Genomic DNA, 123,446 nt, shown 5'->3' with positions numbered 1-123,446 from the left:
CCTGAGCACATGATGGGCAGCTTCTACATGAGGTTTTCTGGGGCTGTGCATAAACTGACTTAGCAAATTTACTGCGTAAGTGATATCTGGTCTAGTAGCTGTCAAGTATAGCAATTTACCAACTAACTTCTGAAAACTTCTTGCTTCATCTATTAGCTCTCCGCCATCATGCATCAACTTCAAGTTTGTTTCCATTGGAGTATCGGCTTCTATGCAATCTGTCATTCCTGTTTCATGTAGCAGGTCTGCAACATATCTTTTTTGACACACGAATATGCCTTTTGGTTTATGTATTATTTCCATGCCAAGGAAATAGTGTAATACTCCTAGATCTTTGATCTCAAAGCATTTCCTCAAAACTTTCTTGGTTTTTTCAATAAAACTCAGATCTTCTCCCGTTAAAATTATATCATCAACGTAGATAGCAGCAATGACTGTTCCCTTATTGGTAGATGCTACAAATATAGAATGATCAGCACTACTCATCTTATATCCTCCTTCAATCAGTTTTGAGCTCAACTTTTCATACCACGCCCTGGGCGACTGCTTAAGCCCATATAGTGACTTCTTTAATTTGCACACCTGTGATTGAGTACCATGTTGAACATGTAGTCCTTGAGGTAATTCCATAAAGATCTCTTCTTCTAAATCTCCGTGAAGAAAAGCATTCTTCACGTCAAGTTGATACATTTTCCAATTCTTTACTGCAGCTACTGAAAGTAATATTCGTAATGAGCTCATCTTTGCAACCGGGGCGAACGTCTCATGATAGTCAATGCCTTGTTCTTGTGTAAAGCCCTTCGCTACCAGTCTTGCCTTGTAGCGCTCCACCTGCCCACTACTGTCATACTTGATTTTATATGTCCATTTGCAGCCAATCAATTTTTTGTTTGGGGGTCTATTTACTAGTTCCCAGGTCTGATTTTTTTCCAGGGCAGCTAATTCCTCATGCATTGCTTTCCTCCATTTATCTTCAGTGTTAGCTTCTTCATAAGTATGTGGTTCTCTTTCATGGCAGGGAGCTATGTTGACTTTGTCGTTTTTCTAGACATGATATGTATAGTAGTCATTATATCTGGCTGGTCTTCTTCTTATGCGGTCAATCCTTCTATTTTGAGCACTTTCAGCCACACCCACCTCCAAGTGGGAGTTGGTGCTTGCTTCTTCATTAGCCAAACTGGTTCCAGATATTACCAATGCATCATCATTTTCATTTGCTATTGGAAGAGGTATAGCAGGCATGAGATCATTGTCTGGGTCATTCTCCCCCTTGCTGAAAGCATCTGATATAGTTTCAGTGTAGAAAGGTGTATTTTCCATGAACTTGACGTCTCTAGATACATACATCTTTTTTCTTATAGGGTCATAGCACTTGTATCCTTTCTTGTTAAAGGAATACCCTAGAAACACACACTTAACAGCTCGTCTTTCAAGCTTGTGTCTTGAACTTTCTTGTACATGAACATAACACACACATCCGAAAACTCGTAAGTGTTGTAAAGAAGGGGGTCTATCATTCAAGATTTCTAATGGGCTCTTGTTGCCTAGTCTGTGGCTCGAGGTTCTATTCATGACATGGCAAGCACAGGCCACTGCTTCACACCAGAATTGTGAAGGAACATTCATGTAAAACATTAGAGATCTGGCGATGTTTAGCAATTGTCTATTTCGTCGTTCACTTACCCCATTCTGTTGAGGAGTACCCCTACAAGTGGTTTGATGTAATATTCCTTGTTTGTTTGTGAATTCCTCAAATTCTGCATTAATATATTCTCCTCCATTGTCTGACCTCAATGTCTTAATTGTGTGATTGTACTGAGTGACTATGTACTGAAAAAATTGCTTAAACGTAAGAAATACATCGCTTTTCCTTTTCAAGAAATAGATCCAGGTGGCTCGAGATTTGTCATCTATGAAAGTAACAAAGTATTTATATTCAGAATGTCCAGTTATGGGGGCTGGTCCCCAGACATCAGTATGTATCAAGTCAAAACATGACTCAGCAACATATTCAGAGTCTGTAAAAGGCAACCTGGTCATCTTAGCCAGGGTACATGCCTCACAATCATCTACTAAGAATCTAGAACCTGGAAACATATTCAACAGGACCTTATTGGAGGGATGACCCACTCTGCAGTGCCATATGCGAGCATCACTGGCAGTTTTTATTGCAGTGTATACACTGGAGTTGTGCTCTTGAGTCAAGTAGTACAGGCCATTTTCCTCTTCACATTCACCAATCTTCGTCTGATTCTTGCTGTCTACTAGTATCACCTTTTTTCCAACAAAAATTATATAGCAGCTCAGAGTATTACTCAGTTTGCTAACAGATATCAAGTTTGTTGTGCACTTAGGCACATACAACACGTCTTGCAAAGTAATATGTTGATTTATGTAAACAGAGCCATATCCTACTGCAGATGTGGTCGACCCATCAGCTAGTTTTACAGATATATGTTTATCATACTTGACATTATGTAACAGTTCTAAACAAGCAGTCATATGGTCTGTAGCTCCACTGTCGACTATCCATGCTGAGTTATTGGAACGAGCCAAGAAAGAGCAAGGTAACGGGTTTGAAGTCTTACTTGTTTCTGTTCCTAGTTTAGTTGTAATAGCAAGATTGCTGCAGGTGATTTGTTTGAGCAAACGTGTAAGTTCAGCAATGTCACCTTCACGTCTGAGTCCAGCATTACGAACTTGTCCTCTCCCTCTGTTTGGACGGCCATTCAGGTTCCAACAACGTTCCCTACTGTGGCCTTGTTTTTTACAGTAAGTACAGAACAGAGAATTTCGTCCTCGACCGAACCTGGTATCTACTGTGAAGTTGTTCTTGTCACTTGGAGCAATATGAGATGTTTCTGTCTTAGCGACAAATGCAGCCTTGTCAGCAGGCGCATATTCTTTTTTGAAGTCGTCTTCAGTCTTCATGACTTTTCGCCTGGTTTCTTCTCGTTGTATGATAGAACAAACATTGTTGAAGGACGGGAGAGGGGAAGACATGAGAATCTGACTTTTTAGATAGTCAAACTCTACCCCTAACCCAGCGAGAAGCTTGAACACTTTATCTTCGTCAGCTCTCTGTTTCAGTACTTCCATATCAGGAACGAGGGGACGATATTGGGATAATTCATCCCACATCGCTTTAAGGGAGCTTAGATATACGTGAAATGGCTTCTCTCCTTTGGTGACTCGTGCGATATCCTGTTGCAGAAGATAGACCCTGGCCAGGTTTTGGCCTTCACCATAGATCTCCGCTAAGGTGTCCCAGATCTCTTTGGCCGAATCCAAGAATAGGAAGCTCTCGGCGATGGTGGGCTCCATTGAATTTAGCAACCAAGACATTACAACTCGATCGTTAGCTTCCCATTCTTCATAACTCAGATCATCTTTCTCAGGAGCTGTAATCTTGCCATTGATATAGCCTATTCTTGACTTTCCACAGAGGTATAAGCTTGCTGATTTCGCCCAAACCACATAGTTTCCACCGTTGAGAGGTGCTGTGGTGATCTTGAGAGCCGGATCTGATTCCTTCATGACTGCTTTTACAGTAGAGATTTGGGGGTTTTGGTTTTCTGATTCTGCCATCGCTGCTGAGAATCCCTTGATCTGCAGAATCCACGCTCACCGCACCAGTTGGGAAGCTGAGACCAGAAAGCCGAGCCCTAGCCTGTCGGTTCCTTCCTCTTTTTGTGCAGGAACAAAAAAACCCTAAACTTTCCCTAAACTTTGGGAATCCGTCGACGTCTACAGAAACCTCGACATGGAGGACCTGTAGCTTGATCAGCTGTAGGTGTTCACGCCTGTCCTTGAGTTTCAGCCTACTGGCTCTGATACCATCTTGAAGTTGGGGAAGATCGTAGTTGAGAGAGAAGGACCGACTGGAGACGTAAGGTAACAGAGAAACAGGGAGAAAGGGCCAATGTTATGCGAGGGATTAAAATCCCGTATTCTTATTTATCATATATATATATACAGTGTAACTCAGATGTATATACATGTATGAGACCCATTGTCAATGGGATACAGCTGTAGACAACTATATTACAGCTGTTTATTCTAAACTTTCTAGGCAAACCTCCTAACAACACACACACACACTGAGAGAGAGAGAGAGATTGTCATGCATGGACCAGTACCTTATAGGCGCAATTGCTTTAAGCCAATTGAAGTTAGCCTGGAATGCCTCACTAAATGCAATTACTTGATCAATACAGGCAAAGAATTTACTAAGCCATGTGGGTAGCTAACATGGGTATCATCTATTTGCGATAGTTTAATTTGGTAAACAATTCATGCACTCAGCATAAATTATGAATGCAAAGAGCCTACTATATATTACGCTGATAACATGATAACCTCTCTCCTGATTTCTAAGGAATTAATACATTTCACGAAAGTGGCATCGCATGTTGCTTTCAGAAAAATTGTGAAGGTGTCATGGGTCATGTACTGTATGACCAAAAAGCCTATGCCAATTGCTGAAATTCATAAAGAACTTAATATCATTTTTAGAAAGCTAAGTCATAAAAACGTAATATATTTAGTACACAGGCACTCCTGATCACCCAGCTTAATCTAATAACTAGTAATAATCTTAACAAGTGCCCTTAAGCATTTTCGTGCAGGGCTTTTGTTTCTTAATTTGCTACTGCTTTCTCCCACAAAATGGCTTGATTTTTATGTTGGTAACCGTTGTTGTTGTTTTATATGGCTGCCATGATTCCAGCGCGACTGTAAGAGTTTGCGCATTAATTCTTACAAATTGAACCACAGTCATGGCCAACCAACACGATGCTGAAAGTTTGTTCTGAAGGATACTGCCTTCTTCGAACATGGAAACTTGCCTGGCGGCCGCCGGAAGAGAGGGAGAGTAGCTTTGTCGAGTCCCATAGTTGGATGACAATGAAAGCAACTGATACATGTTCAATGTGACCAAGGGGAGAGAGTGAGAGAGATCAGGATAGAAGGCAGACCATGGTTGCTATAAATATGCTTAGAAGCTCCCAATTTCTTCACCAAATCAAAGAATTAGTTCACTTATTTGGAGAGGGTGAGAAAGAGAGAGAGTGAAACAGGGAGGCAGAGAAAATGGTTTCCCAAGTGATCGATTCGGTGAGAGAAAAAGCTGAAATTTATGTAGGAGAAACAGAGTGCCAAAAGAGAGCTATCCAGCTGCTTGACGAGTTCAATATCCCCAGAGGACTCTTCCCTCTCGACAACATAGTCGAGATCGGGTTAGTCCAATCTGAGGGCTTCATATGGCTTCGGCAGAAGAAGAAGAAGGACCATTACTTTGAGCAAATCGGGCGGAGTGTTTCATTTGCTGCAGAAGTCACGGCATTCATTGAGCCTCGACGGATGAAGAAGGTGACCGGAGTGAAGGCAAAGGAGCTTCTTCTCTGGATTGGGGTCTCGGAGATGTTGGTGGATAACTCTAATTCCGGGAACATCCAATTTAAAACACATACTGGGATTTCCCGATCATTTCCTGTTTCAGCTTTTGTAAACTAAAAAATGAGAAAAAAAATTGAAGCTTCATCATAATGGAAAAAAAATTGAAGCTTTTGTAATATTCATATTTTTTTCTTCTTGTCTAAATATGTGGCTTTTCATCATAATGGAAAAGAAGCTTCATATTCTAGTTCATTGAGTTTGAGCTGATGATAGTAGCACCATTGCACCGAAGTCTAACAGAAGTACGCAATTCGCTGTTAATTCTTGAAAAATTCTCAAAATTTAATAGCATTAGTTCGACATAGTTTTAACCTTTCCTTCAATCAATTGGTTTTTCCCCTCTACCTTTATTCTTAGATGTAAATTTTTGCCTTATATATATATATATATATATATATATATATATATATATATTCTGTTAGTTTTCTACAACCTTTAGTACCTCACGGTTGCTGACTATCTACGCAAGATGCCGTTGGAAGATTTCTCCAAGGTCATGAGATAATAATGAAGGTTAACATCAGTGCTGCGACCCTCCAATCGACTATCGCATGCATAATCACATTTTTAAATTGATGGAAGGATAAACTTCAAAGTGATTGCACAAAAAATCTAAAATCAAATGTTTGAGCTCTTTTACAAAGTTCTTTTTGAGACCTGAAAATTAATGCTTAAACCAGATTATTTTGAAGTCAAAATTGCGCTTAAAAGAAAAAAGACAACTAAAATTTTGAGATTTATGATCAGAATGTCATTTAATAGGTGCGTGGATGGATCAAGCTTCACTCTCCTAATTTTCTTGTCCTTAGATTGTAAGATACATCCATATGAGCCACGGTATAGTAATCTGAATTTCAAGAAGTTGATTGACCAAAACTGTGCGTTGCATCCGGTCCATTCTTCATCAATTGGCTGGCAGCAAAACCACCAAAAATGCTGTTCTTTAACCAATACAAGAATGGCTGCCTTTTCTTGTGGATACTTTTTTGTGAAAACAGTTATGGTAAACCAAAATCCAAGAGTGATGCTTGAATAAAATGTAACTTGCTCCATCAAGATTGAAGCATCTTTTTTTGCAAACTACTTATTTTTATCGATCTGTTTGGAAAATTATTCTAACGTGACAATCTATGAGCTGCTAGTCATGTTGATTGAACAGATCAATGTGGTTACTTCAGTTACCAGCGCTGAACACATGGTCAGTTTGGCAATTGAAAATGAGAGCTGAAAAGGTCTTGCTTTGAATCTAGACAACAAGCACTCTGCGTGTGTAAGATTAATTGAATACTAGTTTTCAGTGTCAGTTTCGATCACAGTTTTTGCCTTATGGCTTGGTTTTGTACAGCTGCACGTACGTCATGACAGCTATACTAAGCATGTTGATGTTGTTGGAAGATTTGACAAGATCATGTTACGGCAAGCTTATTGAATCAAGTTAAAGCATGCTGAGATATCTGTAAACACTTCAAACTGTGGAATTAAAGATTAAGACGAGATTAAGCTTGGTAAGCCATCTCGAGTTCAAATTTCATATTACAGTCTCAAATTCAGTTTTAAAGAGAATATCTAGAGAAGATTATGCAAATCTCCTCTAATCCAAGCTCGAGAGTCTTCTGGAGACATCTACTATTCACTTGTAGTAACAAGAACATAAGTTGGTTATCATGAGCGGTCAAAATTCTCCCTCGCTCATTCTCTGCAATAAGCTGTTATTTTCCAAATTAACTTTATATATCCAGAATTCTATAATGAAAAGAATGTGAGTTTTTCACTTTTTCTGCTCTACCTCACGTCTGTTGCACCTGCTTTCTTTTGCCGTTGCCCTGTTTTACTCTGTTCTTCTCTGCTTCTCACAAAACTTAATGAATCAATCTCTAGATGACTTATGTGAAAGACTATCACTTGCAAGCCAGAAGCACTGATGAACCTCTAACCCATTAACTTGCACATGAAGCAGTAATCCAATTAATTGTCTAACTTTCTGGTTTCAAAACTCTGTTATGAATGTTTTAGTTACTAAAACAAGCTGAAGCAGACCTAGTACCCGCCATTTAATGAATTACAACAAGCGTTTTAAGAGTACAAGAAAAGCCGTGATCGGCTCGGTTTGTTTCTGAGCCTCAGCTTTAACTGCATGTTGCAACTTGAATGAGATGAATTAATGACTTTATTCTAATTTCGAAAGGTGATCAGCATCTACTCAACTACCTGAGCACCATAAACTTGAATGCGGTTCCCTGGACCAGGGAGCTGCCTCAGATTGATGAGTAACTTGTTTGGCATTGCCTACCTCGTTATATTTATTTTAAATAAATAGGAGAGAGTAGGAAAGAGAGAGAAAATGAGGAAGCCATGTAGATGAGTTGACAAAATGATACTGGCACTAATTATTTATAGGCATCGAGACCTACTGCAACTCTGTAAAGTGCCGCACTGATGGAATAATTAACTAGGCCATGTGCAACTAGGGATGCACCATACAATCACAAGATTTTTAAACACTGCATCTGCAGTTTGATGATTGGAATTTGTCAACGACACTTTCACACGCACTGAATTCTTAATTCCTGGTCAATCTTCCTCGTATTTGTATGGGGAGATAACCAGGCGATTTTCCTTCAACAATTGGCAATGGAAAGAGTGGATTGATACTTATTGAGTTAATCAAACTGATGTTTCTGTCTTAGCAGAGAGAAGATTCTGCGTGATTTGGCTTTATTATGGCACATTCTCTGTATTTGGACATTCATATGGTAAGAATTAGACATAATATGCTCTCTCTCGCGATATAGGATATGCATGGTTATCTAAAGCATGTTATGCTTCATGAAGAACTTGAAACGAAAATCATGCACAAGGGAAGACATACGAGTGGCTGTGGTCGCCATTAATGCCTACAGCAACTTGTTTTCCACCTATTTTTGATGGCAAGAGGGCATCTAGAAACAAGATATCCCACACTGAGTCTGACCAAGCTGGCGCCATCCTAACGGGCCGTAAAAGTTAAATTTCAAATCAATCTACCTTTGATGTCCAAATTGCACTTGCAAGAACAAGAAAAAGTTTACATGTACTAATATTTCTGAAATTGGTAAACAGGAACTCATCAAATTAATAAATAATAAGCTGATGGAGGAAAGTTTACTGTTCTAAGATTTTTTTTATCATATCCTTTAACACACTCATATAAGAAACTACCTGGAAATATGATTCCTGAAAAAGTCGGTTCCCAGAAAATGAGTATCAAACCAGATCAAGTGTACCGATTGCTATCAGATATTGACAGGTTTCTCCGCCAAAAAAGGAAAACCATTTAGAATGAACGTGAAAGATCATGAACATGCGTGCATGTGATGCAGAGGTACATGTGGTGCTTGAATAGGTTGGCCAACTTGCAACGATTGCACGAGATGATGACCCATGCTATCTGCACATGGCCTAGTCAATTTTTCTGACTCTACTTAGTTCTCGTAATCTTCTTTTGTTTGACGCCCATGCATGCATGCATGCTAATTATACATAACTTTATCCTCTTCCTCTACATACATATGTACAAACATACATACATGTAACAAAAATTACTTTGACATACAAGCAAGCATTTGGCTATGTCCAAATATTCGAAAAACGATAATGAATTAATAGAAGAAAATAGAACCACCTCAAACTATGATGTCTTTCTTCTTACAATGATCTTTGAAGTTTGAACATCTGAAAGTTTCTAAGATGCTCCAGCATGTACAAGAATGAGATGTCACACTTTATCTGAAACGCTTTTATTTTATGTGCAGTTTCTGCATAAAGCAAGCACTAAGAGATCAACTCCAATCATGTGCAGGCCACCTCCAAATCTTATAGAGTTTGACCTTTCTTCTTCATACACATATATTTTAATCAAAACCATGTGAATATCATTTTCTCATCCCAAAATTTTGATAGTTACTCTTTTGGGTGTTCTTGCTACATAAAAAAGACCATGTGAGTAACTTGTTTTTTAATAGGATCAAAACTGGTTACCAAGATATCATTTGCTCGACTTTGTACATCTAAAAAGTCAAAGGCAGAAATGATATTCACATGGTTTCTGATTAATGTACATATTTTTTTCCTGTGATATCCACAAAGGTCAAACACACGACCGTCGCCGGCGCGGCAAAAAACGCTCAAACTTCTCGAGCAACCCACCTTATTTTAGTAGCTAGCACAGGGGGTTGACGTTCACATTAATCACTGCAGAATCGGATTCTGAAAATGTATGATTGTCGTACGTTGAATTTGCATTATGATATTGCAAGTACTTGGTGTGGCCAAGAATTGTAGAAAAGTCATTAATTTCCAACAAAGTCATTAATTTCCCCACAGCAGAAAAGTCATTCAATTCACATTAATTTGCAGGATTTGACATTGCAAGTTACTATTTCCATGCATGGTGTGGCCAAGAATTAACAAGGGCCGGTGCAGCGTGCGCTGATCAGTTGGATGCAATTAATATCGTAATCAAAGTTTTATCCTCCATAGTTAAGCATCTGCTCATGGATAATCAACAATTCAACATCCTCCCAAGTACCTGGGAGTCGCAAATTCGGGAAGCTCCACGGCCGAAAAATAAGATGTCTTGCTGCTTGCAGTCATCTTTGAACATCGAAAAGCTTCCACCATTTATTTTGGGTGGTTCAATTCCTTGCAACGTTCTCATTTAATTTAGCTTGAAGTTAATTTGATGCATGGGTGCGTCATCTATGGTGTGGCCAAGAATTGACAAGGGCAAGCGCAACATGTGCCAGTCAGTTGGATGCAATTAATATTTCAACTGGGCGTCGTTATCTTAATTGCCTATCTGGTGATGGATAATCAACATCCACCCGACTACCTGGGAATCGCAAACTTGGGAAGCTCCACTGCCTTACTTCATTCGGCTAATTAAATTGACCTGCTGCAGCTTGATCACAACTACAGACTTTGTTGGGGGAGAGAGAGAGAGAGAGAGAGAGAGAGAGAGAGAGGAGAGAGAGAGAGAGAGAGAGAGAGTTGTAATTGTCATGCATGGACCAGTACCTTACTTATAAGCGCAATTGCTTTAAGCCAATTGAAGTTAGGCTGGACCGCCTCACTAAATGCAATTACTTGTTCAATGCAGGCAAAAGAATTGACTAAGCCATGTGGGTAGCTAACATGGGTAGCATCGACTGCGATTGTTTAAGTTGGAAGACAATTCATGCATTCAGGACTCTTAAGCATCGTCTTTACTGAACAATATTGTGGCCTTAATATCTTCATCAACTAATTTGGCAAACGCAAATTATCAGAGACCCATGTCTGTATACCTTGAAAGTGATTGGTACATTTCACCTGACTAAGAAAGGGTTCAATCAAATAACAATTTAGAAATGAAACCACATTAATTATGAATGCAAAGACTAAGAGCCGACTATATATTAGGCTGATAACATGATAACCTATCTCCTTCTGATTTCCAAGGAATTAATACATTTCTGAAAATGGCCGTGCATCGCAGGTTGCTTTCAGAAAAATTGTGAAGGTGTCATGGGTCATACACTGTATGAGTATGACCAAAAGGCTCATGCTAATTGCTGAAATTTGTAAAGAACTTAGTATCACTTTTAGAAAGCTAAGTCATAAAAACTTAGTATCATTTTTAGAAAGCTAAGTCATAAAAACGTAATATATAATATATATAATACACAAACACTCCCCATCATCCCGCTTAAACTAATAACGAGTATATATATATATTAATATGTGTGTGTGTGTGTGTGTGTGTGAGTGTAGTCAAAATTTTTAGTTAGAACAAGTTTTCAATCCAAACATAACAAATGTCATCTATTGGGTTTGCAGCTTTTTGAGTTGCTTAAGTGCCGCATGGATGTTAAAATTTTTCTGGTTATTATCAACAGCTGAAAATGCATCAGATTTTTTGAGCTAAAAAAATGTACACAATTTCTTGTAAGAAACACAACGTCCCTTAAGCAGCTTCGTGCATGGATTTTGTCTCTTAATTTCCTGTTGCTCTTCCCTTCAAAATGGCTTAATTTTTATGTCTGTAACAGTTGTTATTGTATTAATGGCCGCCATCATTTCAGCGCGACTGCAAGAATTTGTGCATTAATTCCTACAAATTGAATCGCAGTCACGGGCCAACCAACACGATGCTGAAAGTTTGTTCTGAAAGCTACTGCATGCCGAAGATGGTGGTTGATAAGGGGAGAGAGATTATCATGTCACAGTGCTATCCTCTTCTCACGTGGGATTCAAAACAGTGCATGACCTTTAATTCGTGTAATCTACAACCTGCTACCTTGCACCCATGCATCTCACTGGGTAATCAAAATTAATGGGTAGAGATATTCGAACATGGCAACTTGACTGGCGGCGTTCGGAAGAGAAAGTGAGTACGCAGAGCAATTGAGATGGGCCATGTGCAGCAGCAAGAAAATTGCTTTGGCATCTTGTTAGTTGAATGTCAATGAAAGCAACTGATACACTTCAACCTGACCAGGGGAAGAGAGTGAGAGAGATATGGGTAGAAGGCAGACCATGGTTGCTATAAATAGGCTTAGGAGCTCCCAATTTCTTCACCAAATCAAAGAGTTAGTTCACTTATCTGGAGAGAGTGAGAGAAAGAGGAACAGAGAGACAGAAAGAATGGTTTCTCAAGTGATTGATTCCATGAGAGAGAGAGCTGAGATCTTTGTTGGAGAGATTGAGTGCCAAAAGAAGGCAATCCAAGTCCTTCATGAGTTCAGTATCCCAGGGGGACTCCTCCCTCTAGACAATATAGTAGAAATTGGTATAGTCCGATCTGAAGGCTTCATATGGCTCCGGCAGAGGAAGAAGAAGGACCATTACTTCGAGCAGATTAGCAGGAGTGTCTCGTTTGCAGCAGAAATCACTGCGTTCATTGAGCCTCGACGGATGAAGAAGGTGACTGGTGTGAAGGCAAAGGAGCTCCTTCTCTGGATTGGGGTCTCTGAGATGTTGGTGGACAACTCAAAATCCGGGAATATCCAGTTTAAAACACATACTGGCATTTCCCGATCATTTCCTGTTTCAGCTTTTGTAAACTGAAAAGATGATGGGCATTGGACAACTCAAATTCGGGAATACCCAGTTTAAAGCACATACTAGGATTTCCCGATCATTTTCTGTTTCAGCTTTTGTAAACTGAAAAGACGAGAAAAAAAATGAAATTTAAGTAGTCAAGAAAAACATGATGCCCTTTTGCATTCATACCTTTTTCTCTGTTCTTATGAATGTGTGTCTAGCTCTTCGTCATAAGACATGAAGACGGTTCATATTCCGATTCCGATTGAGTTTGAGTTGATGATACTACCATTGCACCAAAGTCTAGAAAGAAAACTATTTGCTGTTAATTATTGAGGAATTCTCAAAATTTTATAAGATTGGTTCAACGTTTTTTTTCAATCAATTGTTTTTTCCCTCTCTAATCCTTTTACCAGGTTAGGTTTTTTCCTTATACCCTGGTTTTGTACAACCATTAATACTTCATAGTTGCTACTTTAGGCATGATGGCATTGGAAGATTTGACACGGCCATGTTCAGCATACTATAAAGAGATGACAATGAAAGTTAACATGGTTTTCTTGGGCTTGATGCTTTGAATATTATTAAAGAGTCTCACATCGCCAACGATTTGAAGTTGCGGCTTCCAATTAATCGAATAAAACTAAGAGGAATTCTAACTTATTCATCGCAAGGTTGAGCTTATATCCCGAGCAAGATCAGCTGCTAAGAATGAAACGTAACAGAGCAATTAGGCAAGGCCAAAACGAGAAGCCCTGGCTGTTGAATTTCGCTGCTTGTATAAGAAAATTTGTTACAGATGAATGGCTGAGATGAAAGAATGACAAATTATAGCTATACTGCATTCTAGAATGTTCTAACTTCTACTTGATCCCTACTGAGAACACATTATGTACATAATGTACATAACTTGATTCGTTAGTAGACAGACAGTGACGGAACAGAGTGCCAAGACGAGAGTGGGAGATGATGCACCGCAGATTTGGGGCTGAAGTTAAACCAGAAACCCAATTCTAACACTTTCACACACAACACATATTTTCCTTTTTTTTTGTATGCAACTCAAAAACTCTGGCGACAAGCATGATTCTTCTAGCTCTGTGCAGTCTCTCTTGAAGGTGACCTTCCTTACTCCTCTAATGATACATAGGTGAACAGAGCATCTCTCTCTTTATCTCTGTTATTTTCTCTCTTTACATAGTACTTTCATTTCATAGATTCTGTCAGATATTTGCTTAAAGAGGCGCACAATAAGGCTATTCTGCTCATTGGCTTTTTGCTTGTCTTGCCGTTTATAATCTCTTTCCTGCTAGAAATGTCTTTTTTTTTCCACTAGAAATGTATTTTTTTTCTCTTTTTTCTGAAGAGGAAATAAGTTGTTGATTTGAAGATTGAATTCGAAATCTTTCGGCAGAGAAAGGCTTGATGCGTATAAGCATGTAAAAGAAAATGAATTGACCAAAATGCATTACATGATCACCAGTTGACCTCTATCTGTAATTGAAGTATTCGACAATTATTTATTTATAGCAAAAATGCTGATACAGGGAAGGATCGGGAAATCCCAGTGTGTGTCTTAAACTGGACATTCCCGCAATTGGAGTTATCCACCAACATCTCAGCAACCCCAATCCAGAGAAGGAGCTCCTTTGCCTTCACTCCAGTCACCTTCTTCATCCGTCGAGGCTCAATGAATGCCGTGACTTCTGCAGCAAAAGAAACACTCCGACCAATTTGCTCAAAATAATGGTCCTTCTTCTTCTTCTGTCGGATCCATATGAAGCCCTCAGATCTGACTAACCCGATCTCGACTATGTTGTCGAGAGGGAGGAGTCCTCTGGGGATATTGAACTCATCAAGGAGCTGGATGGCTCTCTTTTGACACTCTATCTCACCTACACAGATTTCTGCCCTCTTTCTCATTGATTCGAACACTTGAGAAACCATTCTCACTATTTGCCTCTCTCTGCTAGCTGAAGCTCTCTCTGTTCGTTTTTTGTGCGTTGGTGAACTAATAGATGGATGATGAAACTGTCTCCCAGTGTGCCATATTTATATGCGTCTCTCTCTCTCTCTTAGCAGACAAGTTGGGCTCCGTAGATCTTTGTAAGCAGCCATGTGAGTTGTATATAACAATTTAGTGCTGCATCGTCCAAAAAAAGCAGCTGAAAGGGACCACAAGTGATGAATCTTCAGATATAAGCATGTTAGAGGTTCAGCTCGCTCAATTGAATAGGTTGGCCAAATTGTGGAGTTGGACATAAGATGGCACATGGACTAGCCAATTGTTCTTCTAACATCCATTCACTCACCAATCACTGTCAAGTTGTAATGGCTGAATAGGCAACCATGTAAGTTAACACATGGCCCTGTTGCCTCTCTCTCTCTGTCTCTCTCTCTAAACCAAACTCTGGAAACCTTGTAGTCCATCTTCAAACTGTCTTTTCACTGAACTCAGTTATGTATATGCTTAATTCGTTTTCTAACAAGGTTTCTGGAAATGTAAAAACTAGGTTTTGCCTGTTTGGATGGCAATTGAGAACCAGTTCTTCACTTCATGCATCCTAGTTTTTGCTTGGAGTGTCAAACAGGCTTTCTAGGAATTTAACGAGCCGTTGTCCACCTGAAAGAAAAAGTTCCAGTCTGAAAAAACTGTCTATTCTGAAAAACCTTGTACAAATCCCATCCACAGGTTCAAATTTGAGAAGCACAAAGAAATTGTTTGTTTAACTCACTGTTAAGGTTTGATCTGTAAACATATTTTTATGTGTATATGTGTAGCTTTATAGTCTTTTAGAAATCAGACACTTGAGTCAATTTTATAACTCTTGGCATAAAAGAGGAGATCAGTTTTAATTTGCATCTGTACTTAGATATTGGGATTTAATGGGCCTTCACCTCAAAGTTTTAGGCTGTGAAAGAGGCAACTGCAGGTGCATGCACGTCAATGCTACCTAGCTTCTCCATTGTTAAAAAAGATACATGTACTACTGGAAATTATATTACAGCTAAACACTCAAGCAACCAAGCGTCTAATCCAGCACAGTTGTAGCAGTGCATGGAAAACCACAAAAAAGGGACAAACAATTGGCCTTCAAACTTTTATTTGATTGCTTTATTTCCTCTTGTTTTAGGCATTTATCGTGGCCTCTTAAATGCAATAAAATACTGATTAGTTTTTTCATTTCCTGTAGTATTACCTAACATTTTGATGTTTTATTTTTTAAAAAAACTCCAAGTTCTTCAAATCATTTTCCTGAGAAAAACAACTTAGCTGAAAACTACCTGAGAAAACCTCTCCGATAAACACCCAGGAACGAAATTTGTGGCTTGTGGCTACGGATGGAACTAGAGGTCGACCTCCACGCCATTTACAGCAGCTGTAGCTACATCCATCTCTCTCTCTCTCTCTCTCTCTCTCTCTCTCTCTCTCTCTCTCTCTCTAAGCTGCCATATGGTAGATTTTTGTTCAATAAAAAGTTACTTGAAATATACATACCGATTGCTTTCATGGTTTTTATGTGGGCAGGTTACCTTCTCCGTACGTAACCTAGAATGCATGCGTGAAAGTGTCTTTGACAACCATCAATCTGCAAGTGTAATGCTTTACAAATATTGTGACTGTGTGGTCCATGCCTAACTAGCTGCACATGGCCTAGTTAATTCTTCCATATGCACTTGGTCTCTGCTACATTTTACAGAGTTGCAGTAGGTGCCCATGCCTACCTGTGGTTAATTATCTCGTGGCGGTGTATCTATCATGTCAATTCATCTGTATGACCTCATTCACTCTCTCATATCTTACATCGAGATGGTTGATGTTTCGATCACCACCTCAATCACTTTCAATCCTTTGTTAGATGCATGGTGAAGTCTGATTCCCATAAAAACAAAGTATTTTGTTAACTTTTGTTATCATCTTATAAGGCCTACATTGTATATGCTGCACATGGCCTTGTCAAATCTTCCAACTGCACCATATTCAGTGTAGCAACCATGAAGTACTAAAGGTTGTACAATACCAGCAAAAATCTTCAGCTAAGATCAAACATTAGAGGGGAAAAGAAAAACAGAAAGCTGTGTATACATACACAGTACTCAATAGACTTATAGTTTTATTCTTTTCAAATCTGAAGCCATGCGTGGACATGAGTTTTTTACAGAACAGAACTCTACTTCCTGCCGTCAAGTTTATCAGATCCCCGAAAAGCTGGTTAATTAATAATTATCCAAACAAAAAAAACTCATTCAGATCAAGTGAACAATAGGTTTTCAGTTGCCATATGTCTAAGAAAAGCAAGCAGCCTATACATAACTAGCTGTTTTAGTGAAAACCTACTTGAATTAGATGACTTATCTAAATCTGCGCGGAACTGTTTTCAGAGTTTAGTTTCATAATAGAGACAGAAAGGAGAAGAAGGAAGTAGTCGAAGTCGGGCCTTACCTAACATGCCTCTTTAGCTATTGCAACATGACTTTGATGTTTGGTGAAGAACAATTGACTAGTCCATGTGCCACCTTATATCCAACTCCACAACTTGGCCGACCTATTTAAGTGAGAAAACTGAACCTCTTCATTCAGGGTCCTTTTCATCCACTGCCATGAAAGAGATGGATCCAGCCTGCATGGCCGCTTACAAGGATCTATCAGACACCAACCTGTCTGCTAAGAGAGAGAGAGAGGCATATAAATATGGCACACTGGAAGACGGTTTCATCATCCATCTACTAGTTCACCAACGTACAAAAAGAAACAGAGAGAGAGAGCTAGCAGAGAGATCAGAGATGGTTTCTCAAGTGATTGATTCAATGAGAGAGAGAGCTGAAATCTGTATAGGTGAGATAGAGTGTCAAAAGAGAGCCATCCAGCTCCTTGATGAATTCAATATTCCAAGAGGACTCCTCCCTTTGGAGAACATAGTAGAGATTGGGTTAGTCCCATCTGAAGGCTTCATATGGCTCCGGCAGAAGAAGAAGAAGGACCATTACTTTGAGCAAATTGGTCGGAGTGTTTCATTTGCTGCAGAGGTCACGGCATTCGTCGAGCCTCGTCGGATGAAGAAGGTGACTGGTGTGAAGGCAAAGGAGCTTCTTCTCTGGATTGGGGTCTCGGAGATGTTGGTGGATAACTGCAATTCTGGGAATATCCAGTTTAAGACACATACTGGGATTTCCCGGTCTTTCCCTGTATCGGCGTTCGTTCAATAAAATAAATAATGATTGAAGAAGTAGCTGTGTGTCATATAAGATAATGCTATATGTTTAGATATTTTTAATGCATGATCGAAATTCATTTTACACACTTACGTAGACCCAGTTTTTCTTTGCACGCGGGAAGATGTATTCAGATTAAAACTTCTAAATAAGAATTTATTGGCAATTCCTCCCTCTGTAGTTATTAGACCTCATCGGAAAATAAACTTTCTGAAGCTGGAAAGATATTATGAAGGAAAACACAAGCCAAAAGGTTGAGCGAAGACGTAATAAGCAAACTTGAATCTAGAACATTGTAGTAATTTCTGGAGTACTATAGACGACTCCACCAAAAATCTAATCTATAGTCTCCAACTTGTCGTTTCTCCTTCTTTCCTCCTCTTTTTCTTTTGAATGACGATCGACCAAACTTCCAAGCACTATGTATCAGGCCTGATGTCTACAATAATAAATAGTATTAATTGGCGTCCTCTGATTACCAGCTCCTAAATAATCCCAAAGATTATCTAGATGTAGAGAGGACATTGAACCAACGAGCCATCTGGCATCTTATAATTGTTAAAGGACCCGGAACACTTCCCTTGAAATTTTAAGATCAGCATCTTGAAATGCGAAAATACAAAGGGTTCTGTACCATTCATTCAGACCCTGGCCGTGACTTTTGGGATACCAAACTCATCAAGAAGCTGGTTTGCTTTCTTTCAGCATTCCATTTCAAACCAATCACTTTTGATGAGACCAAAATTGTGGAATTGTAGAATGAAAATTCTCAATTTGTATGAAATGAGAATTATGTTATCAAACAAAGAATTTTGATTCTCGAATTATAGTAGATTCATTCAGAATTCCAGAATTGCAATAGATTCATTCTTGAATCAGAATTCCAGAATTGCAATTCTACACTGGAGGTGGAATTAGGATTCCAGAAATTTAGATTTTTTACTCTCTTTGGGGCACATCATAATGGTTTTAATTTACCAATTACAGAATTTTAGTTCTTGTTTTATCAAACACATCATTAGAAAATAGAACTGAAATTTTCATTCCAATTCCAATTTGATTGTGTGGGCGTAATGTGACTAACAACTGACAAGCGAGTGAAGAGCAAATATGTTCTGATTATAGGCAACTGTTTGTGCTTGTACTTTTATGTTTGATAATATATAAATACAGCAACTTTTATGAGCTGGTGTGAGCGATTGCATGTGGTAGTTCCGCGGATACAGTGAATTGAAAGGTATCATTTATTGTTTTCATGGTAGTCCATATGCCATTGCTGTGCCGCAAACTTCACATGGCACAGTCAATTCACTATGTATCTCCGAACTATTCAAAGTTAGCGGCCGTCCTTCTCACCGGCTAGTTACCGAGTTAGATGAACGTACCTTTCAAAGTGTGGCAGTTAGGAACATGATATGAATGTTGATCTTGATCACTGACCAGGGGCAGAGACACATGTGGACATGTGTGGGCAATTGCCCACACAGCCCACCAAAATTTCATATTTACAAATTTGGTTGACCCCAAATTTTTTACACATTTACATATAAAATGCTTCACTAATATATGGTGTGTCCTTGTCAGCCAAATTAATATGTCCGACTCCACTGATATTGATAAAAAAAATCTAAAGATTGTTGCTGGACGGAGACAACACAATTAATGCCAGCCTCAAAAGCGCACTGAGGCCATTGGAAGTTGTGTCACTTGTTTTTCCTGCATGTGTTGCCTTAAAAGCCGTTGTAATTAAGAGCTTCAATTTTTTCAAGGAAAAGATAGAATTTGCTGAAGTTCACTTGCAAGGAAAACATGGAACTTGATCGTTTCAGTTGTCTTTCTTCTTTTTTCGATCTTCTTTTCATTGTTAGTGAACAAAATAACGAATTGATTTATAAAAACAATTTGGTACGTAGGTTGCATCTTCTAATTTGTTATAATTAAGTATGTCAAAAGGACATGAGACGTATGATCGCCCTACCCAAATTCATGAAGTTAATTTTGGTTTTCTAGAGATGATCAGTGTTCGATGGTTTCTATTGAATTTGAAATTTCATGGATGCTTCTTATAATTGGCAGCAACCTAATTGACAAAGTCATTTGGAGCATAGGCTAGGTTAGGTTGGTATATGGTAATTAGCTGCATGATGATTACAATTAATTACCATTCTCTCTCTCTCTCTCTCTCTGATCTCTCGCTAACCTCGGGCATGTTGCATAGCTGGTCGGACTGATGGTATTAATTAGGGGCATAATTAGAAATTTTCATGAGAGGAGCCGAATTAAAGTTTCTAAATTTTAACAAGGGTCGAAATATCATTTTTCAAAATTTTTATATAAGACATGTAAATTTTTTTTAAAATTTACATGTAAATTATTTAAAAAAAAAAATTAAGTGGGGTCAGGGCCCATGCAGGCCCCCTTTAGCTCCACCCCTTGGTATTAATGAGTGCTTCTATTATTCGATTACTATGGGCGTTACTCTTCTATTGACATTGAGAGTTAGAGCTGCGGGGTATATATATATATGCAGGTCAAGTAAGGCTGTACAATATTGAGTCCAGCCAACTTGAACTCGACTCATTGGTAGACGAGTCGCGCTCAAGCTTAATTGAAAACTTGATCCTATAAACGAATCGAGTTTGGGTTACATGAACTCCACTCAGTTAAATTCGAATAAACTCACAGGGAGTTGGTAAATGAACTTAAATGAGTTGAGCTTGAGCCAGGACTTGGTCTACGAGTCGAGGTTGAGCTGAACTTATACAGCTCTACTCAGGCTCGACCAAGCTTGAGTCAAGCAAAATATGAATCCAGTCGAGCCAAGCTGGCCTAGTTTGAGCTCGAGTCAGCTCATGTACAGGTAGGAATGTTCAATGAGTTAAGCCAACTCGAACTCGCTCAGTTAAGCTCAACTCGTAAGTTAAATGAGTCAAGTTTGATCTTAACTAATAACTCGAGTTTGTAAACTAGTCAAGTTTGAGTTGAATGAACTCGCCTTGATTAAGCTCGATTAGGCCCGTTTAACAGTAATACTGATTTTTGTAATTTCAAAAACTTAAAATGGCTTAAATAAAAATGTGAAAATTTTAAGCATAAAACATACATCAATGGGCACGAGCTTAAACAAGTTGAGCTCGAGCTCGGGCTGAGCTATATGTGAATCGAATCAAGTTTGAGCTGGTCACCTTGCTCGTTGTACAGCTATACTGTCAAACAAATAAGATTAATTTGGAGACTGACTGCAGTCAGAAGAATAGAATAGGCCATGTGCAGGTAGCATGGGCCATCCAATACAATCTTTTAATTGGACATGCAAACGGCCCATTCAAGCACTGCACGTATCCTTACCGCGTTCATAAGTCCTGTCGATTCTAAGAAGTCGTCTTTCCTACGGCGAATAATTCACCTCCGAACCGACTTCATCTGACAATGAAATTAATGAGGATCTGCCCTACGCTGACTTAAGAGTAGAAGAGAGAGAGAGGCAAAGCCTAAACATGCCTGTATAAATGTGGCTACGAGGAGGAGAGTTCGTCACTACACATACTACTTCACTCAGAGAAATCACGAAGAGAGAAAGAGATCAGAATGACTTCTCAAACGATTGATTCCATGAGAGGGGGAGCTGAGATTTATGTCGGTGAGATAGAGTGCCAGAAAAGAGCGATCCAACTGCTTGATGAGTTTGGCATCCCAAGGGGACTTCTCCCTCTTGATAACATAGCTGAGATCGGATTAGTCCGGTCTGAGGGGTTCATATGGCTCAGGCAGAAGAAGAGGAAGGACCATTACTTCGAGCAGATTGGCCGGAGTGTCTCGTTTGCTGCAGAAATCAGTGCATTCATCGAGCCACGCCGGATGAAGAAGGTGAGTGGAGTGAGGGCAAAGGAGCTGCTGCTCTGGATTGGAGTCTCTGAAATGCTGGTGGATAACTCAAGTTCTGGAGATGTCCACTTTAAGACGCAAATTGGGATTTCCCGATCATTTCCCATCTCAGCATTTCTGTAAACTGGAAATTAAGATGGCTAGAGAAGAAGTTCATGAAACTTTGTCATCCTTTTTTGGCCTTATGAAGATGCAGGATTGTCTCCCTTTGATGTCATAAGTGCGCTTTCCGGTGGTCGCTGCATGCGTTTGGCTGATGACTCCTCTCTTCTTCTCTCTACTTTCCTTTTCTCGCTTCTCCCTCTCCGACCTGTCATTGTTTTCTTTCTTTGGCAGAATTTTGTAATATGTTGGTGACGGCTGATCGTCAACTCTTTCGTTTAATGCATCTTCTTCCCGTTTGCTCGGCTCTCTTTTATGTCTGAGGAAAAAGTCGTGGGGTTTCATTCTCTACGTGAATGCAGTTTATTTGCCAACCATCATTGCCGAAGTTCAAAATAAAATTTGCTACGAAATTCCTGAAAAATAATCAAAATTTGCATTTTGCATCGTTGGTATGTATCCACAAAGAAGCAGGCGCTAGCTCTATCGATTTCACACACAAGAGAGAGAGAGAGAGACTCTTTGGTTTGTGCATGAGCTCTACACAGTACACATAGAATTGATTATTTCCTTTTTGTAGATCAAATCCTCCACTTTTGATATATGTAACGTATCTAGCATTAATATAATATTTACCAAGGCCGTTTGGAACGTGTCAACTGATTGGATTTGAACTGGATTTATTATTAACCATGCTCGTTTTTTTAGATATGCTCGTTTTTCTAGATGTTCACATATTTTAAAACGGGCAAAAAAAGTTATATCCAAATCTGAAATCTGATGTCACAACTCGAATTTGAATTTTGAACTCAATCTGGTCCATTTTCAAAATGTAAGAGCATTGGAGATAGAACATTTATTTAAAAACTAAACCCGATTTGAACCGGAGTTAGAATTACGAATATCTGAACAAAGTTCAATGAGATGTCATTTCTTAAATCCGAAATGCGAATTGATTTCTTAATTCGATATTGAATCTTTTTTAATCTGATTTTTTCAGAACAGTTCAATCCAATATTCGATGCAAATCAGATATTTTAACCTCTCTAAACATGTGTAGACCTGGTAATTAACGTGGTAATGAAAGTTAACAGTTTCAACGTGGAATTCATGTCAGGAGACAACGCTGAAATGGCCTACTGTCATCAAATAGTAGGGGCGACCAACGAATAGGATACGTTGGTATCTAATTTATTGCGACCATTATGATAACCATTAAAAATTGAGCCCCTAGCAGCATCCCAACCGATGTTTCCCTTCCCCCACCGTCCCAAAAGAAAAATAAAAAATTGCCCGACTGGATTATAATAAAAACTATTTAAAACATATGAATTTAATATATAAACACATGTGCATATGTATAATGAAAAGTGTGTATATATATATATATATAAATATATATATATATATTTATTTATATATATATATATATATATTTGCATGCCCGACTCGGCAGCCGGAAAAGTTTTAGAGCTGGCTTGAGGCCATGTTTCACTGGCCAGGGTTGGCCAGGTACCAGGAAGCCTGTCGAGCACCCGGCCAACCGGCCCACTGTTACCTAATAATGATTGGAGACAGAGAAATGGACACAATTTATTATGCTGATGCGTAACAGGAGTTAATTTATTATGCTGCTGCATATTTAAGGAAAGAATGGATCTGGTTTGGTTTACTATGTAGACGTAGTTAAAAGCATCGAACTTTTTCTCCATGCCATCAGATTATTTTTAGTGAATTTCTGCTTGCCAATTTCTGAATTTTTTGTTCATTAAAGTATTTGTTTTTGCATTTTGGTTCTTGTAAGTACAATTTGAACATCAAAGACATATTGATTCAAGAATTTTCTTTCTGACCCATTAAGGTGACCCCTTGGTCTCACTCTCATGCAGTTCGGAGTGGGTAGAGACCTTCTTACGAAAAGGTAAACTGGTTGGGAGCACGTCCGGAAGTTGCCTCAAACTCTCAAACCGTGTCTTCTAGAAGCTCGATCTGTTAAAAAAAAACAGAGTTTCAAATGAAAATGAAATTGTTGTCTCTGTTAGCCGCTGTTTTTTCGTAAAGAAAACTCGGAATTCTATAATGGATAACCAAGTTCGAGAGAGAGATGGAGAGAGCATATTCTGACTCGTTCTCACCATGTGAATGTCCACAACAAGGGGGATTGTCCAGAATCTTCAGTTGAAATGAAGAAAAATTTCGCAGATCTAATCTTCGTTCTTAGATAGAGAATCATGGGCTTCTAAGGATCTTGTGTTCAAGTGTCGAGCAATGGAAAAGTTAATCCACTACTCCCGTTTGCTAATTCTTGAAGGAAAGTTGCCTGGTTACCTTCCCCATGGAATTACATACGAAGAAGATGGACAATTAGGAATGAGTGTGTGTGGAAGTGTCTGACAATCATCAAACTGCAACTGCAGCTTTTATAAATCTAGTGATTGTATGGCCTATGCCTAGCTGCACCTGGCCCTGCCTTAGTTAATCCTTCAATAGACATTGTCATTACCACAAGTCATCTCCATGACAGCCCCACTTACTCTCTCACATTCCCATTTTATCGGCTCTCTTTCTCTCTCTCAATTCCCTTTGGTCCCATCGTGCTTTTCTTCGTGTCACTGCTTTTGTTTGGCTTTCTTTTGTTGGCCACATCAACACTTTTGACCACTTGCAGTGTCTTAACATCAGTTTAGCTAACCAGTGTCCCTTCCGTCTTTCAGACCCACCATCCATTCGTCTTTTTTTCCTCTTTTGTCTTTCTTCCCGCCTTACTGTTTCCTGGAGTCGTGTCTAGAGGTTGTAACTCATTTCAGCTTGGTGGCGCATTTGAAAAGAGAGCAACAACAGTCTTCAGGTGCACCTTCTCTCTATCGGAGTCTGTGGCTCCTCATGTGTAGGGGGATGTACATTTTGTCATTCGGCTACGACGTCGTCCTTCATCCGCGGTTGGGTGATTGTGCCGCTCCGTCTTCCCACTCTCTCCCCACCCCTCATGTGTAGGGGGATGTACATTTTGTCATTCGGCTACGACGTCGTCCTTCATCCGCGGTTGGGTGATTGTGCCGCTCCGTCTTCCCACTCTCTCCCCACCCCTCATGTGTAGGGGGATGTACATTTTGTCATTCGGCTACGACGTCGTCCTTCGTCCATGGTTGGGTGATTGTGCCGCTCCGTCTTCCCACTCTCTCCCCACCCCTCTTATTTTGTTTTATTGTGCGTTGTATTGTATATTTCGTCTTCTTGTTTATATTTTGCGTTTGTTATTGTAACTGGGGGACTTCTTGTCCCCAAATTTTTATATATTCTCATCTGATCGGCTCTCTCTCTCTTTCTCTCTCTCATCTATCTATTTATCTATCTAAAATAATATAATGGGGTAAGTTGCAGATCAATCTCTTTTAGCTTCCAGGTCTATTGCATCAATTGAGGCAGTTGATTAGATGCTGATGACCTTTCAAAAGTATGACAAAGTCATTAATTGATCACGTTCATGGTTGTAACATGCAGCTGAAGCTGGGGTTGGGAAAACAAGATGAGCTGGTCTTGGCGTTACTTGGTACTCAGCTTGTGAAAAAGCTTCCTGTAATCCATCAAATGGCAGGGATAAGGGCTTGCTTAATTGAGGTTGTTTAATCCTTTTAGTAACTAATTTGTTCATCGTGGTGGTTTTATACCATAAAGTTAGACAATTAATTGGAGTGCTTCTTGTGGAAGTGAATAGCTCTTGATATTTAACTGCGTTTCTAGTTTCCAAATGAAAAGTCTTTCGACACGAGTTATACAGGGATTGACTCAATAAAGCCCCGCAGGAAGCAGAGTAAAACAGAGCAAAACAGAGCGAAGGAAAATGAAAGCAGATGCCACAGGCATGTGGCAGACCAGGAAAAGCTCGCTTTCCTTTCATTATAGAACTCCGAATATATAGAGTTTGTTATGAACAGCTCACGACAGATAATCTCCGAGAGAGAATTTGGACAGCTCGATTATAACAACGACACATGAATAGCAGATGTCTTCAGAGAATCCTCGAGCTTGGAAGAGAGGAGAATTTCAGAAATTTGGATTCGAGATGACTTTTCTATCGAGTTCAACCTCCCCTGAGTCTTTCGGTACTCGGTTTCAAGTACTCATAAGATTGCTCGACCATGCCTTTGATTCCAAACTTAGTTGCTTGATTGCAAGCACACAAGCCTTGGCTGGCTTTAATTGATTGATTTATAGGTTGAGCTTGGATCAGCTTGCAGAGAACAGGCCAAGCTGCACCGAAGCTTAGCTTGTTCCTCTCATTTACCCAATCATATGTAGTTGAGATTCTCTCTGTTATTTTTTTTTGAAGCGAATCCCTTCCTGGCCCTGGTTACAACGCATGCCCAACCGTGTAAAATTAATGGTGGATACATCCGAATTAGTAACGGTGATCATCACGTCAATTGCTTTCAAGCTTTTGCTGCCCGCACGGTCATCCTTGGTGAAGTGAGACTCCCCTAATAATCAAAAGTATCAAGGCCAACCAGTTCTTGTTAACTTTCAATATCATCCTGCTAGCCTATGTGTTGCACATGACCTTGTCAAATCTTCCGACTATAGCATGCTTAGGTAGCTGTCATGAAGTATTTGAAGTTGTACCAAACGAGGTTATAAGGAAAATATCTTCAGCTAAGAACAATGGAAAACTCCAAGTGATTTAAACAGACGCTGAAAAATAGTATCCAATTAATCTTACACAAAGCACAATGGTGGTTCTCTAGATTCAAAGCAAGACTTCTTCAGCTCTCAGTTCTAGTGCACAACTGAACATGTGATGAGCGCCGGCAACTGAAACAACCACAATGATCTGTCCAATCGACATGACTAGCAGCTCATCGATTGTCACGTCAGAAATAATTTTACGAACTGATTGACAACAATATAAGCGGTTTGACTGCAAAAAGTTGCTTTCAATCTCGAGCGAGTTTCATTTTATTGTTCATGCTTCACTTCTGGACATTCTGATTCATCTTAACCGTTTGCATTAAAAAAATATCCACATTAAAGTTGAATTAGATTTACGACTAAATTATTAGATGAAAATTTCTATAGATGCCGAAACTCCTACTGTCTTGGTGGGAAGCTGGGCAAAAGTTGGAAGAAATCACATTTTCAAGCACAAAATTGCCTGTATGCATGAGTTCATGTTAGTGCAGGTAGTTGCGCTTAAACAAAATCCAACAACACTAAAGTTTTGATGGCCGATTGTCTCTTTGTTTTTGTAATCTTCGCAGAAAACTGTGCTGAATCATACGCACTCGGTAACTTGATTATTTACCTGTAATAAAATCTTTTCACCAGCACATCTTTTCTAACAACGAAGAAACTGTGAAGACCATTCTGGTGCTAAAGGAGCCATGGCTCTGATAAGAACAAAGGAAGAACATCGCACATTTATCTCTCTTGTTCTGGTTCTTCCTCTGTTCTTTCTGCTCTGTCATTCTACATTTCCGCTCTCTGGTTTATCTCTGTTCGCACAAACTGGCAGTGACGTGCATGCGTGGCAGGTACTCCTGACGTGATAGATTAGTATTACCTGCAGTTGCCTCTTTGACAATGTAAAACTCAGAGATAAGGGACCTTAATCACAACATCTAAGCACAGATGCAAAACATATAATGTATGGAATTCGAACCCAGGTAATAGACACATATACAAATTTTCTGTTATAATTCAAAAGGTCAACAGTGAGTTAAACTGTTAAACATAACAATTTCTTTGTTCTTCTCAAATTTGAAACCACAGATATGATGTGTGTAAGCTTTTTCAGAATAGAACTTTTTCTCGTGGGTGGGAGGAGGGGTTCTGTATGATGGACAAGGTGTTGTTCTGTTTTCATCAAGCTTATATAAATTCCAGAACTGGTTTGTCAAAAGCAGGGTGACAGAATTTATCTTATAGAATGTTGAGGATTTCTCAAGAATTACTGACAGCGAATAACTTTCTTCTTAGACTTCGGTGCAACTGTGGTTGACATCATCAGCTCAAACTCAACGAGTTAGAATAAGAAGCCACTTGTCCTTTTATGATGAAAAGCCATATACAATATATTCATAAGAAAAGAAAAAAAAAATGAGCACCAAAAGTTATCATGATTTTCATGACTACTTTCAATTTTCTCGTCCTTTTAGTATACAAAAGCCGAAACAGGAAATGATCGGGAAATCCCAGTATGTGTTTTAAACTGAACATTCCCAGAATTTGAGTTATCCACCAACATTTCCGAGACCCCAATCCAGAGAAGGAGCTCCTTTGCCTTCACACCAGTCACCTTCTTCATCCGTCGAGGCTCAATGAACGCAGTGATTTCTGCTGCAAACGAGACACTCCTGCTAATCTGCTCGAAGTAATGGTCCTTCTTCTTCTTCTGCCGGAGCCATATGAAGCCTTCAGATCGGACTATACCAATTTCTACTATATTGTCTAGAGGGAGGAGTCCCCCTGGGATACTGAACTCATGAAGGACTTGGATTGCCTTCTTTTGGCACTCAATCTCTCCAACAAAGATCTCAGCTCTCTCTCTCATGGAATCAATCACTTGAGAAACCATTCTCTCTCTCCGTCTCTCTGTCTGTGTGCCTCTCTCTCACTGCAGATACGTGAACTATTTTTTTTGGTGAAGAATTCGCAAGCTCCTAAGCATAATTTATAGCAAACATGGTTTGTGCTTGCTATCCTAATCCATCTTCCTCCCCACTCCTGATAACGTTGAAGCGTATGAGTTGCTTTCGTTGTCATCTAATTGTCAACTTGCCAAACCTATTTTCTGCCCCCACATGGCCTTTGTGAATTATTCTCTCTTTCTCTCTGCCATGTTCGGATCTCTACCCATAAATTTTGATTACTCAATGAGTTGTATGGTTACAGAATAGCAAGTTGTAAGAGCATACACATTACAAGAAAGGTAATGTTTGGAAAGTCCATCATCCATGTGAGGAGAGTGTAAATACGTGACAAACTCTCCTTTCATCAACCACTATCGGCAGCATCTAGCAACTTTCAGAATGAACTGTCAGCATCGTGTTGGTTGGCCCCTGACTGCGATTGGATTTGTATGAATCAATACACAAATTCTTCCAGTCGCGCTGGAATCATGGCAGCCATATAAATCAAGGAAAACGTTACAAACATAATAATTAAGTCATGGGGGAAAAAGCAACCGGAAATTTAAAAGGGACAGAAACCATAAAACATTTATCTCCAAAATTTTTGTGCATGTGCAGTACTACTCGGAATTGGTCATCTAAGTTTAGTTCAGGACAACAATGTCAAGCAGCACCAAATTGCTTAAGGGAGGTTGTGCTTCAAACAGAAAAGCTTATAGCTGGATTAATTTTTGAGCCCATAAAATACGATGCACTTTTAGCTGCCAATCTATCCATATTACCAGAGAAATTTTTACAATCCTTTTGCACTGAAGCAACTCTAAAGCTCATCCTTTCTAAACAAATCAGACGTACATGACATTCCTTACGTTGGATTTAAAAAATTGCTTTACATAAAAGTTTTGGCATATATAGGAAAATATAGGCACTAGAGGAATCATTTAGGTCATCAATTTCAAGAGACCGGCAGTACAAATTAAGTTGCAAATTGAAAAGCAAAGTAGTTGTTTTGATTATCTAAAAGACTAGTTGAGTAGAATAAAAGACTAGTTGAGTGCATTCTACTGATTGGCACATGTTGACTCGAGTGCCTCTTAACCAAAAAATTCTGGCTTTGCCACTGGGGAGAAGCAATTGGTCCATGTCATAGCTAACATGGCCTCCAACTTAGCCATTGCAACTTCACACTAATGTTTGGTGAGTGTGTGCATGTTAGAAGAACAATTGACTAGTCCATGTGCCACCTTGATTATATCCAACTCCACAACTTGGCCAACCTATTTAAGTGAGCATGATCTGAACCTCTAACATGGCTAGATGTAAACATTCTTCATTCAGGGTCCTTTTCACCCACTTGTTGGTTGGAGAACGCACCATGAAAATGATGGATACGACCTACACGGCTGCTCACAAGGATCTACCCCGCACCAACTTGTCTGTTAAGTGGGAGAGACAGAGAGACACTGATGCATATAAATATGGCACAATGGAAGACAGTTTCATCATCCACCTGTTAGTTCTCCAACGCACAAAAACAAACATACAGAGAGAGCTTGCAGAGAGAAACAGAGAGATCAGAGATGGTTTCTCAAGTCATTGATTCAATGAGAGAGAGAGCTGAAATCTATGTAGGTGAGATAGAGTGTCAAAAGAGAGCCATCCAGCTCCTTGATGAGTTCAATATCCCCGGAGGACTCCTCCCTGTGGATAACATAATCGAGATCGGGTTAGTCCGATCTGAGGGTTTCATATGGCTCCGGCAGAAGAAGAAGAAGGACCATTACTTTGAGCAAATCGGTCGGAGTGTTTCATTTGCTGCAGAAGTCACGGCATTCGTCGAGCCTCGTCGGATGAAGAAGGTGACTGGAGTGAAGGCAAAGGAGCTCCTTCTCTGGATTGGGGTCTCGGAGATGTTGGTGGACAACTCCAATTCTGGGAATATCCAGTTTAAGACACATACTGGGATTTCCCGATCATTTCCCATCTCTGCATTTGTAAATTAATTATAAGATGATGGCAGGACAAATTAAGAAGTCCTGCGAAAAACGATCATACAATATTAAGTTGCCCTTTACTTTCTTCTCACTAACATCTATCTTCCTAGATCTCTCCTTATGCCATGAACAACAATCTTATAAGTTCAAACAGAATCTTGTTTGCCATGACAATTTTTGCCATGTTATCAAAATTTTCTTCTTGCTCGGACACTCGAATTGTTCCAGAAACGACATAAATTTTGAAAGATGTTTCCATGAAGAAGATTGTCGTAAATTCCAAACATATATGGAAAAACCAACTTGCATTTAAAATAAGTAATAAGAAGATAAAAAAGTGACTCATCAATATATGTGTCGAATCTCGATATTTTCTCCTGAAGCTCTGACAGTGATTACTATTTTCAAAAAATTGAGATAAATATGACAATATTGATCCAAGATGTAACTGTGACGACCTACGATTTTTATGAACAAGGAACGGCAAATGATCGGTCGACCCAGAAGCCAATTTTTGTTAGTCAGTGCTCGGATTTTGTCTGCTTTTCTTATTGGCGAATCAAGTAGAGGCTGAGGAGATTAATAGATGGCAGATCTTGAATCGGCTCAAAAGTTCAGGAGATTACTTGCCAGCAACGTCGTCTGATATTGGAAACGATGACGAATATTCAGATGACCGCTTTTCCTGTCCACGGTTTCCGTCTCGACCGCAGTTTTCTAATTCCCATGTTTCTGCAGAAACTACGCTTTCATTCAGGAGATCACCTTTTGAATATAGTCCGAAAGTTGGACCCGATTTCTCTGATTTTTCTGATGCGTGTTTCTCTTTTAGATCACAACTTACCAAATTAATAAGGATCCAGCTTTCTCATTTTCCGTTGTCTGCAATTTAAAATCAGCGACTTTGACATGAGGGGAGTCAGAGAACTCACGTGGTCATTTAAAAAAAAAAAGTGATCCAGTTTCAAGATTGGATGAATTAGATTGAGAATCATTTCCTGCACGCTGCCAGCGAAGTGAGTCGTGCAAGGGGAAAATTTATTGTATAAAAAATTGTAGCCAAAATATGGGAGGCTCCAAATTCCAAAATGATAATTAATTTCCATGTTAGTATTTTATTGTTGCTACATTTATATGCCTTTTCCCGTTTGGCGACACTTGATTGCTTCGACAATAATTTTATAATTAGGTGCAATAATTATAGATAATCAATTAGACCCTTGAATATTGGACATCATAAAGTGTCACATGAATCTATTCTAAAAGTGAGATAAATTTATAAAACACTAAAACTAGTTTTTCATGAATATACTGAGATTTTGGAGTAGACTCATAAGATGCTTTCAAATTATTTCTACTACCAAACGGTTTGTTATGCGTTCTTTGACAATAAGAATATTTCGTGAGTACCTAATGAATATATCCTAAAAGTTGTGCAAATTTATGAAACACTACAATTCCTGTTTTATAAACATGTCTCAATTTTTGAAACACATTTATGAGACATTTATAAAATGTTCATTCTGTCAAACGACCCATAAGGGGCTATTTGGGAACGGTAATACAATGTCACGGTCCTATAAACCTGCCTCAATAAGTGGATGGATTCATAAAACACTTATTACAACATTCCATGAATCAGCCTCATTTTTTGGGGCAAATCTTTAAAACCATTACTGTTACTATTGCCAAGCAGCCTTTAAGAAACACATAATGTAACCTACAGGACTGATTCTAAAAGTTTATTTTCAGATTCATTTTTGTTTGTGCTTGAATATGTAGCGCATGTAATCTGAGCAAACCAAACCTGCTTTTAATCAAAGCATCAAGGCCAACTGAATCTTATTAATTTTAGTTATGTTCTTATTAAGGCTTTTGTGTGTGTGTGTGTGTGTGTATCTACATATATAAGTCAGCCTCCCCTCTTAGAAAAGGAGAGGCCGATGCCCGCCCCTCTCAAAGGGACCCTAACGGAGTTTGAGTTATAAATTAGAAGCAAAACTATTTTTTTGCAAGAGCCTGAAATACCTTTCTTTTGAATGACAAAGAGAGGAAAGAAGAAAATAAATTTCCTTAAACTAAATTTCTTGTGTTGTTTTGAAGGGTACTTTGAATTCTTAAGAAACAATTTGTCTTTTATCCTTATAAATTTAATGTTCATTGCATGATCTCCTTCAAAACAATGGCTTGATGATTTTAATCCAATACAAGGGTCAGATAAAAGAAATAGCCACAACGCTTTCATATACTAGACTTTGATGGAAACCATATGAACTGTTGATTTCAAGAAGTTTAGATAGGTAAGCTGCAAATATAAAAGTCAAACTATTCTTCAGGAGCTCAAAATATCTTTTCATGGAGGAGAGAAAAAAAAAAAAGACTTGCCTTAAATAAAGGTTATGTTTCTTTTTAAGAGGTATTATAAACACTTGAGAAAAAAGAAGACGCTTCTCTATTTGCAATTTAATCTCCATAACTATTGTTAAGATTAGATAAATCGGTGGGAATCGGCCGTTTCCATTGGAATCGCTCCAAGATTGATTGGCCTCAGACGCGGAGCCGAGGGCCTTCGAAGATCTGGTGATCTTCGATCGAATCGCTTAAACTAGGGGAAAAATTTGGCCATTAAAATCGAATCACCCGATTTCACCATGAAAAAATAAAAAATACAGGCGATTCCCCTCTTTGGCTCTAAGTATATATGATCTTTATTCATGAACAATATATAATATTCACCAGGCATCATGCACGTACGTACACCTCTTAATTAGACGCTGTCCTTAGTTGTGATATAACATCTGCTTATGCATAAATTAACGTGCTCTGCGCCCATGATCAATGCATTTTTTCTTTAAAATGAGCAAACTGGCATTTGAAAGTCTGACGGCTGGCCTTCTCTCATAATTAGCTCTCAACAACGACACGCAACTGCCATCTAATACCTGTGTAATTCACCATTAACTTGCGTAGATCGGTTCAGATTATTTAATTTGTTTCTGGAAGTAAACTTGGTCTATTTTCTAAAGACGAAGAGTACGCCAGATGGTTTCCATTTAATTATTTAGAAATTTCATGGACGCTTGGTAATGTACTGGCCGCCAGAATCGACAAAGTCATGGGGAACAGGAGCCAAGAGGTTATAAATTAAATAGTTGGTATGTCAATTAAGTGCATATATATGATCATATATTACATTTACCTTTATTTGGTTTCGGATTACATGTACCATCGTTTGGTTTTGGATGATCAACAGCTAAAAATTAACCTACATAAATCTTGAAGTTTCAAACCTGGCAAGTGGCAATCCACTCCACCTAAATAATCAAATTAATGACTGGTGACATAAGAAATGCCAACAAATCTCTCTGTCGCTTTCTCCCTCTCTTTCTCTCTTTCCCTTGAGTAAATAAAACTGTGTAGTTAGAATGGGCCGTCAAGCAAAGCAGAACTTGGGGAGTCCGGTCAGAAGAATCATACTAGGCCATGTGCAGGTAACATGGGACATCTAATGCAACCCCTCATTTAGGCAAAACCTATACTAGTCAAGCACTGTAGGTATCTTTATCACGTTGATGACTTCATCATCATTCCTAAGTGGTCTTCTTTTTCGCAGAAGATTGCTCACCTTGAAAGCGATGGTAAGCATCATCTGACAATGAAATTAATGAGAACATGCTCTATGCCTACTTTAGAATAGGCGAGAGAGAGAGAGAGAGAGATAGAAAAGCTAAAAACTAATTTATTCCAATGAAACACAACCAAGGGCAATGGATTTAACAAATTAGAAGCAGAAATGATGAGTAAAAGTAGAAATAAGATCAGGGCACCAAAAATCCTTAGCAATGGATTTGACATCGACTTGAAGATTAAAAGGTAAAACTTGAAAATCATGCACTTGTCCTTTATAAGGAAAACGATATTTCTCGTTGTCCAGATGGTCGTCCAAGGGAAACACCATCTCTTGGATTGCAAAAGACTACTTGGAGACCAAGCGGAAAGGGGAAGGACGATTCTATAGTGCATGAAGAACTTTTTTTTGTGTTCCTGTATGCTCTCAAAGTAAGTGAAATGAGCACTCTTCAGTCTTGTTGCATAAAACACATCGGACTTGCGAAAAACAAACCCCAAGATTTCAAGTTGACTTGGGATTGAACCTTGTTCAGAATGATGAACGAAGCACGCAACTTAATTTTCGTTTACAGACCATTGCCCACAGGAGTTTGAATGGGAAAGGGGCCGCGATGGCCTGTAAAAGTGGGTGGTGAGCTGCGGATATGGAGTAAGTGTCTTGTTCATGTTCAACCCAGGAAAGCTGAAGAGAAGGCGTGTAGTTATGAAATCACCTACCTTTTTTAAAAAAAAGAAAAATCAGCACTGGCAACCATACATTAAAAAGATTTGACCACTTGACTGTGGTGGTGGCATTCTGGGCCGCCGATAATTGAACGCCTCCTTATAAATGTGGCCACGAGGAGGAGAGTTCGTCACCTGCAACAAATTCACTCAGAGAGATTACGGGGAGGTCAAGAGAGAGAAATATAGAAAGAAAGAGCCAGAGAGATCAGAATGATTTCCCAAGCGATTGATTCCATGAGAGGGGGAGCTGAGATTTATGTTGGTGAGATAGAGTGCCAGAAAAGAGCGATTCAACTGCTTGATGAGTTTGGTATCCCAAGGGGACTTCTCCCTCTCGATAACATAGTTGAGGTCGGAATCGTCCGGTCCGAGGGGTTCATATGGCTCAGGCAGAAGAAGAGGAAGGACCATTACTTCGAGCAGATTGGCCGGAGTGCCTCGTTTGCTGCAGAGATCAGTGCATTCATTGAGCCACGCCGTATGAAGAAGGTGAGTGGTGTGAAGGCAAAGGAACTCCTCCTCTGGATTGGTGTCTCTGAAATGCTGGTGGACAACTCAAGTTCTGGGAATGTCCACTTTAAGACGCAAATTGGGATTTCCCGATCATTTCCCATCTCAGCTTTTCTGTAAACTCGAAATTAAGATGGTAAACATTTGGAAATCTGTAATATACTAGCTAGTCATGCATCCCTTTTCGGCCTTATCAATATGTACGCGGTTATCTCTCTGTATGCCATAAAAAAAGATGATCAGGGGCCGCTTCATCCTCTATGTCAATGAAATTTTAGTTGGCAGTTGTCGACCATCATACCAAAGCTTAAACTGAAATTTATTTGCTAAGAAGTTCGCGGGAAATTATCAAAATTTTCATGTTGGTTCATTGGGATACATCCAAAATTAGGCAGGCACGAGCTGATCTGTGGCCTGCACACACATACACACACACACACACAGAGAGAGAGAGAGAGAGAGAGAGGCTTTTGTAACTAATATTATCAATTACCTTCCCTTCTAATAAAGAGTTAGGAAGGGAAAAAGAACTATTACAGGGATAAAAATCTCATAATGAAGACCAAATATAGAGGACGATGCCACGAACCATAAGACTAGACGATTTTACAATAGAAGTAACATCATAAAGCATCAGACAGATCACGGTTGTGATGTCTGCTTTCGGCCCTCCATATATGGCATCATAGCTTGCAGTCCAGATATGGCACCATGTTGTGTGCAACTGCCATATAAACTATTCATTTCTGGAAACCATTCCATAAAATATATATTAGCAACCAATAATTTACCAGCAAATGTAGATGCCCATGCCACACACACACACACACACAGATCACATTAACATAAGTCCAACAAAAAGTTGAACATGAAAAAGAGACTACATCTAAAAATCAGTTCTTAATTCTTATAAGAATTTGAACGTTACAAAAAATTAATCAGACATCATACAAAGTAGAGGATGTCATGCGCTGAACTGAGACAACCTCATTCCTATAAATAATATTGTTCCTAGAGTTCCAAATGACCCACCAAAACTTAAACAGTCAAGTTCTTCAAATGGTATGTCATTTCTTTTTGTTTTTCACTCTAACTGGTCTATGGATAAGGTTCCGAATTGTAGATATGTTTGTGACTTTAATGGATGTCATAGGCCAAGTAAGCACATAAAGATCTTGAGACACTAGACAAAACTACACTAGGTAAGCGCACAAAGAGAGAGTGAGTGAGAGAAGCTATGTGGTTTATGCATGAGCTCCACATGTAGAACATTGTTTTTTTATTTGTGGGGGGGGGGGGGGGTGGTGGTCGAATACTGCACTTTTGATCTATATAATTCATTTAGAATTATAAGATTTATGAAGGCCATGTGCAACATGTATAGAGCTGCTACGTGCGGATGAAAGTTCAACCATTTCACCATGGAATTCAGGTCAGGAGGCATCATCGACTTGCCTTACTTCCGCAATGGTCTACTGTCATAAAAAAGTCAGGTGGAACATGGGCCAACCTGTTGGACAAATTGGTATCGAGTTTATTGCGTGATCACTATGATAACCATTCTTACTGGCCTTGCCAAAACGTTTGTTTTTGGACGACCAACAACAACTCAACCACCCTGATATCATAAAGTTTCAAACTGCCAATGCGCTTCGTGTAACTAATCAAATTAATGACTGATGCCATCAGATATACTAGAAATTACTTGAAAGAGATCAGAGAGAGAAAGAGATTGCAGGTTAATTTGGTTGTAGGTGGTGCCTGGGCAGCTGCCAATCTAAGGAAAGAATTGATCTGTTCGATACACATTTTAGTTAAACGACTTTTCAGAAATCATATTACCAGGTAGTTTCTTATATGAACGTGTTAGAAGATGGTATAAAAAGGGTCTAGAAAAGTAAACTTTCCTCCATCAGCTTATTAATTTGATGAATTTCTGTTCAATTTCGGAAATACTAGTTCATTAATCCTTTTTTGTTCTTCCAAGTGCAATTTGGACATCAGAGGAAGATTGATTTAAAATTTAACTTTTAGGAGCCATTAGGATGGCGCCAGCTTAGATGGTTAGACCCAGCGTGAGATAGCATGTTTACACGCCCTCTTGCGATCAAAACAAGCAACGGTAGCAAACAAGTCGATGTAGGCATCAATGGCGAACCACTGCCACTCCTATGCCCTCATCATGCTTGATTTTCTTCTCAAGTTTTTGATGAAGTTTAACATGCTTTAGATAACCATGCATAAGTGTGCCATAATGAAGCAAAATCACACAGATAAACATTACTTTAATTAACTTGATAAGGATCTTCTGCTTGGTTTCGATCCGGAGAAAAAATCAATGCACTGTTTCCATTTTCTAATTGTTGAAAGAAAGTCGCCTGCCTACCTCCCCATAAAAATACGAAGAAGATTGGCCAGGAATGCAGGAACTAAGAATGCAATGCGTATGAAAGTGTCATTGATAACATGCAGGTGCAGTATTTATAAATCTTGTGATCGTATGATCCATGCCTAGCTGCACATGGCCTAGTTAAGTATTCCGTAATTAACATCTATGGTGCATTTTACAGAGTTGCAGTAGCTCCCCGTGTTTAGACATGGCTATTGCCCAGTATCATCATGTCAATTCATCTACATGACTGCCTCATTTATTCTCTCTCTTTCTCTCTCTCTCCTATTCATTTAAAATAATATAATGGGGTCGGCAATGTCAGGAAAGTTACTCATCAATCTGTGCCAGGTTAAGGGAACTGCATTCAAGTTTGTGGTGCTCAGGTAGTTGAGAATGACTCGAACAAAGTCATTAATTCATCACATTCAAGTCGCAACATGCAGTTAAAGCTGAGGCCCGGAAACAAGCCGAGCTGATCACAGCTTGGCTTGTACTCAGCTTAAAAGGCTTGTGGTAATTCATCAAACACTCAAGCTTGGATTAGAGGAGATCTGCATAATGCTCTCTATATATTTTCTTTAGCACTGTATTTAAGACTGTAATATGAAATTTGAACTCTGCTGGGTTTTTAATTGATTGACTGAAAATGAAATCTTTTGGCACTCAATCTCTCCAACAAAGATCTCAGCTCTCTCTCTCTCTCATGGAATCAATCACTTGAGAAACCATTCTCTCTCTTCGTCTCAATCCTCTCTCTCTCTCTTCATGGCCATACACTATGCAGGATATCTAAGTAACGTTTGATTATGATAACCACATCCAGTTGAAATATTAAATTGACATGTTGCACCTTCCCTTGTCAATTCTTGGCCACACGATAGATAATGCACGCATGCATGGAATTAATTTCAATATAAATTAAAAGAGAACGTCGAAAGGAATTGAACCACCGAAAATAAATGGTGGAAGTGCGACATCTCATTCTTGTAGATGATGGTGCATCTTCGAAAGTTTTAGTTGTTCAAACTGCAAATATTATTGTAAGAAGCGAAGCATCGTATTTTCAGGTGGTTCTATTTTCTTCTATTAATTTATTATCATTGGACATAGCCAAATGCTTGTCTTGCATATCAAATTATTTTCAGAGTTATTTATAATTAGCATGCATGCATGGGCGTTAAACAAAAGAAGAATTTGAGAACTAAGTACAGAATTGACTAGGAAATGTGCAATCTAGTCCAATACTTTCAAGCTGGCCAACCTATTCAAGCGCCACATGCATCCGTACATCACATGCGTGCATGTTCATGATCTTTCTCGCTCATTCTAAATGGTTTTCTGTTTTTTTTGGAGGAGACACCTGTCTATATATGAGTGCAATCGGTACACTTCATCCGGTTAATGAGATTAATAAATTAAGTAAGAGAGAGAGAGGAGGAGAGAATGGGAGAGAGAGTTAGAACAATATAGAGGCAAAACCTAAACATCTGCATATAAATATGGCTACCAAGGAGGCAAACTTATCACTAACATACTAGCTCATCACAGAAGAACACAGAGAGAGAGAGAGAAAGGAGAGTGTTTCTCAAGTGATTGATTCGATGAGGGAGAGAGCTGAGATTTATGTAGGGGAGATAGCGTGCCAAAAGAAAGCCAACCAGCTTCTCGATGAGTTTTGTATCCCAAGAGGACTTCTCCCTCTCGACAACATAGTCGAGATTGGAGTGGTACGATCCGAGGGCTTCATATGGCTCAGGCAGAAGAAGAAGAAGAAGAAGGACCATTACTTCGAGCAGATTAGCAGGAGTGTGTCCTTCGCTGCAGAAATCACCGCGTTCATCGAGCCACGGCGGATGAAGAAGGTGACAGTCGTAAAAGCAAAGGAACTCCACCTCTGGATTGGAGTCTCCGAAATGCTGGTGGATAACTCGATCTCTGGGAATATCCAGTTTAAGACGCATACTGGGATTTCCCGATCATTTCCCATCTCTGCATTTGTAAACTAAGGACAAACAAGTCCCGCACAATCATGATACATTTTCTCGCTTTTTTTTCTCATTAATAAATATCTTTCTAGAATATCATCTCTTGTTATGCCATACACGACAAGCTTCCAAGTTCAAACACGATTTAATTTATTTGCCGTGCATGAAATTTTTTGGCAAGTTATCAAAATTTTATTCTTGCTTGGACTCTCAAATTCCGGAAACGACAACATGTAATTCTTAAAATAAATAATCCATTATTATCCAAAATTTTAAATAAATAATCAATTATTGTCAAAAATTTTAATTTGTGGACCACGTACGTCAACGTGCGTGCACCACCCAGCACTAATGCATATGCATCAAAGGAATTCCTATCCGGATTTTAAGGCATTTTTTGCTTCTTCTGGGAAGAAACAAATATTTAGGCGAATTTGCTTTTTTGCTTATCAATTTTTGGCCCGTATAGTGAGTTTTAGGTTTAGCTCACCTTAGGCAGTCTGGTTGGTTTGTACTTCATGGAACGAAAAAATGTGCATAGAGGTCTTGCATATAACTTTCTTCGCAATTTTTGTTAGTAATGTTCGGATTTTATGTACTTTTTAAAGGTTCAGAAGAAGATGAGGAGTTGTTAATGGCAGATCGTGATAATTATCAGGATTCCTTTTTTTTTTTATCTTTTTTGCTCCAAAAGTTCTTAATCACCAAGGTTCAGAGTTGCCGGTAACATGTGCAGCTCCCTGTTTTGGTTTCGTAATTATTTTCCATGTTCTTACGTTGAAAGATTTTCATTGAAGTTTTTTTTTTTTTTTTTTTTTTTTTTTTTTTTTAACTATAATCTCAAAGCTGTAGACTACTTCTCTGATTTTTCGTTACGCGTAACATGAAAGTTCAAGTCAGCTCTGGCATTAAAATAATGACAGTGGACAACTTTGTGTTTCCCTTTATAAAGATTGGCATTTTAATTTTTGTGATAATTAAGGTGGAGGCAGGATTCTTTTTTTTATTGTAAGGGCCAAATTATAGTTTTAAAATTTTAACAACTGTTGCAATTGAACTTTTCAAATTTTTTGTAAGAATGGACATTCTGAAATTTACTTACATATTTCGAAATTTTCTAAAATTTGATAGGGAGTCAAGGCCCTTGCCGCCCCCTTGCCTCCGCCCCTCGTTATGAAAAGTTATAAAATCTATTTACGTCCACCTTAAATGTCTTGACCAGAGAAAAGTTGGTGGCAGGGGCGGAACCAGAATATTTTAACTTAGGAAAATTAGGTATAAAATTTTTAAATTTTTAAAAAACATCAATATGTAAATATGAAAAAATTTGATTAAAGGCCTAATTGCATATGGCCCCTACACCAGCTATGCATTCACACCATATACCAGCCCCCTTTTAATGACATTCCCTTCCAGAGAAGTTTTAAATTTTTGGGCCTACTTTTTTGTCAAATGTTAGAAAAGGACTCGTTTTGATAATCTTCAGAAAACTATGCATGCCTGCCTTTCACGAAACTGAAAATTTTGACCGTCAGAAGTTTGGACATATGGCAATTGAAAACCTATTGTTCAGTTTTATCTAAACTAGTTTTTGTTTGGATAATTAATAATTAACCAGGTTGCTTAAGGATTTGATAAACTTGACAGGTATCTAAACCCCACCCTCCCCTTCCAGTAATATAATTTTCACTAGTACATATATCTTTTTTAACAATGGAGCTGGTCATCAGAGGACGCCAATTAATACTATTTATTATTGTAGACATCAGGCCTGATACATAGTCGATCGTCATTCAAAAGAAAAAGAGGAGGAAAGAAGGAGAAACGACAAGTTGGAGACTATAGATTAGATTTTTGGTGGAGTCGTCTATAGTACTCCAGAAATTACTACAATGTTCTAGATTCAAGTTTGCTTATTACGTCTTCGCTCAACCTTTTGGCTTGTGTTTTCCTTCATAATATCTTTCCAGCTTCAGAAAGTTTATTTTCCGATGAGGTCTAATAACTACAGAGGGAGGAATTGCCAATAAATTCTTATTTAGAAGTTTTAATCTGAATACATCTTCCCGCGTGCAAAGAAAAACTGGGTCTACGTAAGTGTGTAAAATGAATTTCGATCATGCATTAAAATATCTAAACATATAGCATTATCTTATATGACACACAGCTACTTCTTCAATCATTATTTATTTTATTGAACGAACGCCGATACAGGGAAAGACCGGGAAATCCCAGTATGTGTCTTAAACTGGATATTCCCAGAATTGCAGTTATCCACCAACATCTCCGAGACCCCAATCCAGAGAAGAAGCTCCTTTGCCTTCACACCAGTCACCTTCTTCATCCGACGAGGCTTGACGAATGCCGTGACCTCTGCAGCAAATGAAACACTCCGACCAATTTGCTCAAAGTAATGGTCCTTCTTCTTCTTCTGCCGGAGCCATATGAAGCCTTCAGATGGGACTAACCCAATCTCTACTATGTTCTCCAAAGGGAGGAGTCCTCTTGGAATATTGAATTCATCAAGGAGCTGGATGGCTCTCTTTTGACACTCTATCTCACCTATACAGATTTCAGCTCTCTCTCTCATTGAATCAATCACTTGAGAAACCATCTCTGATCTCTCTGCTAGCTCTCTCTCTCTGTTTCTTTTTGTACGTTGGTGAACTAGTAGATGGATGATGAAACCGTCTTCCAGTGTGCCATATTTATATGCCTCTCTCTCTCTCTTAGCAGACAGGTTGGTGTCTGATAGATCCTTGTAAGCGGCCATGCAGGCTGGATCCATCTCTTTCATGGCAGTGGATGAAAAGGACCCTGAATGAAGAGGTTCAGTTTTCTCACTTAAATAGGTCGGCCAAGTTGTGGAGTTGGATATAAGGTGGCACATGGACTAGTCAATTGTTCTTCACCAAACATCAAAGTCATGTTGCAATAGCTAAAGAGGCATGTTAGGTAAGGCCCGACTTCGACTCCCCCTTCCTTCCTTCTCCTTTCTGTCTCTATTATTAAACTAAACTCTGAAAACAGTTCAGGGCACATTTAGATAAGTCATCTAATTCAAGTAGGTTTTCACTAAAACTGCTAGTTATGTATAGGCTGCTTGCTTTTCTTAGACATATGGCAACTGAAAACCTATTGTTCACTTGATCTGAATGAATTTTTTTTGTTTGGATAATTATTAATTAACCAGCTTTTCGGGGATCTGATAAACTTGACGGCAGGAAGTAGAGTTCTGTTCTGTAAAAAACTCATGTCCACGCATGGCTTCAGATTTGAAAAGAATAAAACTATAAGTCTATTGAGTACTGTGTATGTATACACAGCTTTCTGTTTTTCTTTTCCCCTCTAATGTTTGATCTTAGCTGAAGATTTTTGCTGGTATTGTACAACCTTTAGTACTTCATGGTTGCTACACTGAATATGGTGCAGTTGGAAGATTTGACAAGGCCATGTGCAGCATATACAATGTAGGCCTTATAAGATGATAACAAAAGTTAACAAAATACTTTGTTTTTATGGGAATCAGACTTCACCATGCATCTAACAAAGGATTGAAAGTGATTGAGGTGGTGATCGAAACATCAACCATCTCGATGTAAGATATGAGAGAGTGAATGAGGTCATACAGATGAATTGACATGATAGATACACCGCCACGAGATAATTAACCACAGGTAGGCATGGGCACCTACTGCAACTCTGTAAAATGTAGCAGAGACCAAGTGCATATGGAAGAATTAACTAGGCCATGTGCAGCTAGTTAGGCATGGACCACACAGTCACAATATTTGTAAAGCATTACACTTGCAGATTGATGGTTGTCAAAGACACTTTCACGCATGCATTCTAGGTTACGTACGGAGAAGGTAACCTGCCCACATAAAAACCATGAAAGCAATCGGTATGTATATTTCAAGTAACTTTTTATTGAACAAAAATCTACCATATGGCAGCTTAGAGAGAGAGAGAGAGAGAGAGAGAGAGAGAGAGAGAGAGAGAGAGAGAGAGAGATGGATGTAGCTACAGCTGCTGTAAATGGCGTGGAGGTCGACCTCTAGTTCCATCCGTAGCCACAAGCCACAAATTTCGTTCCTGGGTTTTTATCGGCGAGGTTTTCTCGGGTAGTTTTCAGCTAAGTTGTTTTTCTCAGGAAAATGATTTGAAGAACTTGGAGTTTTTTTAAAAAATAAAACATCAAAATGTTAGGTAATACTACAGGAAATGAAAAAACTAATCAGTATTTTATTGCATTTAAGAGGCCACGATAAATGCCTAAAACAAGAGGAAATAAAGCAATCAAATAAAAGTTGAAAAAAATAAAAACAGAAAATGAAATAGAAAAATAAATGAAAAAATCATTTCAGAAATATGGCTGTGTTTCATTTTTTGTTTTCTTATTTTTTGGTTAATATTGTAATATTTTGAAAATACAGCAATATTTATGGTTTTTTTTCTTCTAATTTAGGGTGAGTGGTTCATCTTCACCCCCTCAAAGAGAAGCATTTGCCTCTTCCAAATGCCCACCACCCCTAGGGTTCATAGAGCTTATGTGGAGACCTATTACATTCCAAAGGATGAGTGCAACCTGGTCAATATTTGTGCTTATGATCTCACGTCCAAAGAGTAGTGGCTTCCACAATGGACACAATTATACATTCTAATAGCAGCATTAAATTGTCCAAATGTTCATGCGGGCAGTTGCGCTTAATTAAACAAAATCCATCAACATTTTAGTTCCACTTGTTTGTCCCATTTTGTAGTTTTCCATGTACTGCTACAACTGTGCTGGATTAGACGCTTGGTTGCTTGAGTGTTTAGCTGTAATATAATTTCCAGAAGTACATGTATCTTTTTTAACAATGGAGAAGCTAGGTAGCATTGACGTGCATGCACCTGCAGTTGCCTCTTTCACAGCCTAAAACTTTGAGGTGAAGGCCCATTAAATCCCAATATCTAAGTACAGATCTCCTCTTTTATGCCAAGAGTTATAAAATTGACTCAAGTGTCTGATTTCTAAGACTATAAAGCTACACATATACACATAAAAATATGTTTACAGATCAAACCTTAACAGTGAGTTAAACAAACAATTTCTTTGTGCTTCTCAAATTTGAACCTGTGGATGGGATTTGTACAAGGTTTTTCAGAATAGACAGTTTTTTCAGACTGGAACTTTTTCTTTCAGGTGGACAACGGCTCGTTAAATTCCTAGAAAGCCTGTTTTGACACTCCAAGCAAAAACTAGGATGCATGAAGTGAAGAACTGGTTCTCAATTGCCATCCAAACAGGCAAAACCTAGTTTTTACATTTCCAGAAACCTTGTTAGAAAACGAATTAAGCATATACATAACTGAGTTCAGTGAAAAGACAGTTTGAAGATGGACTACAAGGTTTCCAGAGTTTGGTTTAGAGAGAGAGACAGAGAGAGAGAGGCAACAGGGCCATGTGTTAACTTACATGGTTGCCTATTCAGCCATTACAACTTGACAGTGATTGGTGAGTGAATGGATGTTAGAAGAACAATTGGCTAGTCCATGTGCCATCTTATGTCCAACTCCACAATTTGGCCAACCTATTCAATTGAGCGAGCTGAACCTCTAACATGCTTATATCTGAAGATTCATCACTTGTGGTCCCTTTCAGCTGCTTTTTTTGGACGATGCAGCACTAAATTGTTATATACAACTCACATGGCTGCTTACAAAGATCTACGGAGCCCAACTTGTCTGCTAAGAGAGAGAGAGAGACGCATATAAATATGGCACACTGGGAGACAGTTTCATCATCCATCTATTAGTTCACCAACGCACAAAAAACGAACAGAGAGAGCTTCAGCTAGCAGAGAGAGGCAAATAGTGAGAATGGTTTCTCAAGTGTTCGAATCAATGAGAAAGAGGGCAGAAATCTGTGTAGGTGAGATAGAGTGTCAAAAGAGAGCCATCCAGCTCCTTGATGAGTTCAATATCCCCAGAGGACTCCTCCCTCTCGACAACATAGTCGAGATCGGGTTAGTCAGATCTGAGGGCTTCATATGGATCCGACAGAAGAAGAAGAAGGACCATTATTTTGAGCAAATTGGTCGGAGTGTTTCTTTTGCTGCAGAAGTCACGGCATTCATTGAGCCTCGACGGATGAAGAAGGTGACTGGAGTGAAGGCAAAGGAGCTCCTTCTCTGGATTGGGGTTGCTGAGATGTTGGTGGATAACTCCAATTGCGGGAATGTCCAGTTTAAGACACACACTGGGATTTCCCGATCCTTCCCTGTATCAGCATTTTTGCTATAAATAAATAATTGTCGAATACTTCAATTACAGATAGAGGTCAACTGGTGATCATGTAATGCATTTTGGTCAATTCATTTTCTTTTACATGCTTATACGCATCAAGCCTTTCTCTGCCGAAAGATTTCGAATTCAATCTTCAAATCAACAACTTATTTCCTCTTCAGAAAAAAGAGAAAAAAAATACATTTCTAGTGGAAAAAAAAAGACATTTCTAGCAGGAAAGAGATTATAAACGGCAAGACAAGCAAAAAGCCAATGAGCAGAATAGCCTTATTGTGCGCCTCTTTAAGCAAATATCTGACAGAATCTATGAAATGAAAGTACTATGTAAAGAGAGAAAATAACAGAGATAAAGAGAGAGATGCTCTGTTCACCTATGTATCATTAGAGGAGTAAGGAAGGTCACCTTCAAGAGAGACTGCACAGAGCTAGAAGAATCATGCTTGTCGCCAGAGTTTTTGAGTTGCATACAAAAAAAAAGGAAAATATGTGTTGTGTGTGAAAGTGTTAGAATTGGGTTTCTGGTTTAACTTCAGCCCCAAATCTGCGGTGCATCATCTCCCACTCTCGTCTTGGCACTCTGTTCCGTCACTGTCTGTCTACTAACGAATCAAGTTATGTACATTATGTACATAATGTGTTCTCAGTAGGGATCAAGTAGAAGTTAGAACATTCTAGAATGCAGTATAGCTATAATTTGTCATTCTTTCATCTCAGCCATTCATCTGTAACAAATTTTCTTATACAAGCAGCGAAATTCAACAGCCAGGGCTTCTCGTTTTGGCCTTGCCTAATTGCTCTGTTACGTTTCATTCTTAGCAGCTGATCTTGCTCGGGATATAAGCTCAACCTTGCGATGAATAAGTTAGAATTCCTCTTAGTTTTATTCGATTAATTGGAAGCCGCAACTTCAAATCGTTGGCGATGTGAGACTCTTTAATAATATTCAAAGCATCAAGCCCAAGAAAACCATGTTAACTTTCATTGTCATCTCTTTATAGTATGCTGAACATGGCCGTGTCAAATCTTCCAATGCCATCATGCCTAAAGTAGCAACTATGAAGTATTAATGGTTGTACAAAACCAGGGTATAAGGAAAAAACCTAACCTGGTAAAAGGATTAGAGAGGGAAAAAACAATTGATTGAAAAAAAACGTTGAACCAATCTTATAAAATTTTGAGAATTCCTCAAGAATTAACAGCAAATAGTTTTCTTTCTAGACTTTGGTGCAATGGTAGTATCATCAACTCAAACTCAATCGGAATCGGAATATGAACCGTCTTCATGTCTTATGACGAAGAGCTAGACACACATTCATAAGAACAGAGAAAAAGGTATGAATGCAAAAGGGCATCATGTTTTTCTTGACTACTTAAATTTCATTTTTTTTCTCGTCTTTTCAGTTTACAAAAGCTGAAACAGAAAATGATCGGGAAATCCTAGTATGTGCTTTAAACTGGGTATTCCCGAATTTGAGTTGTCCAATGCCCATCATCTTTTCAGTTTACAAAAGCTGAAACAGGAAATGATCGGGAAATGCCAGTATGTGTTTTAAACTGGATATTCCCGGATTTTGAGTTGTCCACCAACATCTCAGAGACCCCAATCCAGAGAAGGAGCTCCTTTGCCTTCACACCAGTCACCTTCTTCATCCGTCGAGGCTCAATGAACGCAGTGATTTCTGCTGCAAACGAGACACTCCTGCTAATCTGCTCGAAGTAATGGTCCTTCTTCTTCCTCTGCCGGAGCCATATGAAGCCTTCAGATCGGACTATACCAATTTCTACTATATTGTCTAGAGGGAGGAGTCCCCCTGGGATACTGAACTCATGAAGGACTTGGATTGCCTTCTTTTGGCACTCAATCTCTCCAACAAAGATCTCAGCTCTCTCTCTCATGGAATCAATCACTTGAGAAACCATTCTTTCTGTCTCTCTGTTCCTCTTTCTCTCACTCTCTCCAGATAAGTGAACTAACTCTTTGATTTGGTGAAGAAATTGGGAGCTCCTAAGCCTATTTATAGCAACCATGGTCTGCCTTCTACCCATATCTCTCTCACTCTCTCCCCCTGGTCATGTTGAAGTGTATCAGTTGCTTTCATTGACATTCAACTAACAAGATGCCAAAGCAATTTTCTAGCTGCTGCACATGGCCCATCTCAATTGCTCTGCGTACTCACTTTCTCTTCCGAACGCCGCCAGTCAAGTTGCCATGTTCGAATATCTCTACCCATTAATTTTGATTACCCAGTGAGATGCATGGGTGCAAGGTAGCAGGTTGTAGATTACACGAATTAAAGGTCATGCACTGTTTTGAATCCCACGTGAGAAGAGGATAGCACTGTGACATGATAATCTCTCTCCCCTTATCAACCACCATCTTCGGCATGCAGTAGCTTTCAGAACAAACTTTCAGCATCGTGTTGGTTGGCCCGTGACTGCGATTCAATTTGTAGGAATTAATGCACAAATTCTTGCAGTCGCGCTGGAATCATGGCAGCCATATAATACAACAGCAACGGTTGCAAACATAAAAATTAAGTCAGATTGGGAGGGAAAGCAACAGGAAATTAAAATAACTTTTGAGTTGTGTTTCTTAAGGGGACTGCGCGAAACTGCTTAAGGGAAGTTGTGTTTGCTACAGAAAAGTGTATAATGAGTGGGATTTTCGTTTTTCTGTTAAAGAATTAAAGCTAACCATGCAATTGTTGTTCATACATGAACGGACCAAGTATTTGGCTCCAACTTCCAATGCACCTGTCAGTAAAAGGATGAGACAGATTGGCATCTTATGTTCATCAAACGATTCACAAGAAGACACTGTGACATGCACTGAGATGCATGGGTGCAAGGTAGCAAGTTGTAGAGCACACGAATTAAAGGTCATGCACTGTTTTGAATCCCACGTGAGAAGTGGATAGCACTGTGACATGATAATATCTCTCCCCTTATCAACCACCATCTTCGGCACGCAGTAGCTTTCAGAACAAACTTTCAGCATCGTCTTGGTTGGCCCGTGACTGCGATTGAATTTGTAACAATTAATGCACGAATTCTTGCAGTCGTTCTGGAATGATGGCGGCCATTAACGCAACAACAACGGTTACAGACATAAAAAATAAGCCATTTTGGAGGGAAAAGCAACAGGAAATTAAGAGACAAAATCCATGCACGAAGCTGCTTACGGGAAGTTGTGTTTCTTACAGAAAATTGTATACATTTTTTTAGCTCAAAAAATCTGATGCATCTTCAGCTGTCGATAATAACCAGATTGAAATTTTAACATCCACGCTGCACTTGAGCAACTCAAAAGCTGATTTTTACTAAACAAACCCAATGGATGACATTTGTTATGTTTGGATTAAAAACTTGTTCTAAATAAAAATTTTGACTTGACTACACTCACATATTTTAATATATATATATGTATGTATATATATACTCGTTATTAGTTTAAGCGGGATGATCGGAAGTGTTTGTTTATTATATATATTACGTTTTTATGACTTAGCTTTCTAAAAATGATATTAAGTTCTTTACGAATTTCAGCAATTAGCATGGGCTTTTTGGTCATACAGTATATGACCCATAACACCTTCACAATTTTTCTGAAAGCAACCTGCGATGCACGCCCATTTTCAGAAATGTATTAATTCCTTGGAAATCAGAAGGAGATAGGTTATCATGTTATCAGCCTAATATATAGTCGGCTCTTAGTCTTTGCATTCATAATTAATGCGGTTTCATTTCTAAATTGTTATTTGATTGAACCCTTTCTTAGTCAGGTGAAATGTACCAATCACTTTCAAGGTATACAGACATGGGTCTCTGATAATTTGCGTTTGCCAAATTAGTTGATGAAGACATTAAGGCCACAATATTGTTCAGTAAAGACGATGCTTAAGAGTCCTGAATGCATGAATTGTCTACCAACTTAAACTATCGCAATAGATGCTACCCATGTTAGCTACCCACATGGCTCAGTCAATTCTTTTGCCTGCATTGAACAAGTAATTGCATTTAGTGAGGCGGTCCAGCCTAACTTCAATTGGCTTAAAGCAATTGCGCTTATAAGTAAGGTACTGGTCCATGCATGACAATTACAACTCTCTTTTCTCTCTCTCTCTCTCTCTCTCTCTCTCTCTCTCTCACCCAACAAAGTCTGAAGTTGTGATCAAGCTGCAGCAGGTCAATTTAGTTAGCCAAATAAAGTAAGACGGTGGAGCTTCCCAAGTTTGCGATTCCCAGGTAGTTGGGTGGATGCTGATTATCCATGACGAGATAGGTAATTAAGATAACAATGCCTAGTTGAAATATTAATTGCATCCAACTGATTGTCTCATGTTGCCCCTGCCCTTGTCAATTAATGGTCACACCATAGATGATGCACCCATGCATGGAATTAATTTCAGGCTAAACTAAATGAGAACGTTGCATGGAATTGAACCACCCAAAATAAATGGTGGAAATGTGACATCTCATTAATGTAGGTGATGGTGCTCCTTAGAAGCTTTTAGATGTTCATAGATGACTGCAAGCAGCAACGCATCTTATGTTTTGGTGCTTTTATTTTTTTTTCTATTAATTCATTAATCGCTTTTCGAGCATTTGGATGTATCCAAATGCTTATCTTGCATAAGGATTTATTTTTGTTACATGTATGTAGGTATAGATGTATGCATGCATGTATGTATGCATGTAGAAAGAGAAAGAAACGGAGTGAGGGGGAGAACAAAGTTATGTATATATAATTGAGAGAAAGTTACGTGTGCACGTAGTAAAGGAGGGAAGGACATCTTGGTAATTTAATAAAAAATGTCCTTCATTGCTTTTACTTTTTCTATTTTCAATCTTGTCTCTACCAAAAGTTTTGTTTTTCAGTGTGAATTAAAGATATTTTAATCATTAACCATATTAACGCACAAAAAATCATGCACCAATATGGTGCACCTAACCAGGTTTGTAAGCATGCATGGGCATCGGACAAAAGAAGAATTTGAGAACTAAGTACAGTGGGTAGGCCATGTGCAGATAGCATGGGTCATCTCGTGCAATCGTTTCAAGTTGGCCAACCTATTCAAGCACCACATGTATCCCATGTCACATGCATGCATTTTCATGATCTTTCACGTTCATTCTAAATGGTTTTCTTTTTTTGGTGGAAAAACCTGTCTATATATGAAAGCAATCGATACACTTCATCTGCTTAATGAAATTAATTAATTTAGAGAGTGAGAAGAGACAATGAGTGGGGGGTGAGAGAGAGAGAGAGTACACAAAATCCCTTAGTTAAAAAGGAAGCTCCAAATTGAATGAAAATTTCTAGTGTCCTTTTGTTAGAGGCCGATCTGAATGCTTGGGGAAAAGACATGAGGGCACCAATTGTCGGAGGCCAAACGTCTCAAGTGAAAAAAAGTCGCGGTAGATATTAATGGCGAACCACTGCAACTTCGTCTGCCCTCCTCGTGCTTGATTTTCTTTTCAAGTTCTTCATGAAGTTTAACATGCTTTAGTTTAGATAACCATGCATATCCTCTGTTTATATATACCACTGCAACTTCGTCTGCCCTCGTTGTGCTTGATTTTCTTTTCAAGTTCTTCATGAAGCTTAACATGCTTTATATATATATATATATATATATATATATATACTGCAACTTCGTCTGCCCTCCTTGTGCTTGATTTTCTTTCAAGTTCTTTATGAAGTTTAACATGCTTTAGATAACCGAGCATATAAATATATATATATATATATATCGAGAAAGGGAGAGAGAGAGAAAGAGAGCGAGAGAACATTATGGCTAGTTCTTACCATATGAATGTCCAAAACTAGCGTTCTCTCATATTAAAGCAAAATGGCGCAGAATCTTCGCTCTGCCAAGGACAGAGAGTTATCAGTTTGATTAACTTAATAAGGATCTTCTGCTTAGTGTCGACCCAGGGAAAAATCAATAAACCATTTCATCACTTTGCTAAGTTTTGAAGAAAAGTCGCCTGGTTACCTCCCCACAAAAATGCAGTGAAGACTGACCAGGAACTAAGAATGCTATGCGTATGAAAGTGTCTTGACAATCATCAAACTGCAGGTGCAGTGCTTAAAAATTTGTGTTTGTATGGCGCATGCCCTAGTTAATTCCATCTATGCTGCATTTTACAGAGTTGCAGTGTCTCCATCACTCCGTGCCCATAGATAGCTAGTGCCATTATCATCATGTCAATTCATCTACATGACGCTCGCATTTACTCTAACTCTTCCTCTGTCTCTCCTATTTATTCAAAATAATATAATGGAGTCGGCAATGTCAGGCAAGTTACTCATCAATTGTGCCATGTTAAGGGAACTGCATTCAAGTTTGGGGTGCTCAGGTAGTTGAGTATAAGTAAAATAAAGTCATTAATTCAGTACATTCAAGTAGCAATTTGCAGTTAAAGCTGGGGCTCGGAAACAAGCCGAGCTGACCACTGCTTGTACTCATCTTAAAAGCTTGTTGTAATTCATTAAATGGCAGGTACTAGTCTTGCTTCAGCTTGTTTAGGCTTGTTTTAGTAACTAAAATATTCATAACAGAGTTTTTTAAACCTTAAAGTAAGACAATTAATTGGAGCAACTGTTTCTTGTGCAAGTGATGGGTTAGATGTTCAACAGTGCTTTTGGCTTTGAAATGGTAGTTTTTCTACATAAATTATCTAGAGATTCATTCAATAAGTTTTGTGAGAACCAGAGAAGAGCAGAGTAGAACAGGGCAAAGGCAAAAAAAAGCAGATCCCATGGATGTGAGGCCGAGCAGAAAATCTCACATTCTTTTCATTATCGAACTCTGAATATATAAAACTCATTAACAGCTTATTACAGAGAATCAGCGAGGGGAGAGATAACCAACTTATATCCTTGTCACAACAAATGAAAAGTAAATGTCTCTGGCAAACTATGAAGCTTGAATTAGAGGAGATTTGCATAATTTTCTCCAAATATTTTCTTTAAAACATAATTTGAGACTAATATGAAATTTGAACTCGTGATAGGTTATCAAGCTTAACCTCCTCTTATCTTTATTTCTTCAGTTTCAAATGCTTACAGATATCTCCACATGGGATTAACTTGATTCGATAATCTTGGAATCTCCTGAGTCTTTAATCAATTCAAAGTGCAAATAAGAAAGCTCAAACGTGGCTTTACTTAATTCATTTACAGATTGAGCTTAGACCAGGTTGTGGGAGCAACAGGCAAAACTGCATCAAAGCCTACTTTGTTCATCTCATTCACAACCATAGTTGGGATTCTCTCACTGAATTTTGATGATAGTGAACCCCTTCCCTGACCTTGGTTACAACACATAACCCCAGCTGTGTACAATTAATGTGAGTACATTTCAATCGGCGATGCCTGTTCATTGCATCAAGTGCTTTCAAACCTTTGCTGGCAGAATGGTCATCCTTCATGAAGTGAGACTCACCTAATAATCAAAGGCAACAAGGCAAAGCAAATCTTGCTAACTGTCATCATCATCCTTCTAGGTCTACATGTTGCACATGACCTTGTCAAATCTTCCAACAACATCAATATGCTTAGTATAGCCGCCAAGAAGTACTTGAATCTATACAAAACCAAGTCATAATGCAAAAAAGCCGGCAGCTAAGATCAAGCTTTGGAGGGAAAATTCTAAGTGATTGAAACTGACACTGACTACTAGTATCCAATTAATCTTACATAACGCAGTGACTGTTGACTAGATTCAAAGCAAGACCATTTCAGCAATCTTTTTCATGTGTCAAACTGATCATGTGATCAGCAGAGGCAACTGAAACAACTATAATGATCTGTTCAATTAACATGGGTAGCAGCTCACAGATTTATCACATTAGATGTAATATTCCAAACAGATTGATGACAATAAGTAGTTTGTGAAAAAAGTTACTTCAATCTTGATCGAGCAAGTTACATTTTATTCAAGCATCACTTTTGCATTTTGGTTCATCATAACTTTTTGCACAGATAAGTATCTACAAGCAAGGGCAGCCATTCTTGGATTGGTCAAAGAACAGCATTTTTGGTGGTTTGGTTGCCGACCATTTAATGAGGAATGGATCAAGTTCAATGCACACTTTTGGTCAATCAACATCTTAGAATTCAGATTGCTATGCACTTGCTCATATGGATGTGACTTACAATCTAAGGATAAGAAAATTAGGAGTGAAGCTTGATTCATCCACACACCTATTGAACAACATTCTGTTCATAATTCTCAAAATTTTAGTTAAGTATTTTTTCTTTTGAGCATTTTGACACCAAAATAAATTGGTTTAAGAATTTATTCTTGAGGTCTAAAGAAGATCTTTGTAAAAGAGCTCAAAGAAATCATTTTTAATAATGAAATTTAGGGTTAGTGGTTCATCTCCACCACCCCAAAGATAGGCAATTGCCTCTTTTCTGTGCCCATAACCTCCAGGGTTCACAAAGCTTGCGTCGAGACCTATTACAGTCCAAAAGATGAGCACACTAGGTCATGACAGCAACCATCGGATTTGAACCTTGGACCCCTTTGAAGTGGATTGCCTTGCCACACAGTGCACCACAACCCCTTGTGGTCAATATTTGTGGTTATGATCCCCACCAAATTACTAACAATTACCCTCTTCTTCACGTCCAAAGAGTAGTGGCTTCCACAATGGACAGAATTATGCATTCAAATAGCAGCATTAAATTGCCGAAAATTTCATTCAGGCAGTTGCGCTTAATTAAACAAAATCCATCAACATTTCAGTTTGTAGGCCAATTGTTTGTCCCTTTTTTGTAGTTTTCCATGTACTGCTACAACTATGCTGGATTAGACGCTTGGTTGCTTGAGTGTTTAGCTGTAATATAATTTCCAGTAGTACATGTATCTTTTTTAACAATGGAGAAGCTACCTAGTATTGACGTGCATGCACCTGCAGTTGCCTCTTTCACAGCCTAAAACTTTGAGGTGAAAGCCCAGTAAATCCCAATATCTAAGTACAGATGCAAAGTAAAATTGATCTCCTCTTTTATGAAAAGTAATATTGACTCAAGTATCTGATTTTCTAAAAGACTATAAAGCTACACATATAGATATAGTTCAAATCTCAACAGTGAGTTAAACAAACAATTTCTTTGTGCTTCTCAAATTTGAACCTGTGGATGGGATTTGTACAAGGTTTTTCAACGGCTTGTTAAATTCCTAGAAAGCCTGTTTTACACTCCAAGCAAAAACTAGGATGCATAAAGTGAAGAACTGGTTCTCGGTTGCCACCCAAACAGGCAAAACCTAGATTTTACATTTCCAAAAACCTTGTTAGAAAACCAATCAAGCATATACATAACTGGGTTCAATGAAAAGACAGTTTGAAGATGGGCTTCAAGTTTTCCAGAATTTGGTTTAGAGAGAGAGAGAGAGGCAGGGCCATGTGTTAACTTATATGGTTGCCTATTCGGCCATCACAACTTGACAGTGATTGGTGAGTGGGTAGATGTTACAAGAACAATTGACTAGTCCATGTGCCATCTCATGTCCAACCCCACAATTTGGCCAACCTATTCAATTGAGCGAGTTGAATCTCTAACATGCTTCTATGTGAAGATTCATCAGTTATGGTCCCTTTCAGCTGTTTTTTTTGGACGATGCAGCATTAAATTGTTATATACAACTTTCACATGGCTGCTTACAAGAATCTACCCAGCCAACTTATCTGTTAAGAGAGAGAGATGCATATAAATATGGCACACTGGGAGACGGTTTCATCATCCATCGATTTGTTCACCAACGCACAAAAAAACAAACACAGAGAGAAAGCTAGCAGAGAGAAACAGAGAGATCAGAGATGGTTTCTCAAGTGTTCGAACCAATGAGAGAGAGGGCAGAAATCTGTGTAGGTGAGATAGAGTGTCAAAAGAAAGCCATCCAGCTCCTTGATGAGTTCAATATCCCCAGAGGACTCCTCCCTCTCGACAACATAGTCGAGATCGGGTTAGTCCGGTCTGAAGGCTTCATATGGATCCGACAGACGAAGAAGAAGGACCATTACTTTGAGCAAATTGGTCGGAGTGTTTCATTTGCTGCAGAAGTCACGGCATTCATTGAGCCTCGTCGGATGAAGAAGGTGACTGGAGTGAAGGCAAAGGAGCTCCTTCTCTGGATTGGGGTTTCTGAGATGTTGGTGGATAACTCCAATTGCGGGAATGTCCAGTTTAAGACACACACTGGGATTTCCCGATCCTTCCCTGTATCAGCATTTCTGCTATAAAATAAATAATTGTTGAATACTTCAATTTGAGATTGATGTCAACTGATAATCATGTAATGCATTTTGGTCAATTCATTCTCTTTTACACGCTTATTCGAATTCAATCTTCAAATCAACGACTTATTTCCTCTTCCGAAGAAAGAGAGAAAGAAAGACATTTCTAGCAGGAAACAGATTATGAACGGAAAGACAAGCAAAAAGCCTGAGAGAAGACGAACTGCCCAAAGCTAGCATCATAAAACGCAATACTTAGTGGGTGAGGCCACCACTGCGAGGTACGCCCTTGATTTTGCGCCTCGCCACTTTTTCCTTGCTGGATCTCTAGAAAGCAGCGACAATGAGCAGAATAGCCTTATTGAGCGCCTCTTTAAGCAAATATCTGACAGAATCTATGAAATGAAAGTACTCTGTAAAGGGAGGAAATAACAGAGATGAAGAGGGAAATGCTCTGTTCACCTATGTTATAATTAGAGGAGTGAGGAAGGTCTTAAGAACCTTCAAGAGAGACTTCACAGAGCTAGAAGAATCATGCTTGTCACCAGAGTTTTGTGTGTGAAAGTGTCAGAATTGGGTTTGTGGTTTAATTTCAGCACCAAATCTGCTGTACATCATCTCCCACTCTCGTCTTTGCACTCTGTTCCGTCACTGTCTGTCTACCAACGAATCAAGTCATGTAATTTATGTACATAATGTGTTCTCAGTAGGGATTAAGTAGAAGTTAGAACATTCTGGAATGCAGTATAGCTATAATTTGGCATTCTTTCATCTCAGCCATTCATCTGTAACAAATTTTCTTATACAAACAGTGAAATTCAACAGCCAGGGCACCTAGTTTTGGCCCTGTTTCATTAACTTGTTTTTGTCTTGCCTACTTGCACTGTTACGTTTCATTGTTAGCAGCTGATCTAGCTCAGGATACACGCTCAACCTTGCCATGAATAAGTTGCATTTCCTCTTAGTTTTATTCGATTAATTGGAAGCCGCAAGTTCAAATCGTTGGTGATGTGACTTTTCTAATAATATTCAATGCACCAAGCCCAAGAAAATCATGTTAACTTTCATTGTCATCTCTTTATAGTATGCTGAACGTGGCCTTGTCAAATCTTCCAAATGCATCATGCCTGAAGCAGCAACTATGAATTACTTAAGGTTGTACAAAACCAGGGTATAAGGAAAAAATCTAACCCAAGATAAAAGGATTAGATGGGGAAAAAACAATTGATTGAAGAAAACGTGGAACCAATCTTATAAAATTTTGAGAATTCCTCGATAGCAAATAGTTTCCTTCCTAGACTTCAGTGCAATGGTGGTATCATCAACTCAAACTAAATCCGGATCGGAATATGAAGCGTCTTCATGTCTTATGATGAAGAGCCAGACACATATTCATAAGAAAAGAGAAAACGGTATGAATGCAAAATGGCATCATGTTTTTCTTGACTACTTAAATTTTATTTTTTTCTCATCTTTTCAGTTTACAAAAGCTGAAACAGGAAATGAACGGGAAATCCCAGTATGTGTCTTAAACTGGATATTCCCCGCATTTGAATTGTCCACCAACATCTCCGAGACCCCAATCCAGAGAAGGAGCTCCTTTGCCTTCACACCAGTTACCTTCTTCATCCGTCGAGGCTCAATGAATGCAGTGATTTCTGCTGCGAAGGAGACACTCCTGCTAATCTGCTCGAAGTAATGGTCCTTCTTCTTCTTCTGCCGGAGCCATATGAAGCCTTCAGATCGGACTATACCAACTTCTACTATGTTGTCTAGAGGGAGGAGTCCCCCGGGGATGCTGAACTCATTAAGGAGTTGGATTGCCTTCTTTTGGCACTCAATCTCTCCAACAATGATCTCAGCTCTCTCTCTCATGGAATCAACCACTTGAGAAACCATTCTCTCTCTGTCTCTCTTCTCTTTTCTCTCCTCTCTCTTTCTCTTTTCTCTCCTCTCTCTGGATACGTGAACTATTTTTTTTTTTTTTTGGGTGAAGGAATTGGCAAGCTCCCAAGCATATTTATAGCAATTACCACCCATGTCTGCTTTCTCTATCTTAATCTCTCCCTCTCTCTCTCCCCCCGATCATGTTGAAGTGTGTGCTCCACATGGCCCATCTCAATTCCTCTTCATGCTCTCTCCCTCCTCCAGCCGCCGCCGGTCAAGTTGCCATGTTCGAATATCTGCCCATAAATTTTGATGACCCAGTGAGCTGCATGGGTGCACGGTAGCGTCGTAGCGAGTCGTAAGAGCACACGAATTAAAGGTCATGCTCTGTTTTGAGTCCCACGTGAGAAGAGGATAGCACTGTGACATGATAGTATCTCTCCCCTTATCAACCACCATCGTTGGCTTGCAGTAGCTTTCAGAACAAACTTTCAGCATTGTGGTGGTTGGCCCGTGACTGCGATTCAATTTGTAGGAATTAATGCACAAATTCTATTTCTTGCAGTCGCGCTGAAATGATGGCGGCCATTAATACAATAACAACTGTTACAGACATAAAAATTAAGCCATTTTGAAGGGAAGAGCAACAGGAAATTAAGAGACAAAATCCATGCACGAAGCTGCTTAAGAGAAGTTGTGTTTCTTACAAGAAATTGTATACATTTTTTTAGCACAAAAATCTCATGCATTTTCAGCTGTCGATGATAACCAGAGAAATTTTAACATCCATGCTGCACTTAAGCAACTCAAAAGCTGATTTTTACTAAACAAACCCAATAGATGACATTTGTTATGTTTGGATTAAAAACTTGTTCTAAATAAAAATTTTGACTACACTCACATATTTTAATAATATATATATATATATATATATATATATATATATATATATATATATATATATATATATATATATACTCGTTATTAGTTTAAGCGGGATGATCGGGAGTGTTTGTTTGTTATATATATTACGTTTTTATGACTTGGCTTTCTAAAAATGATACTAAGTTTTTATGACTTAGCTTTCTTAAAATGATATTAAGTTTTTATGACTTAGCTTTCTAAAAATGATACTAAGTTCTTTACGAATGTCAGCAATTAGCATGGGCCTTTTGGTCATACAGTATTGACCCACAACGCCTTCACAATTTTTCTGAAAGCAACCTGCGATGCACGGCCATTTTCAGAAATGTATTAATTCCTTGGAAATCAGAAGGAGATAGGTTATCATGTTATCAGCCTAATATATAGTCGGCTCTTAGTCTTTGCATTCATAATTAATGTGGTTTCATTTCTAAATTGTTATTTGATTGAACCCTTTCTTAGTCAGGTGAAATGTACCAATCACTTTCAAGGTATACAGACACGGGTCTCTGATAGTTTGCGTTTGCCAAATTAGTTGATGAAGATATTAAGGCCACAATATTGTTCAGTAAAGACGATGCTTGAGAGTCCTGAATGCATGAATTGTCTACCAACTTAAACAATCGCAGTAGATGCTACCCATGTTAGCTACCCACATGGCTTAGTCAATTCTTTTGCCTGCATTGAACAAGTAATTGCATTTAATGAGGCGGTCCAGCCTAACTTCAATTGGCTTAAAGCAATTGCGCTTATAAGAAACGTACTGGTCCATGCATGGCGATTACAACTCTCTCTCTCTCTCTCTCTCTCCACCAACAAAGTCTTAAGTTGTGATCAAGCTGCAGCAGATCAATTTAGTTAGCCAAATAAAGTAAGGCAGTTGAGCTTCCCAAGTTTGCGATTCCCAGGTAGTTGGGTGGATGTTGTTTATCCATCACCAGATAGGCAATTAAGATAACCACGCCCAGTTGAAATATTTATTGCATCCAACTGACTAGCGCACGCTGCACCTACCTTTGTCATTTCTTGGCCACACCATGCATGGAAACAGTAACTACAATCATACATTTTCTGAATCCGATTCTGCAGTGATTACCGTGAACGTCAACCCCCTGTGCAAGCTACTAAAATAAGGTGGGTTGCTCGAGAAGTTTTAGCATTTTTTGCCGCGCCAACGACGGCCGTGTGTTTGACCTTTGCGGATATCACCGGAAAAAAATATATACATTAATCAGAAACCATGTGAATATCATTTCTGCTTTTGACTTTTTAGATGTACAAAGTTGATCCAAATGATATCTTGGTAGCTAGTTTTGATCCTATTAAAAACAAGTTACTCACATGGTCTTCTTTTATGCAGCATGAACACCCAAAAGGGTAACTATCAAAGTTTTGGGTTGAGAAAGTGATATTCACATGGTTTTGATTAAAATAAATGTGTATGAAGAAGAAAGGCCAAAGTCTATAAGATTTGGAGGTGGGCTGCACATGATTGGAGTTGATCTCTTAGTGCTTGCTTTATGCAGAAACTGCACATAAAATAAAAGCGTTTCAGATAAAGTGTGACATCTCATTCTTGTACATGATGGAGAATCTTAGAAACTTTCAGATGTTCAAACTTCAAAGATCATTGTAAGAAGAAAGACATCATATTTTCAGGTGGTTATGTTTTCTTCTATTAATTCATTATCGTTTTTCAAATATTTGGACATAGCCAAATGCTTGCCTTGTATGTCAAAGTAATTTTTGTTACATGCATGTATGTTTGTACACATGTATGTAGAGGGAGAGGATAAAGTTATGTATAATTAGCATGCATGCATGGGCATCAAACAAAAGAAGATTATGAGAACTAAGTAGAGTCAGAAAAGTTGACTAGGCCATGTGCAGATAGCATGGGTCATCATCTCGTGCAATCGTTGCAAGTTGGCCAACCTATTCAAGCACCACATGTACCTCTGCATCACATGCACGCATGTTCATGATCTTTCACGTTCATTCTACATGGTTTTCCTTTTTTGGCGGAGAAACCTGTCAATATCTGATAGCAATCGGTACACTTGATCTGTTTCGATACTCATTTTTTGCGAACCAACTTTTCAGGAATCATATTGCCATGTAGTTTCTTATATGAATGTGTTAAAGGATAGGATAAAAAAAAGCTTAGAAAAGTAAACTTTCCTCCTTCAGCTTATTATTTATTAATTTGATGAATTCCTGTTTACCAATTTCAGAAATATTAGTACATTAAGCTTTTTTTTTAGTTCTTGCAAGTGCAATTTGGACATCAAAGGTAGGTTGATTTAAAATTTAACTTTTACGGCCCATTAGGATGGCGCCAGCTTGGTCGGACTCAGTGTGCAATAGCTTGTTTCTAGACGCCCTCTTGCCATCAGAAATAGGCAGAAAACAAGTCGCTGTAGGCATTAATGGCTCTGCAACTCGTATGCCTTCCCTCGTGCTTGATTTTCTTTTCAAGTTCTTCATGAACCATAACATGCTTTAGATAACCATGCATATCCTATATCGCGGGAGAGAGCATATTATGTCTAATTCTTACCATATGAATGTCCAAAGACAGAGAGTGTGCCATAATAAAGCCAAATCACGCAGAATCTTCTCTCTGCTAAGACAGAAACATCAGTTTGATTAACTCAGTAAGTATCAATCCACTCCTTCCATTTGCCAATTGTTGAAGGAAAATAGCCTGGTTATCTCCCCATACAAATACGAAGAAGATTGACCAGGAATTAAGAATTCACTGCGTATGAAAGTGTCCTTGACAAATTCCAATCATCAAACTGCAGATGCAGTGTTCATAAATCATGTGACTGTATGGTGCATCCCTATCTGCACATGGCCTAGTTAATTATTCCATCAGTGAGGCACTTTACAGAGTTGCAGTAGATCTCGATGCCTATAAATAATTAGTGCCAGTATTATTTGGTCAACTCATCTACATGGCTTCCTCATTTACTCTCTCTATTTCCTACTCTCTCCTATTTATTTAAAATAAATATAATGAGGTCGGCAATACCAGACAAGTTACTCATCAATCTGTGCCAGCTCCCTGGTCCAGGGAACAGCATTCAAGTTTATGGTGTTCAGGTGGTTGAGTAGATGCTGATCACCTTTCCAAATTAGAACAAAGTCATTAATTAGTCTCATTCAAGTTGCATGATGCAGTTAAAGCTGAGGCTCAGAAACAAGACGAGCCGATCGCGGCTTTGCTTGTACTCAGCGTAAAAAGCTTGTTGTAATTCATTAATTGGGGGGTACTAGGCTTGCTTCAGCTTGTTTGGGCTTGTTTTAGTAACTAAAACATTCATAACAGAGTTTTGAAACCAGAAAGTTAGACAATTAATTGGTTTACTGCTTCGTGTGCAAGAGAATGGGTTAGAGGTTCAGAAGTGCTTCTGACTTGCAAGTGACAGTCTTTTCACATAAGTCATCTAGAGATTTGATTCACTAAGTTTTGTGAGAAGCAGAGAAGAACAGAGTAAAACAGGGCAAAGGCAAAAGAAAGCAGATGCCACAGACTTGAGGTAGATCAGAAAAACTCACATTCTTTTCATTATAGAATTCTGGATATATGAAGTTAATTTGGAAAATAACAGCTTATTGCAGAGAATCAGCGAGGGAGAATTTTGACCGCTCATGACAACCAACTTATGTTCTTGTTCCTACAGATGAATAGTAGATGTCTCCAGCAGACTTTCGTGCTTGGATTAGAGGAGATTTGCATAATGTTCTCTATATATTTTCTTTAAAATTGAATTTGAGACTGTAATATGAAATTTGAACTCACAGATGGCTTATCAAGCTTAATCTCCTCTTAATCTTTAATTCCTCAGTTTCAAGTGCTTACAGATGTCTCAACGTGCTTTAACTTGATTCAATAAGCTTGCCGTAACATGATCTTGTCAAATCTTCCAACAATATCAATATGCTTAGTATAGCTGTCATGACGTACGTGAAGGTGTACAAAACCAAGTCATAAGGCAAAAACTGTGATCGAAACTGACGCTGAAAACTAGTATCCAATTAATCTTACACAAGGCAGAGTGATTGTTGTCTAGATTCAAAGCAAGACCTTTTCAGCTCTCATTTTCAAGTGCCAAACTGACCATGTGTTCAGCGCAGGTAACTGAAGCAACCACATTGATCTGTTCAATCAACATGACTAGCAGCTCATATATTGTCACGTTAGAATAATTTTCCTAACAGATTGATAAAAATATGCAGTTTGCAAAAGAAAGTTACTTCAATCTTGATCGAGCAAGTTACATTTTATTCAAGCATCACTCTTGGATTTTGGTTCATCATAACTGTATTCACAGAAAAGTATCCACAAGAAAAGGTAGCCATTTTTGCATTGGTTAAAGAACAGCATTTTTGGTGGTTTGGCTGCCAGCCATTTAATGAAGAATGGACCGGATGCAACGCACACTTTTGGTCAATCAACTTCTTAAAAGTCAGATTAATATACAGTTGCTCATATGGATGTATCTTACAATCTAAGGATATAGGAGAGTGAAGCTTGATCCATCCACGCACCTATTAAATGACAATCTGTTCATAAATCTCAAAATTTTAGTTGTCTTTTTTCTTTTAAGCACAATTTTGACTTCAAAATAAACTGGTTTAATAAATTAATTTTCAGGTCTCAAGAACATCTTTATAAAAGAGCTCGAACATTTGATTTTTAATTGTTTGTGAAATTACTTTGAAGTTGGTCCTTCCGTCAATTGAAGAATGGGATTATGCATGTGATAGTCGATTGGAGGGTCGTAGCGTTAATGTTAACCTTCATTATCATCTCATGACCTCGGCGAAATCTTCCAACTGCATCTTGCCTACTTAGTGCAGCAACCATGAAGTTTTAAAGGCTGTAAAAAGCTAACATATATATATATATATATATATATATATATATATACAAGGCAAAAAGTTACATCTAAGATAAAAGATAGAGGGAAAAAAACAGTTGATTGAAGGAAAGGTTGAAACTATGTCGAATTAATGTTACATAAATTTGAGAATTTCTCAAGAATTAACAGCGAATTGCGTACTTCTGTTAGACTTTGGTGCAATGGTGCTACCATCATCAGCTCAAACTCAATGAACTAGAATATCAAGCTTCTTTTCCATTATGATGTAAAGCCACATATTTAGACAAAAAGAAAAAAATATGAATATTACAAAAGTTTATCATAATTTTCACGACTCCTTCAATTTTTTTTCTCATTTTTTAGTTTACAAAAGCTGAAACAGGAAATGATCGGGAAATCCCAGTATGTGTTTTAAATTGGATGTTCCCGGAATTAGAGTTATCCACCAACATCTCCGAGACCCCAATCCAGAGAAGAAGCTCCTTTGCCTTCACTCCGGTCACCTTCTTCATCCGACGAGGCTCAATGAATGCCGTGACTTCTGCAGCAAATGAAACACTCCGCCCGATTTGCTCAAAGTAATGGTCCTTCTTCTTCTTCTGCCGAAGCCATATGAAGCCCTCAGATTGGACTAACCCGATCTCGACTATGTTGTCGAGAGGGAGGAGTCCTCTGGGGATATTGAATTCGTCAAGCAGCTGGATAGCTCTCTTCTGGCACTCTGTTTCTCCTACATAAATTTCAGCTTTTTCTCTCATCGAATCGATCACTTGAGAAACCATTTTCTCTGTCTCCCTGTTCCTCTCTCTCTCTCTCTCTCTCACTCTCTCCAGATAAGTGAACTAATTCTTTGATTTGGTGAAGAAATCGGGAGCTTCTAAGCATATTTATAGCAACCATGGTTTGCCTTCTATCCTAATCTCTCATACTCTCTTCCCTTGGTCACGTTGAATATGTATCAGTCGCTTTCATTGTCATCTAACTATGGGACTCGACAAAGCTACTCTCCCTCTCTTCCGGCGGCCGCCAGTCAAGTTGCCATGTTCGAATATCTACCCATTAATTTTGATTACCTAGTGAGCTGCACGGGTGCAGGGTAGCAAGTTGTAAGAGCACACGAGTTAAAGGTCATGCACTGCACTTATACTTTTGAAGCCCACGTAAAAAGAAGGTAGTAGCCTTGAGAACAAACTTTCAGCATCGTGTTGGTTGGCCGTGACTGATTCAAATTGTAAGAATTAATGCACAAACTCTTACAGTCGCGCTGGAAACATGGCAGCCATATAATACAACAACAACCGTAACAAACACAAAAATCAAGCCATTTTTATTTTTTGTGTTGTGGGGGGGGGGGGGGGGGGGGGGGGGGAGCATAGGAAATTAAGAGACAAAAGACCTGCACGAAAGATTATTACTAGTTATTAGATTAGGCTGGGTGATCAGGAGTGCCTGTGTACTAAATATATTAGGTTTTTATGGCTTAGCTTTCTAAAAATGATATTAAGTTCTTTATGAATTTCAACAATTGACATAGGCTTTTTGGTCATACAGTACATGACACCTTCACAGTTTTTCTGAAAACACATGCAATGCCACTTTCACGAAATGTATTAATTCCTTGGAAATCAGAAGGATAGAGGTTATCATGTTATCAGCCTAATATATAGTCGGCTCTTTGCATTCATAATTAATGTTTATTCTTCTAAATTGTTATTTGGTTAACATTGAGGCCCAGAACCCTTTCTTAGTAAAGTGAAATGTACCGATCATTTTCAAGGTGTATAGATATGGGTCTCTGACAAGGGTGGGTAACAAGGGTGGGTATCGGGCCAGGCTGGGCCGGCCCGATCCGGCCCGTCGGGCCGAAGGTGTATAGATATGGGTCTCTGACAAGGGTGGGTAACAAGGGTGGGTATCGGGCCAGGCTAGGCCGGCCCGTCGGGCCGAAGGTGTATAGATATGGGTCTCTGACAAGGGTGGGTATCGGGCCAGGCTGGGCCGGCCCGATCCGGCCCGTCGGGCCGCTCAGCCAGGCTCGGGCCCGGCCCAATAGCTTCACCCTGCCCTCCCGACGCCCTTTCCCCCTCCCGACCCCCTTTCTCCCCGCCCTCCCGTCGCCCTCCGGCTATGGCGTTGGGTCTCCGCCGACTGCAGCAACGGCGACAGAGGAGGAGGGGGAGCGGAGAGGGAGACGGGAAGGGAGAGGGAGAGAGAGGGGGGAGGGAGCGGAGAGGGAGAGGGAGATGGGAAGGGAGAGGGAGAGCGGGAGAGGGAGAGGGAGAGGGGGAACGAAGAGGGAGAGCGGGAGCGGAGACGAGGAGGGAGAGGGGGAACGGAGAGGGAGAGCGGGAGCGGAGACGAGGAGGACAGAAGGAGGGGGAGCGGGGGACGGAGGGCGGGAGTCGGGAGTCGGGCCGGGCCAGGCCGCCGCCGGGCCAGCCTATCGGGCCCTGCCTGGGCCAGGTTTTTCCCAGCCTGGACCCGGGCCCGATGCCCAGGCTTAGTCTCTAATCATTTGAGATTGCCAAATTAGTTGATGAAGATATTAAGGCCACAATATTGTTCAGTAAAGACTTTTGAGATTGCCAAATTAGTTGATGAAGATATTAAGGCCACAATATTGTTCAGTAAAGACTATGCTTGAGAGTCCTGAATGCATGAATTGTCTACCAACTTAAACTATCGCAATAGATGCTACCCATGTTAGCTACCCACATGGCTTAGTCAATTCTTTGCCTGTATTGAACAAGTAATTGCATTTACTGAGCGGTCCAGGCTAACTTCAATTGGCTTAAAGCAATTGCGCTTATAAGTAAAGTACTGGTCCATGCATGACAATAACAACTCTCTCTCTCTCTCTCTCTCTCTCTCTCTCACCCAACAAAGTCTGAAGTTGTGATCAAGCTGCAGCAGATCAATTTAGTTAGCCAAATAAAGTAAGGCAGTGGAGCTTCCCAAGTTTGTGATTCCCAGGTAGTTGGGTGGATGTTGATTATCCATGACCAGATACGTGATCAAGATAACCACGTCCAGTTGAAATATTAATTGCATCCAACTGATTGGCACATGTTGCACTTGCCCTTGTCAATTCCACCATAGATGATGCACCCATGCATGGAATTAATGTCAAGCTCAATTGAAAGAGAACGTCGCAAGGGATTGAACAACCCAAAACAAATGTCATTCTTGTGCATGATGGCGCATCTTAGAAACTTTTAGATGTTCAAACTTCAAAGATGATTGTATGAAGCAGGACATGATATTTTCAGGTGGTTCTATCGTCTTCTATTAACTCATCATCGTTTTTCGAACATTTGGACATAGCCAAATTCTCGTCTTGTATATCAATTCATTTGTGTTACATGTATGTATGTACGTATATATATATAGAGAGAGAGAGAAGGAGAGAGAGAGAGAGAGGAAACAGAGTTATGTATAATTAGCATGCATGCATGGGCGTGAAACAAAAGAAGAATTTGAGAACTAAGTGCTGTAGGAAGAATTGACTAGGCCATGTGCAGATAGCATGGGTCATCTCCTGCAATCGTTTCAAGTTGGCCAACCTATTCAAGTACCACATATATCTGCACATGACATGCATGCATTTCATGATCTTTCACGTTCATTCTTAATGGTTTTCCTTTTTTTGGTGCAGAAACCTGACCATAAAGGAATGCAATCGGTACACTTCATCCGATTAAATTGTACAATATTGTAGAGGCAAAACCTAAACATCTGCAAGTGAACAAAGTGATGAAGAGAGAAAGCTTGTATAAGGACAAAAATATAAAAATTTTACCTTTTCATGACAAAGACTAAAATGCCCATCCAGTACACGTTGCAACAACTCCCGAACTTTGGTGATTAAGAACTTAAAAGGATTCTGATAAGTATCATGATTTGCCATCAACGACTCTTCATCTACTTCTAGTCTTTAAAATGAATTGCCAGCAACTTCGAACGTTGGTGATTAAGAATTTTTAACAAAAAAAGACCACGATAATGTGCATGATCGGCCATCAACTACTCCTCATCCTCTTCTGAGTCTTTAAAAGGCAGATGATTTGATCAGGCCCTAATTTAGCATCATCATTTCGAGCAACCAAAATGATGCACATCCTGATGTGCCCAAGAATGAAGAAATATGTTCAATCGTTACTGAATCCACCCTTCAGAAGTCCTATGTAATAACGTTCTATATGTTTCCATCAGCTTATTGTAGTCAGTTTAGAAATTTTAGTTCCGCGTTGATTTTTTCTTTTTAGTTCTACGTACAGTTTTGACATCCAAGTAAACTGGTTTTACAAAGAACTTTCAGAATGTTAAAAAGTTTCAAATTGATTTTGGGAGTCTAAATGATCACATTTGTGAATTATTTTTGGACTTGATGCTTGCGGCCCTTCGTTTGAAAATGTGATAAACAATTGGTAAAGTTGCAGCATTGTAGAGAAATTTATCATGACATTAAATCTGATGGCAATTGCTTTTCCTTTGTTGTGATTTAATACGGAGAAAGAGATCAGACAAGGACATCATTGGATCTGGATTCAGTTTCAAAACTTCCGTGTGAGAAGATAGACTACAGAATACATTTGAATATTGTATTTTATATTTCTAATCGCCACTTATATACTTGGTTGAAGTTTTTAAAATATTCACATCATGAATGAGAAAATTTCACCAATCGAGTAACAGCTTTATGTGAATCATAAATATTCATTTCACTTATTGCCAAAGAAAGAAACGTATACATAGTAGATTAGAATAAAAAATAAAGAAAGCAAAACCCGTGATTGAAAAATCGTCACAAATTAAAGCCTTCATGATTTCATTTCACTTCTTGTCACCCTCCTTGTTAGATTACAAATGCTGAAACAGGAAATGATCGGGAAATCCCAGTATGTGTTTTAAATTGGATGTTCCCAGAATTTGAGTTATCCACCAACATCTCGGAGACCCCAATCCAGAGAAGGAGCTCCTTTGCCTTCACTCCAGTCACCTTCCTCATCCGACGAGGCTCAATGAATGCCGTGACTTCTGCAGCAAATGAAACACTCCGACCAATTTGATCAAAGTAATGGTCCTTCTTCTTCTTCTGCCGGAGCCAAATGAAGCCCTCAGATTGGACTAACCCGATCTCCACTATGTTGTCGAGAGGGAGGAGCCCTCTGGGGATATCGAACTCATCAAGGAGCTGGATGGCTCTCTTTTGGCACTCTGCTTCTCCTACATAAATTTCAGCCTTTTCTCTCATTGAATCCATCACTTGAGAAACCATTTTCTCTCGTTGATTCCTTCGGTCTCTCTCTCTCCCTTTCTCTTTATGTGTATGTATGTAATGAGAGAAGGCAGTGATGAGCAAAGAAGATTTGGTCACCGGCATATTTATAGGCTTATGCTTAGTATATCTCCCCTCTGCAACAGCCAAGTTGGCATGAGGCAGTTCCTTGGATACAGTCAAGTGAAGCCTGTCAATTCAATTGTTTTCATGGCAGTCCGTAGAAGTGTGCTGCCATTGCTAAGTTGCAGGACTCACACGGCTTAGTCAATTTTCTCTCTCTCTCTTTCTCTGGCCACACTAATTAAAGGTAGTATTTTTCGCCGGCTACCTACCGAGTCAGATGAATATCGCTTTCATAGCTTGTAGCTAGGAACATGGATATGAATATCGGTCTTGGTTGATTCCATCACTTGAGAAACCATATGCCTCTCTCTCTCTCCCTCTCTCTTAAAAGACAAAGTTGTACTGGGTAGATCCTTGTAAGCAACCAAGTTAGATGTATCCATCACTTTCATGGTGCATCGTCCAACAAAAAGGTTGTTGAAAAGGACCCCAAAAGATGAATGTCTCCATATAACTTTATAAGCATGTTAAGCTCGCCCACTTTAATAGGCCGGCCAAGTTGTAGGGTTGGATATACATAATTAGGGTCGCATGCGGGCTAGTCAAATATTATTCTTGTCACATGTACTGGGCAGCCATGTTAAGTAACACATGGCCACATCATCAAATTAGGTTTTCAGTCTACCCAATTTGTACAGTCTTGGTCTTCTAACTAGATGTTTGAAATACTAGAGACTAGGTGTTGTTTATTAGGATGGCTACTGACAACCAATTATTTTCACCTGGTGTAACTTGGTTTCAATTTGGATGACTAACCAGGTTCTGTGGGAAACTGTGAATTGAACAAACTTGATCAGTAACAACAATACCTTTTCAAATTTCAGATGGACAAATAAATTGTATGTCATGTTGCGGTTCTGAATCAAAGAAATTTTGTCCATATGTGTGTGAGGAACTTTCAGTTTGTTAGAAAGGAAGTTGAGTCGATTTAACTCTTGACATAGAAAAGCAAATCAGATCTGCACTTGTGCTTAGATTTTGGAATTTAAGGGGCCTTTGTCTCAGAGTTTTACAATGTCAATGAGTGCAGTGTACTAACTTATGTTGCTATAACCGCTAAGCATGCATGTTAGTACTAGTTTCCCTATTGTTAGAGAAGATATAGCAGTAAACATTTTATTACAGCTAAAAATCTCAAGTAACCAAGTCTACATCTAAAATTCACCACTGTCTTAACATGGAAACTTAGGAGGAAAGAAAATTGGCCTTTAATTTACTTCTAACATGACAAATATCCATGAGCTGCTGGCGCATAAATGCTTCAACTGGTCAAAGTGATGTTCTTGATCCTCACTTTTTCTGATCATCGTACAACAGAGATCCCGCAAATATAATATCCTTGATTCAGCTCCCAGCATTCATGTGGTCATCCCGCCACTTGAAAATGAAAGAAAGATAAGGTCTCGCTTTCAATGCAGACAACAACCATATCCAATACCTTGTATAAGATCCTTTGTAGTTTAGTTTTCAATGGATTTCTGATCTAAGCTGAAGATTTTTGCCTTAATATCTCGGTGTTTTTCAACCCTTAATAAACACTTCATGATTGCTGTACTAAAACGTGATGCGGTTGGAAGATTTGACAAGGACACGTCCAGCATATATGAGCCTGGTAAGATGATAATAAAAGTTAACAATATTTGCTTGGCATTGATGGTATGATTGTTTAGGGGAATCTCTTCACTTCACCATCGATTCAAAGCAGTTGAGGTGATGAACAAAAAATCACTATTCCGATGTATGAGACCTTAATATTATGCAGCTGGCGGAGCATGTGTAGTAGCCCAGGGTTCAGCATGGATTGATTGTCATCAATATCCTCTTGAGAGAACCTCAGACATGATTGGTAAATGAGTGGAACAAACTAAGCTTTGGTGCAGCTTCGCTTGTTCTTCCACAAGCTGGTCTAGTTAAGCTCATCCTACCTATGAATGGACCAAGTAAAGCGAGGCAAGAGCCATCCTGTTTCTGCAAGAAACAGACGAGAGCAGGTTCTAAGAGAGGCAGGGGAACATTGAATTCCTTCATCACACCACCAATTTAAAACTTACAACAGAAGAAATATGACGCTTCTATAGAGGATCATAACATGGAAGAAAATGTTTGTCATAACAGAACTGATTTATCTATGCTTCATCAGGTAACTGAGTGCCAACGTCCTGAAAGCTGCTGCTGATGCACTTTATCTCAGGTCTCAAATTAATTAGCTAGTGAGTAGTCATCCGACAAGGCCAACCTCATTATTTTTCTTTGAGAGAAACAGAGAGAGATCAGAGAGAGTTACCTAACAATGGATGCTCCATCATCTTAAAATCTGTGAGCTAAGTGTGAAAGAATTGACTAATCCATCTCAGCAATGCAGTGCTTCAAATTGCCAGCCTATTTAAGCTAGAAGCGAAAGTATATCATATACATTAAATACATCAACGTTAGTTCTTATGGTGGCGTTCCTTTTTCCAGAGAAGGATGGAAAAGCAACTGGTACATTTCTCCTTATCACTAATGAAATTAATGTCGATCTGCATGCCTCCTGCCAACTTGGTTTATGTAGAGAGAGAGAAAGAAAGAGAGAGGAAGGATAGAGTTATGTATAACTAGCATGCATGCATGGCGTCAAAAGATAGCATGTGCAGATAGCATGGGTCACCTCGTGCAATCGTTTCAAGTTGGCCAACCTATTCAAGCACCACATGCATCTGTACAACACGTGCACGCATGTTCATGATCTTTCATGTTCATTCTAACTGGTTTTCTACCTTTCATGATCATTCATGTTCATTCTAAATGGTTTTCTACCTTTGGAGCAGAAACCTGTCTACATATGAAAGCGATCAGTACCCTACTACACTTCATCCGGTTAATGTAATTAATTAATTAAGAGAGAGGGAGGGAGAGAATGGGAGAGGGGGAGAGAGAGTATGTACAATATTATAGAGGCGAAACCTAAGCATCTGCATATGAAAAAGAGAGAAAGAAAGAAAACCTGTGTAAGCACAACAATAGAAAGATGATAAAAAAATTTACCTTTTCATGACAAAAACTAAAATTCCCATCCAGTACACGTCGCCGGCAGCTCCCCAACCTTGGCGATTAAGAACTTTTGAGCAAAAAAAGGACCTGATAATTATCTTGATTTGCCGCCAACAACAACTCATTCTCTTCAGAGTCTTTAAAAAGGTTGCCAAAAAAAAAAAAAAAAAAAGATCCTGGTAATTATCATGATAGGCCATCAACTAATCATCCTCCTCTGAGTCTTTAAAAGGCATATAAAATCCGAACATGACTATGTCGAGAGGGAGATGATTTGAGGCCTTATGATTTCTTGCACCCAAACACGCGGGAGGTCACTTGTTAAGGGCTAACAGGGGAAGGCGCGAACCAAATGATCCCATGAATGAACAAAGGGGATACCCAAAGAGGCTGAAACCCCTTCCCTACCCCAACCCCAAGTCCAGAGTAGCTAGTGAATCTACATTTACATTTCAGAAGTCATGTGTAATATTGCGTACTATATGTATACTTCATATATTTTTCCGTGTATGAGTTACATGATAAAAAGCTTCGAAGAGTGAACTTAATTTGTTTTCATCAGCTTATTGTAAACGCATGGTAGTCTGTTTAAAAAATAACTTTCAGAACCTTAAAAAGTTTCAAATTGATTTTGGGTTGGAAAATAACATATTTGTGAATTGTTTTAGGAGTTGATTCTTGCGGCCCTCAGTTTGATAATGTGATAATCAATTGGTGAAGTCTAACATTGTAGAGAAATTTTTAAGGTCGAAGTAAATATCCAACTAAATTTTTAAATATATAGAACAGACTGCATGCCAAAGGTATAAGAAATCTATTTTTCAAGCGCAAAATTGTCCATGTGCAAGAAATTTGACATGATATTAAATCTGATGGTTAATTGTTTTTCCTTTTTCTTATTTAATATGCAGAAATAGGGAGCGGATACATTTGAACATTATATTTTTAATTTTTAAGCACTATCTATTTATTTGATTGAATTTCCAACAATCGAGTAACGGCTTTATGTGAATCATAAATATTCATTTCACTTATTGCCAAAGAAAGAAACGTATACATAGTAGAATGGAACAAAAAATAAAGTAAAGCCCGTGAATGAAAAATCGTCACCCTCCTTGTTAGATTACAAATGCTGAAACAGGAAATGATCGGGAAATCCCAGTATGTGTTTTAAATTGGATATTCCCAGAATTTGAGTTATCCACCAACATCTCGGAGACTCCAATCCAGAGAAGGAGCTCCTTTGCCTTCACTCCAGTCACCTTCCTCATCCGACGAGGCTCAATGAATGCCGTGACTTCTGCAGCAAATGAAACACTCCGACCAATTTGCTCAAAGTAATGGTCCTTCTTCTTCTTCTGCCGGAGCCAAATGAAGCCTTCAGATGGGACTAACCCGATCTCGACTATGTTGTCGAGAGGGAGGAGTCCTCTCGGGATATTGAACTCGTCAAGGAGCTGGATAGCTCTCTTTTGGCACTCTGTTTCTCCGACATAAATTTCTGCCTTTTCTCTCATTGAATCCATCACTTGAGAAACCATTTTCTCTCGTTGATTCCTTCGGTCTCTCTCCCTCCCTTTCTCTTTATGTGTATGTATGTAATGAGAGAAGGCAGTGATGAGCAAAGAAGCTTTGTTCATCGACATATTTATAGGCTTATGCTTAGTCTTATCTCCCCTCTGCAACAACCAAGTTGGCATGAGGCAGTTCCTTGGATACAGTCAAGTGAAGCCTGTCAATTCAATTGTTTTCATGGCAGTCCGTAGAAGTGTGCTGCCATTCCTAAGTTGCAGATTTCACACGGCTTAGTCAATTCTCTCTCTCTCTCTCTCTCTCTCTCTCCCCATACACACTAATTAAAGGTAGTATTTTTCACCGGCTACCTACTGAGTCAGATGAATATCGCTTTCATGGCTTGTAGCCAGGAACATGGATATGAATCGCACTTGGTTGATTCCATCACTTGAGAAACCATATCTCTCTCTCTCTCTCTCTCTCTCTCTCTCTCTCTCTCTCTCTCTCTCTCCCCATACACACTAATTAAAGGTAGTATTTTTCACCGGCTGCCTACTGAGTTAGATGAATGTAGCTTTCAAAGCTTGTAGCTAGGAACATGGATATGAATCTTGACCTTGGTTGATTCCATCACTTGAGAAACCACACTTGAGAAACCAAAAGATGACTGTTTCCATATTAGCATGTTAAAGTTTCAGCTCTCTCACTTTAATAGGCTGGCCAAGTTGTAGAGTTGGATATACATAATTAGGCTCGCAAGCGGACTAGTCAGATATTATTCTTCTCACATGTACTAGGCAGCCATGTTAGGTAGCACATGGCCCAGTTACCTCTAAATTTAAGGCTTCTTTGTGTGAGACATCTTCAAATTAGGTTTTCAGTCAACCCAGTTATGTATAATCTTGGTCTTCTAACTAGGTTTTTGAAAAAGTAAAGACTAGGTTTCGTTTATTAGGATGACAACAGAAAACCTATTATATTCACCTGGTGTAACTTAGTTTCTATTTGGACGACTAACCAGGTTCTGTGGGAATTTAACAAACTTGATGAATAAGAGAACAGTACGTTTTAGATTTCAGAAGAACAAATAAATCGTATCTCGTGTTGAGGTTCTGAATCACAGAAAATTTGTATGCATGCGTGTGAAGCACTTTCTAGTTTGTGAGAAATGAAGCTAAGTCGATTTACTCTTGAAATAGCAAAAGGAATCAGATCTGCACCTGTGCTTAGATTTTGGAATTCAAGGGGCCTTTTGCCTTAAGAGTTTTACATTGTCAACGAGTGCAGGTATACTAACTTATGATGCTATACCCGCCAAACATGCATTACTAGTTTCCCTATTGTCAGAGGAGATATAGCAGTAAAAAATTTATTACAGGTAAAAATCTCAAGTAACCAAGTCTCCATTTAAAATATACCACAGTTTTAACATGATTTGCTTGGTCTTGATGCTATGATTGTCTATGGAGGAAGGGAATTTCGTCACTTCACCATCGATTCAAAGCAGTTGAGGTCATGAACAAAAAAATCACCTATTCGGATGTAGCAAACCTTAATATTATGCATCTGGCGGAGCATGTGTAGTAGGCCAGGGTTCAGCAAGGGTTGATTGTCATCAATATCCACTAACAGAATCTCGGACATGGTTGGTAAATGAGTGGAACAAACTAAGCTTCGGTGCGGTTTCGCTTGTTCTGCCACAAGCTGGGCTAGTTAAGCTCATCCTACCTATGAATGGACCAAGTAAAGCCAGGCTTGAGCCATCCTGTTTCGGTAAGAAACAGACGAGAGCAGGTTCTAAGAGAAGCAGGGGAACATTGAATTCCTTCATTACACGAGCAATTTAAAAATTACAGCAGAAGAAATGAGAAGCTTCTATAGAGGATCATAACATGGAAGAAAGTGTTTGTCATAAGTACAGAACTGATTTATCTATACTCCATCAGGTAACTAAGTGCCAACGGCCTGAAAGCTGCTGCGGATGCACTTTATCTCTAGTATTAAATTAATTAGCCAGTGGGTAGTCATCCGACAACGCCAACCTCAATGTTTTTCTTTGAGAGAAACAGAGTGAGATCAGAGGCAGTTGCCTGACAATTGATGCTCCATCATCGTAAAATCGGTGAACTAAGTGCGAAAGAATTGACTAAGCCATGTGCAGCTAGCACCAGCCATCTCGTGCATGCAGTGCTTCAAATTGGCCTGCCTATTTAAGCTAGAACCGAAAGTATATCAAATACATTAAATGCACCAACATTCGTTCTTGATGGCGGCCTTCACTTTTTCCAGAGAAGAATGAAAAGTAACTGGTACGTTTCTCCTGATCACTAATGAAATTAATGAAGATCTGCATGCCCCGTGCCAGCTTGTCATATGGAGGGAGGGGGGAGAGAGAGAGAGAGAGATGACCTGTTAGTACCAAACATTTGCATATAAATATGACTTCCAGACGTCAAATTCCTCATTGACCTGTTAGTGCACTCAAAGAGAAATAGAGAGAGGGATCAAAATGGTTTCTCAAGTGATTGATTCCATGAGGGAGGGAGCTGAGATTTATGTAGGGGAGATGGAGTGCCAAAAGAAAGCAAACCAGCTTCTCGATGAGTTTTGTATACCAAGGGGACTTCTCCCTCTCGACAACATAGTCGAGATTGGAGTGGTACGATCCGAGGGTTTCATATGGCTCAGACAGAAGAAGAAGAAGGACCATTACTTCGAGCAGATTAGCAGGAGTGTCCCCTTTGCTGCAGAAATCACTGCATTCATCGAGCCACAGCGGATGATGAAGGTGACAGGCGTAAAAGCAAAGGAACTGCTCCTCTGGATTGGAGTCTCTGAACTGCTGGTGGATAACTCGATTTCTGGGAATATCCAGTTTAAGACGCATACTGGGATTTCCCGATCATTTCCTATCTCTGCATTTGTAAACTAATTAGAGGACAAAGAAGTCCCGCACAATCATGATACATTTTGTCCCTTCCTTTTTTCTCATTAATACGTACGGGCCGAGTTTCTCCAGCCCGGCGGCGCCGAAGGGGTTTCCCAAAGCCTTCGGCCAGTCGTCTCTCTCTTAAGCTAGCGGAAGCATTCATCTTTTCTTCGGGACTGTGGACTAGACGAGGAGTGCTAAGCACTCAGCAATTGATCTCACATGCCTTCCAACTATGCCTAAGCTGATCAAGCAGCATTACCTTTTACTGACTTGGTCGGACCCCGGCAACACTAGAATACTATTTCTTATTATGCCGTAAACGGTAGGCTTGAAAGTTTAAACACAATTTTATTTGCCATGCGTGAAATTTTCGCCGTGTTTTTCAAAATTTTCTTCTTGCTTGGACTCAAGTTCCAGAAACGGCAAACTTCGAAAGGATATCCACGACCGAATCATGTTTAAACCATGAACAAATCAACATGTTCTTAAAATAAATAATCCATTATTATCCAAAATTTTAAACAAATAATCTATTACTGTCCAAAATTTTGATTTGTAGACCACGTGGGTTCACCGGCCACTAGTGCATGCAACGCATGCATATTCATTTTGTACTCCATGGAAAAAAGATGTGCATAGGGGTGCTGCATATAAGTAGCTAGCTTCGTAATTCTCGTTAATTAGCTGTTACTCAAATGAAATTTTCTCATTCTTGATTTAAATTCTTTGAAAACTTGAAAGAAACAAATAAATGGGCTTTAGAAATACAAAAGAACTAAATAATAGAAAGAAAAAAAAAAGTTCAAGCTTCAAGTGCTTTAGAAATATTCTTTCCCATGGAACAAAGACATATCTAGAGACGCAAACGGTTCAAGCACAGTTGGTCCACTTCCATTGTTTCGACCTCGGATCAAATAGGATTCAAACTCGAACTTGAACTTGGATCTTTTAAAACTAGATCCAGATCCAAGTTTAAGATTGTGAGTCAGCTAATTTCGAAGGACATATAGGAGGATGACAATGATTTAATATAGTTTTGAAAGTTTTAGATTCTTTAGGCGAATCAAATTCGACCAGATCCAATTCAAATTATCTGAATCTAGATTGTTTAGATCATTAAGAACATGGTGTTGCTTAAGATGGGGAGAGATCTAAACATCTATTCTCAAACTAGTATGTCTCGCTTTAGATCCAATACTTGTTTTAGGCAATTTCTATAATCTTTTGTTGGATAAAAGAAAAAGAAAGTGTGGTGGATTTGGTGAATCGGACGATCCATAGGTTAGGTGAATTAATTGTAACTCGACTTAAAATATAAAAGATTTTTTTTTTTTGTAACTCGACTTAAAATATAAAAGAATTTTTTTTTGTAAACTTAAATAAAAATATACAAAAATAAATAAAATCTATGCTATGTGAAAAAAAATGAAACTGTGAAACGTGGCATTTTACTGTGATTTATTAAATATGAATCGTCTCGAGCCCAAGGGACGGAGCTTCAGCGTTAGGTGCTTCTGTGGGTCAAGAACAGCGGGCAGAAACGGAGTCGTCTTCGTCTTCGTCCTCGTCGCGGTCTTTTCTTCTTCCTCCTCAGATTTTCTTTTTCTTTCTGGTTTTCTACTTTTACCATTCCGCCTCCTTCTTTCACATAGAAAGAAGAACAGTCGCGATCTGGAGAGAGAGAGAGATGTCGAGGGAGCTACCGTACACGATGAGAGATGTCAATTACAATAATGACAAGTCCCGTCATCGATCATTTATCAAGGTCAGTATTCCTAGATCTCCTGAAGTATGCTCTCTGAAATCTATGGAGATCTTACCTTCTCTGTGTTCTATGTTTTCCTGTTCGAGATCCGCTGGCTCTTTCGCTTTTCTTTCAGTATAATTGGCCGGATTTGTGTGGTTTTTCTTCTTTAGTTTGTTTGATTGTCTCTTCTACGTGTTTAGGGAATTGGTCCATTTCTAAACATTGGATGATTAATGATGATGCGTTGCTGTTGGGGACAGCGATTGTTTTGTTGTGAAAACATATATTTCGCCCTCTTCTTTGTTTTTTTTTTTTTTTTCTTTCCCATATAGTTAACGGCGGATTCTAGCACTCTTTAGGTCGATTCTCAATGCATTTTTAGTTCAGACCGGGATACATTAATGGGTTGTGTTTGGTGATAGGATACTCCTTTTAGTTTTTTTCCTTGTTCTATTATTTGGTTTAAGCAGCTGCTGATAATGGGTCAGTCGTTAGTGTAGAGCTATTTTCAAGGATATCTGCTTGAAGTTCTAGTGTCGCTCATACACTTGGCTAGTTTAATTTGCTTGAATTATAAACCGCGGCTCTTTACTTCTATCAAGATTTGTTGGTTTGGGTCATTGTTTCTTATGCTACTTTGTTGATAGGATTTTCAAATTTAGTTCTTATTAGATGAGAAGAAGAAGATAACATTTGATATACCGGACGGGATTTTATCATCCAATCGACATTATATGATATAGAGGCTTGACTCTTTTTATTTTTTAAATTTTTCTAAAGTTATTTGTATTAAACTATATATCTTCAAGTGTACTTTCAAGTTTCATGTGTCTCTCTGTTACTGTTGTAACTTGTGTCGATTAGTTATCAGCTTGATAATGTTGCAGTTTTCAATTTTTCATAATAAGCCGGTAAAGTATCAGCAAAGAACATTGTGAATATGTTTGCAATAAATGGGAATGTTTTAATGTTTTTTTTTCTATCATTCTCAAATTGTTTGAACAAATATCTTTTTATCCAACTATGCAGGTGATCATCAATGCGTTGCGAACCAGTAACCTGAGAGGGGATTGTACAACATGCGGTACTGGAAAGTTCTTGATCTTATTGATGGTTTTTGGACTGATCTATCTTCTTATGGTGGATAGAGGACCTCAACAGTTGGACCCAGAATTAGGTTTAGAAGATACTGTAAAAGTAGGTTCACATAATCTTTCAGCGAAAAGCACTATTCAAAAGCTATTACGTAGGCCACCAAGGCTGCCTCCAAGGTTGCCATCTTTTGGAGACGCCAATAAGGATGAAGCATCAAAATGGCTGAGTAGGCAGCACAAGGTTAAAGAGGCCTTTATTCATGCATGGGCTGGGTATAAAAGTTATGCATTGGGCTATGATGAACTTATGCCATTGAGCCAGAGAGGAACTGATGGTTTAGGGGGTCTTGGTGCCACTGTTGTTGATTCTCTGGATACTGCCATGATAATGGGCGTAGATGAGATTGTTTCTGAAGCAGGATTTTGGATAGAAACACAGCTCTCAAAGAGGATCAGTGAAAAGGGCCAGGTAAACTTATTTGAGACTACAATTCGTGTTTTGGGTGGTCTTCTTAGTGCCTATCATTTAAGTGGGGGGCATGGGGGCACAACAGCAAAATGGGGTTCTTCGCACATGCCTAAAGGTCCAAAGCCAGAGATCTACCTGGAAATAGCAAAGGACTTGGCAGACCGCTTGATGTATGCGTTTACATTAAGCCCAACCCCTGTCCCATATTCTGACGTTATCCTCCAAAGCAAGACAGCTCACCCTGCTCCAGATGGACTAAGTAGTACTTCTGAGGTTGCAACTCTGCAGCTTGAGTTTTCCTATTTAAGCAATATTTCTGGTGATCCAAAGTATGGTACCAAAGCAATGAAGGTCTTGGAGCACATGAGGAAGCTTCCCAAGGTCGAGGGGCTGGTACCTATCTATATCAGGTGCATCTCGTGCCACATTAGTCTTGTTCTTTCTACACGTCTATGTGTAACCTCCAGTGCAGCTTCTTACAAGTTGCAAGGGACTTCGGGTTCAATTATCTGATGTAGCATTTTGGTGATTATCATTTTCTATTATTAGAATGATGAAGTTTATGGTATCTTGTATTTTTCTTTGCATGTTTTGTAAAATAAGCAACTTATATGTTTCTGTCTTTCCTCTCTTTCTGCTTGCTAAGTGGCAATCACATGCAATATTGTGCAGCTGTTGCTATTTTATGAGTTAATTCCTTCCATGCTTCTTCATGCAATGCAACTTTCTGAAAAAAAAATTCAATTATTTGTTTTTACTTATTCATGATGTTTTAAACGACATATTGTTGCTGACATATGGGAAAATGTCGCCGAGTCATTTCTTTATTATATTTCTTACCAAACTTTTAGATGGATATCCATTTTGTGTTGGAGGAGATGAATTTCAGCTTATAGATGCATTAGAATAGGTTATACCATGTTTATCAGAAATGCTGGCTTTGGCACAGTTGCAAATGTGAACCAGTAATTAGCCATCAAAACCATCATATCTAGGTCTTGGAAATTGCTTTTACTACCCTTAGGCATGACCTTGCTGTCTAGAGGTGGTCGCTATGTGTGGATATATATATATATATATATATGAAGTGATAAGCCTAATAATAAATTTTTATACATGTCTAATGACCTTTGCTTCAATGAAATTGACATAAATTACAGCTGCTGAGAGTATCTAGTATTTCAGCCTTCAGGTGTCTTTCTTTTGCAGGGATACAGATTAAACTTGGCCTTTTTCTCTTGTTCATGATATTCTGTGTTGAATTCCCTTCGTATTGAATCTTTTTTGCTTCATACCCATTGTGTGAATGACATTAGTTTCTGCGCATACTTTTTCCAGTCCTCGTACAGGTGAATTTAGCGGAGAAAATATAAGGCTGGGATCTCGTGGGGACAGTTACTATGAGTATCTGATAAAAGTCTGGCTTCAGCAAGGATCAAGTCGTGATTATCATTTGAAGTTTCTGCATGAAATGTATGAGGAAGCAATGAAAGGAGTGAGACACCTTCTAGTTCGCAAGTCGATTCCTAAGGGACTGGTTTTCATTGGGGAACTTCCCTATGGATCGAAAGGAACTTTTAGTCCTAAAATGGATCATCTGGTATGTGGTAAATTCCATTGTGGACACTGTTGACTGCATATAGATAAGATAGAAACTATGTGATATAAAGGTTGTCAGAATACTGATTCTGAAACCTTCATGTGGAGCCTCCGTTCTCCCCATAACGTTGCAGTGCCTTCATTTTCAAATCAATAAATGTTTTGTTAAGACGTGGGCTATTTGTAAATTTCTAACTTTTTAATCAACCGGGAAAAAGGAATTCAATGGAGTTAATGAGAAACACTGCGATGCTTATTAAGTTTCAGGAGTCTATTCATTATCATAAATTGGAATTTTTATGTATTTGAAGATCATCTTGCCAACAGCTTTGGTAACTTGTGACACCAAACTGTGAAGTCATCCATCTTGATTGGATGCATCCATCTGAATCAACCCTCATTTTTGCAGCATTTTTTATTTTGTTCTTTAGTTGTACTATTAGATCCATAAAACTGCTAGTCTTGTTTCATAGGACAAATTGCATTATTGTTTCCATTGCAAGCTCATAGCCAATTTGTGTGAAGACCACTCGGAAGGAGATTCTGTGAATTGAATTATTTTCTTTTTGTTTGGGGCAGTATTTGATGGCTTGCCTCTTCTTTGGCAATTATTAATTTGTCAAAAAAATCATGACTGATTAAAGCTTGGCAGTTAGCTCATCATTAAGTAAACAGATACTTCTCAAGTTAAATGATCGTTGTCTATTAAAATGACAAACTGATCGTTTAAAATTCATTTTATGGGGAGGCTGGTGATATCTAGCCGTGTCTGTGTAGGGGAGTTTTGTGTATAAGCCATCTTTGTCCTTTTGTCTAGGTATGTTTCCTTCCTGGTGCACTTGCTCTTGGTGCTACGAAAGGGCTTACAAAGAAGAAAGCTATGGAACGCAATTTGCTGACCATTGATGACCTGGAAAATTTGAAGCTTGCTGAAGAGCTTGCCAATACCTGCAATGCAATGTACTCGGTGACTGCCACAGGACTGGCACCTGAAATTGCTTATTTCCATGTGGAGGTGAGAATGAGGACAAGTTTGACCTGTGTTGTAAAGTTCTTTAGTGTAGCATTGGTGTAGCATGAAAATCTCCAGAAGTGGCTTCTTGACAACTAATTTGATTTAAGTGTTCAAGTTTGTGCACCTTAAATTATTGTAACTTCTGTCTTGAACCAGGGAGAATTTGAAAATGGCTTAGATGGTGGGAACAAGAGTTCAGAGTATATAAATGATATCATGATAAAGCCAAATGATCGGCATAATCTATTACGCCCTGAAACAGTAGAATCGCTATTTGTATTATATCGTATTACTGAAGATCCAAAGTAAGTATTCTTTCTATTTCACAACCTCTCTTAGTTTTTAATTAAGTTTTCTAGTTTCTACTTGGTTATGTCACATATTACTGTTAACTAGTCTTTTTCTTTTTCTGTTCATGGAAGCTACTCTTGTTGATATCGGTTTCTTTTTCTTGTTTGACAATACTTAGTAAATGTTTGCTTTAAAAACTTTTTGCAGGTATCGTGAGTGGGGCTGGCAGATATTTCAGGCGTTTGAGAAATATACAAAGGTTGAAACTGGGGGTTATACTTCCCTAGATGATGTCACAACTGTACCGCCTCATAAGAGAGATAAGATGGAAACCTTCTTCTTGGGAGAAACATTGAAGTATCTGTATCTTCTATTTGGGGATGACAATGTCCTACCTTTGGACGAGTTTGTTTTCAATACGGAAGCTCATCCTCTTCCAATCAACTGGACAGCAAAACTCAGATGATGTTTCTACTTACGATATATTATGTTAATGAGGCATCTGGCTGCATTCCTGTTATAGATAACACACAGGATTCTTCCTCATTTGCTGCAGGGTTCCTGAATGGCATTATTGTGATCTATGTACAGCAGATGGATGAAATCATCTGAAGAATTCTTTTGCACATGTTAGCAGTTGCACACAGGCTCATGAGTTTTTCAGCCATTGCATTTTTTGGCTACCACTGCTTGTGGACTCGAAGCAGCTGCTTTTGGTTGCTCTTCTGTGGCATTGGCTTCATTCAATTTTTGTGTAACAATTCCTTGTCAATCTAATGGGACTTGTAAATGATTTTGGCTCTACTCTCAAGTTCACAGTTTCTGTTAATTAAATTTGTATTCTATGAGCAGAATCTTAAAAAATGACATGAAGAATTCAGTATAAAATTTCGATTGACATTAATTATGCCTTGCTTCCTGCTTTGACTTGAAAATGAGTTGTTTACTCATTTGTGCTTTAGATGTCTCTCCTGTTCCACCTCCGTATCTTGCCATTTGAAACTTGACTCTTCCACATTTCACTCTGTCCTTTCTCTCTCTTCCTCAACAAGAAACAGATGATCACCATCCCGGACAACAGTTATGTCATCCACTTCTGTATTTTCTTCATTGACCACTTTTGTGGGATGGAACCCTATGAACTTTTGCCCTGCATGTATAGGAAGTACATAGGAATGATGAGCAAAGGAAATGTGAGAAAATACTTACCTATTTGGTTCTAGTTATCGCAATTTGTTCAATTATTATCTTATTCTATCAACACTTGATTGGTTAGGAACTATGTAGTACAAATTTCTTGCTTGTGGTGCCAACCGTAATATACTTACCACCAACTTTGAGAAGTTCTTCCAAAGTATCGGGTAGATTTATTAGTTTTCCATGCTGTTGTCTGGAAGTCTCTGTCATCTCCCTGTGCATATGAATGGAAACCCTTTTCTTGAAAATTCTCAAGGTTTCTGTACCAATTCTGCTGCTATTATTTGGAATTGAAGGGCCACCAACCATGTCAGGCATTGAGTCGCTGTCTCTGGAGCTTCCACTTCTTTGTTGCTGTTTATGGGCCATCATGTCTTCCCTTCCCTCTTCCCCTGCTGTCTGTAGTTTCCTCTGGTCCAGGTTCCTATACTTCTTGAACAGAGTTTGAATGTCTTTATTGCCTTGCTCATTAGCCAATATCATTGGTGTTTTCCCATTGGCATCTGGTTTGTCCATATTTGCTCCACACTCTAGCAGGTACTTGACCATCTTTGTGTTCTCTGTAAGAGCTGCAATATGGAGAGCAGTTCTTCCTTGGGCATCTGTGGAGTCTGTGTGAGCTCCATGCTTGATAGCATCATAGATACTAATGTAGCCATCTTTCTCTGATGCCAAATGCATGAAAGTTCCATTCTTCCTTCTCTCTACAGCTGAATTGCTCAGCCCATAAGTATCTGTTCCAACGCCTGTGTGTGGTAACCTCCTGTCAGTTGTCACAGGATCGTCTATATTTTGACCCCCTCGGGAGAATATTATTTCTGGGTCAATACTCATGCTGCTGGTTCCTCTGCTTTCTAGACGCTTAGCATGGGAAAAAACGATTAGCCATCAATCAGTCATAATACCACAAGAATATGATAAATAAAATTCTATTTGATGCTCTTGACAAGGCAGCTTTTCAATTCTATACCTTGATAAAGTTGCCCACTATTATGTTTCCATCTTCAATGTTTGTCTGGACCATGTTAACGAATGTGCTCCTGCTGAGCCGCAAAATCTGAGAAAGCTTGCTAGTTCGAATTGTGAATGGCTGCGGCTTGTGACACAGAACCCCAATTTCCCCAAACATTTCACCATCGGCTGCCTCGCCATGAATCTGGATTTTGTTCAAGAGATTATTCAGGAAGCTGATTTTTCAATTTTTTTTTCTTAGTTCATAATTTATATACTATACCTGGTCACACCCATCTTTGTGTATGATGAAGTCCTGCAGAGAAGAAATAAAAATGTAAACATCTTCCAGACTTCCATTATATAATTCGAGATACATATATGATACGAACCACAGCCCCTGAGACCAAAATGTAGAGGTCTGTTGGTGCCTCATTCTGCAGCATCACGTCTTCCTTTGGTGGAAAATACTCTGCTTGCATCTCTGGCACCTTTCAGTGAGAGTAACCTTATTTGTCAAATCTTTCATGAGAAGTATGATGCGGATGTATTAATGACAATGAAAAAGCCAATGTCGAGTTGCAAATTTTTGTTTCCACGTACCAATTGGAAAAGGAAGTCAAATGAAACTCCTTGGAAAAGATATACTTTCTGAATGATCGGCAAAAACAGATAATTCAATATGCTTGAACGAATGGCCTTCGGGAGATCGTTGAGTGTGTCTTGCTGTTTTAGCCCTTCTGTCTTGTGCTTGAGACATATATGAGCTAGTATCTGGTCTTGTAGGCGTGGAGGTAACTGGTTCCTGGTAGCAAATTCTGAGGCTGATTGTATTGTACTCCTCTAGAATAACATTCTGAAGTTTAGTGATCAATAGAGATGCAGCATCTCGTACCTCATGAAAAGTGAAATTAACAAGAGAACAAGCTCATCTTATGAGTCGGTTGCATTAGTACTCGCGATTAGTAATTTTTTTCATTCCATTTTGCTTGATTATCATGCACTGATTAATAAAGAATGTTTCATTACGTTAGATCTGATTTTCCTTTTATCTGTGCATTTTGACCAGAATGCTTTGTTAGTCAATATAAACTATAAAGTATATTATTTTGCAAACTCTTCCTGCTAAAAAAGTCATTGTTCACCTTGATTGGTTTCGTGGTTGGATGGTTTTTACAACAAGGATGGTGGATTCAAGTGCCAATTTTTTAAAAACCCAAAAAGCGAAAAATGTTGAAAGAAAATGCAATAACCAGGATTTACATTTTCCTTTATTCTCCTAGCTAGATGATTGTAGGTTTTCATTTGGTTTGAGATTTTAATTTAAAAGAAAAAAAAAAACATGATAATTTCCAGACCAGTTCCATGAATTTTTTGGTGAATTTAAAGTTTTTGCTTGGAAATGATAATTGGATCACTTGCAATTTCATCTGTTGGGATAGCCTCCCTCTCTTGATAAACAGGTTGATTAATGTTTTTGAGTTCATTTGCTGCAAAATTTTTGCTGCATCGCCTGGATTGTTGATCTAAATGTCAGTTTTCTCATTTAATGCTCCATCCATTTGTATGTAAATATGAATAGCTGTGTCACTTTTTAGAATAGTTGCTAGTTTGGATATATGTTTACAGTAGATATAGATGAATCTGCATTAGTAAAATGGTAAAAGTAATAATCAGAGATGGAGGAGGAGAAAGCATACAAAGTTTCTGGTGCGACTTGTACCATGGACAACAAGGTTTGTCATGTTCCCAATAATGTATGCTGTCAGACCCAGGTTGAAAAGCATGTACATGATGCCAAAAAGCATCTCCCTTACATTTTGAGCATGCAGATCACCATAACCAGTGGTCGAGAAAGTCGTGATTGACCAGTAGATGGCCATCACATACCTTGTCCACAAGCTTTCTTGTTTGAAGTTTGGAACTACTGCACCAATCCAGGTTCTTCTTGGATCTGGATATCCATCAGCAAGTAGATAGTTAAAGCAGCCAGCACAATGAACTGCAAACAGTGTAACCTGAAACATCAATTTTGGAGTGTGAGCAGAAGAGGCAAAATGGTAAACAGTAGATATTAAAACAGATAGATATTTGAGGGCTACCGAAACCAGTTTTGTGCAGCGAGTCCAGAAGTAATTAAAACGGATATCCTTTTCAAGTCTGAAATGTGAAAGCGTTAGTCAGTTATTGCCCTTCAAGCAGAAACATCAAGAACATGAGGAAGAAAAAGTCGGTGCTTGAAATTTTATCCTTGGATCAAGGTTTAATGTGAGAATGCAGATCCCAACTTGTTCTGTTTTTTGCTAGAAAGTAGAAAGAAGCACTGAATTGTACAACTGTAAACTGAAGCAATCTTTCTGGGTGGTCATTGATTGAACCTTGCGAACAGGGAGCTAACCCTTCGAAGGCGCCAGAGCCTGAGCATGTTAAGAACTTTGAAACCAACTCCGGCCGCATGGCTTGTGAAGAGAAGGAAAAGTGACTGAAGGGGTACTGTTGAAGATACGTCAAATATGAACCATGTAGATAGGTACCTGTAACACTCAGACACCAAATTCAAAGTTATACTGGTCACCAAATACCATTTAATCATGAGACTCTGTTCTTTTGTTGGAGTAAATCACAACAAAAGAGGGTAAAGAATAAAAAAGTAACGTTTTTTTATTTGATTATCTAGACAGAGTTCACTGCTTCTTACTTTTTAGCAATCTCCTTCGGTTTGTCAACCATCTGATGAGTTCTGCGATCAAGATATGCACGGAAAAAGGTGAGAACAATATCGATGGCAAAGAAGCCATCGATGATGTGGTCAATGATGAATAAGGTAGCCGGTTTGTAGTCTAAGAAAGCAAACTCAAATGGGCAAATCCAAGCCGAGTATATGACAAGAAGAATCAGGAAACTCTCCCACACCCTGAAGCAAAGGAACATCAAGCTTCTTCCTGTGAGTTTGTTGAGCATGCAAAAATTGGAGAATAGGAGGAGAACAGGTTATAGGATTACCTGTATCGTGGATTGAAAGGTGAGATGATGAATTTCCTGGTTCCAGTTCGTTGGTTGGTTCTGGCACCCAATGAAGGTAGAAGGTCAATGGAGTAGTCATATGAGCTTCCTCCAACTTGAGCTTTCGTCTGTTGCTTTTGATGCAAAAAGGACTTAAAGCCTGACATTGTTGCTTCAAGTGGTTGACCAGTCAGGAGGGTCATCAAGGAACAGCAGCCATTGCTTGTTGCTCTGTCTATTCCTTCTAAGCCATTGATATCAGCTCTGAAGGTCTGCTAATCTTCTTAAATTCAACAGGTAGCATCCATGACCAGCTAGCCGAAAAGCCAGTATATTTTTCAAAAAGGTTAAAAATGAAGATGAAAGTTGGCAACACGGCCTGGGTCAGCTTGTGGTTTCTATGCTGACAATTGGCATGGTGCCTTCTGATATAGAGTTGCAGAAGAAAGAAGTTGATATTTGTGGCTGTGGGTGGAGATAATATCACCATTGAATATTATGGTAGCTGTGATTAGCTGAAGACAAGAAGCAATGGAGTTCTGTGAGTGACATTATCCAAATTTAACCCGGAAATTGAAGTCGATGGCGACTCCTTTCTCTACTTACCTGTCTGTCATCAGGAGAGATTATGGGGCTATTTGCTGTCTTCATTCCTCCAGAGGTAGTGGGAACTAAAAATATGTGCACAAACCTCAGGGTGCAGGGCAGTGTTTCTAATTGATGGCTCCCCTTTCCTTGAGAGAGAGAGAGAGAGAGTACTTTCTGCTTTTAACCAGATTCAAAACAGCTTATTTAAAACTTGTTAATATGGGAACTCTTGTTTCTTGAAAGTCACCATGTTCTCTTTGGGATTGTGCATGTGAATGTTCTGGCTCGTTGTTTGCTTTGTATATGGTACTTTATTGCTCTTACTGAAGGCATAAAAGAAAAGTGCTCAGATTTGTGGGATCTAAAAAAATAATGGAGAAGTGCATACTGGTATATCTGGCTGAAATTGTTTGTTTCTTCTTCTCATTCTGCAGGTAAGGACTGCATGTGTTCCTCGCTACATGTGCTCTTTCTGCAGAGTGGGATTCTGTTGCTTGTATTGAGTGGTCCGTGTTTCAACAATATGTCCCATTTTCTTACAGTAACCTTTTTGTTATTATATTGATGGCCCATATTTTTACAGTAACAGATACGACAAAACTGAAATATTTTACGTAGAGGATTGATCTTGAAATTTACCCCAATAACATTGCAATGTCTTCTTTGTTCTTGTATGCAGATCTTTCTGAGATGGATATTCAGTTATTTTTTGAAGTGGATCCTTTTTATTTCCATGTTTCATTCATACAAATCTTGATTTGCATGTCCCTTCTCTTTTTTTTTTTGAAAAAAAAAAACTTTGTTCACCTCTTCTGGAATTTTCAGAAGTGTATACTGGTAGCATTCAAGCAGATCTCACATGCATGTAAACCAAATTGGGATTTTCTCACAGGAGAACAAAGGCACGAGGCTTAAGAAAAATGACTTTATGATGATACTACTTTGTAAAATGTGTCTATTATCGTTCTAGCTTGTGCCTATGCGCATGAAATTGAGTGGTTGCATGCGCACCAATACCTGTCCATGACTAAGAAAATGAAGTGATCTAACTCCTGTAACTGCCACGGTAAAACCTGTCATATTTTCAGGTTGCTGTCTCTAATGGGCTTCCGGAATGACACGGCACTATAGCACTTCATTCCAGCATTTGGATGCTTCTTTCTGTGTCTCTGTGTGTGGTGGTGCCATTTTTCGTCATGTGGGAAGCGGATGACATGTACACAAAGAACCAGACAAGTGGATACTGTGAGCCCCGCAACAGCAAAACGTAGGACAATAATTCATTACAAAGTTCATGAACTTGGATCGTTTCATATTGTCATGGCTTTCACAAGATGGTGAAGCACATGCTGCAACATTTATTATGACGGTTCAGAAGCTAGAGACAGAGAGACCACAGAACAATAATTCATCACTAAATCGATCAACAAAGAGCTTTTTCATGCAATATTGATTTTCTGCAACGTTTATGCAATGATAGAGAAGAGAGGCTTCTGCGTTGCCACAACAGAAATAACATGTGGCTGCTCCAGGGCCAAGATATCAAGATGAGGATCACAACTCTGATTGAGTGGAGTCAGAGGAAAGCAGAAGTGGCACTTTTCCTTTCATCTTTCCGTTTCATTATCTATAACTTAAACTCTTCGTGAATCGTAAGCCAAAAGCAACGCAACCGGGGGGGAAAGCTGATTTTAGAAACAATATTGCAGAGAAAAACAAAAAGGAAGGTCGATTCACAAATCTTGTCTCTGTGTTCAACACCCAGAAAAGTGGGGAGTTGGGTATCAAGAATTTGTCTTGATTGTTATCGTGGCCCATCAGTGGGGATTGTCCCTGGTTGGATCTGTGTAATATACTCATTCTAACCAGAAAATTTTTGACGCAAAATCTATAAAACAACAGAAAAAACTGGAGCCGAATGCTTCGCGAGTTGACTGAAACATAGCCACACAGTGCGTCGATGATCTTTCATTGTTTTGATTTCTTCTCGAACCTCCAGCTCATCTTTTCTTGTCCAAAAAAATGGGTTTCGAAAGGGAAATATGGATGGAAAAATCGTCTGGTCTGGTCTCTCAATGCACAGACGGACCACCTGATACATTGCATTGCATTGCATCCGGGTGGTATGTTTAATCATGCCCACCTGTGTATTGCATCTGTCAACCATGATTGGACAGACTGAGGCCCAGATCACCACAGAATTTTAACTTATATATCCACAGAATTTTAACTTTTATATATATATATATATATATATATATATATATATTAGAGCAGACCTGAACCACCAGAAAACAAGAAGTGAAACAACGCTATTTTGAAAACCACATCTTTGAGGGAAAAATTTGTTTCACTTCTGAAGGAAAACGATTATTTACTAGTTAAAGGTTATCAGCTACTAATTGCAGAAAAGCCTGTTGCTAGGAGGAGAACCTGTTATATTTAGGCACTTTGAAACGCCAATATGCCTGGCCCCTCCTACTGCCATCTTTAAGTAAAACTTCCATTTAGCTTTAAATTTATATTATAGCGGAATCACTTCGTATAAATGTACATATGCTATTTTTGAATTTATATGTCTTCGTCTTCAAACATTGATGATAAATGTGCAAATTTTTTAGAAATTGCTCAGGTGAACCACAAAATGAGGTAGAAAAATGCCATTCAGTTACACTGGAGAAAAAGGAAAAGAAAGACTGAAGTTGTCCTTGAGGAGGTTGGTGTAGGCAGCCCATTTTCATTTTGAATCCTCGCAGCGTCAACTATTTGTGCTGCAAAAATTAGTCACTTACACACACATACTGAAGCGATGTGAGGAATGGTTCCCCAAAACATCGAAAACAGGCCCTGTATTATAGAAGGACGAGGGGTTGGGTCGGGCCTTCGGTCTTTTGTTGGGCAGTGAAAAAACCTGACTGACTTAAAACAAAAAAAAAGAAATTAATTTCTCAATTCCTTATCAAATATTTGAATTAAAAGAAAGTTTAACATAGTTTATGTTATCATATGCACATTACTTTTCTTTTTCAGTGGAAAAGGGACTTGATACTGTTCCCAACATGGTAAAATATCACAATGAACGAAAACTCAAAGAAAAGACAATTAACTTTCTCTGGAAACCAAGGGAATAGAAAATGAAAAACACAAAAAATAAGAAAAATATACACTGATTTGTTCCACCGAAACAAATCAGTAGAAGTGGTTGGTGACCCATCTCTTCCTTGAGGAGTCAGCACTGTTTAGAATTAGTACTGTTTTGTTTTGATATGCTTACATTAGGTACAGTGCTGATTTTGACATCTTTTTGTTGTAGTCCGTCCAGGGAACGAAAGAGAGAAGGAAGGAGAGCTACAACATGCAGTTCACCCACGTTAGGGACTTGCCTTAAAGACCAATTTAAAAAAGGCCAAGTGCAAGTTCTTGATATGTATGAATGAACAATAATGGAATGTATATTATAAATCGAAAATGGAATGTATCGTTTGTAATGGTTTTTAGCAACATATAATTCTATATATATATATATATATATGCACTCACTTGGAACTAAAATCATATATATATATATATATATATATATATATATATATATATATATATATATATATATATATATATATATATATATATATATATATAATCATGATAGAAATGAAGTACATGGTTTTAGCATGCATTATCCCAACATAGTGGGTGCCAATTGATTGTAGATCAAGTAGACACTTTTCTCGAGCATGACTTACATCTTGTCGATGATGGTGAATAATCCATCTTAAAGAACAAATCGGCAAGCATAATAAATTAACATTAATTGATTAAAATTTTAAATTGTGGAGAAAATCTGCTCATAGTAGCTAAATAGGCGCATTACCCAAGTCGACCAACCACGCCCCTGTTCTCAGAGATAGACATTGGCATCTTGGGAACTAAAACCAGGCAGTTCTTGTATGAAGATCGAAGATCTTGTTAATCTATTTTACTTAATACTATTAAGATAAGACTCAAACTTTAAAATGTGTGTGTGTTCGTATCCGAGAGAGAGATGCATTTTTGTGCCAAAGATCTTATTTATAGGCTGTCCTAATGTTGTTTGACAAATAATTTTGCACCCACATTAGATCGAGCTCCCATGCATCCATTATGAGTATATATGTGAATTTCAGACCCATGCAGCTCCTAGGTTCAGGTTAGTCATGGTTAGGGGTGAAAGCTGTAGAGACATACAATACAAACCATTCATTATAAGGTTCATGTTTATATCAATTTATAAGAACGCAAACCTACTATGAAACAACTTCTGAAAATTTCTCAACAGCACGCTAATATCCGAAAGCTTTACAAAAACATGTTTTAATTTGAAAAAAAAAAAAGATTCAAAACCAAGCATAAATCACAAGAACATCTTTCTGAAGCATGAAAAGCAGTAGTTGATCAAGAAACCGAATTTTGCCCTTCCCTTTCACTGTATTTTTCTGCAAATTTTTCAAGGAGAACTATTGATCTAATAGTACCAGGTAAGATCTAACAGTAGGAATCGATGCATGTTGGCAGATGCACAGAGGATCAAGAGGAGAATGAAATGATAGGAAGGCTCAAAGTGGGTTCTTTAGCATGTCAGCCCACATAAATAATGCACGCATCGGCTAAAATCAGCCTATATTGGTTAATACAGCCCTGCACTGACCAATACGGAGCCGTTGAAGGAAAGGAATAATTCAGGAAGCCAACTAAAAGGTGCTTGGTCGCTTCAACATTAACGGGCCCACCCAGGCATATCGGGCCGGCCCGGTACCCCTTTTTCCGAGCTCAAGTCAGCCAGGTACCAGGTACCCGTCAGCGGCCTGGCCAGCACCCAGCCTTATCACCAAACTCATCTCAGATAAAATTAAGACCCCTTATTAAGGAGATACATCAACAACCCCCACCTACAATTTTTAGACCAGAAAGTCACTTTTCTCCATCTGATCATGCAACTGATCTCCTCCCAGCCCCCAAAGCGGCCTTTTCCAAGCCCTCGACGCCCTCACTCTTGCCTTGCAAGACCACAAACTGTCAGTCTCCAATTACTTTCTTCTCATGAATCTGGCTCAACAAGAATTTGCCAGACACATCCTGAACACCAAGTGAATATTGTGCTTGGTTAAACTTGCACAAGTTCAAAAGCTCAACATCTAGCCCCCGAAGTGCATAACATAGCTAGTCAGGTGGATAGGTCATGCTGATGATGCATCCTCAGTTTGGTTCTCGTGGGTGCTAATGCTAGAGACTGGAAACAGTGGGTATGCTGCAACACTCGAGTTAAAGGGTCTACTATAAACCATCCAGATCCCAAAGCAGCTTTGAACCCTAGGGACAGCGAAAATGGGTAGCATCATCTCTCGCAAACACCCATCAGAATCTATTGCAGTCTTTCTCAATGAATTGTATGACCAATAACATCGATGTCTTCAAAGCCATAGTCCAAAGATCTAAAATCTGATTAAGCACGTGTTTAACCACATATGCTTTACCAGCTGTGATAATGCCCGCCATTTCCATTCCGCAAACCAATCAGAGATCTTCTTTCTGAGTTCATCACAGTTTCCTGATAGACAATTTTCCAATAAACAAGGGCAAACAGGCAAGATATTGGAGGAAAGAGCAGCCTTCCTTCACCCCAGAATTCCAACAATCTATTGCCCAGCACCTCATTTATATTGGTAAACGGTGTTCAGAATTTCCGCATGTCATATGTTGCATGTACGTTTTGGATTTTTGTTAGGGCTTGACATGTAATAGTGCTTTCTCTACCTAACTTTTTGCTTAATTATATTTTCCAATTTGGTTTGCATAGCATTGCTGTCCGGCTCTGTTTCCATGAAAAGGAAGCTCTTTGGCGCTTTTCTCGGTCTGGTGTTAACCTTTTTTTAGCATAGTTGAAATTCTCGACTAAATTCATTTTTTAAAAGTTTATTTCAGTTCATATAAAATTACCATAAGCAACCAAAAAAAAAAAAACTTTTCAAGATTAAATTATGCTTGATCTCACTTCTGTTAATTCACACTCACAACTTCATGCCTGAACAAGTTAGGTTTTGTTATGTTAATGAAACAAACAGTTCGCACGACAAGCCCGAACAAGCCATGTTTACTATTAAGTGACTGAGCTGGACTAGTGATTGAACATGAGCCGAGAGTTCGATGCAGCGTTCAGTTCCTTCGGTTCGTTAAACAGCCTACTGGCAGCGTGTGGAAATTAAGGCCCACAAAAACATTCAAAACACCCATATAGATGCTCATATGCACATCGCCCTTCACTAGCCCTAGACATGGTTTCTTAAAGCAAGGCAGTAAACCACAACAAAAACCTTCTAACATCCTTAGCCCGGAGCCCACGGTTGCCATGAGCCAAACTGAGCCAGGAAGAACCCAAAACACCTGCTGCAAGTACCATAAAATGCCCCGCATCCACACCTTCCACGAATGCTAACACCACTTGAGAAGGAACTAAGCTCACATACCAAAACACAAGCTGAAAACCATATACACCACAAGGCCAAGCAGCAGAGCCCCACCACCCTGACGGCCGGCCGCTGCTCCCGATGCTTCCCACACTCGAACATCGTCGACCACCGGACCGCAGAGTGAGCTGTGGTCGTCTGTGCGCGTGTTGTAGTACACACTGTAGAATGCAATCCGCGTCCTCTCGGCCCTGGCAGTGAATGAGAGGTTGGCCGGCTGGTAGGTCATGTTGCCCATGGGCGCATAATGTATGTTCATTGCCTGGTCGCCGGCAAATGCTGTTACTGCCAGTGGCTGCTGGCATGAATCCCCGGCATCTCCTACGGAGAAAGCGAGGGTGTAACGCTTCTCCGGCGAGGTTTCAATCATCTGAGATATGATGCCTTCTTTGCCAGAGAGCAATTCGACGGCGCGTTTTCCTTGAGGCACAGAGTAGTGATAGGAGTCAACGTACCGGACGGCCCTGTTGGATTCCACAGTCCACCCAGGTAGCGCAGAGGTTTCTGCGTCGAGGTTGTTTGGGAGCAAGACTCCTAGTGATACATTGCGGAACATCCATGGGCCTTCTTCAAAATCACCATTGACAACAGCATTGTCTGAAGCAAAGTGTAAAAGCAGAAGACGGTGAGAAGTGCTCTATATTGACAACTAAGATGAACTCATAAAAGGCATATTCAAAAAGCATGACCACCCAATTTGGATTCACATGACAAGCCAGATAACTTTGTTAGAAGAGCAACGGGGTTCTCTATCTGTGAACTATTCACAATCTAATGTCTTCAAGTTCACCAAATCAGATGATCTCGTTAGGAGAGGAATAACGTTCTCTACAAGGTATAACTATAGGATCATAAACTACATTTCAAATGAAGCATGCCAAGTTTGTGAATTCCAGCTTTCGAAACCAATATTCCTCTCCTCTGCACCTAAATACGTAAGCCAATTTGGAATCATCTGACATTCATGACATAAAGAAAAAAACATCAGAAAGCAAGAAAGGAGTCGATACCTTTGGGTTTCTCTGGTGTGGTAATTTGCTTTATGGCAATGTTGTCAAGAATAGGCCCACATGTGGGATCATCCTCCATTCCGGGGTTCCGAAATGCCAAATAATCATTTGCAGTATTTGCAATGAACCCCCAGGCATATGAGTCCCATCCATGGACGCTGTAGAGAGTCTGAAGATCAACAGTCTGAGAAGAGACCGGTGGGATGGATATGTTAAGGGACTCGAGCTGTGCACACGTCCTAGCCGCACTAAAAGTAACGGCGTAAGTGGAACCCTTCTCGAGATTTAGAGACTGCCCAATCTCCGCATCATTGCCAAGCCTCGCAGCATGAGACCCCTCGGGCACAATTAAGATCATGCTACCCTGCCTCTGCCCAGACTGGACCAACTCCACCGTTCCGTTGGTTCGCCACCCCGGGATCAAGACATCAGCTACCTCCAAACCACCGTTTGGAAAGCCATTGGGCGGTGGCGTCTCAAAATTTCCGTTCGTGAGCAGGCCTGCAGTCATAAAGAGCGTCAATTACCGGCCACAAATTGGAAGCATATGTCGAACGAATGTCACCAGCACATAGAAATCGATGAAGGATGTAGACCAAATCAATGTTCGAACGGTGTCACTGAATTCAATCCAGTTAGATGTCCCACTAATGTCGTAAAAATAAAGCAGTGACTTTCGTAAAATTGTGCAGGATACTTCAGAAACTCGGTCCGAGTAAGTCCAATGAGTTCCGACCAACCTAACCGTACCTTGTCCATGCCCTCTGTTAGGGGGGCGTGGGTTAAATCCCATACCTTGTCCGGCCGAAACTTTTTTATTGTTTTGATTCCCTTGCTTGAATCAAGGATTCTCTCAGAAGAAACCAGATCGAGAGGGGTGTGTGTCTGTGCGTGTGAAGGCACGTTGGTACTGACGTGGGGTATACCCACACCAGCCCAAAAAATTGTCTTATTTATAACCTTTTACATTATTTGTTTGTATATTGGTAATTTATCAATTTTTACTTATTTATATGTGAGTGCCCTCTAAAATTTAAATTTACTGTTGGCCAAGAATCCCTGACTCTCCAATGTGTGTGTCTCCAATGTATGTGTGGTGTTATGGCGAATTTAGTGACGTTTCGTTTTGTGAAAACTCTAGGCTCTCAAAAAGTTAGCTCCGGAAGATGCCTGATTTCGGTTCAACATGTTTCTTAAACAATCGCGTTGAAGCTATGGCAAAATTTCAGAATACCAATAATATTTAGAGGGTGTTTGGATGACAAACTAAAACCAGGTTTTGACTCTCAAAGCCTAGTTGTTTTTCAAAACACCATTTCAAGAATGTTTGGATGACATTAAAACTAGTTTTTGTCAAAATCTGGTCTGCATAAAGGGCTCGAAAAACCTGCCTCTCAAGCTTTTCATGTAAAACTTATTTTTGTCTATAAACTAAGTTTTTCACTTGACATCCAAACATCTAAACAAAGTTTACAAAATTGATTTCCTAACCAGGTTTTGACAAAACCTGGTTTGCTAAGAGTGTCATAATAACAAAACAGACCCTTAAGCCTTTTTATTTTCTTAAACAATAGTCACTTGCGAGTCATGGGCGAATAACAAGATACTTGGAACAGAGAAAGGAATGCGGACAGAAAGAGGTCAAACTCGAGCTACAGGACCCCGGACAAAGAAAGCGCGTGAGGAACGAAGAATCCAAGAGAATTTGACCGCCGTAACACGACGTTGCCTGGAGCAATAGTTAAAATAAAAGTTAAACAGTTAAAAAACAAAAATAGAAATTGACTGACGATGTGAAGGGACAGGAGCACGCTCCGGCAAAAGAAAAACGACAGACCAACATAGAACAGTTACTAATAAAATAATCTATAGAAGCAAAGGAATTTATTCGACAAATTTTTTAGTCCTGCAGATAAGTGCGCCTATTTTGGTCATCACCAAGAATAAGGTGAACCGCATAAAAGACGTTGCGATTCAAAAAGGAAGAAAGTAGCGAAGAAAAACGAGCCCTGGATCCGCTTTCCGAATCTCCGGGTTTAGGAGGCAAAAAAATAAATAAGCATGTCTACAAGAAATTCAGGAAAAGCAAAGTGAGAGATGCACTCTTCTGAATGCAAAAGAAAGAAAAACGAAAATAACTAAAGAAAGCCTAAGTAGGGGCAACTGAAAGTGAAACTAGTAATCGGGAAGAGGGGAAAAAAATTGTTCAAATGGTCCAAAAGAATACTGGACTTCAAATCTTTTGATAAGCCAGCAGGTAGAAACATATCTACGCAAAAGAATACTGGACTTCAAATCTTTTGATGAGCCAGCAGGTAGGAACATATCTACGCGAAACTTAAACATAAGCTAAGAAATTAATGAATAAATTTAATTTCAAAAATATAATCAGTTATTTCCGTAGTCCATTTAATACAAGAAATTATTTCTAGTTCTAGGCTTCCAGCTAAGTAATTCTTTCATCATTTTTGTCTAAAATTAAACAAAAATTATATTCTCCAGGGAAAAAAAACCGCATTATCTATCTTCGCCGACACTTAAAAACGAGAGTTATCCGTCAAACATATTTCTCACAGGAAATGCCAGATTCAAAGGCAATTATCTCAACGATAAAGATAATCTTCATTTCCTGAGCTGAAACAGAGGCGTCATCATCAGGAACACTCACAAATTAAAAACTTGAACCCTAAATCTCAGCGATCATCAAAGGGAAAAGGAAAACACCAAGATCGATCACTCTAAACTCGAAAAGCAGGGAAATGCAAGAAAAAGTGCCGCATTTTCAGGCAAACAAAAATTTCTTGCAGAAAAATCGGATGAAAACTCACCGTCATCGGCCGATGCTAGAATCCAGGGGACCGCGAGCAGAAACGCCAGGAGGAACCGAGCCATTCCAAGAAGCCGCAGACGGCAAAAGCTCCTCCTCTGAAAACTTCCGGCTGCTCGAAGAAATCTCCCGCTGGATGGAGCTTCCGCCTGAAAATGCTCTCTCCTCTGTTCTCCTCTCTCTCTCTCTCGCAGTGAGTGAGCGAGTGAAAGGAAAGAAGCTTCGCTTTTTATTCTCACTCTGCCACTCTCTGACTCTCCCTTTTGCTTTTCTTTTTCTCCTTTTCTTTAATTTTTTAACATGCTAATTTTTTAATAATAATATTTCTGCAGTTATTCGCCGCGCTCTCTTTTGTTTTTTTTATATTTTAAAATTCGATTTTCTTTTTTTTTTGGTAAATTTATGTCCTTCTCAGGAATTCGTCCGCGTCGTTTTCCACCGAATCGGCGGTGTCCGATGTGGACAGAGGATGCCGTGTAAACTTTTCATGACAACTTTATCCCTACACTTTTTCATGATTACCGGATGAGACTACAAAATTTGGACCTAGCCGCAGCCTATAAGCTCGACTCGTCACTCAATTACTTGAAACCTAAGCTTAGGTTAAGCTTAATTAATATTTAAAAATATTTTTAATATAAAAATATAATTAGTTATAATAAAAATGTATAATTATATATATAATAATTTAAGATAATCTACATGTCTCTGCATTTTTTTTAGTCTACCAATACTTAGAAGATATTGTAGCTTCAAAGGATATGTTCTTAAGAAATGTATTTTTAATTTAGGGAATATAGTTGGATTATGTTCACCATTTGCATGGAGAATAATATCTTTCCAATTTTTACCTTTTCTGCAAAGGTCGTAAGATATATTATCTGCGACACTTTTTGTGCCATGATTTTCTCTGTTTCACACTACTTGTGCTTTCAACAATGAAGCTCCAGACTGAAACAAAAAATCTCACAGCAGATGCAATCCGAGGGTTCACTGTCCATCGGATTGAAGTCAACAAGACGGTCCAAAGAAGTCCTTCTATAAGGAGAACGCAAACACTATTTTGAAAATGACAAAATTGCCCTTAATAATTTAAAAGGTACCGAAAGGTGAAAGAAAGCTGCCCTTGTTGTACCCACTTTGAGCCTCAGATCGCTACTTTTATTATCTGGCAAGTTACACCTTTCATTCAATACCTAAGCAATTAAAGCTCGGCATTACCCGGCCCGACTCCAGCTCGTGGGCCTCATGGCCGGCTCCATAAGTTGTCGGACTGGATTGGGCCGCCTTGGCTAGACCCAATAACTTACTTTATTAGCATATATATATATATATATATATATACATTATTTTAGTATATATTTTTTATTTTAACCAAGCTGAGCATGAACCCAAGTTTTGGGTAGTCAAGCTGGGCTAGATCGGCCCGATGCCCAGCTTTATAAGCAATGCTCTTTTGCCTTCAACAGGATGGGTCTCCTCTACCCCAATTAGCTCCTCTTTTTCTTTCTCTCTCTTCCATGGTTAAGAGAAGCAAGCACATTGGGAGTTGAACCCAAGACCTTTTGGTTCAAAGTCAAACATACTATATGATATATGATTGAACTGCTTTGATTTAAATAAATATCAAGCTGTTGTATTGTATATTTCATTCTTCTATTTCGTTTTTGTGTTTAATTCTTGGTTTTCAAATTTTGTTTTGCATTCCTATTTTATCGGTTCTTTCTCTCTCTCGCTCTCTTTTTCTCTTAGTCTCTTTTATGTAGCAATGTTCAAAAATCTCGTTTTTAGGATAAACACAAAGTCGTCAATGGATCACATTCAAATTGGATATATGATTCAAATTGAATATATGATTGAACTGTTTTGGTTTTAAACAAATATCAAGCGGTTGACATAAGGTATATTGTTCAACTCAAATGTCATATTTACTACCATTTGCAACTTAGATAAATAATAAAATAAAAATTTATTAAACAGTACTTCATCAAAAAAAAAATTCTACCTCCACCCATAAAAAATAAATAAATAAATACATAAAATAAGACCAAGGCATTTTTTTCTTTTCTTTTCACGTATTTTCCCCTCTTTTGTTAAAGATAATTTTATCTTTTCCTAAAAAATGAATAGTTTTGATTTCCCCATTTTGTCCTTAGGCGGTGGACTGAATCTTTTGGGTGTGGGCCCCACAAGTGTTGGCGATTAGTGATTCCATTCACGAGGAGGAACGCGTTTTTGGGGGAAAAGCAGTGAGAAAATGCCTTTCGGCAGTAAAAAGTAGTCAAGACTTTTTCGCACATAGTTGAATTTGTTTGCCAAAGATTGGGAATATCCTTCTCCCCTTTCTTTAAGAGTCAAATATTCGTCCGCATCCCTTTCTCTGATCGTCTTGTTAAGTATCTATCTTCCCACAAGCAACTCTCTTTTCACATATATCTGATCTTAAATACACGATTTTAAGAAAAAAATTTGATGAGAAACATATATTAAGTTAATTGTTTTTTTTGTGTTTAATGGTATTTTTTATAAGAATTCAAAAGTAAACAGATCCTATATATCGTCAAAATTTTGATGTTAAAAAATTAAAATATTTTTCATGAAAACAACTCGCACATTTTGAATTTAGTGCTGCTAGAAAAGCTAAAATGGCATCCTAGAAACTGTGCCATAATCTAGTAAGCGTATATATGTTTGTTAGATCCAAACTTGGGGCTCAATAATTCTCTTTTGTCGCTCTCCAATTAATTGTATAATGATTTTCATCACTTCACCTATTCATAAATTAAAATGCACAAAGATATAAAGAAACGGTCACACCATATCTTGTGTGGCCTCAATAAGTTGTTCAGACATTATTAACACCAGGTTGCCCTGTACCTCCACACTCATTGTAAGCTCAAGAAGTCACTCCCTCACTTAGGTGGGTTGTTTGGAGTGCAATCTTTACATATATTAGAACTTTTCTCCAATTTATCTGGCTCAGGGCGTAGCGTAATTGAGTGGCAAGGCGGCTCACACTTAAGAGGTTTAAGATTCCAATCTAAATAGCCCGACCAGATTTTGCCTTCACCCCCATCAAAGTATTCAGTTGCCCGAAATATCTAAATTGCTCTGAAATAAGCCCCTTAAAAAAAATGGAGAAAATGCTTCTTTATAAAAGCAAATAGGAAAAGTAAAAAATGCATTTGCTATGGTTCATGTGCTTCTTGTTAAGGGGTCAAATACATCAACGGTGTACATGTTGGACCCATAACAAATACCATACTCTTGGAACTAAAGTTACTTTTAGTCTAACCTCTTTCTCTCTCAGGGGTTGTGTTTGGAGGTTATGGCTCATGTCGTTTTGGTGACACATTTGAAAGGAGCGCAACAACAGGGTCTTCAGGGGTAGCTTCTCATCGCCAGATTCTGTGGTACGCCTTATGTAGGGAGATGTCCATTTTGCTATTAAGCTAGGGCACCATCCTTCGTTTGCTGTCGGGTGACTCCACCGCTTCGTCTATCCACTCTTTCCCCACCTCTCTTATTTTGTTTTATTGTGTTGTTGTCTTATATATTTCGTTCTTTCTATTTTTGTTTTTGTTGTTGTTCTTGTATCTAGAGGACTTCTTGTTCTCAAATTTTGTTATGCATTCTCTCATATTATCGGCTCTCTCTCTCTCTCTCTCTCTATATATATATATATATATATATATATATATATATATAGAGAGAGAGAGAGAGAGAGAGAGAGAGAGGGTTAGACTAAAAGTAAAAGTAATCGAAATTATTAGGTCTATATAAGAAAGTTAGGTGCCATTTTTATTGCACAGTGTCAGTATAGTTTGTTGGCATTTAAAAGATGGTTGGGTGCCACTTTATTGCATGTAATCAGGCTAGCTTGTTCTCTTATATAATAAAAGTTATGTGCCGTTTTTATTACATATAATCAAGATCTATCCTGTTGACCTAAATAAGATAGTTTGTTGTCACTTTATTGCAGGCAATCAAGACAGATTGTTGGCTTATACAAAAAAGTTGAGTGCCATTTTATTACATATATGCATATAATCAAGTTGCTTGTTGGCCTTTATAAGATAGCCAGTTGCCATTTTATTGCATGTAATCAACACAGTTTGTTGTGCCATATAATTGTCCATAATGAAGTTTAGTTGGTGCATTATAAAGTAGAATGGGCACACTGCTTCTTGGCATTGTCCCACTTAAGGAAATACTTCTGATCAAGCAAATTAATGCCTTTTGGAAGCCCTCCAATGTCTGTGATTCATTAAAGATCAAGCAAATATCTTTTGAAAGACTGAGGTCCCATAGGGGTTTCTTTAGTTAAATTCATTTAAACTCAGATCTGGATCAGAATATCTGAGAGCCCAGAAATGGAAAGACCCATATACTGGGTCTGGATCATTTGCAGGCCTATGTATGGTACCTTGGAACCATTTACATACAAATCTACTTATCTTATTGGTTGATATTCAAAATATAAATACATTATTCCATTGTCTTTTTGGGTTGAAGAGCTATTTCTTACATAAATGCAAGTGGCTATAGAGCCATAGATGGCTGTGCACAGAATGCTAAAGCAAAGGCTGATGCAGTGACAAAATGGACCCACAAATTTATGACATGAGGAAAGTTAGGTGCATTCTCTTTTTCTCTTCCCCTCATGATATCTTTTACTTTTCTTCCCTTCTTTCTTACCTTCTCTCATGATGGTGCAGTGAGAATTTTGCTGAAACTTTGAATGAGAGAGGTGAGCTGAGCTCCAATAAGTGCCATTTATGCTACCTATGGTAGCTGACATAATATATGTTGGTGTCTAGCTTCTAGAGGAATTTTACATTTTGTTTCTCGGGATAAGAAATGCTGCTTTCGATGTCGGGACGCCTCCCTACACGTGTAAAACTTTCGAACATACATTGGCATAGTGGGGTCGGACTCAGTCATCCAATGAGAGGTTGATGTTTTGATTTCTATAGCTATGCTCAGCAGTCATATGGCCGAGGGTCGAGGGTATTGATTGTGACCAGGGGTGGAGATAGAAATTTTTCATTAAGAAGGTAGAACTATAGTTCCAAAATTTCAATAGAAGCTCAAATATAAGTTTTTTTTTTAGATTTTTTATATGGTCTGAATGAAAATTTTTACAAATTACATGTAAAAATCTCTTTTTTTTTTTAACTTTTGAGAGGGGCACCATAGCCCTTGCCTGTCCCCGTGGCCCCACCCCTGGTTGTGATGACGTCTAGGGCTGCACAACGAGCCGACCCAGCTCGCGCTGAACTCGACTCATTTATACACAAGCCGAGTTTGAGTACTTACAAAGATACTCGAAACGATAAAGAGTTCGAGTTTCAGAAACTTGACTCATTTATACTTTACTCGCAAACCGATACTTTATATAATGCTGCCAAAAACGGTTCACCGGTTTTAACTTTTAGGGCAAAAATAAATTTTCACAAGTTATACGAGTTAAATGCTTACACAAGTTAAACAAGTTACATAAGTTAATGCTTATGCGAGTTAATGTCAAATGAGTTAATGCTTAAGCGAGTTAAATGGGTTAAACAAATCGAGTTTGAGCTCAATTTTGTGTAGTCAAGTCGAGCTCTAGCTTGCTATAAGGATCTCCACTTGAGTTCGAGCCGAGCTCGAGCTCAAGTTTTTTGAGCCGAGTCGAGCTCGAGCTGGCCAAGCTAGGGGTCAACTCGGCTCGTGTGCAGCCCTCCAAGTGAAATGGATCTGGTAAGGGCATGATTCAGATCAAAACCATTAGCTTGCCATTGAAAACAAGGGGGAGGGTAAGAAGGAGCTAATTTTCTCAAAGTTAAGAGGAACCACTTGCTTTCAAATTTCAAACAGAGAAGTGATTGACAAGTGATATCCCCCAGCTAATATTTTTGAAATTAATTAATACACAAACCAAAGAGCACACCTTATCTTACAAGTAGTACAAATATGAAGTATTATTCTTGGCACATGTCAAGTGTATGGACTTGCATTGAAGTCACATGGAAAGGCATGGAGGCCTGCCAGGTGCTTTTGTCATATCTGAACATCAAAAATCTTTGGTGGGGCTCTTGATTGTGAATTTGAACTAAAAGTGCTGTTTGAAAGTATGGAAGGTTCTGGATCCGACATAAAATTCGAAAAGACCCCTACAAGATTATGCCAAGAGATGCACTCCAAGGATCGAACCTTCGACCTCCTTCGGCTTGAAGGACTTAAGTTGACCATGAGCCCGAGCTCGAACCGGAATCAGGGCTAGATAAGGAGCTAAGTAAACATGGGTAGCTGTTGCTTAAGCCTAATCTTAGGACCATGGTTCAGGATGACCTTGGGATCACAACTATGTGCAATTTGAAAAGACCCCTACAAGATTATGCCACTCCAAGGATCGAACCTTCGACCTCCTTTGGCTTGAAGGACATAAATTGATCATGAGCCCGAGCTCGATGCCGTATTGGGGCAAGATAAGGAGCTAAGTAAACATGGGTAGCTGTTGCTTAAGCCTAGACTTAGGACCATGGTTCAGGATGAACTTGGGATCACATCTATGTGCAAGTTTATCAAAGCCTTATCTTGGTCTCTTCAATTGAACTCGGTTCGAATTTGCTCGAACTGGGCTCGAGCTTCCTTTGGGAATGGCCCCAGTTGCAGGTTCCCGGTCTAAAATAGGCTTAACATCAAGATCGTGTTGGTAACTAGTGAAAGAAATTTACATGGGGAGGAAGAAAGAGATGAAGTCAAACTGTAGGTGCATATAAAGGTACTGTATTAAAAAGAAGTTGGTGAATGCCCCTAAAATTTATTGCATGAAGTTATGTAAGGGGTTTTATTGTTCTGATAGGACGTTTGACCTGAATGCCATGAGCAGATTCTCCCAAGGCATAGACACCAAAAGGAAATTTCCTTCCCTATCGGCAGATTGGAATGGAATCAGTGGCAAATAAATTCGATTCAACGGTCAATTCAAGAGTGCCATGCGTCAGATTTCAAATATTCGTTTAGATATTTAAGATAATTATTTTTTATAATTTTTCTTTTTTTAAGTGGAATCATCCATTGATTTTGATCTTTGACTGTGCCCTTCTATTTCCTCTATATAGACAGCACTTGTTCGGACAAGTACCAGAACGACAACTGTGTCCAAACAGAAGCAGATTTGACATAGCATAGAGATATTTGTATGGTCTAAGCTGTTCCAAAGTAGACTTCACCAGATTTCACACAGCATAGAAATAATTTTATGGTCTTTGCTGTTCCAAATTGAACTCGACTATGTTCCTGGACTGTACCTTTCCACATAAAGCCCAAGAGTTAAAATGCTTTCTTGAGTATAAACAGATTCAACCTTCAAGCAAGCTGGAGATCTAATATCTGCCAATCTGAGATTAACAAAATGGCCGAAGTTTGCTCATTCGAGGTCCAATCCGGGTTTCTTCCGTTGCTTAGTAACCAAATGTGGTCGAAAAATTCTAGATCCAACCTTCATAAGAAGAAGAGAATTCAAGATCTGATGATCTTAGATATGTGATTCTCGAAGCTACTCAGAACCTGTCGATTGCTTGTAGGAGAACCAACAGAACCAAATGCAGTACTGGGAGCTTCCATTGCTAGAAACTCGAACGAAGTCACTGATTCGAGTATACAAATTTTGCATCGCTCAAAATAATCTCGTCAATAGTCATTTCTGGGTGCATGAGCAGATTATCCCATTGCTAGGGCAAGAGTTGAAACCCCCTTCCTTCCCTTTGCCCCAAGGTACAGAGCTGTGTTGATACCAGATGGTGAGATGTCCACCCTTGTTATTGTACATGGAGTATAGCCCTTGATGGGTTCTGAACTGAAGACACACCTCCAACGTGCCTAGAAGTCCACCTGTTTGAGCTATGCCCCTCAAGGCCTCATCAATAATCATTTAAAACCAACAGTGATATTACAAATTTTTATCTTCTCCTGCACTATACAGACATGCCCAATAGATTGTAATGCATTGATAATTCACTTTTTAAAGGGACTCGTGTTCAAATCTTATAGTAGTCACTATTACACTGTGTTCAAATCCTATAGTAGTCACTATCACACTGCGTTCAAATCCTATAGTAGTCACTATCACACTTGCGCTGAACAATAATAGGTCTTAATGTGGTAAGGTGATTCACTTTGTAAAGGGAATTGTGTTCAAATCTTGGAGTAGTCACTCCACATTCTGCTATGATCTTCCACTGAACTGTAACAGATTTTAAGCATGTTGGCTGTGAACCCGGAGAATGAAAGATACAAAGAAAAGGCAGTGGCCTCTGTTAATGACAGTGAAATGGACATTCACCCTTAAAAAAAAAAAAAAAAAAAAAAAAAAAAAAAAAAAAAAAAAAAAAGTACACAAAGGCAATGAGCTTGTAAGTGGTGCATCATAGTTATGCAAAAATTCTTCCTTTAATTCAAAATAATAAAAATAATTATAATGTGCGGTTCACATCTCCTAGCTTGAAAGTGGTTTCCTGTCTCGTCACTCCTGACAGGAAGTGTAAATGATTCCTGGTGGGATCCATTGATATGCAATGAAAGACATGTACGTGCCACCAAACACTTTATAATCAAACAAAGACAATTTAACCAGTGGTTATATAAAAGGTTGGTGCAAATTTATTGAGCTAAAAATATGCATGGGAAAACATAATGCAGTAAAACTTTTCCTACCACTGATAGTATTATATATCGCATTAATATAAAGATGAGGATCCTATCAAAGGCAAAATACTGGAGGACATAACAGACCTTTTGGGCTTTTCTGCTTGACAAATCTAATTAGTAGCCATGCACATGAATTGATAGCCCACAGACCGGAGCCAAAGGGGGAGCCGTACGTGTTTGATAGCCTGACGAATCGATCCGGGTGACGCCCAACCTGGCCCTTTCTTTTTCTGGATTTGCAGTCGGAAGGGTGAGCGTCCAAGGAAGCTCAGGTGAGCAGGGAGCCGTTGCATGGTTTGCCTGATCGTATGGAGAGAATATCACAAATAATCTCCCCGTGATATCAAACACAAGTTACAACCTTGGGTACTAATCTCATCCAAGCATGCTTCAAGAGAAACTTGAGTGAGATCATGCAACCGTCAGCCAATAAAACATTTCAGTCATATTTTATTTGAAACATAGGTATGACGCTTTCAAAATACACACTTCCGAAGAAAAAAAATAAAAAAAAAAATGCAAGGATGTGGGTGTATAACACTAAGGTCTTGAAACATAAACATGCTATGCACGGGTGGAGGCATATGTGGGCACTGTGTAAGCAATTGCCTACAAAGACTAACAAACAATGCTTATTTTCATATCAATAGTTCATGGTATTTTTTTTTTTTACATATTGGTGCCCTTTCAAATTAACTAGTGCAACTTAGCCAGAATTTTTAGACTCTGTCCGATTTTATCAACCTTGACCCAACTTAAAATCATCCAACATTAAGATTTTCCTTGATTTTATATTTTTACCGAGTCTGTTATTGTCTTTATTATATGAATATGATCTGATTTAGCAGTTCTAATCTTGTTTTTAAGTCTGTTTATCACTTGTTTTAATCAGATTTTATTTATGTTTATCTGTTAGTGCTGTTTTATCATATGAATATGAAGTTATGAACTGATTTGATGGTTAAGACTTATAATATGATTTTGAAGTCCGATCATATGTCCGGTAGTGTTTTCACTTTTTAGATAAACAAATAGACACACTCGAGTTTTTTGAAAATCTCCTGCACCCATACCCATACCAGCACCAGCACCTATACCCGTATAGACAAATTACTTAAACTCATAACGCAGAATCATGATGCCAGTTGAAGTTGGAAAAAGAAGCATTTTCCCAGTGAAACAATGCAGTCAATATGGCACAGGACTTGTAACAACAATAACCACATTGCAGAAAGTTTTAAGCACTTGAAGGCAGTTTCTTGAATTGCACAGAGCAAGACCCTTAAAAAAGTATAACCATGGAGTGGAATAAAGAGAAAACAGTTTCTACATAAAGATAGGAAAGAACAAGAAGTTACTTCCAAATTCCATTCCATTACACAGAAGATATCAAATGTCAAAGTTCTACATTTGAGGGGATATTATTGATATCCCATAATTATTTCTACAATTAGATGGCAATTACGAGTTCAAGGTTCCAGTAACAATGCTTCTTATTGACGATATGGATTCTTGTATGTGGTTGATCCAGAAGGCGTGCTATATGTCATCCAGCTGTATGCATACAAAAACAAGCTTCTCAGAGCCTGCATTGTCAGCTAACATCCAGGAAGCCCACCAAGCATTTCTCCAATAAAAAATCAGCATTCACCCAAGCATGATACTTGTCTACCAGCAAGTAAAAGAATCACAGTCGATATAGATTCACGGTCTTCAAAAAAAAGGGTTGAAAGGGATCATACACCAGGAGCCGGTGATTGTGGAGGCGAATGAAGGTTTACTATAACCTAAGCCATTAGTTCAAGCACAAACCATGACTTGCTGTCCCAGCGCACTGAAGTGCAGTAGACCGGACAGCAGTTTAGCCTCAGAAATATCTAAACCTTCAACACCTCCCAACAGTCTCAAATTGCAGATTTTGGATTTGAAAAACAAGATTTTATGTAAGGATACTGAATAAAGAGGTGCCATCTCTCCCTCCAGCTTTCATAAGCATATCTGCACCTGAAAGCAACCAAACAAATTGGTCAATTCAGAATGCAAGTTATAAAATGATCCAAGAACTAGGTATAATCTAAAAAAAAAAAAATTAGTTATTATCAGGCCTTCCAGTACATCTTCATTAGTTTATTGGAAATCCCCAAGAGTGATAATCAGATGCAGTTGAATCGCCCACACATAAGAGAGAGAGAGAGAGAGAGATACAGAAATTTAACTATCCTTTGACATTCAAATGCTTCTTTTGTTATTTCCTCTGTGAGATGACTATTGTCACCTTGTACACCAGTTCCCTACTTTCCTCTCACAAATGATTAACTAGTTTTCAACAACATATTCAGTCTCTCTAACACTGATGCTCAGAAATTCTACAACATATTCCCTTTTCATGCCTATGTGGTGAGTCAACACCACGGGGGATTGATGAGTTAAGTGTGTGCCTCTGGCTTGATGCCTGCATGATAAAGTATCATCACAGTAAAGCATTCTCAACCCCAAGGAGTAGTTATTTTCCTCTATGTGAAGTGCCATAAAGAAAACTGGAGCAGGAGACTAACAGACTTTAAACTCATTCAATCATAATGTGCAACATGAGATCAGCTTGAAATACATTGCTACGAGAATCAGTGAGAAATTATTTGTAATTTCCAGTCAACAGTTTGCAAAGTAGAAAAAACTTTAAGAAAATACTGAACAAATTTCTTTTTTCAAGTCATTCCCTGAGTATGTACACACTTCCATGAACAAGTTCCCTCGCCTGAAAAACCATATCAAGTGGATAGTAATTTTTTAAAGCATCCATAGCAAGCATTCAGTAAAGTGATGAAGAAAAATATTGGCAAGATAGCACAGGGATATTTTTGCTTAATCAATTCTGTGACCAACTCTAAAAGATTATATTTAAACATTAGAAGCTCTTTCTACAAAACGAAAAAAAAATGAGAAACTGAAATGCAAAGCAGAAAGAATCATCAATATATGCAAACAAGAACCTCCAGGGTGATATTTCATGTATGGTGAAATGTTAGCACAGGGATATTTTTGCTTAATCAATTCTGTGACCAACTCTAATAGATTATATTTAAACATTAGAAGCTCTTTCTACAAAACGAAAAAAAAAAATGAGAAATTGAAATGCAAAGCAGAAAGAATCATCAATATATGCAAACAAGAACCTCCAGGGTGATATTTCATGTATGGTGAAATGTTAGCACAGGGATATTTTTGCTTAATCAATTCTGTGACCAACCCTAATAGATTATATTTAAACATCAGAAGCTCTTTCTACAAAACGAAAAAAAAAATGAGAAACTGAAATGCAAAGCAGAAAGAATCATCAATATATGCAAACAAGAACCTCCAGGGTGATATTTCATGTATGGTGAAATGTTAGCACAGGGATATTTTTGCTTAATCAATTCTGTGACCAACTCTAATAGATTATATTTAAACATTAGAAGCTCTTTCTACAAAACGAAAAAAAAAAATGAGAAATTGAAATGCAAAGCAGAAAGAATCATCAATATATGCAAACAAGAACCTCCAGGGTGATATTTCATGTATGGTGAAATGTTAGCACAGGGATATTTTTGCTTAATCAATTCTGTGACCAACCCTAATAGATTATATTTAAACATCAGAAGCTCTTTCTACAAAACGAAAAAAAAAATGAGAAACTGAAATGCAAAGCAGAAAGAATCATCAATATATGCAAACAAGAACCTCCAGGGTGATATTTCATGTATGGTGAAATGTTGTATACACGGCCTTTCAAAACTGTCCACATAGAGCCTTCACTGTTATGCTGCTTAACTTCATCCATGGTGATGAGTCTTCTGCTCGATTGTCCCTTTAAATCTGAACGCACAATTAAAAAAAAAAAAGGTAATATCATTACAATAAATTAAGAACATTACTCAAGTGAGCTAGGCTTTCCAAAGAAGTCAATTAGATGATGAAAAAAAAAGTTGAAAAATGTTATTACTGGAAACCATTCATGTTCTTAGTGAAAGCTAGCCTACAAGGCATGACATTGAAGAAAGACCACGAGTGAAAGCAAGAAACAATAGTTTAGCTAAGACCCAAATGAAAACCTGCTAAATCAGGGTGCGTCCTTGTCAGCTTTAACCAGTCCATTTGGCTGAATCCTTTCTCAAAAGGGACCTTTGCTCGCTGAACTGGTTTTTTCTTCCTCTCATCAACTTGCAAATTATTGGAGATGGAAGTTCCCAGTTCATTTATCACCTTTGCTTCAGATTCTTTTGCCTTAAGACTTTGTTCACCAATTACTTTCACGGTTGATGAACCAAACCCTGCAGACGACTCAGATTGACGCTGGTGTGAACCCTCCATTATCAAATTGGAATTCTGTGACTGAAATACGTTAGTGCCTGCATCTGAGTTAAATTTAAGTGACAACAACGGTGCTGGACCAGAACCAAAATCTCTAAAAATATCTTCATGATCTTTACTTCTGTCACCCATGAACTTTGGTGACTCTAATTGATCCGTATCACCCGCAAAAGCAACCTGAAGAGCAACAGGGATCATATTCAGGTCGGTCGCACTAAAAATACTTAGATCACAAATATCAAATGCATATTGTAAGTAAACTAAATAAGAACCATAGAAAGTAACGGTTTGTCATGCCTGACAAAAAGAGAAATCGGTAGAACCATCCATGACTTCCAATTGTCGACCAGACCAGCAAGTTTACCCTTCCATAAACCGTTTGATAGCTTATTTCACTATGAAACAAAAAGAAAGCATGCTGGTGTTAAACAAAGTTTGATGAGCTAAAGGATGGTCAATCATCCATCACGATGAAGAAATTAATATAAAAAAGGATGAAAATTTTCACCGTTGAAGATGAAGACCGGGATCCCGAGAAATGGATCATAAAACATTCTTATCTAGTCCTCAAGGATAAATGATTGCTATTTGACCAAACGCAGTACTAATCTGAGAACAAAAAAATGAAAGTGTCCATAAATCTGCAAATGTACTCATTCCCCACGTGACATGTAATGAGAACTATCACACAAGTGAAGATCCCCATATGGAAAAGGAGAAAAACAATTCAACTAGTTCGGAAAAGAAGAGGAAGACCATAATAGACGACTTCACAACAACAAGCAAATGGTGGGCATGAATATCAAAATATAGTTCTTATAGTTCCACATGCAATCATAAAAGCTTTCAGCCAACCTTAGGAGAGAAAAACAGAAACCGGGAAACTGGAAACTCCAAACACATAACCCCATCCAAGTTCAATTATTTATACCAATATTCAAAACCGAAAGAAAAGCAGATACCATATCAATTTTCCTATCCACTAATGCCAAAGTAGAGGAAATAAAGAATTCCAAGACGTCAACTCCTTCAATGGTAAACGAAATTTCCCTCTTTTCTTTTCCAATTTCTTTTTTCCATTGGTCATGTGAGAATTAAGCGCGCAAGATTAGCTGAAGAGACCACCAAACCAATCAACAACCAATTGCAAAAACTCAAAAACGAAACCCAAAAAAATCGAAAACTCACAGACGAAAAGGCATCGAACTCCCGAATCCTTCAACCGCACAAATTGGCGAATCAGAAAAACTTACACTTCAGGGTCGAAGAATGGGAGGCGGAAGCTTTCCACCCCCAAGGATCGATTCCTTCGGTTCCGGAAAGAGTGAAAAGATTGGGCCACAAGATTCACGAGGAGAGTCAAGAAAGGACGGCAGAGGGGCAAAGGCAAGTCGGAGAACTCAGACGACGGAAAATGGCGGGATCCGGACGTGGCGCCTTTCCGACCCGATCTGAAATATAGTAATAGTGCCATCCAGTGGCAAGGAGGGGGCGGTAGGCTCCGGATATGGGTCAGAATTTAAAGATCCAGGCCCACATTCTGGTTTCAGACTCCAGTCTGATCCCGACTACGGGCGGATCGTCTGGTTAGGGTTGCAAATAGATCCGATCTGGATAGCAAAACGCATTACAAGTCGAATTTGAATTGGATTGGTAAATTAAAAAATAGTAAATGTTCAAATTCGGACCCCTTGATGCTAAAAAACCATAGTCACGAACGTCTTCAAGTTTTCAACGGCTAATACAGCTTTAAAAAAACCAAAAAAATACGACAAATTTTTAAAAAAATTTAAAAATTAAAAATTAAATAAATAAAAAATTAATAGCACAAACCAATGTTATTATGGTATGACACGTATCGTATAGGTCAAAATGTGATACGCACGTGTATCGTACGTATCGCACGATACATGTGATACACCCTCTTATCGTAAAATGAAATCTTTTTTGTGTCTTATTTTGAAACTTACACTCTTCTTTTTCTCTTTTCTTGTTTCTAAACCCTGCAAGAGACGTAAGAGTGAGAGATTTTCTTAATTTGCATCAAAATTTACCGGTAAAAAAGTTTTATTTCTCGTTGTGGGAGTCTCCACACGGTGGAAAGCTTGGAGAAAAAGGGTTTTTTGGTTTCTAACACAAACAAGGTAAAAAATAACTCATAGTTCATACTTCATAATTTATATATGTGAATGATGAATGTTTATTTAAATACATTTTTTTTTTATTTTTTTAATTTTTGCTTGTTTTTTTAGATTTTTTTTAAAAAAATTATTATTTATAAATTTTAATGTTTTTTATAAATTAAAAAATTAATTTTACGATACATTACAATACTTTTATGATACATTATGATACGACGTAGAGATCGACCCAACCGATATGCGATACCATACGGCAGTGATAATATTGGTACAAACAACAAAAGTAGATTTGTAACAAATAAAAAATAAAAAATACAAAGAAAACTGTTTGACATTAAAAAACTGGAAAAAATAAAAAAGTGAAAAAAACACAAAAAAACACATCGATTTTAACGTTTTTTTCCAAAAAAACTTAAAAGTTTTAAATGGTTATTTCATTTATCGTGCTTTTTTTAAAAAAAAAAAACGCTTGGTGAGTATGCATTAAACTGAAGTTAGGGTTGTTCGAATGCATTGTATCTCGAATTCTATCTCTAAAATAATTAATTTTGTGTTTCATAGATTAAGATTAGACAACTAAATTTGTTGCATTCGATTGAAGGCGTTCAAACGAATCCAGCCAACTTAGGAGTTTAAAAGAGAACACATTAGATAAAAATACTTTGAAAAATTCACATTTTGAAAAATTCAATGTTTAAAATATAAAGTTAATTTGGCACATGTAAAAATTCTGAAAAATATTGTTCATCTCATATACAATTTTTGGAAATATTATTTGATCTTTAAAAAGAAAAATTCTACCTCGTCTCCTCAAAAGAAGGAGAAAGAAATCTCCCTCTACTCTATGGGATGCTCAAATCAAACAGGATAGTTGCCCCTTGTTAGAGAGAGAGTATCACGTGGCTACTAACCATAGAAAGAGAAAATGCAATAATAATGTAGTGATGCATTATTTTGAATATATATATATATATATATATAAAATGTTTCCACATCAACAGACAATAATTTTCAATAATAAAATTTGTTTTTTTCATATGTGAAATGGAATTTAACAAATGAGAAAATTTTGCACCAAGAATATGCTTATCAGGAAGCATGTCAGGAATCTGCCCAACTTCAGCCTACTGATAAAAAAATTTGAGCAGAACAGGACAGATATTAATAAAAAGTTTAATTTCAACTGTTATTAGGAAATTACAGATTATATCATTTAAATTTGAAATGAAATTTTTTTTTCTTTTTGGAATTATAGTTTCTTTGTGCCTTGTTCAAAATAATGTAGTGATGCATTATTTTAAATAAAACATGAAATATTTCAAATAAAAAAAAATATTTTCGTGCTAACAAACACTCCCTTAAATCTTGACAGGTTTAAGAAAAGTGTAGCTTAATCCCTCGTGCCTTTCCAAATTTTCAAAAAATTAAATATTTTCTAAATCGAACACTAACTTATTGTAACCACAATACCAGTCCAACGGAGTCATTGATTTGATAACAATCATCTTTTTGAAAGGCACTTGTATAATATTTTTGTTATTTAATAAAATTAAAAATTGTAAATAATGAAATGTTCTTTTACTCTAAAAAACAGGACTAAAAAAAATCAAACAAAATTATATAATTGGACCGACTCCGCACGGCCTAGGATGTCATGTACCATAATATGATTAATGTAAACTTCAAAAGGATATTTGTGTACAAACTTCATGGTTCATTGGGAAAATGATATTTTAGTTCCTCTCAAAATTTAAAAACTTTAATTTATCCCTTCTCATAAAAACTTTTTAGCTTCACCCCTGCATGTAAACAAGAGGATTACGATTTATTGCTGAAAAAAAAAGGTCAACCTTCTTAGACATTTGTAGTAGTCGCACACTGTGATCGCGTTACTATCTTGACTTAAGCTTGGGCATCAGGCCAGCTCAACTCGACTCGGAAAACTAGAGCCTGAGCTCGGCTATATTAAATTTAAAAATATATTTTTTAATATAAAATAATATATAAATATAATTAATTATAATAAAATATTATATATATAAATTAATAAAAAATAAAAAATAAATTATCGAACCTACCCATGCCGGCCGATAACAAGTCGGGCCGAACTGGATCCCTTTTTTTCTGGGCTGAGTCAGGCCGAGTACCGAACGTATTGAAAGACAACGTGAGTTTTACTAACGTTGGGTCGAGGGAAGCAAATATACATGCGATGGACCCGTTGGAAGACGAGGACCTTCATGTGAACCTCACCGAATCGAGGGGTATAATTGGAAACTAAGGAGGTGCAAATCAGGTGGGTCCCACAGACCGGTTCTCGAGGGTCTGCACATGCCTTCCGCTCCAGATAAGGAGAAAAGAAGGAAGATGTATTTTTCACCTAGGCCGAGTTTTTACCTTGAAATTAAAATAACAACTTAGCTTCTGGAATTTTATTGCCCAGCGGCTCTATCCTTTTCCTTTTTGCTGTTTCCAGAAGTTCTCAAGAATGCGAACTTTGAAGAGGTCTCATGAGGAGTACTTACACTAAATTAGTCCCGTGCTTTAATTTTTGAAAAAATCAGTGTGAACCATCCTATTCAAATCAATCCATTGATACTAGGCTCCGAAATTGGTGCACTATTTACTTTTCAGCAATTTTTAGTTTTCATTTCTAATTATTCATATTTCTCATTCATTTTTTTGAAAAGATAACCGTAATAATTTTTATTTCATAATCAATTCAGCCATCATTGAGTCGATCAATTCACATTCACAAAATCCAGCCTGATTCGATTCAATTTCATTTTTACAACTGGGATTTAATTTATTAATCCTGTAAATTAGAAACATATCATTATATTTGTCAACATTGATATTTAGAAAAGCAGATATTGCATGTTGAATTTAGAGGCTAAGAAATGCGAAACGAAAGCATGAAGAGTACACATTTTCAAAATCGGGGCGGCAGCTTGAGTCCCTTGTTAGGCAGAACATGAGGGAAAGCCTGTCATCTTGAAATTTTGGACAAATAAATACAGGAGAGGTCCGGGAGGATGCTAAGTAAATAAAAAAAGCAGTCTACCAACAGACCGACACCACCACACTGCATTACTATAGTCCCCATATTTTTCGACAACATCAACGTGATTTCTGCTAGGTTTTCTTCCTTCGATGCTCTATAAATTCATTGCTGAGCTCTTACTACCTAGTCAGCTACAAGTAGCTTCTCTCTCTTTTTTGTCTCCCCCTCTCGATCTCTCTCTTACAATGGGTGTTGGGATTCTTTTCAGAGTGGCAGCCTTCCTTGCTACTGTTTTCTTCATCAGCCATCTCATTCTGACCGATGCGGCATTGGAAGAGCTTGATGGTAATGTTCATTTCGGCCATCTGTTCTGTTCTGCTCCTGTTCTTCGTTTCCTTTTGTGTTTCTTATCGGACCCATTGTTGGTTTCCTTTATCTTAAAGTGAGATATAGATATGTCTGGAACTTTTGGCTTGGAGGACTAGGTCAAGGTGGTTTAGTCTTGTTGCAGGTTTCTTCTTCTTTTGTTTTCGCTTCCTTTTCCACCATTGTCTTCTTGGCATTCTTTGTAGTTAATGAGAGCAATGTTTTTTCGGTTCGGAAGATCTAGCCAATGCTTTTTCTTTATGTGTTAAATTATTTTAAAGCTCGTTGGATCTTTTTAAAGTTTTCATTCTGTGGCACCTTTTGAAAATGTTGGAGCTCACGGGATCAGTCATTGTGATATTTATGGATTTTTGTCTCCTCTGAAACAAAATAACTATCTCTGGCTATTCCTTTTGCAATATTGATATTCAGGGTCTGCATTGGTAGTTCAAAGTCCATTTTATGGCCTTGCTGTCTATATAAGTTTATCTCTTCTTCGGATTGACTACCATAGTTCTCATGTGAATGAAGGATGAGGGTCTGAAACTCATGCTATAGTTCTCTCAGAAATGCCAATTTTGCTTTTTTCTTTTTCCAAGAACAACTTTCTCTTTACTCCATTACTCTACTTTCTAGTCATTTATGGTGGAATGTTCTTCTGTGGTTATTTTTGACTGTTTTTCTTTGTTGGCATTTCTGATTACCCCATTCTATGTCCACTTCCCTTTCAAAGAACAGATGCTTGAAGCATGTAGTTTATTTGGAGTTGCTCTTCTTTGTGTAGGTCTTCTTCCTAATGGGAACTTTGAGGAAGCACCAAGTCCTTCCAACCTGAAGAAGACTGTCATCATAGGCAGGTATTCACTGCCCAAATGGGAGATCCATGGCATGGTTGAGTACATCTCTGGTGGTCCGCAGCCTGGGGGGATGGTGTTCGCGGTGCCCCACGGCACACGGGCTGTCAGGCTTGGTAATGAAGCCTCCATCTCCCAGTTAATCTCAGTGAAGCCAGGGACTTTATATTCCCTTACCTTCAGTGCTTCAAGAACATGTGCACAGGACGAGATACTGAGGGTCTCTGTTCCACCTCTAACTGGTGAACTCCCCCTTCAGACACTCTACAGCAGTGATGGTGGTGATACTTACGCATGGGGGTTCAGGCCTAACTCTAGCATTGCTCGGCTTACCTTTCACAACCCAGGGATTCAAGAAGACCCTGCTTGTGGACCTCTTCTGGATGCTGTTGCAATCAAGGAGTTATCCCCTCCATTACCAACAAGAGGTAATAAAAGCTGTGATTGACTTGCCTTGAACTCTCACGTCATATGCCGGTTATCTCAATCTTCTGGCCTTGATTACTAGGCCAAATGAGTCTAAAATCTTTAGCTGCTTTTGTGGAATTTCATTTTATAATCGCTTTTTTGTAGCACATTGAGCGTCATGGGAAATTAAAAAACTGGCTTTGTGAATTCCGTGAAATTCAGAACGGTCCTCTTTTTTACTGTCATCTCCGGGTGGTGACTCATCATAGATGACAGGAATGAAAACAAAATTCTGATATTCAGTATCAGCTGCATTTCCATGTAGTAAACAGGTTCCAATGAAGGTTTTCTTCTTTATCTTCTATTTGATTGTGATAAGCATACCACGTTTATAGTTTTAATCTTGGACGACTGCTCATGTGGCCATTGTTGAGCTTCTGTATGTGTGGCTCAAAATGGGGCAAGGTTGGGCTGCTTGGTCTATTCCAGCTATAGGAATCAAGCATGGCAACCTGAACTTTCCTGTCCTTAAACATGGCACTATTAAACATGTTTCTTTCCTTTGTTCTGAAACGAATATTTCTGGAAGAACTGGGGAACCTCACATTGTCATGGTAGTGGTGTTTTCACACCATTATTCTTTCTTGGTATCTAAATATTCAGATTCTGAAACCAATGCTTTTTCCTCTGTCTGGCAGTTAATCTGGTAAGAAATGGTGGCTTTGAAGAGGGACCTATTATATTCAAGAACTCTTCCTCTGGTGTGCTTCTCCCCCCGAAACAAGAAGACTTAACATCTCCACTTCCTGGCTGGATTGTGGAATCCCTGAAAGCAGTAAAATACATTGATGCCCGCCATTTTGCAGTCCCATCAGGACTTGCTGCAGTCGAGCTTGTTGCTGGAAGAGAGAGTGCCATTGCTCAAGTGATAAGAACAGTGCCCAACAAAATGTATATCCTTGCGTTCAAAGTTGGTGATGCGAAGAACTCCTGCCATGGGTCGATGCTGGTTGAAGCATTTGCAGGAAAGCAAACGCTCAAGGTTCCCTTTGAATCCAAAGGGCTAGGTGGGTTTAAAGCAGCAAGCCTCAAGTTCACAGCCGTTGGGGAAACAACACGGATTACTTTCTTCAGCTCTTTCTACCACACAAAGGCTAACGATCCTGCTTCCCTTTGTGGGCCTGTGATCGACGAAGTCATGGTTTTTCCTACCAAGTGACCAGCTGACTGTAAGGAACAGTAGTTTATAATTGTGTAAAACTATCTGCATTTGGCCCTCAGAGATTCATGGTAACTGTCTGCAGATTTTTCCTGTTTGTTTCCATGTAACGTTTGCTACCATAAATGAAGTTGGGATACAAGTGAAATTTCGGTCTCCAGTCAAATCCTGCCCATGATTTGCATCTTTTACTATCATTAATTGTCACATTCCCCAAATGCATTCACTTGTGTAAACGTAGTGTGGCTAGACTCAAGGGACCACGTTATATAGCTTTGAGAAGCATAGAATTTCCAAAAAACATTAATTAATTTTTTATTGGAAGGTTAGAGAATCATGACTTTCATAGTGGACAACAACAGAGTCAGGACCAGAACGAAAACCCACTTGTTAGCTGCAATTGCTGAGGAAAAAAATGCGGCAACTGGTGCTTGTGGCCATGGGAAAGAGAAAAGCGAAGTATATGGGTGGAGAACTTTAGCCCATGGAATAATTCCTCAGTAGCAAGATAGGAGTCTTATTCCACCTCTGTCATTGTACCCTGAACACCAAAAAGCAGTGACCAATTGTGATCTTCACAACTGATGAAGCCATACCCGGCAAATTTTGTGTCTATCTCTAGACAAACTTCTCAGCTGGTTGTCAAAATGGGTCCACCCTCGGGTTGAGCAGTCAGATAGCTGTTCATCACCTGTCCTTGGAACAAACCATGTCTTGTATAAGTAGGCTGGAAGACATTAGGCATGGCTGTGTTCCACGGGGGGGGGGGGGGGGAGATTACCCTGGTATCCGATCTGAACCGAAAAAATCGTATCCTTGATTTATTGCTATCTGCAATATCCTGCCTAGGATGGAAAGATTGCCGATGACATTGATTCTACAGGTTTCTGTTCTATTGTGGTTCCAGGGAAGCAAAACATATAGTTCCCAAACAAACCCTGCAGAAGGATAGGCCTCCCACCTTTAATAAGCAAAAACAATTACAAAAATTGCTATACAAGTTGAGGCTAAACCAGTAACATTAACTGGTATTTACAGTATTAAAGAGCATAGCAACAATTTCTATTGAAGGGTTGGATCGGAGAGCAGTCAATCTGTACTCTGCTATGAACATGAACGCCAATAGCTTCAGACTTCTTCACTACCGTCTATGATGATGCATGAGGTGAGAACGAACTACTTCATGTTACCACAACTACAGTAAATGGCAACATTCATCTGCTTACCTTCTTTTTTCTGATTCTGGGTCTTCATAGGAGCAGCAGTAAAACCTTTGAGGTCTTTTGTAAGTTGTAACCCCAGGAGGTGCATCCGGATTCCATGTCGACTATGGATGCAATTGTACTTCGAATATGTAACACTGGATCACGCCCTCTGCGTTTACCAGTTACCATATGAGAAGATCCAACGGGAAGGTCTAAGGTTGTCAGTGCTCTTCAGTCCATGTCCGTAACAGCTCAAAACAATTGCAGACAACACATCTTCATCTCTGAATACAGACAGATATACAAATTAACATGCAGAGGCATGCATATTATTTAATAGTAAACTGATAATATAATATGATGATGGCAGGTGTGTGTGAGTGCGTGTGTGTGTCCATCGGCTTATCCAGGTACGAGTATCTAGATCATCAGCTCCATGTGAAAGTCTGCCATATTGCAGATGCTGTCCTACATTGTCCATGCATTTACCGCAACAGCGTAATTTTTTAATTCATGCCATAATCTCTAGAAGAATCCAATCAGAGGCACTATCTATATCTGCATTTGTCCTAGATAGAAAAAACATAATTTCAAGCAAAGGCATGTGCATTTGTCAGTTTAGGTTGTTTATGCAGGATTCAACGTGCAAAAGGGTACGCATAGTCCACTCTGCGCATGTCAGCTTCTCCAAATCTGGTTTAGGATGCTACATGATTGAAGTCTATAATCAGTTAGTAAAGTGTCTTATGCAGTCATCGTTTTTCCACAAACAGAAACTCATAATGCGTCTTTCAATCCAAGTATCCAACATTCACTTTCCTAGATGGATGAATATGGGCAAAACTTGTCTATTTCTGCTAAGATAGAAAACTGATAAATCTGTCATGTGCGTTGTTCAGGGGACACCTGATATGTAATTAAAAGGATGGAAGGTGCTTCTGCTGGCTAACTAAGAAACAGATTAAGCAGAGGCATGTTCATTGTTCAGGCCACAGCAGATACCTTTCTAAAAGGATGGCAGGTGTTCAACATGGGTGACGGTATTATACCACTGTAGCCTACTCCAGACGAAATTATGCACATTAGCTACAAAAATGGCAGCTTTATGAACAAGAATCTTATCTTTTGGATTTACCCTTTTTTTTCTTACTGGTGGCCGACATTAGGCATACTCCAACTCTCCAAGATTACACCTACGGTTGCAGGCAGCAAGCAGAAGCTTCGAATTCTTTGAAGGAATCAATGTACCCGCTAAGCAGGTATGCGGAACTCCTATTGGCTCACAGATAAAAAGTAAAGTAATTTTGAAACTAGTTGTTCCAAACACTCCAGTAGTTTTATTTACTTCAAAAAATTGAGTGATTGTTATGTCGAATACGAACATACCACTCCAGTCGTGTATCTCAATGTTCTTCTGGCAATTCATTGGTTAAGGAAACCAAAGCATCGGTAAAGAACACCCATGAACACTGGACAGTGGACAACTCTGGTTGATCAGTGGACACGATTCAAGGATGTGATATCAAGAGAGAGGCGAAGCAGAAGCTGGCAAATATTGTAAATGTGAACTGCGTCTTCTGGTATCTATGTTATGAAAGTCCAGATTGAAAGAAAGAGCGCCATCACTCATAAGATCAGCTTGTAGTCTTCAAATTTTCAGGCCCTATTGGTCTTTACTAGCTCCTGAAATGCGGCTGCACCTAGGTTTAATTCAGTCCTGGTTGCCGGTCGCTGGCCATTGTAATCAAGCTATGGTGCATAGGACCCTGCATTGGATGACTTCCCTTTGTAGGACAATCGAAATCCTAGTTCTTGTCTGAATTTTTCTTTTAATTCTTTCTTTTTTAATCTAGAAAAATAAAAATAAACCAATGAAACACGGACTCAATACTACTCTCACATTCTTGTTACTTGTATGATTTTGCAATATGATTTGTCCTCAACACTTACATCACCGTCTTGGGTTCTTTTTTCCCCTTGATTTTCCATTCAGGGGGCAAAAAATACAAGGTTTTGGTAATGAAACTTGCCTAACCCATACATAAATGGCCTGGGATTTGGCATTGGAAGCAGATGTAGACTGGATCTACTACATGGGTATTGATCCATAGCCCCCTCTCCCTCTCTCTTTCTCTTACCAAGTGATGGGTAGTGCAACCGGTCGGATTGTGGCAGATGTTAACTACAACTTCGATCCGATTCTCG

General features: G+C 38.7%; 11 protein-coding genes across 19 annotated transcripts; 4 read left to right on the top strand and 7 right to left on the bottom strand.

The window, feature by feature from the left end:
- Positions 1-4,920: 4,920 nt before the first annotated feature.
- On the top strand, positions 4,921-56,216 carry LOC116248648 (uncharacterized). Of its 5 annotated transcripts, none has more exons than XM_050076000.1 (2): positions 4,921-5,370; positions 30,206-30,431. In XM_050076000.1, the coding sequence occupies exons 1-2, from the start codon at positions 5,092-5,094 to the stop codon at positions 30,347-30,349; spliced, it is 423 nt and encodes a 140-aa protein (XP_049931957.1). In that variant the 5' UTR covers positions 4,921-5,091; the 3' UTR covers positions 30,350-30,431. The 5 variants fall into 5 exon arrangements, with proteins under 5 accessions (XP_049931957.1, XP_049931959.1, XP_031478067.2 ...); XM_050076002.1 differs by lacking the exon at positions 30,206-30,431 and adding an exon at positions 55,988-56,216 and having other exon boundaries at positions 4,922-5,370; XM_031622207.2 differs by lacking the exon at positions 30,206-30,431 and adding an exon at positions 12,400-12,705 and having other exon boundaries at positions 4,935-5,370.
- Positions 14,017-14,594, bottom strand: LOC116249079 (uncharacterized). The gene has a single exon (XM_031622203.2). The coding sequence runs from the start codon at positions 14,464-14,466 to the stop codon at positions 14,044-14,046; it is 423 nt and encodes a 140-aa protein (XP_031478063.1). The 5' UTR covers positions 14,467-14,594; the 3' UTR covers positions 14,017-14,043.
- Positions 56,217-57,601: 1,385 nt separating the features above from the next.
- Positions 57,602-58,024, bottom strand: LOC116249063 (uncharacterized). The gene has a single exon (XM_031622178.1). It carries the CDS (start codon positions 58,022-58,024, stop codon positions 57,602-57,604), a length of 423 nt encoding a protein of 140 aa, XP_031478038.1.
- Positions 58,025-64,187: 6,163 nt separating this feature from the next.
- LOC116249058 (uncharacterized) lies at positions 64,188-64,610 on the bottom strand. The gene has a single exon (XM_031622173.1). It carries the CDS (start codon positions 64,608-64,610, stop codon positions 64,188-64,190), a length of 423 nt encoding a protein of 140 aa, XP_031478033.1.
- Positions 64,611-68,509: 3,899 nt separating this feature from the next.
- Positions 68,510-73,879, bottom strand: LOC116248528 (uncharacterized). Its single transcript, XM_050076003.1, has 2 exons — positions 73,525-73,879; positions 68,510-68,827 (listed from the first exon to the last, which is right to left on the bottom strand). Exons 1-2 carry the CDS (start codon positions 73,801-73,803, stop codon positions 68,684-68,686), a joined length of 423 nt encoding a protein of 140 aa, XP_049931960.1. The 5' UTR covers positions 73,804-73,879; the 3' UTR covers positions 68,510-68,683.
- Positions 73,880-76,343: 2,464 nt separating this feature from the next.
- On the top strand, positions 76,344-76,709 carry LOC116249057 (uncharacterized). Its single transcript, XM_031622172.1, has one exon. It carries the CDS (start codon positions 76,344-76,346, stop codon positions 76,707-76,709), a length of 366 nt encoding a protein of 121 aa, XP_031478032.1.
- Positions 76,710-78,166: 1,457 nt separating this feature from the next.
- Positions 78,167-83,828, top strand: LOC116247349 (mannosyl-oligosaccharide 1,2-alpha-mannosidase MNS3). The gene is made up of 6 exons (XM_031619494.2): positions 78,167-78,474; positions 79,486-80,429; positions 81,358-81,619; positions 82,436-82,633; positions 82,790-82,938; positions 83,132-83,828. Exons 1-6 carry the CDS (start codon positions 78,397-78,399, stop codon positions 83,388-83,390), a joined length of 1,890 nt encoding a protein of 629 aa, XP_031475354.1. The 5' UTR covers positions 78,167-78,396; the 3' UTR covers positions 83,391-83,828.
- Positions 83,829-83,930: 102 nt separating this feature from the next.
- LOC116247348 (potassium channel KAT3-like) lies at positions 83,931-88,815 on the bottom strand. The gene is made up of 12 exons (XM_031619493.2): positions 88,682-88,815; positions 88,076-88,590; positions 87,771-87,986; positions 87,451-87,606; positions 87,175-87,232; positions 86,773-87,090; positions 85,676-85,915; positions 85,465-85,563; positions 85,356-85,388; positions 85,092-85,277; positions 84,253-84,982; positions 83,931-84,074 (listed from the first exon to the last, which is right to left on the bottom strand). Exons 2-12 carry the CDS (start codon positions 88,276-88,278, stop codon positions 83,944-83,946), a joined length of 2,370 nt encoding a protein of 789 aa, XP_031475353.1. The 5' UTR covers positions 88,279-88,590; positions 88,682-88,815; the 3' UTR covers positions 83,931-83,943.
- Positions 88,816-94,772: 5,957 nt separating this feature from the next.
- LOC116249297 (uncharacterized) lies at positions 94,773-99,217 on the bottom strand. Its single transcript, XM_031622527.2, has 3 exons — positions 99,002-99,217; positions 96,174-96,674; positions 94,773-95,760 (listed from the first exon to the last, which is right to left on the bottom strand). The coding sequence occupies exons 1-3, from the start codon at positions 99,063-99,065 to the stop codon at positions 95,156-95,158; spliced, it is 1,170 nt and encodes a 389-aa protein (XP_031478387.1). The 5' UTR covers positions 99,066-99,217; the 3' UTR covers positions 94,773-95,155.
- Positions 99,218-109,031: 9,814 nt separating this feature from the next.
- LOC116248871 (cytochrome b5 domain-containing protein RLF) lies at positions 109,032-113,490 on the bottom strand. Of its 4 annotated transcripts, none has more exons than XM_031621882.2 (7): positions 113,233-113,490; positions 112,553-112,653; positions 112,342-112,439; positions 111,786-112,221; positions 111,415-111,549; positions 109,648-109,698; positions 109,032-109,362 (listed from the first exon to the last, which is right to left on the bottom strand). In XM_031621882.2, the coding sequence occupies exons 3-7, from the start codon at positions 112,372-112,374 to the stop codon at positions 109,289-109,291; spliced, it is 729 nt and encodes a 242-aa protein (XP_031477742.1). In that variant the 5' UTR covers positions 112,375-112,439; positions 112,553-112,653; positions 113,233-113,490; the 3' UTR covers positions 109,032-109,288. The 4 variants fall into 4 exon arrangements, with proteins under 4 accessions (XP_031477742.1, XP_031477743.1, XP_031477745.1 ...); XM_031621883.2 differs by having other exon boundaries at positions 113,298-113,490; XM_031621885.2 differs by lacking the exons at positions 112,342-112,439; positions 112,553-112,653.
- Positions 113,491-117,341: 3,851 nt separating this feature from the next.
- Positions 117,342-120,196, top strand: LOC116247119 (uncharacterized). Of its 2 annotated transcripts, none has more exons than XM_031619090.2 (3): positions 117,342-117,534; positions 118,340-118,837; positions 119,516-120,196. In XM_031619090.2, exons 1-3 carry the CDS (start codon positions 117,435-117,437, stop codon positions 120,034-120,036), a joined length of 1,119 nt encoding a protein of 372 aa, XP_031474950.2. In that variant the 5' UTR covers positions 117,342-117,434; the 3' UTR covers positions 120,037-120,196. The 2 variants fall into 2 exon arrangements, with proteins under 2 accessions (XP_031474950.2, XP_031474951.1); XM_031619091.2 differs by lacking the exon at positions 117,342-117,534 and adding an exon at positions 117,968-118,093.
- Positions 120,197-123,446: the final 3,250 nt, after the last annotated feature.

The sequence above is a fragment of the Nymphaea colorata genome, chromosome 2, assembly GCF_008831285.2.
Source record: "Nymphaea colorata isolate Beijing-Zhang1983 chromosome 2, ASM883128v2, whole genome shotgun sequence".
NCBI classification, from domain to species: domain Eukaryota; kingdom Viridiplantae; phylum Streptophyta; class Magnoliopsida; order Nymphaeales; family Nymphaeaceae; genus Nymphaea; species Nymphaea colorata.
Note: the sequence above shows the minus strand (reverse complement) of the source record. Positions and strands in the feature narration are given on the sequence as shown.

Coding starts and splice junctions, on each gene's coding strand:
- LOC116249297 (XM_031622527.2), bottom strand. CDS start 99,065: ATGGCTCGGTTCCTCCTGGCGTTTCTGCTCGCGGTCCCCTGGATTCTA. Junction 96,675..99,001: donor TCTAGCATCGGCCGATGACG/GTGAGTTTTCAT, acceptor TTATGACTGCAG/GCCTGCTCACGAACGGAAAT. Junction 95,761..96,173: donor CACACCAGAGAAACCCAAAG/GTATCGACTCCT, acceptor ACTTTGCTTCAG/ACAATGCTGTTGTCAATGGT.
- LOC116247348 (XM_031619493.2), bottom strand. CDS start 88,278: ATGACCCTCCTGACTGGTCAACCACTTGAAGCAACAATGTCAGGCTTT. Junction 87,233..87,450: donor GTTAGCTCCCTGTTCGCAAG/GTTCAATCAATG, acceptor TTCACATTTCAG/ACTTGAAAAGGATATCCGTT. Junction 85,389..85,464: donor TTTTGGTCTCAGGGGCTGTG/GTTCGTATCATA, acceptor TCTTCTCTGCAG/GACTTCATCATACACAAAGA.
- LOC116249063 (XM_031622178.1), bottom strand. CDS start 58,024: ATGGTTTCTCAAGTGGTTGATTCCATGAGAGAGAGAGCTGAGATCATT.
- LOC116247349 (XM_031619494.2), top strand. CDS start 78,397: ATGTCGAGGGAGCTACCGTACACGATGAGAGATGTCAATTACAATAAT. Junction 81,620..82,435: donor GTCCTAAAATGGATCATCTG/GTATGTGGTAAA, acceptor CCTTTTGTCTAG/GTATGTTTCCTTCCTGGTGC. Junction 82,634..82,789: donor TTGCTTATTTCCATGTGGAG/GTGAGAATGAGG, acceptor GTCTTGAACCAG/GGAGAATTTGAAAATGGCTT.
- LOC116249058 (XM_031622173.1), bottom strand. CDS start 64,610: ATGGTTTCTCAAGTGATCGATTCGATGAGAGAAAAAGCTGAAATTTAT.
- LOC116247119 (XM_031619090.2), top strand. CDS start 117,435: ATGGGTGTTGGGATTCTTTTCAGAGTGGCAGCCTTCCTTGCTACTGTT. Junction 117,535..118,339: donor GGCATTGGAAGAGCTTGATG/GTAATGTTCATT, acceptor TTCTTTGTGTAG/GTCTTCTTCCTAATGGGAAC. Junction 118,838..119,515: donor CCCTCCATTACCAACAAGAG/GTAATAAAAGCT, acceptor TCTGTCTGGCAG/TTAATCTGGTAAGAAATGGT.
- LOC116249057 (XM_031622172.1), top strand. CDS start 76,344: ATGGAGTGCCAAAAGAAAGCAAACCAGCTTCTCGATGAGTTTTGTATA.
- LOC116249079 (XM_031622203.2), bottom strand. CDS start 14,466: ATGGTTTCTCAAGTGTTCGAATCAATGAGAAAGAGGGCAGAAATCTGT.
- LOC116248648 (XM_050076002.1), top strand. CDS start 5,092: ATGGTTTCCCAAGTGATCGATTCGGTGAGAGAAAAAGCTGAAATTTAT. Junction 5,371..55,987: donor AGCCTCGACGGATGAAGAAG/GTGACCGGAGTG, acceptor CGGATGAAGAAG/GTGACTGGAGTGAAGGCAAA.
- LOC116248528 (XM_050076003.1), bottom strand. CDS start 73,803: ATGGTTTCTCAAGTGATGGATTCAATGAGAGAAAAGGCAGAAATTTAT. Junction 68,828..73,524: donor AGCCTCGTCGGATGAGGAAG/GTGACTGGAGTG, acceptor CGGATGAGGAAG/GTGACTGGAGTGAAGGCAAA.
- LOC116248871 (XM_031621882.2), bottom strand. CDS start 112,374: ATGGATGGTTCTACCGATTTCTCTTTTTGTCAG. Junction 112,222..112,341: donor CCGATTTCTCTTTTTGTCAG/GCATGACAAACC, acceptor GTTGCTCTTCAG/GTTGCTTTTGCGGGTGATAC. Junction 111,550..111,785: donor GACGCACCCTGATTTAGCAG/GTTTTCATTTGG, acceptor TTGTGCGTTCAG/ATTTAAAGGGACAATCGAGC.